Raw genomic sequence first — 141,688 nt, 5'->3', positions numbered from 1 at the left:
CGCAGTTCAAAGCCAGGCCAAGTAGGAAAGTCTGTGAGACTCAATTCCAATAAACTACTCAGAAAAAAATGGAAGTGGGGCTGTGGCTCAAGTGGTAGAATGCTAGCCTTGAGCACAAAGAGGCTCAGGGACCTAGCCTAGACTGAGTTCAAGTCCTAGGATCAGCAAAACAACAACAACAACAACAACAAAACAGTCTCACCGAGTTTCCTGCCCAAGCTAGATTGGAACCACAACCCTCAGATGTCAGCCTCCTGAGCAGCTAGGATGACAGGCGTGGCCGCCAGTGCCCGGCTCCGGTGTTTTCAAAGCTTTGTGGTTGGTGCTGTGTGTACGTTTGTTCCTGAGGATCAACAGCCTCAGGCACGCTAAACAGGTATTCTGTCATGAACAATACCCCAGCCTAAGACTGCATTGTAAACCTTCACTCTAGGTGATCCTTGACGCCACAGCGGCCCTTCCGACGTCTTCATTCCTTACTCCAAGCTTCAACCAATGCTCTCCGTCCTGCATAGTAAGCACTCCATCTCCACCAGGTGCTGCGGGCTCACGCCTGTAATCCTAGCTACTGAGGAGGCTGAGATTGGAGGATCGCAGTTCAAAGCCAGGCCAAGCAAGAAAGTCTACGAGACTCCACCTCCAATTAACCATCAGAAAATGAGAGTGGCGCTGTGGCTCAAATTGGTAGAGCTCTAGCCTTGAGTGAAAAAGCTCAGCGGGCTGGGGATATAGCCTAGTGGCAAGAGTGCCTGCCTCGGATACACGAGGCCCTAGGTTCGATTCCCCAGCACCACATATACAGAAAAACGGCCAGAAGCGGCGCTGTGGCTCAAGTGGCAGAGTGCTAGCCTTGAGCGGGAAGAAGCCAGGGACAGTGCTCAGGCCCTGAGTCCTAGGCCCAGGACTGGCCAAAAAAAAAAACAAACCAAAAAAAAGAAAAAGCTCAGGGACAGCGCCCAGGTCCTGAGTTCAAGCCCCACAACGAAGAAGAAGAAGAAGAAAGGAGGAAGAAAGAGAGGGGGGGGAGGAGAAGAAGGAGGAGGGGGGAGGAGGGGGAGGGGGGAAGAGGGAGGAAGAAGATGAGGAAGAGGAGGAGGAGGAGGAGGAGGAGAAGAGTTTCTCCCTATCCAGGCCCAGATTAGTATTCACTGGGGGACTCCTATGCAGATTTGGGGAGCACTTTTTTTGGGGGGGGCGGCTGAGCACTGTCCCTGGCTTCTTTTTGCTCAAGGCTAGCACTCTGCCACTTCAGCCACAGCGCCACTCTGACTGTTTTCTGTATATGTGGTGCTGAGGAATCGAACCCAGGGCTTCACGTATGTGAGGCGAGCGCTCTGCCACTAGGCCAGGTTCCCAGCCCCAGGAGCACTTATTTTATACAATTCTTCCTCTTAATTTTTTTTCATTTATTTATTTTTGCTGGTCCTGAGGCTCAAAATTCTGGGCTTGGTGCTGTCCCTGAACTTCTTTGCTCAAGGCTAGTGCTCTACTACTTGAGCCACAGTCCCACTTCAAGCTTTTTCTGAGTGTTTATTGGAGATAAGAGCCTCACAGACTTCCTTGCCCGAGCTGGCTTTGAACCAGTCCTTAGATCTCAGCCTCCTGAGCAGCTAGGATTACAGGCGTGAGCCACCAGCGCCCGGCTTCCTTTTATGTATCTTGCCCCACCATTTGAAAACTGCCTTAAGGACGTCTGATCGCTATGTCCTCAGCCCAGCCAGGCCTCGTGGATGCTGTGTTCTTGCCCTAGATACGCCAGTTTGTGCCTGAGCGTTTGCAGGGCTGGCCTGGCTTACGTCTCTCATCTCAGAGATTACATTCCATGCGGACTGTAGGAGCCTTGTTTGAATACAGTGTCCAGTTTCACAGCCAGGGCAGAAGTCCCTGGCTTGCTTTTCAGCCTGAGTCAACACATGCTTCATGGAAAACAACTGTATTAAATAGTCCACTTTCTGGGGGTTGGGGTAGCCCAGTTAAAGAGCACTTTCCTAGTATGCATATGGTCCTGGACTTAACCTCCAACAAAAAGCCAGAGCCAAGGAAACAGTGATGGAAGAAGGGGAAGGGAGTGAGCCAGAATGAGTGAGTGAATGGAGAGAGAGAGAGAGACAGACAGACAGACAGACAGACAGACAGACAGAAGAGAGTCTGCTGTCTGTATTCAGGGCTCTGATAGCATAGAAACGATGCTTATGGCTTATGGAGGAACCATAGCAGCTACTCCATAGAACACTGTGAGACACTCAAGTTGAATCAAGTGTTTCAGACAATGTAAGACCAAACCAGACTTCCAGATCACCTCCGAATACTTGTGTTTCCAAGACTCCAACTCACTCCAGGGCAGCTCCATCCTTAGCGTGGCTCAGATCGAGAACCTTGGCGTCAGCCTCATCGCCTCTCTGGCTCCTCCCTCCCACTCAATCCATCAGCACGTTCTGGTAGCTGACGTAGAGTGGGGGTTCGCCACAATGAAACGGGGTCCCCCGAAGGGAGGGGATTCCTGGTTCCCCCGAGAGTCCACCACACAGTCTCCAGCTACAAGATGACAAAAGGACAGATTTATTGGGGAAGTAAAAAGTGAACAAAAAGTGAACCCACCGGCCTTGGTCGCAGCCCAGACTTGGGAGCCGAAACAGCCGACCAGGAGAGCAGGGTCAGGGCCCAGACGCGGCAGCTGAAGGGGAGCTTCCCTGGATGGGGGGGGGGGAGGGCTTAGTGGAGATGGAGTCGGCTTCTGCTCTTATCTGAGCTGGAGGTCCACCTGAAGTCCCTCCACAGCTAATGATGGCACTGGCCAGATCTGACCTCCCTATTACAGTAGCGAGAATTCAGCTGTGTTTTCTTGATGTGAGTTAGTAGAAAAGCAGACAATTGGGGAATTTGGGTCTTTTGAAGTTGCAAGAGGCGGGATAAGCTGACAAACCAAAACCCGCCCCACAATGCAATAGAGACAGGGGCTACAAAAAATGAGGAAGTAACTAGAATGAGGGCGTAAGGACGGGACAGTAAATTTTTAGCATCACAACCTTACAGGAAACAGAAATGAGACCCACCAATCAGAAAGTCATCTTCAAGGACTCCAGCTCTCAATATTTAACCTAAGGCCTCTCTCATAGTTCCCTTCCAATAAACTTTCCTATTGCCTCTACTTACCTTCCTGCCGGGCTAGATTCACCTCCCCTGGGCCTGGGTCCGGGATGCTAAGATTACTCCCTCTTAAGTGTGTTCCCCTTTTCACCCTCTCCCCTGGGCACCTGACCTGCGGGCACCCAAGGTGGGGTGAAGGGACACGGGTAAGCCTCAGTGCACGTGGCCGAACGAGACTCCTCCTGCCCTTCAAAGAAGACACGGACACGTGGGAGTCCCGGAGAAAGCCTCAGGGGCGTTCTGTTTATTCAAATGAAGAGCCAACAGATATACCCCCAAAGTCGCAGGCAGGAGAGGAGGGGGTACTGGTTGGCTAGAAGGACTGTCCCTCAGGTGATGTCACGGAACTTCCTCAATGGGCGGAGACCACAGCCCCCCAGGACCGGGCTTCTGGGGTCCCCGCCATTGGACACGTGCTCGCCCCCAGGGGCGGGGGCTTCTCTGGAAGGAGAGGGGACGGGCTAAAGCCAGCTGTGCCCTCTTAAAGGCACAGCTGTCCCCTTGCCTGCATTCTTCTTTTGCCAGAGGCAAGGACCAAGGTTGTTCAGCTGCACTGAACTGACTGGTAATATGTGGCACTCTGGCCTTTAGTTAGGGATTACACGTGTCTGACATGGCTAACGTCTGGTGCTCTGGTCATGAAGTTAGAGATTGTGCATGTCTACCTTTCTGGTAACACTCGGGGCTCTGGCAGGAAATCAAGTATTCTATGTGTCAACTGGCAACATTTGGGTTCCAGGCAGAAAGTTAGGGATTATATGCGTCCAACTTTCTAATCACATTTGGCACTCTGGCAGGAATTTAGTGATTGTGTGCGTGTAACTTTTGGTCACATTTGGTGCTGTAGACGGGAAGTTAGGGACTATGTGTTTCTCACTTCCTGGTAGGAGGTCAGGGATTACGTGTGTCTAACTTGTGGTAACATCTGGTGGTCTGGCTGGAAGTTAGGGATTTCATGTGTCTCTCTGGTAGGACATTAGTGATTACGCCTGTCTAATTTTCTGGTACCGTTTGGTGCTCTGGCCATGAGTTAAAGATTACATGTCTAACTGAGTGGCAGGAAGCTAGGGATTCTGAGCGTCCTCTTCTGCGTTGGACTCAGCATTAGCACTACAGTCCCAGTTCCAGTACCTCTTGCTTGGACTTCTTCAGCAGTCTTTTTTAACCCTGTCATCTTGTCATCTGTTTTCAAGCCAGCAGCCAAGGTGATGTTTCACACCTACTCCCGGGCTCAAGGCCTCCGCAGCCCCGCTTCTCACATGAAGTCTGGGGGGGGGGGGGGCTTGGAGGCCTCCTCCCCCACCCCCCGCCCCAGGTCCCCAGCACTGCTGACCCCTCCCTCGCTCTGCTCCGCCCGGCCTCCGTCCTCCCCAGGCCTCCTTCGATGTTCACGGGGCGTTGCTGCCACAGGGTCTTTGCTCTTCTTCTTCTTCTTTTTTTTTTTTTTAACTTAATATTATCTCCCAAAAGTTAGGTACATTGTCCCTTCGCTCCCTTCGAATGTCCCTCCTCGAGCAGGGCCTTCCTGGACCCCCCGCGACATTGTGACCTAGGAAATGTCTCTTCTGGTCTTTGCTGTGGCTTCTGGCAGAGTTCCCACAACCCTTGGGAGTTCCGAGGGATGTGTGCGCATGCGCATGCGCCTGTGTTAAGACGCAGCATTTGAAAAAGAGGTGACCTAATTGAGTTAAGTGGCCAGACACCCCCTGGTGTTGGAGAATTGATGCTTTTCAACTTTCAGTTACTGCAATGAAATACCTCGGATAGGCTTGAAAAGAGGAAAGGTTTACTCTGACTCGTAGTTTCAGTAGTTCCAGCCCAGGATTCAGCCCCTGTTTGGGCTGATAGTGAAGCAGTTCATTAATGTGGGAATGTGTGGCAGAGAAAGCTATTTACCTATGCTAGCCAGGAAGCAAAACTGAGAGACAGAGGAGTGGCCAGAAGACTAGTATCCCATTCAAGGACAAGCCACAGCGAACCAGACGACTTCCAATCAGGTGAAAGTTCTACCACCTCCTAGTCATGCCACAGACTGGGGATAAAGCCTTTAACAAATGGGCCCGTGGCCCATGTGTCTTCAGAGACATTTCTCCAAACCAAAGTAACTGCTCAGTGTGGGAAGAAACCAGCATCCTGAGAAGAGGTGAAGTAGTCTGCATTTAAATGTAGAGGGAAACACAATAGCTTTTGGTTGTTGTTGTACACCAACTCATTTAAAACAGCTGTAACTGCACACCTGCTTTGACACTTCTGTCTTTCCCTGCGTTTATGCATACATATATATATACATATATATATCACTTATTTACCCCTTGCTTATTTTGTTCGTTATCTATCTCTACCCACCACTATCACCACCACAAACCACCACTAGATGGCAGCTGTATATCCGTATTCACAGATGCCTAGCACCTAGTAATAGTGGCTGACAAGTTTTGGTAAACATTTCATGAATAAATAAGGGCTGAGGTAGTGGTAGGAGGCTGAGTTATTGTAGGATGGCCATTTCAGGATGAGGGAATATCATGGAAAAGCACAAAAGGGAAACAGAACAGATGATCAGGAAATGGAGATCAGATAGATATACCTAGAAGGAAGGACTTGGAAGTAGGAAGTGGCAATAATGGGCACGGAGGAATGTGGCCAGTAAGTATCATTGATGGGTGTTTAGCTGGGAGGTCAGGATTGGGTGTGAAATTAGATCATATTAGGGATTTAGAAAGATAACTCTAGGGTTGGGAGTGAGGCTTAGTGGTAGAATGCTAGCCTAGCATGCGTGAAGCCCTGGGTTCGATTCCTCAACACTACATACACAGAAAAACTAGAAGGGGTGTGGTGGCTCAAGCTATAGAGTGCTAGCTTTGAGCAAAAGCATCTCAGGAACAGTGCCCAGATCTTGAGTTCAAGCCCCAGGACTGGTAGAAAAGAAAGAAAGAAAGAAAGAAAGAAAGAAAGAAAGAAAGAAAGAAAGAAAGAAAGAAAGAAAGAAAGAAAGAAAGGAAGGAAGGAAGGAAGGAAGGAAGGAAGGAAGGAAGGAAGGAAGGAAGGAAGGAAAAGAAAAGAAAAGAAAGAGAGAAAGGAAGAGAGCAGGAAGGAAGAATGAGAACTGGAGCCGGAGTAGAAGTAGTAGGGCACTGGCCATGAGCATGAAAGGTGATCAAGAGCACAGGGCCTGAGCTCAAGCTCTGCCACTAGCAAGCAAGCGAGCAAGTGCAGAGGTGATGAGGCCACAAAGAAATCAGTGAGCTCTAATTTGAATAATGCTAATAACCCACCGGTGGGAACCTTAATTAGGTCAGTGTCCAGAATTGAGAGAAGAGATGGATTTGAGCGGCATCACAAAGTGAAATCTTCAAAATGGAAAACAAATTGGTTGTAAGGTGTGAGGCAGAGCAGGAGTCTAGAAGGACAATCAGATTTCAAGCTTGGGTCATGAAGATGTTGGTGCCATTCCCTGAACACAGATGGAAAACAGTAAGCAGGCTTGACACTCCCTGACGCTAGCCTGCAAAGACCCACTGATGACAGGACGCAAGGCATAAGCCACTCACTGGCCCCTGGTCACCCTAGCAGGCAGCAGGAAGGGTGACCGAATTGCTGTTAGTCAGCAGCTTCCCTTCCATACAGAAGGCCAAGCCCCTGACCTAAGCGTTGCTTTAAGTTTGTAATCAGGGCTGGGTGGTTGCTCGCCTTCCCTTCCCTCCGCAATGAAGCAACCAGAAGAGGAAATGATGCATGGGTTTTTCTAAAGAGAAACTCAAAGTGTCCAAGCTTGTACAGACGACAGGGATCACGACCACACTACCATCCGCTGCCATGAGCACACACGCTGGTGCAAATCAGAGTGTGAGACACTAACTCAGCTCTGTGCGCTTGAGTTGCCCTGCTCCGGACCTCTGATTTGTTGAGAATTTCACCCTTAAATGGGTAGTAGGGGAAGTGGCTACAAAGAAACTTTGCTCACCAGCCTGGTTAGCTTTGGAGTCAATTATCACCCATAACACAACATCTAAGCTGTCTGACAGTCATTACGGGGGTTGGGGTTGGGTGAAGTAACTGGACAGACTGCAGGAAGAGGAGCCTAAGAGCAAACCCAGAATGAGAGCATGAAGCATGACAGCTGGCTACACAAAGATATAAGAAGGGGAGGAGGTGGATTTATGCAGTAGAAGGCACACATTCTGGGAAAATTCCCTAAGCTTATGAAAGGAGGACTAGAGCCTTCCTGGGAGCATGAAGAGAGCTGTTAAAATGCAACTCATCTGGACACAGCAGCTTCTATAGCAATGACCCTATGTTTTCTGGAGTGGAAGTGGTAGGAAGTGGCAATAATGAGGTTTAGAATAAAAGCAAGCATTGTGATAAGATAAAATACTTATTTAAAAGCCTTTATTAGGAACCTCTGTGGAGGGCTGGGAATATGGCGTAGTGGCAGGAGTGCTCGCCTCCCATACACGAAGCCCTGGAGTGCTCGCCTCCCATACATGAAGCCCTGGGTTCAATTCCCCAGCACCACATATACAGAAAACAGCCAGAAGTGGCGCTGTGGCTCAAGTGGCAGAGTGCTAGCCTTGAGCAAAACGAAGCCAGGGACAGTGCTCAGGCCCTGAGTCCAAGCCCCAGGACTGGCCAAAAATAAAGGACCTCTGTGGGGCTGGAAATATGGCCTGGTAGTAGAGTGCTTACCTCACATATGTGGAACCCTGAGTTCAATTCCCCAGCACCACATATACAGAAAATGGCCAGAAGTGGCACCATGGCTCAAGTGGCAGAGTGTCAGCCTTGAGTGGGAAGAAGCCAGGGACAGTGCTCAGGCCCTGAGTCCAAGGCCCAGGACTGGCAAAAAATAAACCAAAGAAGTCTACCTTTATAATAAGTAATTTAAAAATAATAAGTGAGCCCAACATGCCATTATATCTCTGTTCCATACACTTGGGAGGTGGGAAGATGACTTAAACCCTGGGTGCATGATCAGCCTGAATACACGGTCACATTCTATCCTGATGGACAGATGATATCATTCTGAGGTTAAAAAGGTCATCGTAAGTCTTTTACTTTCATGATCACTGATCTGAATTTGTGAACAGAAATGAAGCAAAGAACTTGTCCTGTGTATGGCCAAGCAGATCTTGGAATATGTCCTTAGTATTCTAAATGGAATTAAATTGCTGAAGGAGAAAGGGAGAAAGACAGAAGTAGTATTCCATGTTATAACACTGTCAAGCTTTTTTGTTACTATGACAAAAATAACAGATAAAATAACTTCTAAAATAACTTCTAAAAAGGAAAAGTTAGTAGTAGCTCATAACTTCAGAGGCTTCAGTCCATGGTCGCTTGGCAACATAGTTTATCATGGCAGAAGAGGCCTATTCATGTCTTGGTGGCTAGGAAGCAAAAAGAAACCAACAGGGAGGAGTCAGGCACCAGTGGCTCGCACTTGTAATGGAGCTACTCAGGAGCTGATATCTGGAAGATCAAGGTTTGAAGCCAGCTAGCTCAAGCAGAAACGTCTGCAAGGCGCCATCTCCAATTAATGAGCAAAACATTGGACTGAAGGCATAGCTCAAGTAGTAGAATGCTACCAGTGAGTAATCAAGTTAAATGAGACTTCAGGCCCTGGGAAGTTCCCCTCCACCTGTCCTCCCTGCCCCCCAAATCAAGGGACAGGAAGGAGCTAGGTGCCACAATCCCCTGCAAGGGGACCTAACTTCCTCCTACTAGGCCCAACGTTTTACAGGTTCCACCTCCCAAGAGCACCAGAGGCTGAGGACAAAACCATTAACTCATGGGCATATATATACTGCCATTGGAGTGAGCAGGAGCCCACTGCAGAAAACATTTAAGAATGTAATATATATAATTTCACACATGTCTTCCCCTATCATGGCAACCTGCTTGAGTGCAACAAAATACATCAAGGATTCTGGGAACTCTTAGGCCGGTAAAGCTGTTCTCTCTGAATACATCAGTGTTTCAGATATAGCTATGAGTCTCTCTGCAGATGTGTTTACAATTTCTCTAAACAGAAACGGGGAAGTATTACAATATAATGATACCTACTTAAATAATAATATGGCAAAATACATAAAGTCTAACAGAAAAGCAAATTATTGTAAGTAAAGTCTCTATGAACCTTTTGTTCTGATGAAAGGAAGATAGGATTGTTCAAAACTGGGCCTTCCAGGGCAATTTATCTAAAAGAGTACGTCATAAAACCAAGTGTGATGTACTTACAAGGATGGAGGTGAGGTGAAACTGTTTCAAGACAACCACCTGCCAAGTACCCGAGAGTAGCTATGGAAATGGATACAGTTGTTGTAAAGCTAAGGGATAATAACCACATGGGTGTTTCTGATAAAGATTCTTTTTCAACATTTAAGTGCTTCTTTCTGGACTAGAGGTGTGGCTCAAGTAGCAGACTACTAGCCTAGCAAGTACTAGGGCCTGAGATCAAACCCCAGTACTGCCAAAACCAAGCAAAACAAAAACCAGCTTCTTTGGGCAGAAAAATTACCTTATTCATTGGTGGCTGTATAAACTAATGACAATCACAACGTATTTCCATTCTTTGCCTTGGTGAGTGATAGTTTCCTACATGAACAACAAATATACCCGAGAGGATTTCACTGTCCCTACCTGTTACTATGGCTGCATGACAAAGCAACTCAAAGACGGTGGTTGGAAGCACAACATCCATGTACTTTGCCATACAGCCTCACTCACTGGTTCCACAGAAATTCAGATTAGTCATAGAAAGTATGGCCGGTTCTGACTCACGTATTCAAGATTCTAACCATGGGCACTGGAATCCTTCACTTATTTGATACGACCGCGGTAGCTTCTCCCTCTTGTCAGTCTGAATATCCTCACTTAGATCCCTGTGTGGTTGGGTTTCGAGACTGAGAGAGAGGGGGATTGGATCTTTTTATAACCAAAACCTTCCACGTCACTTATGTGTAGACCAGGCATCGTGAAGGCCAGCCTGGGTGCACATAAGTTAGAGACCAGCTTGGCCCCTGAATACTCATCTAAATGCTCTAAATACTTGTCTCCAAATACTGAAAGGTGTAAATTAACTTGTAAAAAGTTTATGATTTTCTGTCAAACACCATAACCTGGAGCTGTCATAAATCCTTGCTCAGATTCCAAGGGAAAAACTGTGCGAGAAGGATGTAAGATAAAATAAGTACGTAAGAGTAAGCCATCTTTGAAAATATAATTAGCTAAAATGGGTTTCTAGAAACCCACTGGAGGTTTCATAATTGCTGCCCAATTTAATAGTTGATTCTTTTTAAAATTTTTTGCAGTGTTGGGAATCCAACCCAGGGGCTTTGAACATGATAGCTAAGTGTCCTACCACTGTACCACATAGCCATCCCGCCCCTCACTTTTTTAGCCATGGAGTTTCACTAGCTAGGTCAGGTTGGCCTTGAAATTGTTCTACTTCAGCCTCTTGACTGGTGAGATTACAGGCATGCACTACCACACCCAGCCTAATATGTTTATTTATCTATTTTTTTTTTTTTGCCAGTCCTGGGCCTTGGACTCAGGGCCTGAGCACTGTCCCTGGCTTCTTTTTGTTCAAGGCTAGCACTCTGCCACTTGAGCCACAGCGCCACTTCTGGCCATTTTCTGTATATGTGGTGCTGGGGAATCGAACCTAGGGCTTCAAGTATACGAGGCAAGCGCTCTTGCCACTAGGCCATATCCTCAGCCCCTTAATATGTTTATTATAAACACATTATCATCTCATGTGGAAAATTTATTTTAAAAGATAGTTGTGTGTGCGGGGATACATGTGCGCCTGCGTGTGTGTGTGCGTGTGTGTGTGTGTGTGTGTGCGTGCACATGTGCCAGTATTGGGACTTGAACTCAGCGCCGGGTGCTCTCCTTAGCTTTTTTGCTCATGGATGGTGCTCTGTCCCATGAGCCCAAGCTCCAATTAAGGCTTTAAGGCTTTTGGCTGACTATTTACAGGTCAGGTCGTCACAGGATTTCCTGCCTTGACTGGCTTCAAAATGCAATCCTCAGCCTCCTGGTGACTAGGGTTTACAGGCATGAGCCCCCGGCACCTGACTTCAAACAACAGTTGAAGGCCATCCAAGTTTAACCATAATTGGAGCGGATTAGAGATTATGGGGTGGGGGCACCCTAGCACACTCCTGTAATCCTAGCTACTCAGGAGGCTGATACCTGAGAATCATAGTTCAAAGCCACTGGGACAGAAAAATGTGTGAGACTTATCTCTACTTAGCTACCAAAAAAGTGGAAGCCGAGTTGTGGCTCAAGTGGTAGAGTGCTAGCCGGAAGCAGTGAAGCTCAGGGACAGCGCCCAGGCCTTAGGTTAAAAGCCCCAGGTCCGGCACACACAAAAAAATGTACTACGATCATATATATATATATATATATATATATATATATTTATTTATTTATTTATTTATTTATTTATTTATATTATAGTTTCCTCCACTACTTGCCCTCCCAGCCATCATTATTGTTATTATTTTGGTGGTATTGTTTTTGTTTTTTTTTTGCCAGTCCTGGGGCGTGAACTCAGGGTCTGAGCACTGTCCCTGGCTTCTTTTTGCTCAAGGCTAGCACTCTGCCACTTGAGCCACAGCGCCACTTCTGGCCATTTTCTATCTATGTGGTGCTGGGGAATCGAACCCAGGGCTTCATGTATAGGAGGCAAACACTTTACCACTAGGCCATATTCCCAGCCCCATCTTTTTCTTCTTACTGAACCAATAGAACATTAATTTCAATATCATAACATTACCACTAAATATTGTAGTTACAACAGACACCTAAGAACATTATCCTAATTAAATACATCATTATTATCACCTAAGAAAAATAATAGTTTCATGATATTATCTAGTACATTTTTTTGCCAGTCTTGGGGCTTGATGAACTTAGGGCCTGGGCACTGTCCCTGGGCCTCTTTGTGCTCAAGGTTAGTGCTCTACCACTTGAGCCACAGCGCCCCTTCCAGCCTTTTCTGGTTATGTGATACTGAGGGATCGAACCCAAGGCTTCATGCATGATAGGTAAGCCCTCTACCACTAAGCCCCATTCCCAGCCCTAACACACTTTTTTCTACATTTAAAATTCCCTGTTTTTATCTCATGATCATCATTTTATAGATTTAAAGACAATCTGAAGATTGGGTTAACAATATGGTCAAATTACTTTTTTGCATATGTGAAAATAGAGCAATGAAACCTACTGAACTTGTCCTAAGGAGGAGAAAGGAATAAGGGAAAGTGGCAGAAGGGGAGAGGTGGATTAGGATGTATTGTATATGTATGGAAATGCCACAATGAAACCCTCCTTGTACAACTAATGCATGTTAATTTAAAAATTAAAAGGAAATGATTTTTAAAAGAGCAGGAATGGCTAGCTCAGTGGTAGTGTGTCCTTACTATGTGTGTGTCCAGGGAGGATTTTAGTGCATTAAAAAAATTAAAATTTGGGTCAGAACTAAGTAAATTCTGCTTTTTTAGGCATGTGACAAGTTCAATGAAAAAAATCAGTGATACTAAACAGGTATTTGTTTACTTATTTCGTGTTGAGGATTGAACCCACAGCCTTGTGTATTCTCGGGACATGCTCTACCATTGAGCTATACCCTAAGCCTAATGATAATTTTGGAGTTTAGACTATATCAAAACAATGTATAAAGAGCCTCTTGGGGCTGGGAATGTGGCCTAGTGGGTAGAGTGCTTGCCTCGTATACACGAAGCCTTGGGTTCGATTCCTCAGCACCACATATGTAGAAAAAGCCAGAAGTGGTGCTGTGGCTCAAGTGGCAGAGTGCTAGCCTTGAGCAAAAAGAAGCCAGGCACAGTGCTCAGACCCTGAGTTCAAGACCCAGGACTGGAAAAGAAAAAAAAAGAGCCTCTCCTCATGCTCCTAAATAATATGCATATGAACTTTTCACACAATAATTTAAATTTTGGGTTAAAATTAAGTAAGTTCTACCTTGTTTAGGTATTTGACAAGTTCAATGAAGAAATCAACAATAGTGAACAATATTTGCTGATATGGGCTTTCTCTTTTATGATTTCCCTCCAGTGTAGACTGTAAGGAGCCTGAAAGGCCATGTGGTACAGGACTGTGCATGAAACATAAGGTTCTTGATATGTACGGCATCCATTTGCAGACTCCACTTCTGGCCGCTTTCTATATATGTGGTGATGGGGAATCAAACCCAGGGCTTCATGTATACGAGGCAAGCACTCTTGCCACTAGGCCATATCCCCAGCCCTTGCCCTGATATTTATGCTTTGTGTTTATATTACATGGACCTTCTTGAATGTCTCCTGAGAGCTGAAGTAAAGGTGTGACCTTTGTGTAAACAGCGACGGCCAGGATGGAGTTCAATCTTAAACTCTAGAAGGGCAGTGTCAGACTCTTCAGCAACGTGGGATGAACTTGAACATGAAGAACTTTTCCCAGAAGCACACACTTTCCCCAGAACAGATGGCACCGCCTGCTTCTGTTCCTGCTGTGAGCTTCTGGGCAGTGAAGTTGGGGGCTGTGTGCCAAACACTTGGGGCACTGTTGTCCTTGTTAAGTTCTTACTGCGGTTGGCTGTCCTGAAAACTCAGGAAGATCATGAGTTTGGCCAGGGGTCTGTCTAGCCAAGGGCTAACTTAAGTCATCTGTTCACTCATGTGCTGGCATTCCTGTACTCAGAAACAGTTGTTTGAGGATGGCAAAATGAGAGATTCATAATAATACTGAATAGCAGAATTCTATGTGTGTTATACTTACCCTGAGTTTTAGTTTTTTTTCTTTGTTTCTTATGATAGCATCTAGTTGGAAATTTATTTATTGGTGCTAGGAATTAAATCTGAAGCCTCATGCAAGCTAGGCAAGCACTCTACCACAGAGCTACATCCTTTCCCCCATAGAGAATGGGGCAGATTTCTAATTAGAACAATTTTTTGTTTATTTGTTTTGTTTTTATTGCCAGTCCTGGGCCTTGGACTCAGGGCCTGAGCACTGTCCCTGGCTTCTTTTTGCTCAAGGCTAGCACTCTACCTCTTGAGCCATAGCACCACTTCTGGCTTTTTTCTATATATGTGGTGCTGAGGAATCGAACCCAGGGCTTCATGTATACGAGGCAAGCGCTTTACCACTAGGCCACATTCCCAGCCCCATTAGAACAATTTTTTTTTCTTTTGCAATGCTAAGATAAGCCTAGAGTCTTGCACATGCAAGACAATTACTCTACCATAAAGCTACATGGCCCGACCGTTTTCTGTGTTATATTAGAGCTTAAACTCAGGGCCTTGCGCTTGCTAGGCAGCTGCCATCCCACTCGAGGTATGCCCTTCCATCCATCATCCTTGATAGACTCTCCTGATTTTAGTTCCCTTACCTATGCTTCCTATGTAGCTGAGGCTTTAGGTGCGTTCACCACACGGGGTTAGTAATTCTTGATGACATAATGAATAAGATGATAGCTAGACGCAAGGGACTGGTGAATCACGCCTGCAATCCTAACTGCTCAGGAGGCTGAGATCTGAGGATCATTGTTTGAAGCCAGGCTGGGCAGGAAAGTCCATGAGACTTTCCAGTCATTGGTAGATGAGTCCTTCATACATTTTTGTGCCTGCATTGGTTTCGAAGTGGGATTCCCTAACCTCTGCCACTCAAGTAGCTAGGTTACAGGAAAATAATTTATAAATAATTAGGGATGGTTTAGGCAGAGGACCATGAGTTCAAGGCCAGACTAGGCTACATAGTAAGACCCTAACTCAAAAGGGGGGAAAAACGTAATTAGAAAACTGTGAAAAATGCTGCATTGGATTCTTTCCACTTTCCTGTTTCAAGGCAGTAAAAGTGTCGGCTATGCAAACAGCAGCACTGTCAGTAGCTTCCTTCTGTGTAGAGCACCACTCTGAGCTTGGAGCCAATACAACAGATAATAGCAGCAATTATACCAAAGTGTAAGATTTTTTTCTGGTTCATTAAGCTGGAAATGTTTTGTTTCTTTTTTGAATCTACACTGTTTTGTTTTCTGGCTAATTACTCTTGTATGTATTTTTTAAAGGGCGGAACAATAGTTATATTTATTTTGTTTGCAATTGTGGCATGAGGGTAATTTACTTCCTTGTAGAGAATAAATTGAGATATAATCTCAGGACCTCAGGAACACTGTTAATTGTCTTAGCATGCCAAAAATTAAATAAAAATCTTATGAAAACAAACTGGACTAGGTAATTCCTTTTCTTTATCTTTATATCTCTGCCACTTGAGCTAGAACCCCAGCCTAGATTAGGTACCTAAAAGCTCTTCTAATTCCAATAATCTATAATTTATATATAGAACTATAAATTAGATGGAGTAGTATTCAAAATCACTGATCAAGCGACAAGTACTGTGACACATTCTTGCAATCTCAGCTATTTGGGAACTGAGGCAGGTGTTTTAGAACATCTGGGCACACAGCAAGACCACTTTTTTTTTTTTTTTGGCCAGTCCTGGGGCTTGGACTCAGGGCCTGAGCACTGTCCCTGGCTTCTTCCCGCTCAAGGCTAGCACTCTGCCACGTGACCCACAGTGCCACTTCTGGCCGTTTTCTGTATATGTGGTGCTGGGGAATCAAACCCCGGGCCTCATGTATACGAGGCAAGCTCTCTTGCCACTAGGCCACATCCCCAGCCCCAAGACCACTTTCAAGGAAGAGAAGAAAGAAGAGGAAATAGAGGGGAGACAGAGAATGACCAATAACTTAGAAAAATCATCGGACTGAGGACATAGTTTCATAGTATAGCACTTGGCTAGTATGTACAAAGCCCTGGTTTAAATACCCAGCATTGCAAAATTAATTAATTCATTACTTAATTAAAAATCAATGAATTAGTTTTTGTATATATGATGCAGCAATGGTAAATAGCCTGACAGTTATAGGACAACACACATTATTCTCACTTTGTGTATATGTGTATGTCCACACTGGGGTTGAACTTAGAGGATTAGCTTTTTGGCTTAAAGCTGATGCTCTAGCATTCTGAGCCAGAGCTCCACTTCTTTTTCTAGTTAATTGGAGATGAAACTATCACAGACTTTCCTGCATCATCAGATCTCAGCCTCCTGAGTGGCTAGGATTACAGGCGTGAGCCACCTGCACCTACTACTTTAGTTTGTTTTTTTAAAGTAGTGCATGCTAGACAAGAGCTCTACCACTGAGTGATATCTCCAGACCCCAGTGCTTTCTTTTTTTGAGAGGGGTCTCACTCTGTAGCCCAGACTGGCTTGAAACAATCTTTCTGCTTTATCTTCCAGGTGAGCCACCTCACCAAGTCCCCCTCTTCTCTCTCAATCTCTTTTTTGCCAGTCCTAGGGCTTGAACTCAGGGCCTGGGTACCACCCTGAGCTTCTTTTGCTCAAGGTCAGCACTCTCCCGCTTGAGCCACAGCACGACTTCCTTTTTCTTCTGCTTATCTGGTACTGAGCAATTAAACCCAGGGCTTCATGTATGCTAGGCAAGCACTCTACCACTAAGCCACATTCCCAGCCCTGTTTGCTCTTTTTTAACATTACTACTATAGTTGGGAATATGGCCTAGTGGTAGAGTGCTCACCTCATATACATAAAGCCCTGGGTTTGATTCCTCAGCACCACATACACAGAAAAAGGCCAGAAGTGGTGCTGTGGCTCAAGTGGTAAAGTGCTTGCCTTGAGCAAAAAGAAGCCAGGGACAGAGCTCAGGCCCTGAGTTCAAGCCCCAGGACTGGCACAAAACAAAACAAAAAAACTTGCTATTATAAAGGTGATGTACAGAGGGGTTACAGTAACATAAGTCAGGTAAAGAGTACATTTCTTTTTAGACATTGTACCCCTTCCATCACTCTCTACCACCTCATTCTTTCCCTCCCCCTGGGTACTTCTTCCCTGAGTTCAGCCTTCTTTATTTTTTACTTTTTATTTTTTTTTATTTTTTATTTTTATTTGGCCAGTCCTGGGCCTTGGACTCAGGGCCTGAGCATTGTCCCTGGCTTCTTCCCGCTCAAGGCTAGCACTCTGCCACTTGAGCCACAGCGCCGCTTCTGGCCGTTTTCTGTATATGTGGTGCTGGGGAATCGAACCCAGGGCCTCGTGTATCCGAGGCAGGCACTCTTGCCACTAGGCCATATCCCCAGCCCCAGGTTTTTTTTTCTTTTTTTCTTTATTAATTAAACAAATTTTTTTTGACAAGGTGTTGTGCAAAAGGGGTACAGTTACATAGTAGGGCAGTATGTACTTTTCTTGTGCTATCTTACACCATGTTTTCCTTTCCCTTCCCTAAGTCAGGTAGACATATATACAATACACAATGTACCAAGAACATATACAGTAGCCACGTGGCCTATGCCAAAGAGAATTCGCCTAGGGCTTTAAATGTAAGTCTACAATAGACAATATGTCGACAATAGTCTTATATGAATGTACACACATAGCTTTTGAGCTATTGTCATCCACTGAGAGGTCAGTTTTTGACCTTTATATGTTGAGTAGTTGTTTGGTTTTAGTTACATAATGTTGGGTCGCTGACCCAAACCTGTAGGAAATACCCTTTGACAAGAGGTTTTTGGTTTCACAGACCTGGTCTCTACTGTCTCTCCCTCCCCCCTCCTTAACAGTCATATATCAGGGAGATCATGCCCCCTTGTTTTCTGTGTTCTAGGCTTGTCTCGCTCAACATTATTTGTTCAAGTTCTGACCATTTCCCTGCGAATACCAATATTTCACCATTTCTAATTGCTATGTAGTATTCCATTCATCTGTGGAGGGGCATCTGGGTTGTTTCCATATTTTGGCTATTGTGAATTGTGCAGCGATAAACATGGAAGTGCAGATGTCTTTTTGATATCTTGGGGCCTGCTGTTCAGGATAGATGCCTAGGAGTGGTATGGCTGGGTCATAGGGTAGGTCTATATTGAGCTTTTTGAGAAACCTCCATACTGTTCTCCAAAGTGGTTGTACTAATTTGCACTCCCACCAACAATGGAGGAGGGTTCCTCTTTCCCCGCACCCCCTCCAGCATTTGTTGTTACCTGAGTTCAGAGTATACCGTTTCATTCTTAATAACTTAAATTACTCATATGGTAGTATTTGGTAGTAAGTCAGTTTACCATATGCTTTCATACACAATCCTCACAAAAGAAAACAGGTTTGAACAGTAGTTGGAGGTCCTCTTCATATATGCATAGAGTTAGAACCACAATTCAGTTATGCATCTTTTTCATCCAATTTCAGTGCTGTTCATGCTTCACTATGTTGCTTCCCAAAGTGGTTCACATATTCATATGGTTCATATACGAACGGTGAGTTTAAGTTACAGCTGGAAGGGATGACCCTGTTGCATTCGGACTAGACTATGACACAATTCACTGTCTGATTCTGTCCTCTGATAGTGTGGGGAGCAAAGGAGGCAGCATGGAGGTGGGAGGTACTAAGATCGCCTCCTCTCCAGGAAGTGGGCAGTGTTTGAAGTGTGCTCCAAAAATACCAAAGGAAAGAAATTATTTAAATGACCTACCTTCACTGAAGGCTCTTGGTTCTTTTCTTTTTTTCCAGTCCTGGGGCTTGGACTCAGGGCCTGAGCACTGTCCCTGGCTTCTTTTTGCTCAAGGCTAGCATAGCACTTTGCCACTTGAGCCACAGCGCCACTCTGGCCTTTTTGTATGTATGTGGTGCTGAGGAATCCAACTCAGAGCTTCATGTATACGAGACAAGCACTCTTGCCACTAGGCCATATTCCTAGCCCTAGGCTCGTGGCTTTTAAGGAGTCTTCCTGTAATAGCCACAGAATAGTTGAGGTTTACTGTATGTTGCATATGATTTCAAACCCATCTGGAATTATGTGGGAGGCTGCCAAAGTTGTTTTTCACACATCATTTTTTTTCCTTTAATGTTTCTGCAGCTTTTCTCTGTTTGTCTTAGAGTTAGTGGGGCTGTATTTTACTCTTCAAAATCTTTGCGGTCTTCAGATAGGAAGGATCTTGATCTTTGTCTAATTCTTCAACACTGTAACTCAGAGAGACAGTTTTGTCCCTGAGAATCTTTTGTGTCCTCTCCATTTTATTTTTTACTTTTGTTGGTCATGGGGCTTGAACTCATAGCCTGGGCACTGTTTGTCCCTGAGCTCTTTAGCTCAAGGCTAATGCTCCACCACAGCACCACTTCTGGTTTCCTGGTGGTTAACTGGAGTTGAGACTTACGGGTATTTTCCTGCCCAGGCTAGCTTTGAAGTATGATCCTCGGATCTTAGCTTCCTGAGTAGCTAGGATTACAGGTAGGAGCCTTCAACATCCAGCTTCCACTCTTTTTTTTTTTTTTTTTGCATCAGTCCTGGGCCTTGAACTCAGGGCCTGAGCACTATCCCTGAACTTCTTTTGCTCAAGGCTAGCACTCTACCACTTGAGCCACAGAGCCACTTCAGGCTTTTTCTGTGTGTGTGTGGAACTGAGGAATCGAACCCAGGCCTTCATGCATGCTAGGCAAGCACTCTACCGCTAAGCCACATTCCCAGCCCTATTTTTTAGAGGTGGTTAACAGCTACCAACTTGCTGCAATGATATCCAGACTTACTTAAGATTTACCAAGTTGGCTGAGTATATGACTCATTGATACATAGCATAAACCTGATATGCTTAAGGCTCTGGGTTCCATCCCAGAACCAGCCCCAGGTAACCTCTCCCCAACAAAATTTGATAGATGAATAAGTGATGAGAAATGGAAACACACACACACACACACACACACACACACACACACACACACTTCCTTAGAGCCATGATTTAGCACTTTAAGCTTGTAATTATGTTTCATTAAAGTTCTTCACTGCTTCACTACACAGGAACTATGTGACCTATCAGGAAATAATTAATGTCTAAACCCTAAAGTTCTTCTACATTAAAGCTTATTTTCAGGAGAAAAGGCATCAAGGGCATATCAGATTCTATTCTGTTTATTGCTGGGTCTAATTTAGGGCATGCTAGTTAACATCTTATTTCAATTTTCACAAACATGAAAAATTGTCAGCATGTCCTCCACTTTAATCTCTAACTCAACAAATCTACCCGAAAATTATAGTTTTTTAAAAATAGAGGGGACCAAGGAAGGATAAATCCTGGAAAAGATAAAAACAAAATGAAATACTATTCCCCTCCTCCCAGTTTACAATTTAAACCATGTAGAGATATTGTTTTGACTAAAATTTAAAATGCTCTGGAAACCTAAAGCCATGTAAATACCATAGTAAATATAGGATGTAGGAATTCAACAGGATTGAAATAAGTTTGAGATAAAGCAAGGCGGTCGGTCTGCCTCACCACCTGACCCCAGAGCACCAGCTGAAATTGATAACCTGGTCCCTCAACGGGACACCCGGCTCGCCCGTTTTCATTTCCACCACTTTCAAACCCTGCATAACCCCCTGTTCTTGTCAACATTTCCTCAGAAGCAGGGAGCTTCAAGCAAATGCAAAATCTGCCATCCAGGAATAAAGCTTGACACAGCATTTACTCTAAGAAACGTGACCATCAAATAACTATCATGACTCCCAACGCAATGAGGAAAGGCAAAGCATGAGTCCTGAGGAACTAAAGACAGAAAAGGAAAACAAAATGCACTCACGGGCAGGGGTAGATCCTGGGTCCAATTCAAAGCAATGGTTAAAAAGAAGAGAGAGAGAGAGAGAGAGAGAGAGAGAGAGAGAGAGAGAGAGAGAGAGAGAGAGAGGAAGGAGGAGGAGGATGTACTGATACACATGAAGCTGATAGAAATATTACAAGTTAGCCAAGTGCTGGCGGCTCACGCCTGTGATCCTATGTACTCAGGAGGCTGAGGTCTGAGGACTGAGGTGCCAAGCCAGCCCAGGCAGGAAACTCCCCAGGAGACTCTCATCTCCAATTAACTACTCAAAAACTGGAAGTGGTGCTGTGGTTCAACGCGGTAGAGCACATGCCTTAAGCAAAAGAGATCAGGGATAGCTCTTAGGCCCTGAGTTCAAGCTCCACAACTAACCAAAAAAGAAACGTTACAAGTTATGTCACTAATTGTGCTCTTTCAATCAAGGAATAAAGAAATAAGAACTTGGGTTAAAAGATACAAATTCTGTTAATTTTAAGAGGAGTTTTACTGTGCTGATTAGGTTGTAACCAAACTCTTGGGCTGAAATGATCTTTTAGCTTCAGCTTCCTAAGTAGCTAGGACTACCACATCTAGCAAAATGTACATATTCTCAAAATAGCTTTGAGAGATGACAGAAAAAGTAAAAAGATATTTTATTATTTATTTTTATTCTTCTCTTACGCTGGCACTTAGGCTTAAGCTCAGGGCCTTGTGCTCTCTTGCTTGACTTTTTCTGCTCAAGTCTAGTGTGCTACTACTCAAGCCATAATTCCAGCTCTAGCTCTTTGTTTAATTGGAGAAAAGACTTGGCTGGACTTTTTTCTTCTAGATTGGCTTTGAATCAAAATTCTCAGGTCTCAGATTCTGAGTAGCTAGCTTACAGTCATGAGCCACCGGTGCTTGGCATGAGGATTATATTATATATATATATATATATATATATATATGCATACACACACACACATATATATATACACATATATAGATGGATTTAGATTTTGCCATGGGGAAATGCCGACTCATATGTCTTTAACATGTTTCTCTCCTGACAATCTCTCTTGTGGCAAATTAATTCTGACCCTAAACAGAACAAAGTTTTGCCTCCCCTATAATGTCTACTGTTTAATAAGCACAAATAATACCTCTTCCACAATATTTGGGTCAAATAACGTGATCACAAGATCATGTGTTTGGGTTACAATATCTCTAAGATCTCTTCATATGTTTTGTGTTTTTGTCTGAGACCAGGACTTGAACTTGGTACCTGATACTTTCGCTCACTGGCAGCCCTACCAATGGAGCCATACCTCCAACCCCCTCTTAATCGAATATTATATATTTTGCTTTGGATGGTGATAAAACTGATGTTTATTCATTAAACAGCTATTTTAGATTTACTTACATGCAGGCCACTGTGCCATCACTGACCATGTGTCGGGTGGAAAAGAATCAGGACTCTTCAAGCACCAGATTTATTATCAATTGAAGAAATCAGGGTGGGAACCACTTTCTTTTTTTTTTTTTTTTTGGCCAGTCCTGGGCCTTGGACTCAGGGCCTGAGCACTGTCCCTGGCTTCTTCCCGCTCAAGGCTAGCACTCTGCCACTTGAGCCACAGTGCCGCTTCTGGCCGTTTTCTGTATATGTGGTGCTGGGGAATCGAACCTAGGGCCTCGTGTATCCGAGGCAGGCACTCTTGCCACTAGGCTATATCCCCAGCCCGGGAACCACTTTCTGTAATCAATAATCTTTACAAAAAAAAAAAAAAGAAAATGTAGATGTTAGGACAAACAAAATTATCTCCATTTCAGCTAGATCAGGATTGTGTGTGTGTGTGTGTGTGTGTGTGTGTGTGTGTGTGTGTGTGTGAATACTAGGGCTTGAACTCAGGATCTGGGTATTCTGTTTTAGTTTTTTTTTTTCTTTCTTTCTTTTCTTTGTTTCTTTCCTTTCTTTGTTTCTTTCTTTCTTTGTTTCTTTCTTTCTTTCTTCCTGTTTTAGCTTCTGCGCTCAGCATCCTACCACTTGAACCACAGCTCCACTTCTGACTTTTAGTGGTTAATTGGAGATACAAGTCTCACCGACTTTCCTGCCCAAGTTGGCTTTAACTACCATTCTCAGACCTCATCCTCCAGAGTAGTGAAGGCTACAGGTGTGTCACCAGCACCTGACTCTTTTGTTTTGTTTTTGTTGCCAGCCCTGGGCCTTGGACTCAGGGCCTGAGCACTGTCCCTGGCTTCTTTTTGCTCAAGGCTAGCACTCTACCTCTTGAGCCACAGCGCCACTTCTGGCTTTTTCTCTGTATATGTGGTGCTGAGGAATCGAGGTCAGGGCTTCGTATATACGAGGCGGGCACTCTACCGCTAGGCCATATTCCCAGCCCCTGACGCTTTCTTTTTTTTTTTTTTTTTTTTTTTTTTTTTTTTGGCCAGTCCTGGGCCTTGGACTCAGGGCCTGAGCACTGTCCCTGGCTTCTTTTTTGCTCAAGGCTAGCACTCTGCCACTTGAGCCACAGCGCCGCTTCTGGCCGTTTTCTGTATATGTGGTGCTGGGGAATCGAACCTAGGGCCTCGTGTATCCGAGGCAGGCACTCTTGCCACTAGGCTATATCCCCAGCCCCCCCTGACGCTTTCTTGTCATTGTTGATAAAGTAGTAACATATCCCCCATTAGTTTGCAAAATGAATGGAGATCTAATTCACACTACCAAACTGAAGTACTAAATTTTCTGAAATCAGAGAGCCGTCACTTCCATAAAATCAACTGGAATTGAAAGACTGTCGTGGGAGGGCAGGGGAGAACCCCACTCCAAATAGAAGCATGAGGGTCTGTCCTAGTTATCATTGGTCTTCTACCAATATATGGTAACTTAGTGACCATCTATGTGAAAAAAATAATGAGGTTTTGAGCTGGGTGCACCTTGTCCTTTAATCTCTGTAGCAACTCTGCAAAGGAAGCATACTAATATCTTTTGCTTTTAACTGAGAAAGCAGGCTCTGACAGTGAAGTAATCTAGTTTTTTGTTGCTAGAAGCAGTAAAAAGCACTAAAATCCATTTGTGTGACCCCAGATGCTCACATTTTTATTACACTATGCTTCTTCCAATGAGAGAAAGAAAGCAGATATGCTTACTGAAGTCTATTCTGTGAGCTACTAAGATAAGGCAAGATGTTCCCCAACAGTAAATGGACACCACAGGCAAGCAAGTTAGGGGAGTGCCACGCATATTAAATAAAAGCAGTGAAGTACTGTGTAAAGTGAATGCTTAATTTTATTTAATCAGTCCTTCCCCAAGCCCTCAATGTCAAATGCATTTTTTCCATTTAGCTAGTATGTGCTTAGTGAAATGACTAAAAGAAGAAAAAAGGTTGAAAAGTCAGACATTCAGTGTGTGAACTTGCTGCAGGTGTGAACTTGCTGCAGTGCTTCTTGCTTGTAATCCCAGCTACTTGGCAGGAGACTGGGGAATGGTAGTGACAGGCCACTAAGGACATAAAAGCTCAAGAGTTCTGTTTCAATCAATGCCTGGGCAAGGTAGGGGCACCTGCCATCCCAGCTACAGGGGAAGCACAATGGCTGGGCACAGCGGCATGCGCCCGTCATCTCCAGTGACACAGGGAAGCACATGTCAGAGACCGCAGTCCTTGCCAGCCTAGTATGAAATGAGACACTAACCACACATGCAAGGGCTGGAGCTTGTGGCTCAAAGAGTACAATGCTCAGCTGGCTTTTTGGAGGCCCTGAGTTCAATCTTGGTATCACCAAAATACACGAATGAGGGAAGCAGTTTCAAAAGAGGCAGTCTGTGCTCCCAGGGTAGCCTGGAGAGGGTGGGTGGGTGGAGAGAGTCGGAGGCAAAAAAGGGAAACAGATATAAAATAGCACAGCTAGCACGTTTTCAAGGCAAGTTTTTAATGATTCGTGTGGGCTAAAGTTGAAGGGAAGAATTAGGGTAAAAGAGAGATTGAGCTGGCCACCCTGAGGGAGCTTTAGGCAGGGAGGGACCGGGGATGGTGGTTAAGCCTGTAATCCCACCATCTGGGACCCACATAGTGGAGTGAGTTCAAGGTCAGCCTTGAACATAGGTTAACTCAGTCTCAAAAAAAAAGAATGGGAGTAAAGCTCAATAGTAGAAAATTGGCAAAGCCCTGAGTTCTCAGTGGGCGAAAGAGAAGAGGGAAAAGAGATTGGGAAAGTAACCCAAGTTTGGAAGGGAGTAAAGAAATGATTCTCAGAAAACCTGTAGGGAAACAAAATAGTATAGGTAAGGTTAATTCAGATTTTAAGCATCATACAGCCACCCGCCCAGTGGCGGACCCTTGCAATCCTAGTTACTCAGAAGAGGTTGAGGTCTGAGGATATTTCAAAGCCAGCTCTGAAAGAAAAAAAAAAAATCCTTGAGATCTTTATCTCTAATTAATCAGCAAAAAGCCAGAATAAGAGCTGCGGCTCAAGAAGCTAAGGAACAAAACCCTGGCCTTGAGTTCAAATTCCAGTATTAGCACAACAAACAAAAGCCAATCATACAAAAATCTATTTGTTGAGCTGGGTATGGTGGTTCATGCCTGTAATGGCAGCACTCAGTAAACTGAGGCAGGAGGATCCTGAGTTTGAAGCTGTCTGTCTAGGCAGATCACACCTTGTCACACACATACACAAACGCTAGCAGTGATGCAAAAAGTTTTCCAGATGATAAGAAAGATGTTGAATTTTACAATTAAGAGATTTTAGAGCAGAGTTGATACACATAGGTGTGATGAACTCTGTAATCCTGTAATTGGTCTCCCTGACTGTACAGATTAGGTTAGATGCCTAGAAAGGCCCCTTGATTTTCATGTCACAGCCCACAGTGGCACTCTTGGGTTGAAAACTTGTGTCTTTTGACTTCTGAAAAGGGCATCACTCAGGAATTGAGCATAGCATGGCTCCAAGGGATGGAAGCGTACGCACGTGGGACACAGCCAGGGCAAAACATTCGCCTTCAGGAGTGTTAAGGAGTCGTGAGGGTATCAGAAAGTGAACTCAACAGACAACAGGTTTTATTCAGAAGTTTGGCCTGGGAAGGGCAACCAAGTCTCCTTGGGTCTGGCTGATGGCGACATGGTGCTTCCTCTTACAACCGGGGCTCTTTAAATATTAGGTAAGAGTCAGAGGGAAGGGATGCGGGCAGCTGGAAGCAGGGTGCGGTGGAGGCAGGGTGGGTGAGGAGCTGACTGAGGAGTTTCAAGGTTTCCACAGCATCAGCCGAGGCCTTGTTCTCAGGCTCTCGTCCAAGATGGCGGCTACATTTGATCTAGGGGAAGGGGAAGGGGAAGGGGAAGGGGAATGGCCCAGCAGGGTCTGCAGAGAGGACGGTTTGAGGTCTGGCTGTGGGGAGGGGAGTGCGGGTTTGAAGAGGTGTATTTAATGGGCTGAAGGCACGGGTAGCTCCGCCGGAACGGGCCTCGGTGGGTTCACACCGAAGTCAGGGCGTCGAAGCGTTCGTCTTTTCCTCGCGGCTGGCTTTCCACCCCTCGAGGAGCGGGTTCTGTCTGTTTTGTTTTTGCGGGCCCCGGGCACAGGCGCCCTTTCCGATGGGCGAGCTTCCGGGCCGCCGCACCTCACTGCGGAGGGCTGGGCGCCCCCCGCGCGCTCGCCCTCCGCGGACGGCTCCGAGGACCGGGACTCGCGCCCCGAGAGCGACGCGGACGCGGACGCGCCCGACGCGCGCTGCCCCCTCCCCGGCGAGAGGCAGCTCTGGCCGGGAGCGCCCGCGGGACAGGAAGTCCAGGTGGAGGAACGTTCGGGAAGCGAAAAGTACGGCGAGGAAGAGTTGTCGCTAGGCAGCCAACCGGACCGCGGAGACCCAGCGCGCCCGTGACGACCACCTCCGCCGAAGGGCGGCGGGTGGCGGCGAGCCTCTGTGACGACGCCCGCGCCCGCCGCGCAAGGCACCCTGGGACTTGTAGTCTTTCTCCCCGCCGCGCGCGGGAGGAGGGGAGATGCTAATTTATGCAAATGAACGCTCTTCCCGACACGACTTCCCTTCCACTCCGTTCCCGGCCGGTCTCACGGAAAGTTTGAAAATTCCCGCGGCGCCGGCGCCGGAAGCAGGAAGCCTCGCGAGAACTGCAGTCTCCGCCGCCGCGCGGAGACCGTCCAGGCTCCTCCTCGCTTCCCCGGCCGCCCGCCCTCCCTCCCGGCTGAGTGTGTGTGTGAGTGTGTGAGTGTGTGTGTGGCTGTGGGTCCGCCCGGGGTGATGCGCCGATCGGGGCCGCGGCGGGCCGGGCGGAGCGGGCACGGCTGCGGGGAGCGGCGCCGCTGAGCGGGCCTCGGTGGCCGGGAGGCCGCGGGCGGCGTCCGCGGGCGGAGTTGCACGGCGGGCCGCGTCTCCGGGGAGATGCGGTGACGGGCCCCGCGGAGCAGCGCGCGCCTCCTCGAGCATCCGGGCCGCGCGGCCGGGCCCCGCGGGCTCAGGTAGGCGGGGGGCGGGGGGGGGAGCGCGGGGCGCGCGGCGGGGCCTAGGCCGGGGGCGGCGCGCGCGCGGGGCGGGGGCCGGGCGCGGGCGGCGGCCGGTGCGGCTCGCGGGGGCGCGGGGCGGGGGTTACATAACCTGCTGCGCGGCGGAAGGAGGCACATGGCGGCGGAGACGCGACGCGGATCGCCCTGGCGGCGGCTCCCCGGCCTGCGGCCCGGCCGGGCGCCCCGCTCGGTGGAGACCTTGGCGGGCCTGCCCGCGGGCGAGGCTGCGGGCGAGCCGAGCCCGCCCGGCCGCGCCTGGGCGCCACTCGGGTGAGTCCCGGCGGGAAGAAAGTTGGACCCGCGTCCCGAAGCGTGCGGCGCCCGGTCTGCGGACCGACGGGCCGGGCCGAGGACGGGGAGCGCGCAGCCCGGGGTCGGAGGCGGAGGCCGGGCGGCTCCCGCCCTCGGGCAGCGCCCCGGGGCCGCCGGCCGCCGTCGGCGGGCGGGTGTGCGGGGGGATCGGTGGGTTAACCTTCGTCGGGAAGCGTGCTCCTGGTTTGTTTATTTTTGGCGCTGGATCGAACCTCGGGCCCGGCTTGTTCTGAGCCCGCGCGCTCCCTCCCTGGCCCACACTGCCGGCCGCGGGTTAAGAAAGAAGTCCTCACCCGCGGGACGCGCGTCCTGCACCCGGCGCCGCACGCAGCCCTCCCGGAGGGTGGACTGGGGTTCTCCCCGTGTAGGCCACGGGGCTCGTGGGCTCTAGGGACTCGTGGGTGAGCTGCACCGAGGGCGTCGTGAGCACAGGGTCGCGTACGTTTATTCACGGCAGAGTATTCGACATGTGCTCGGTGCTGTGGCAGGTCTGTGTTCCCACTACTGTCACTTGGGGTCTTGTCTTGGCCCTGCTGGTTCCGGGGTTGCACTCATGGGCTGCTGCTTGCGTGGCTGTCTGCTGGCTGGTGCTCTGCCACTTGAGCCAGTCTCCAGCTCAGTTAATTGCTGCTTGTGTTGGAGACAGGGTTTTCTGGACTGTTCTGCCTGGGCTGGCGCAGAACCGGGGTCTCTGGATTTTACTTGTGTGAGGAATTTACAAGTGTTAGGAACTACAAGTGTGAGCCAGCAGCGCCTGGCTGATCCTAGCTTTTAATGTAATACTCCAGTGCCATCGGTTCACAAGTAATACAATGGTTTTGTAGTTTTTTAAAAGATCGTTTCTTATACAGCTATGGGACGGGGCTGTATATCATGATTTAAGAGGGTTTTCTAAGATCTTTACAGTGAATTTCTTCTTTCTTGACAGTCTTTGTTCTCCCCACCCCAGAATGAAGTCTCCTTGCCTTAGGCTGGCTCAAAGGTCTCTAAGTCTGTTCCATCTAGCCTCCTCCTCACAACTTCTTTCAACTCTCCATAGTCACCACTACTACTAGGGGAGAGAGAGTTTGAATTCTCTTGTTTATTCCCTTACAGACTTCAGCTTGGAGCGCTCCTAATCCTCTAACCACCGTCTTTCTTCTGTACTCTTTTTTTTTTTATAAGGTTTTGTTTTTCTTTCTTTTGTTTTTGTCAGTCCTAGGTCTTGAATTCAGGGCCTGAGCACTGTCCCTGGCTTCTTTTTGCTCAAGGCTAGCACTCTGCCACTTGAGCCACAGCACCACTTCTGGCCATTTTCTATATATGTGGTGCTGGGGAATTGAACCCAGGGTCATGTATAGGAGGCAAGCACTCTTGCCACTAGGCCATATTCCCAGCCCATTCTGCACTCTTTCATTTCCCCTGAATTTCACATCATATGTGTGTCTCCATTGTAGCATGCAGCTGTGTCTGATTGTGTATGCCCTCTTCTTCACTGGTGACTCACAGATCTTGGGGTTAAGGTCCACCCCAACAGAAAAGTCCTCTGGACTTCATCTCCAAAAATAACCAGCAAAAAGCAGTGCTGGAGGAGTGCCTCAAGTGGTGGCCCAGAAATCAAGTCCCAGGTTTCCCATTCCCTCACCAAAGAAAAAGATATTCTTGAGGTCAAGAGGTGTAGGTCCTTACTTTCTGCCCTTTTGACTTCATTGTGCTCCCCAAACTGATCTTAATTTACAGCTCTAATGATTCTCTTACCCTCCCCAGAAACTGGGACTGTGGGTGAATGCCAACTAACCTGACTATAAGTAATGGGTTTTAAAAATCATATTTAGGTTGTTGCCATAAAGATAGAAAAAAGAAAGTTTGAGCTTGTTGGAAGTTTGTCCTTGAATGGGAATGATTTGGCAGATGGAGGTCCATGATGAAGCACATAAATAAAAGGAGGAAATGCTAGACCATGGCCTGTTGATAAAGGAAGGGCTTTAGGGAAATATAGTAAATTGTCATGCTCTAGGTCTGTTAGACTTTGGCGATCTTTGGTTGGTTGTGGCTGAGGTGACAGACATTTTCAGGAAGAGTTACTGAAGGCTTTTGAGGACTAGAGTTTTGTCAAGTAGATGAACAGTTCTTAAACTGAGCAGCCAGTAGTGTTCTTGTTCTACCTAGATCTTGGTAAGGCTTGGACCCTAGTTTAGTAAAGTAATGAACATGGCTTCTTTTTGGGTATTTGTGTGATTTTTCTAATTTTAGTTTTTAGAAATTCTCTTACCTGTACTTAAGTTTGAAAACCCTAGAAACCACTTCTACCTATAGATTCAAAGCTTAACTTGTAAAAGAACATAGAAGAGATGAGCTGAAGATACAGACTAATTAAGAAGAGGGGGCCAATGTGCTAAGGATAGAAAGCAGTTTAGTAGCATTTTAGGGTTGGTTGAATGATAGCAGAAATAGACTCATATAATAAACAGGTTCGCAATTAAAGGTGAAAGAAGAGGTCACTGAGGTTAATGAGCTGCTCAGCTTCTGGGACTAATGTATCAGTAATCCTAGCTGTGCAGGCTGAGATGTAGATGTTCAGAGCCAGCCCAAGGTTGGGAAGGTGACTTAGGGGTAGAGTGCTTGCCTAGCATGCGTGAAGCCCTGGGTTCGACTCCTCAGTACCACGTCAACAGAAGAAAGCCAGAAGTGGTGCTGTAGCTCAAATGGTAGAGTGCTAGCCTTGAGCAAAAAAAGCTTAGGGACAGTACCCTCGCCCTGAGTCTCAACCCCCCCCCCCCCCCCACACACACACACTGGCAGAAAAAAAAAAAAAAAAGAACAAAGCCAGCCCAGGAAGAAAGCTAGAGTCCATCTCCAGTTAATCAGCAAAAAGCCAGTCTGGAAGTGTGGTTCAAGTAGGGTACAGCTATGAGTGGACCAAAGAGCACAAGGCCTCTCTGCCAGTTCAAGTACTGCTATCAGCAAGGGAGAGTTAGAGAAGGTGGAAAAAGGAAGAGGGAGAATGTAGAGTTCTACATTCTAGCCTTAGGCTACCACCAACTTGATGTATTTATAGGTCAGATCTATAGAAGGAATTCTTTGAACTTTTTTAATACTTAAAAGATATAAAAATGAGATTAGGGCCAGGCACTGGTGGTTCATGCCTGTAATCCTAGTACTTAGGAGACAGATCTCTATTATCTCTAATAAACTACTCTGAAAAAGCTGGAAATGATGCTGTGGCAAAAGAAACTCAGGGACACAGCCCAGGCTCAGAGTTCAAACCTTAGGACCCCCGTACCCCCAGTGAGATTAGTCCAGGTCCATACAGTTCTGAGGTCTCTTTATGATCGATCAGTGCATTATTATTAGTTGAGTTTACTTTAGCATAAGGGATCAAGGATAGTTTCTTATTTTAGATTAACTAGGTTTTTATAACTTGAATTGTAAGTCTCCTCTTAACTTTGATCTTTTTGTGCTGATGTTGGGGCCAATTCTGGCTTTTTGGTGCTTGATTGATAAGAATCTTCTTACTGGGGCTGGGAATGTAGCTTAGTAGAGTGCTTGCCTAGCATGCATGAAGCTCTGGGTTCAATTCCCCAGCACCACATATACAGAAAACAATCAGAAGTGGCGCTGTGGCTCAAGTGGCAGAGTGCTAGCCTTGAGCAAAAAGAAGCCAGGGACAGTGCTCAGGCCCTGAGTTCAAGCCCCAGGACTGGCCAAAAAAAAAAAAAAAAAAAAGCTCAGGGACAGTGCCCAGATCCTGAGTTCAAGCCCCAGGACTGGACAGAGAGAAGAGAGAGAGAGAAAGAGAAAGAACTTGGAACCTGTAGCTAGTAGTAGGAGGAGGAACCAGACATGGGCCACTAGCTCCTGGCTTTTCCACTGCTCATGCTCAGGATCATTTCTTTTTATTTGTACTGCGTACATGAGATTACCTGGATTTTTTTCTGGGGAAATTGGTATTTCTTTACAAATATGTAGGACATATCCTTATCCTAGAATATTATTCTTTTGTTGTTATTATATTTTAGGGGAACTCTAAATGGGTAAAGGATAGATATTATAATTTTTAACTAATCTCTTTGTCTTAAGTGCTTCATTTTGAATAAACTTTTTAGGCTTTCTTTAGTTTACTGTCAGTCTTATTTATCTTTTGAATGTATTTTTATTAAATAGGGATAAATACTTTGTGAGTGGATGTGATTAAATATCCTTATATAAAAATGCAGTTATTTCAGATTTGGGGGGCTGGGAATATGGCCTAGTGGCAAGAGTGCTTGCCTTGTATACATTGCTCAAGGCTAGCACTCTGCCACCTGAGCCACAGCGCCCCTTCTGGCCATTTTCTATACATGTGGTGCTGGGGAATCAAACCCAGGGCTTCATGTATACGAGGCGAGCACTCGACCACTGGGCCACATTCCCAGCCCCTCAGGCTATATTTTAAGGCTGTTTGAGAAATATCTTCCATTTTCTGCAGGGCACTGGTGGCTCATGCCTGTAATCCTAGTTACTTAGGGAGAGACAGATCTGAGGATCACAGTTTGAAGACAGTCTGAGAAGGAAAGTCCATGAGACACAATCAGAAGTGTAGCTATGGCTCCAAGTGGTAGAGTACTAACCTTGAGCAAAAGAGCTCAGGGACAGCAACCAGGTCCTGAATTCTAGCCCCATGACCCACTCCCCCCCCCCCAAAAAAAAAAGAGAAACAAAGAAAAACATTTTCTTAGGAGAGACTATTTCAAGTCCACATGTACATAATAATGTAGTTTATAATAAAATTTTAGTTTTACTTATGTCTTTCTTAATCTAGCTACCTTCAGTGATGTATATCATAGTAATATATCATAGTAATGTTGTCTTTTAACAATATTTACAGTGGAAATATGCGAGACTTAACAGCTCAAGTGACTAGTAGGCTCCTACACTTCCCAGAAGTGACAATTCAAGCCCTTGGAGAAGATGAAATAACGTTAGAGTCTGTGCTTCGTGGCAAATTCGCTGCAGGTAAAATACTGTTGCTGAATGTTTGATTTGTAAGACCTGTTGTAAGTACATCTTTTGGTTTCTTTAATGTGGAAGAAGAAAACAACATGGGCAGAGTTATCTAATTACATCTGTAACTGTGTGTCACATCTGCATTGTATCTGTGAATCTCTAATGGGGTCATGTCGTTAACTTCTCCTTATTAAAGTCCTCTATATTTGTATGTATATATTTTTAGTATTATCTGTTAAAAGAAATATAGAACTGTTTTTTTAATATAGTTAATAAGCCTTATTGATGATGAGTTAAGAAGTAACCTTTTGAGTAGAAAAATCTAGGAACTTATTTCATCAAGGTTTATTCCTAGTTCCATTAATCTGAACAAGATTTAAATTTATTTTGATTTCCTAATTCCATTAATCTGAGCAAAATTTTAATTTATAGCTCCCCTCTTGGTACTGGGGTTTGAACTCAGTCCCTAGGTGCTACCGCTTAACTCTTCTAGCTCAAGACTAGCCACAGTTCCACTTCTGGCATTTTGCTGGTTAATTGGAGATAAAAAGTCCTACAGACTTTTCCTGCCAAGCCTGGCTTCAAACAGTGAGCCTGGGTTCTCAGCTTCCTTAGCTAGGATTTAGGCCTGAGCCTTTGATACTTGGATTGTATAATATCACAGAGAGCCATAACAAAGTAGCCATGGCAGATTGCCTTCTGAGCAAAGACACCACAGAATATGGCTCAAGTGGTAGAGTGCTAGCTTTGAGCTGAAGAGCTCAGAGACAGTGCCTAGGCCTGGAGTTCCAGCCCCACAACTGATAAAAAAGAGGGGCTGGGAATATGGCCTAGTGGCAAGAGTGCTCGCCTCGTATACATGAAGCCCTGGGTTCGATTCCCCAGCACCACATGTATAGAAAATGGCCAGAAGGGGCGCTGTGGCTCAGGTGGCAGAGTGCTAGCCTTGAGCAAAGAGAAGCCAGGGACAGTGCTCAGGTCCTGAGTCCAAGGCCCAGAAATGGCAAAAGAAAGAAAGATAAAAGAGTCTCATGGGGACTTTTCTGCCCAGGCTGGCTTTGAACCGAGATCCTCAGATCCCAGCCTCCTGAGTAGCTAGGATTACAGCGTGTGCCAATGGTGCCCGGCTCTCAATGTTCTGTTTTTCCACTGGTGAACTCTTTGGGTAGAGCTGCGTGACTGCCATATTTCCCATGTTAAACGTTTAAGGTGTAACATTACAGTCTGAGTCTTAGAGTTAGGCTGACTTGGAGTCTGTTTGGGTCCTGTTATTTTGTAACTGATTTGGGGCAAGTTAAACAGCATTAAGAATTCCATAAATGACTAAATATTTCATTTTGGGAAAATAATGTGACATTTTGTGGGTGAGCTATCTCTTAGAATATGTATGTGTACACGTTTTGTTGAACAGTTATGGAGCTGAAATAAGCCCTGGTGGCCTGTAATCATAACCTACTCAGGAGACTGAGAGCTGAGGATTGAGGTTTGAACTTACCCAGGCAGATGTCATATCTCTACCTAACCAGCAAAAAGCCAGAAATGGAAGTGTGACTCAAGTGGGAGAGCATCAGTCTTGAGTGAGAAAAATCTAAGTAAGAACACAAGCTGACACAAAAAATAAGGAGTATTTTCATTCATTTTTTTTTTCTCTCCCTAGGGAAAAATGGTGTAGCTTGCTTGGCGTGTGGCCCACAGCTTGAGGTGGTAAACTCTGTCACTGGAGAGCGGTTGTCTGCATATCGGTTCAATGGAGTCAGTGAACAGTCTCCTGTAGTCCTAGCAGTGAAAGAATTTTCTTGGCAGAAAAGAACTGGATTGTTAATAGGCCTGGAAGAAGCAGAAGGGAGTATTCTGTGTCTTTATGATCTTGGTATATCAAGAGTTGTTAAAGCAGTTGTTCTTCCTGGAAGGGTAAGAGCTACTTAAGATAGCTGAATTATTCTGCCTTTGAAGCAAAGTTTAGAGGAGGATGTGCACATTGAATACCACTGAACTGTCTGCTTACAATTAATAACTTTTTGTGTAAATTTGTTCTTCAGTAAAAAGATAAAGTACCAAGTATATTGTTATATATAAAACATTTCAAACATAGCTTTCTTATTTTGTTTTGTTTTGTTTGTTTTTTTGCCAGTCCTGGGGCTTGGACTCAGGGCCTGAGCACTGTCCCTGGCTTCCTTTTGCTCAAGGCTAGCACTCTGCCACTTGAGCTACAGCGCCACTTCTGGCCATTTTCTATATATGTGGTACTTGGGAATCGAACCCAGGGCTTCATGTATACGAGGCAAGCACTCTTGCCACTAGGCCATATTCCCAGCCCAACATAGCTTTCTTATTCTTTGTTAGAAAATTCCAAAGTAAGATATGATAACTGATAGCTAATATTTCTGTTTTATGTGAAAAGTATCTAAATCTTGTTCTTACCTCATTTATAAATGTATATAAAACTGTCTTACCAAAGGGTTGTTTTTTGCTCAAGGCTAGCACTCTAGTTCTTGAGCCACAGCACCACTTCCAGTTTTCTGGTGGTTAATTGTAGATAAGAGTCTCACAGACTTTCCTACCTGGGCTGGCTTTGAACTATGATCCTCAGATCAGCCTCTTGAGTAGCTAGGATTACAGATGCTAGCCACCAGCCCCCAGCTGACACTGAGTTTTAATTAGACAGCTTCTAACTCAAATCTCTTGCCTCAGCTTCTGGGATTAAAAGTGTGCACCACCATACACCTAGCTTGGTTTTGCTCTTAATGCAAAGGCTGTATAGAATTCAGAGCTTTAAAATTAGGAAAATTTAGGTTTGGGTTTTGTGCTTAATAATACTTTTTAAATAACTTGGCCAATATTCCAAGTCTCAGATTATTTCATCTTTAAACAGATAATTATACATAATCTAGTATGAAAGGATTACATGAACATTAAGTACACCAGTTAGCACAAAGACTGGTGCACAGTAAGCTCTCAATGAACATAACTGAATTTTTTTTGTTTTGGTTTGTTTCTTGGCCAGTCCTGGGCCTTGGACTCAGGGCCTGGGCACTGTCCCTGGCTTCTTTTTGCTCAATGCTAGCACTCTGCCCCTTGAGCCACAGTGCCACTTCTGGCTTTTTCTGTTTATGTGGTGCTGGGAATTGAGCCCAGGGCTTCATGCATGCAAGGCAAACACTCCTATCACTAAGACACATTCTCAGCCCCTGAACTGAATTTTTAATATTGAAATAATAGTGCAATTTTTTATATAGCTAAGATCTTATTCGGTTACCTGGATTTGCAAATACCAGATACAAACTTTATGTTCTATATTTGGTGATATTTAAATCTTGTAACTAATCTGCTTTAACTTCACATTTTGCAGGGTTGTTGTCTGACTTTGAAGAAAATAAAGCTAATCACATATCCTGCTTTCTAGGTAACTGCCATAGAACCTATAACTAATCATGGAGGAGCCAGCGCAAGCACTCAGCACTTACACCCAAGTCTGCGATGGCTTTTTGGTGTGGCAGCTGTTGTTACTGATGTTGGACAAATTCTTCTTATTGACCTGTGTTTGGATGATTTAGGCAATCAAAATGAAGTAGAAGCATCAGGTAATTACTAATTCTTTATTTGAAAACAAAATTTGAGTAACTGAATGTTCTAATATTAAGGACTCTTTTTTTTTAAATAAATGGCCACTTTTTAGTATAGAAATTGTCTTATTTTAAATTGTGTTCATCTGGGCACTGTGGATTCTTTTTGCGTGAGTTACCCCCTTTTGTTTAAGTATTCTTATGCAAAAGTAGGCTTTGAGCTAAGCATCAGTGGCTCATACCTAAAATCCTACTTGCTTGGGCCTCTGAGATCTGAGGATTATGGTTTGAAGCCAGGCCAAGGCAGGAAAATCTATGTGAGACTCTTATCTCGTTAACTGTCAAGAACCACAAGTGAGCTCAGTGCCAAGGCTCAGGCCTGTAATCCTAGCTACTCTGGAGGCTGAGACCGGAGGATTATGGTTCAAAGCCAGCCTGGGCAGGAAAAGTCCATGACACTATTTACTGGTGATTGATTGATTGATGGTCATCCCAGGGCTTGAACTCTGGGCTTGAGCTCTTCAGCTCCTAGCCCTCTACCACTTGAGCCACATCACCACTTCCCATGAGACTCTTTTATCTCCAGTTAACCACCACAAAACTGGACCTGGATTGTTTTTTGCCAGTCCCGGGGCTTGAACTCAGGGCCTGAGCACTGTCCCTGGTTTTTTGCTCAAGGCTAGCACTTTACTACTTGAGCCACAGCGTCACGTCTGGGTTTGTTTTTTTTTTTTTCTATGTATGTGGTGCTGAGGAATCTAACCCAGGGCTTCGTGTATATGAAGCGAGCACTTTACCACTAGGCCACATTTCTAGCCCACTGGGCATGGATTGTACCTCAAAGTGATAGAAGACTAGCCTTGAGCAAAAGAGCTCAGGGATAGTGCATAGGTGGAGTTCAAGACCAATCAAACAGACACGCGCACACACATATAAAACCCAGAAGTGGTTTAAGTGGTAGAGCACTAGCCTTGAACAAAAGGAAGTGCCTATATAAACAAACATACGTGTGTATGTGTAAGTAAATAAAGCAAGTATAAGTAAATATAAATGTGAATGTAAATAAATATAGTAAAATATGTAAATAACTATGTATAAGGAAACAACTATGTGTATAGTGCTGGTTTTAACTAAAGGACTCATCCTCTTATTTGACTTTTGCACTCCAGTTGCGCTCCGTCACTTGAGCCATACCTTCCCCTTCCCCTTTTTGCTGATTCATTTAAGATAGGAGTCTCTGGGATTTGGCTACCTAGATTTGGTTGGCTTTGAGTTGACATGCTCAGATCTCAGCATCTTGAGTAGCTTAGCTAGGATTAGAAATGTGAGCCACACAAGCATGGACAGAGCAGAAGAATTTTTAAATAAAAGTCTCTGGATTAGAAATGGAACTTTCCCCTCCTCTTCTTTTCTTGTCTCATTACTTTCTTCTTTCTCAGTGTTCTTTTACTGCGACAGGTTTGCTCTGTAGCCAGGCTGCACTTCCTGTCGTGAGGATGCTGAGTTGCCATATTTGGAGGGTGTGTCACATGGTATCACATTAGGAGATAAATGAGGAAGCTCAGATTGACAGTGTGATCCTTTTCAGAGCAGCCTGTGCTGGGCAGGGGGCACCCACCGGTAATCCCCAACACTCAGGAGGCCGAGGCAGGAATTTGAGTTCAAGGCCAGCCTGTGCTATGTAATGAGACCCTGTCTCAAAATAAATGAATGAAAGCTGAGCAAGGTGGCTTATGCCTATAACACTAAGCTACTCAAGAGGCTGAGATGTGAGCATTGAGGTTGGAGGCAGGCTGGCCAGAAAAATCCTTATGATTCTTTTTTTTTTTTTTTTTGGCCAGTCCTGGGCCTTGGACTCAGGGCCTGAGCACTGTCCCTGGCTTCTTTTTGCTCAAGGCTAGCACTCTCCCACTTGAGCCACAGCGCCACTTCTGGCCGTTTTCTATATATGTGGTGCTGGGGAATTGAACCCAGGGCTTCATGTATAGGAGGCAGGCACTCTTGCCACTAGGCCATATTCCCAGCCCCTCATGATTCTTATATTGAATGAACCAGCAAAAAAGCTGGAAGTAGAGGTATGGCTTAAGTGGTGGTAGAGTGTAATTCTTTAGTGAAAAAGCTAAGCTAAAGCCTAGTACCTAGAGAAAAACATTGCCAGTCTTCATGAGCCTCCTGAGTAGCCTAGGTTACAGACCTTCTTGTTTGTTTGCTTTTTTAAAACTTGTAATCCTCCTACCTCAGCTCTAAAATTAAAAGGACTATAGGCATACACCACAGTTGGCTTACCAGAAGACACTGTTTTCAACCAAAGGTGAGTTTTGTCCTCTAGGAGATACTTGGCAACACAATGAAACTGACCCTCCCTCCCTTGCAGTAGAACCCAGGGCTTTATGCATGCTACACCCCAGCTAGCAGTCACTGGTTGTTACTACTGGAGGGAAATAGTGCTGGTACCAATAGTTAAGAGATCAGGGATGCTGTTTTAATATAATATAATGCTCAGAATAATCTTGCACAGCAGAGAATTACTTGACCTGAAATGTTAATAGTGCCAAGATTGAAAAACCCTATTTTAAATTGACTGTTTCATTGAAGTTGTTGAATAGATTTCCTAATTTGTTGGTGGCTACAAAATGGTTTCTTTCCAACTTGATTTCTAAATTATGCCCAGTCAAAGAATTTTTTTACTAACTGGATCTGTTTGGGTACCCTGAAATGCAGTGTGTATAGAAAAAGATAGGATTAATGTTCATTATGTTGTTAGGTAGTGATTTTTACCATACCAAGTTGGTATTAAATACTTCCTGTGGTCACTGAGGTCTTCGTAGGTAGTAATGTGGACTTCCTCTTCACCACTTCGTTTGTTTTGAGTATCATTAACAAATTATAAGGTGTGACATCCCATGTTTCATTTATGTTTGTTTTTGGTCACCATGCTGCTTGTCTTTGCCTATGAGGGTTTTTCTTCATGTAACACATGCCCCTCAGTTGTTTTATAGCTTCCCAGAGCTTTGGCATAAGATGTACCAGGCTCATTTACATGTTTCCATACTGAGAACCAGCTAGCTATTTAAGGGGAAGTATTGAGATTGTGTCTTGCATTTGAGTGAAATAAGTTATCACCAGAACTCACGGTTCCTACAAGAATTGTTTATCCCTTTTAAAGAAAAGGATTCTGACCCGGAGTTGGTGGGTCAACCTGTAATCCTAGCTACTCTGAGAGGTAGAGATCAGAAAGACTGCAGTTTGAAACCAGCCCTGACAAAAGATCATGAAACTCATGTCAACCAATAAGGCTGAGAGCATGGTGGTACACACTCATCTCCGTTATGTGGGAAGCATAAATAGGATTGAGGTGCAGAGTGACTTGGAAAAGTAATGGCAAGGCTCTGAGTTTGCATCCTAGTAGTACCAAAAAGAAAAAGGAAGACCAAATTCTTTTTTTTTTTTCCTTTGTGCTGTTCTGAGCCTTTTCTGCTCAAAGCTGGAGTTCTAGTTGAGCCACAGTTCCACTTCCAGCTTTTTTTGTGGTTAATTGGAGATAAGTCTCCCAGACTTTCTTCTGCCTAGCATGGCTTCCTGAATAGCTAGGATTACAGGCATGAGCCACCAGTGCCCAGCTCTGTAGTGAATTTTTTGTGGTTTTTTTTTTGGCCAGTCCTGGGCCTTGGACTCAGGGCCTGAGCACCGTCCCTGGCTTCTTCCCGCTCAAGGCTAGCACTCTGCCACCTGAGCCACAGCGCCCCTTCTGGCCGTTTTCCATATATGTGGTGCTGTGAAATCGAACCGAGAGCTTCATGTGTAGGAGGCAAGCGCTCTTGCCACTAGGCCATATTCCCAGCCCCTCTGTAGTGATTTTTGAAACTGCCTAGTTAACATAATTTAATAGCACAGCATTTGCATGGATTAGGATGACTATTCCAGTTTGACATGCTTTGTTATTACTAATTTTTTGTTTTACATAACTCAGTTGACTTGTCTTTTATTTTAGACCTTGAAGTTGTAACTGGCATTCCAGCTGAGGTTCCGCACATCAGAGAGAGCGTGATGAGGGAGGGCCGCCATCTGTGTTTCCAGTTGGTGAGCCCCTCTGGCGTAGCTGTTTCCGCTCTCAGTTACATTCCCAGGACCAATCAGCTGGCCGTGGGGCTTTCTGATGGCTATCTAGCGCTTTGGAATATGAAAAGCTTAAAAAGAGAGTAAGTCTTAACTTATTTTTTCTTTTCGTAATTCTTGAATATATCTTCGATTTATTTATTAGAAAATTAGGATGAGAATAGTGACTGACTTACCTTTCATTGTATTAAATCATAACTTGATATTGTGTACATAGCATAAGAGTTTTGGAAGCCAGGCACCAGTGACTCATGTCTGTAATCCTATCTACTCGGGAGGCTGAGATCTGAGGATCAAGGTTCATAGCCAGCTGGGACAGGAAAGTCCATGAGTCTCTTATTTCTACTAAAACTACCAAAAAAAGCTAGAAGTGGAGTTGTAGCTTAAGTGGTAAAGCACTAGCTTTGAGCACAAAAGCTCAGAGACAGACCTCGGGCCCTGAGTTCAAGCCCCAGAACTAGCAAAAACAAAAAAGGTAGAAGTGAGCTGGGAATGTGGCTTAGTGGTATAGTGTCTGCCTAGTCTGCATGAAGCCCTGGGTTCAATTCCTCAGTACAACATAAACAGAAAAAGCCCCAGGACTGGCAAAAAAAAAAAAAAAGCTGTAAGTGGCACTGTGGCTCAAGTGGTAGAGGGCTAGCCCTGAGCACACAGAGGCTCAGAGACAGTGCCCAGGCCCTGAGCTCAAGCCCCAGGGCTGGCCGGCAAAAGAAAAAAAAAGGTTAGGTTACTTCTTTCAGTGTTTCAGTAGGGCACTGGAAGTTCACTCGTGTCATCCTAGCTATCAAGAGCCTGAGATCTGATGATCTCAGTTCAAAGCTAGTCCAAGCAGGGAAGTCCAAAAGACTTCCTAACCACCTAAAATCAGGAAGTGGAGTATACCGTAGCTCAAAGTGGTTGATCACTAGCCTTGAGCAGAAAAACTCAGGAATAGTGCTCCGCCCTGAGTGAGTTAAGCCCTATTATAGACAAAAAACCAAACCAAACCATTGCAGTAGGAAGGTCAAGAGTTTGAGGGTAGCTTGGACCAGTAAGACTTTCTCAAAAGACAGAAGTGGGGCATGATGGTTTTACCCCTGCTGTCCTAGCATTTGGGAGGCTAAGGCAGAGAGGGGTTATGAGTTTGAGGCCTAGATAGGCAACTTGGCAAGTTCCTGGTCAGCCTGGGCAACTTAGAAAGACCCTGACTGGAGGAGCAGGCGGGGGGATGGGGGAGGGTCCCTCAAACCAGAATCACTGAAGTAATTCACATGTTCTACTTGTTAATAAAGCATGTCTTCCTGACTTCCTTCTAGCCTACATAAAGTAGGTGTGTTTTTGTTTTTAAACACTAATTATAGAGGGGAAATTTCGCCACTACATTTCCAGTACATACATTGGCAGTATAGTCTAATCAAGTGTTTCAGCGAACCAAAAAAAAAAAAAAAAAAAAAAAACCTAAAAAAAATGATTCTTTAAAAAAAATCAAAAGCCCTACAGCATATTTGTGTCTTTTTTATGATACCAAAAACCTTCACACAAGTATAATTTTATTGGTGCCTTTTATGTATGGGGTTAGCATTGAAGAGGTAGCAAATAGACATGAATGACATGGAGGCCTCTGGCTTTAAATTATCCGTTTTATTTAGTGTTGTGTATCTGTGTGTTCGCCTGCCAATGGCCTGTTAGCATATGTTCTTGAGTAATGTATCTTGTGGAAGTTCATCCACCTGAACTGTCGTGTGTTGTCTGTGTTGGTACTGGAGCTTGAACTCAGGGCCTGGTTGCTGTCCTTCAGTGTTTCCATTCAAGTTGGCCCTCTACCATTTGAGCCACAGCTCTAATTCTCCAGCTTTTGTATTGCTCCTAAAGCCACCCCTGGAGAGCCTGGCTTTTATAGTAATGTTTTCTGCAATACTTACCCTTACTCCTTGACTACCCATATTGTTCCATACATATTTAAAATACGCTCCAGGGCTGGGAATATGGCCTAGTGGCAAGAGTGCTTACCTCGTATATATGAAGCCCTGGGTTCAATTCCTCAGCACCACATAGAGAAAACAGCCAGGAGTGACGCTGTGGCTCAAGTGGCAGAGCGCTATAGCCTTGAGCCAAAAATAGAAGCCAGGGACAGTGTCTAAGTTCAAGGCCCAGGACTGGCAAAAAACAAAATAAAATATGCTCCAGTCAATCTCACACCCTCTAGCCCTCTGTCTGTTTTGTTTTGTTCTGCTTCTTTGGTGTCAGTCCTGAACTCAAGGCCTGGGTACTGTCCCTGGTAGAGCTGGTGCTCTGCTTGAGCCACAGGTCCATGTCTGGCTTTTTACATAGATCTCCTTGATTGGGCTGGCTTGGAAGCACAGTCCTCTGATCTCAGCCTCTTGTGTAGCTAGGATTACAAGCAGGAGCCACTAATACCTGGCTTTCCTTTTTTTCCTTTTTAAAGAAACAACTCTTGAGTTTCTCGCTTGTCCTTCAGATTTTGTTGGAGGAAATGGATTTTAAACCTAAGTGGCTAACGTGGAATAATGCTTTCATCTTTCCATCAGTTAGTTATTGGAAAGCATCACAGTAGTTTCATATGGTTATGACTCCAAAGAACTCGTTCACACATCAATATTGCATGCAATTTAGTTGTTCTCATGCCTGGGGCATGAGTGGCATGGCTATAATCTTTAGTGTCCTGTTCCTTGAATGTATTTTGAGGATTGTGTCCTAAAAATTACTTAATTTGGAAGACCACGTAAACAGTTGTTGCTTAACCCAACTTCTTACGAGGTACCTGTGTTTCAAAAATTTCAACTTAAAAATAAGCAAGCAAAGCCTCCTAGCTACTCAGGAGGCTGACATCTGAGGATTGTGGTTTGAAGTCAGCCTGGGCAGGCAAGTCTGTGAAACTCTTATCCAGTAAACCACCAGAAAACCTGATGTGATGCTGTGGCTCAAGTGGTAGAGTGCTATCTTGTGCAGAAAAGCTCAGTGACAGCACCCAGGTCCTGCAGCTCCAGCCCTATGACTGAGGGGGTGGGGGCGGGGGAGAGTGGGAGAGCAAGCAATATTCTGACTTTGGGTCTGTTATAGATATTACACTCAATTGGAAGGTGGAAGAGTTCCTGTGTATGCTGTGATCTTTCAAGAACCTGAGAATGATCCTCGTAATTGCTGTTACTTGTGGGCAGTTCAGTCCACACAAGATAGGTTAGTAGGTGCATGTGGTTCTTAAAAATACTTGTCATACTGAGAGTGGGATGGTTTTCACTGTAATCAAGCCAGGTGCTAAGGAGACTAAGGCAAGAGCCTCACAGTTTGAGGTCAGCCTGGGCAAAACAGTAGTGAGCCACCTCCCTGCCCTTATCTCAGCCAGTAAGAAAAGGCTAGGGTGGCCTATGCCTGTGACATGGGAAGCATTAGAAGGATTTCAGTTCTGGCCTGGACATTAATATGCCGTCATCTCACTTGAAAAAGCATGTGGATCAAGTGGTAGAGCATCTGCCTGGAAAAGTGCAGAGTTCAAATCCCAGTATGTCCAAACACAGAACAAAACTACAAAAAGGAAAGAGTTGAATACACGCAAGGCTCTGGGATGCAATCCCCAGCCCTGCAAGAACCAAATAAGGGGGCTGGGAATGCGGTTCAGCGGTAGAGTGCTTGTCTTACATGCATGAAGCCCTGGGTTCGATTCCTCAGCACCACATATATGGAAAAAGCCAGAAGTGGCGCTGTGGCTCAAGTGGCAGAGTGCTAGCCTTGAGCAAAAAGAAGCCAGGAACAGTGTTCCGGCCCTGAGTCTAAACCCCTGGATTGGCAAAAAAACAAGAAAAGAGAGAGTGGAAGGAGGGAGGGGAGGGAGGGAAGGAAAAAAGAACCAAAATAAACCAATGATCAGGAAGAATCGATTTCTTCTAGGAAGCTTTGTACTGTCATTTCTTCCAACAAAAGCAGTATAATCCATGGAATTAGGGAGTGATAGTTGAAATTATTATTATTACTATTTTTTTTTTTTTTTTTTGCCAGTCCTGGGGCTTGGACTTTGGGGCCTGAGCACTGTCCCTGGCTTCTTTTTGCTCAAGGCTAGCACTCTGCCACTTGAGCCACAGCGACACTTCTGGCCATTTTCTATATATGTGATGCTGGGGAATTGAACCCAGGGCCTCATGTATACGAGGCAAGCACTCTTGCCACTAGGCCATATCCCCAGCCCGATAGTTGAAATTATTATAAAAGTTAAATGGTTGTTTCTACATGTTTGAGTAGCAATTCTGATTGAGCAGCAAGGAGAAATTGAGCTTATTTTTTTTGTTCCTATGTTATTTCAAAGCTGAGACTAACAGTGATAAATAAATAATTTCTTGTTGGGCAGTTTTCAAGGCTGCCCGGTCATGAGAACCTCCTTTCTAATTTGTGGTCCCATTCCCCCCACTCCTTTTGTATTCACCTTTACTCTGTTCTCTAGCTCTCCTGCCATGTCTTCCAGGAAGTTAATACAACAGTTTGAGCGAGCTTTCTCTACCCGAAGCTCTGATTTGAGCTTTTTTTTTTTTTTTTTTTTACTCAAGGCTAGTGCTGTACCACTTGAGCCACAGCTCCACTTCCAGTTTTTTGATGTTTAATTGAAGATGAAGAGTCTCATGGACTGGGCTGGCTTTGAACTGAAAATCTTCAGTTCTCAGCCCCCTTAGTGGCTGGGATTACAGGTGTGAGCCTGGTTTTGAACTGTGATCCTCACATCTCAGCCTCCTGAGTGCCTAGGATTTCAAGTGTGGGCCACCAACACCTGGCATGTTAATATATTTTATGTGTCTTGGTTGATTTCTGTTTCTTTCAGTGAAGGCGATATTTTGAGTTTGCACCTGCTTCAGTTGGCCTTTGGTGATAGAAAATGTTTGGCATCAGGACAAATCTTATATGAGGTAAATGATAATGAGAATATTATTACTACTCTGTTTCCCTATTTTAATTGTACCTAGAAATAAAGACATGAGCCACTGGCACCTGACCCTCCATGTGATTTTGATCATTTAAACCCCAACTGGTGGTACATGAAAATGAAGGTACAGCTTTATAAGCTTTATAAGATTCGTTAGTAGTTATATTTTGAGGGTCTAAATATAGCTTTTTATTTGTGTTGATAGTGCTCATGTTCACACATGTGTATATATGTGGGTGTTTGTGTGTATGTTAAGTTTTAGAACCTTCAATAATTTATGTTCTGATTTGTCTCTATTTTTCTTTGTATTGTGCTTTAAGTTCTGTTAAGATTTGTATGTATTTTATATTATAGGGATTAGAATATTGTGAAGAAAGATACACGCTGGATCTTGCTGGTGGCATGTTTCCTTTGAGGGGACAAAGTAGTAATACCAAGCTGCTGGGATGCCAGAGTATAGAGAAGTTCCGATCTCATGGCGAGAGAGAAGAAAGCATGAATGAAGGTTGGTTAAGAGCATGACTTCGGTGGGGGTGGGGTGGCATGGCTTGAGAGATAGAGTACTTTCTAGAATGTGTGAGGGCTTGAGTTCAGTCCTCAGTACTTGTTGAGAAGAGTACTATATCACTTGAAGACTCGACTTAAAATTTTTTATTCAAAATTTATGATGGACATTGGTTTCTGTAGTTGATATACCTCCTAGTTAAAAGGTTAAAATGCTGATTATAGAACTTACTGAAGCCTGTATGAAGTATTCGTTATTTCTTGCTCTCTGTTGCTGTTAAAAACTGAAATTGAGTGCATATGAAGGACCCTTGTATTTAGTCACACTCTTAAAAGATGGTCTCCAGCCTTACCTAGTGTAGACAGTCCCTGCTTCCTTGTCTTCTTTAGCACTTCTTTTCTCCTACTCAAATGTGTGGCACAGAGTTTTGAATTGGTTGTAGATTTAGATTTCACTCCTGTCACTAGTTACACCCTTTTACTTACTTTAAACTTGTTTCCCTGTACACTTAGAGATCTTTTTCCTGGATTTGGTTGGGAGATTAAATGAGAACATCATTTTGGGAAGTTTCATCAGGGATTCTCGTTATGTGTATGTCTTCTTAGTGAGATGCGTTCTTGTAAGGAGCTCCTTCATCTCACTAATGATACACCCACCTCTGTATTTCATAGTCAAACATGTCTAAAACAGAACTTTTCTTCTAACCTTTTTATTCTCTCCTTGTTCTCCTCCTTTATACTAGTCCAATCCACAGTCACTGTCCAGGTTAACTGACTTTTCTTCCTTACCAAATGACTAGGCCAGTCTTTCTCACCCAAAGTTCCTCTAAAGAATGAAGTCAGCCGGGTACTGGTGGTTCACACCTGTAATTCTAGCTACTCAGGAGGCTGAGATCTGGGAATCGTGGTTCAGAGCCAGCCCTGGCAGGGAAGTCCATGAGACTCTTTATCTCCAATTCACCACCAGAAAACCTAAAGGGGGGGTGCCTTGGCTCAAAGTGATAGAGTGCTCGCTTTGAGCTGAAGAGGTCAGGGACAGCAAGCACCCAGATCCAGAGTTCAAGCCCTACGACCGACCAAAAAAATAAAGAGTTAAGTCTTACTGCCAAAGAGACCCTTTTAGGAAGTGTTTAGCTTTTGTGTGTTTAGCTTCTAGCTATGTACCATCCTTGGGAGAATATTGATTGAAATAATTTACTACTTTCTACTTCCAAGATTTCAAAGTTGCTGAAAAGTTAAAAGAAACAAATCAAGATAATCTTTTCTGATAAATACTTATTGCTGTGAAAAAGAGAAACAGTGGTTACAGGTGGTAGAGCCTCAGATCAGGAGTTTGAGTTAAAATCTCTGCCAAAAAAAAAAGTCAAGAAGAAAATAAGTGGATCCATTTCTTAGATGAGAAAATCTTGCTCTGATTCTGTTGGGGTGATTTTCCTGAGCATTTTATTTTACTGTTAAAATTGGCTTCCTCCTTCTTTCAGCACTCTCTCCAGACACCAGTGTTTCAGTCTTCACCTGGCAAGTGAATACATATGGACAAGGAAAGCCTTCTGTCTATCTCGGGCTTTTTGACATAAATCGTTGGTATCATGCACAAATGCCAGATTCTCTAAGGTATAATTATTTCTCTCTCCCCTCTCCATTCCCATGTATAGAGCTGATCAAGGACTTAGTCTTTTTTTTTTTTATTTCCTTTTAGATCAGGAGAATATCTACATAATTGCTCTTATTTTGCCTTGTGGTCATTGGATTCTGTTGTAAGTAGGACTTCTCCACATTACATCTTGGATATATTAGTGCATGAGAGAAGTTTAAGTCGAGGAGTTCCTCCTGCATATCCACCTCCAGAGCAGTTTTTTAACCCAAGTACTTTTAATTTTGGTATGTATTCTCTAACTTTACCTTTTGGAAAAAGTAATATGGAGAAAAAGTGTCCAGCTTATATGTCTATAGCTTCTGGTGTCACGTTCATGCCTCATCATTTGACATGATTGATAAATTATCAAGTTGAGAAGTTTAATGCAAGGAAATTAACATGAGAAAAATGCTGACTTTCACAATTGTTTGCAAAAGTTTCTTATTCTTTGAGTTAAAATACTCAGAAAAGTTTACTTAAGCATTTGTACTCTAGTAATTGTATTGCCTTACAATGTTAGGATAAATTTTGTTGCATGAAAGCCATTCTATACATGACTCTGATATATAATTTTACAACCTTTTTAGATGCTACTTGTCTGTTGAACTCAGGGGTTATCCATATCACTTGTACTGGCTTTCAGAAGGAGGTAAGCAATGACTTAGCATCATAAATTGTATTTCTGAATGGAACTGAAGTCCAGTGCCTTAATACATGTGACTCATAAATTTAGTGCTCTTTACATGAACTCTTATGTTGAGTTATAACGTATGTTAGGTTTATGAGATTAGCAGCTAAATAGCACTAGCTTTAACAATTTCCCAGAAGAGATGGTGGGATGTTTTTAGCATCCTTTGAGGATGTTGGCTACCTTTCACAGTGTTTGATAGTATTTTCCATCAAAAATAGAAAAATACCTCGGGAAACATGATGTGGCAGACCTTTTCATTGATAATCAGCCAGTGGAAATACACATATGTATGTAAAGTTTGTCAAGATCTCTTACCAAACCAATAAGCTTTAGAGAAGATTAACAGGGTTTCTATTGATACACCTTATTGTTCATTCACAGCTGAAAACGATTAGTTGAGTTCAGGAACCTATACATCATTTTCCTTGCTTGTCCAATCTTAATGTCTTATTTATCTGTTACAGACATTGACTTTTCTAAAGAAATCAGGACCAGCTCTCAATGAAGTCATTCCTGATGGTTATAATCGTTGTCTTGTAGCTGGCCTTCTCTCACCAAGACTTTTTGATGTTCAGCCTTCCAGTTTAAGTCGTGTAAGATGACTTTAACTATATTGTTTCTGTTGGAATGCATGTGCTTAGCTTTTTATGGTCATACAAATCTATTAGATATTTCTTGCAATAATGGATTAAGTACCGTCAGGCCCACTCTAAATGACTAGTAGCTATAGGTCTCAGGTTTGGCTTACATATCGTATTTCCAAGACTATTCAAATAGACTATAACTTGGTACCAGATCCACTTATCCATGTAGATGAGTAGTACAGGACAGGAAATGCATCATGCCTTCATCAAACATATGATGAAGTCTTTATTGCAGATTAGAGGCCATGTTAAAGTGTGGGTTCATACAAAAGGGAAGCCATCATGATTTAGCTAAACATCATGATCTGAAGCAACAAAGCCTGTCCCTGGCACTTGTTTGAAAGGCAAGTTTGTGGCTCTTGTCTTCTCTTAGAGCTAATAAATCAGACACTCTGGGCACAGAGCCCAACAATCTTATATTTTAACATCTTATAAGAAGTACTTATTTCACTTTGCTTATAAGGTATGTTAGAAAGTAAATCCTCAGGTTTTTTTGTTTGTTTGTTTGGTTTTGTTTTTGTTGCCAGTCCTGAGGCTGGGACTCAGGGCCTGAGCACTGTCCCTGGCTTCTTTTTGCTCAAAGCTAGCACTCTACCACTTGAGCCACAGCGCCCCTATGTATGTGGTGCTGAGGAATTGAACCCAGGGCTTCATGTGTGCGAGGCAAGCACTTTACCACTAGGCCATACTCCCCGCCCCCTTAGTCTATGTTTACACAGAGAAAGAGAAAAATGTTTATGAACTCTTTATTCGATTGTGGTGTTTATCTCTGTTGAACATGAGCTCTAAGACGTTTTTGCAATGGGGTTACCATTTTACACTTTCACTAGCCATGTATAAAGACTTTTTTAAGCCTTTGAATTTGATCATCACAATGCTTGTTACTCTCTGATTTTAATTATAACTATCCTAGTGGGTCTTAATGAATTTTTAGCCTTTCCATTGGTCTCATATTGTTTCTCTTCATTTCTTCTTTCTCAATACATGGTTTAGGAAGAACAGCTAGAAGCTGTATTGTCAGCAGCAATTCAGACAAGTTCCCTGGGACTTTTGACTGGTTGTATCAGAAGGTGGATAACAGAAGGTAATACTCTGATTTTCAAAATCAGTTGTCTCATTTTTCCTGTGATGAGATAATTGTAGACTCACAAGGAGCTGTGAGGCCTAGTGCAAGAGAACGGCGTGACTCGTGTGCCGCGGGGCTGGCACCCGAGAGCAAGAGCGCTCGAGCGCCTCCTGTTGTCTCCCTGCCCTCCCGGGACCCCCTTTCTGTTCCCCACAACTGCTGACCTATTCCCTAGTGCTGAAATCCTGTCATTTCAAACATGCTTGTAAAGTGGAATCCGTATGAAAGCTTTTAGAATTTTGGCACATAACAAAACTTTGTACACATTCATCCACATGGTCACTTTACTCTTAACATAGAGCCTTCTCCCCAGTGTGTGTGCGTGCACACACACACACACTCAGAACTATTTTGGGAATTGTCATGCTTTTTTATATAATGATACAGTTACCTACAAAACCTCATTGTGGCAATTGAGATATCAAGAAAGTGCCATTTGAAATCTTTTTTTTTTTTTTGGCCAGTCCTGGGCCTTGGACTCAGGGTCTGAGCACTGTCCCTGGCCTCTTCTTGCTCAAGGCTAGCACTCTGCCACTTGAGCCACAGCGCCCCTTCTGGCCGTTTTCTATATATGTGGTGCTGGGGAATGGAACCCAGAGCTTCATGTGTAGGAGGCAAGCACTCTTGCCACTAGGCCATATTCCCAGCCCTGCCATTTGAAATCTTAACGACTGTTCTAATAATGTCCTCAATTGCAGTTTGGGCCTGAGGGAGTCTATGATCATGCTTATGGTAGTATTCATGTCTTGGTTGGTTGTGTTTTACATTTTGTTTTTATTCCAGTATTGTAGTATTTCTGTGCTGGTTGGCCTTAAATTGATCCTTTTACCTAACCTCCTTAATCCTGCACTACATGCGTGTGTCACCACGCTTGACTAGCTTTCATGCCTCTTTAACTTCCCAAATCTGGTACATTCTTTAAGAAGGAGGGGTCAAAGGGTTTTGGTTTTTTAAGCATTAGTGGTTTTTTGTGGGGGTTTACAGGCCTATCGTCTTAAAGGCTGACGTTCCTCTTCTGCTCATTGGTCTTTTTTTTTTTTGCCAGTCCTGGGGCTTGAACTCAGGGCCTGAGCACTGTCCCTGGCTTCTTTTTGCTCAAGGCTAGCACTCTGCCACTTGAGCCACAGCGCCACTTCTGGCCGTTTTCTGTATATGTGGTGCTGGGGAATTGAACCCAGGGCCTCATGTATATGAGGCAAGCACTCTTGCCACTAGGCCATATCCCCAGCCCTGGTCTTTTCTTTTTTTTTTTTTTTTTTGGCCAGTCCTGGGCCTTGGACTCAGGGCCTGAGCACTGTCCCTGGCTTCTTCCCGCTCAAGGCTAGCACTCTGCCACTTGAGCCACAGCACCGCTTCTGGCCGTTTTCTGTATATGTGGTGCTGGGGAATCGAACCTAGGGCCTCGTGTATCCGAGGCAGGCACTCTTGCCACTAGGCTATATCCCCAGCCCCCTGGTCTTTTCTTGAGTGGGGTGATGTGCTCCCTGATTCCCTGAGCAGATACTGCTTAGCCAGGTGGTTCTGACTTAATACTGATTTAACTCTGTCCACTTGGTTAGAGTGTTAATGGCAAGATTTCTCTACTGGAAAGTTACTGATTTTCTGTTTGCAATGAATATTTTGTTTCTTTTCATATTTACAAATTAGAACAACCAAATTCTGCTGCTAATTTGCGCTTTGTTCTTGAATGGACATGGAATAAAGTTTCTGTCACAAAAGAGGAGTTTGACAGATTATGTAAGTATTAAAAGTGCAGATTTGGACAAAACTTAATAGTTAACAGCTAAGATTGTGTTTTCAGTATGTAATAGTTCTTAATAATTTTGAAGTTGTAAATTCTTAAAATTTATAATTTTCCTTTTACCAAGGTAACTAAAACAACTTTTGTTGTTGTTGTTCTTTTTATTTTGGTTTTCTTTTTTTTTTATTAAGTGCTCCAGAGTGAACTCAGCTGTGCACTTGCTTGACAGGCACTTTACCATGTAATCCATGCCCCAGGTCACTAAAATAATTTTCACCATAATTTCACAGTGCAATTTTAAGCTGGCAATAGGGAGTTTGAGAATTAAACATATTTTAAGAAGTCAATTTACAACATACACTGGTGCTGGAGTAAATGAAATAGTCCAGTGAAGAGCCCTTGCTCCTGACTCAGATTCTGCTCAGAATGCTATGGCTGTGAAAAGCTGATGGCACTGTGAGCCTGTTACCTACAAATGCTCTTACCTCATGCCAAATCACTTTTCTCCTTAATAGTCATCTTTAAATGTCGGATGTACACGTAGACTTCTATGAGGACAACAAGTACTCAGAGACAGATGATAGATAGCACAGTAAGAGAAAGTAAACTTTAAGTTTACTGAATAGCATGTGCCTGGGTCATTTCTTAGGATGGGCAGTACATAAAGATAAACCGCAGTCCTCTGAGTTTTGAAAGCACATTCTAGGTGTCTTTAAGCTGCTTGCCAATTCTAGCATGTCCTTAGAGAGTTTATTTTAAAAAATGTTGTTTGAATAATAAGAATTTTAGACAGTTTGTACTTGTGATTATATTTCACTCAGATTGATTGTGTAAAACTCAATATTTTGCCTTTGAAAGGCGTGCCATTGTTTGATGGGTCGTGTCGTTTCATCGACCCACAAACCATCCAGTCCATCCAGCAGTGCCATTTGGTTCTGAGCAATCTTAATACTGTCTTCAGCTGTTTCACATCAGAAGCTAAAGACATCACCTTGAGAGGTATGTCATTTGTTTATGTAAATTAGTGCTTTTATCTATTTATACTTAACTGGAAGCAAGTTCCTGTTTCCTAAGTGGATTGTTGCATAAAAAAGTCACCATTTCTCAAATGGTAGAATTCTCTTCATGTAAAGCTACAGAATGCTGTTAGATGGACCATCAACAAGTGTTCAAATAAGCTTGGGAATTTTAGTCAGTGGCTGTTACAATAGTGTCCTTCCAGTAGAATTTCAACTTGTGAAATAACAGGTGTTTTTTTATTTTTAATACAAAAAAGGGTTGTTTGTTTTGTTTTTTTCATTTCAACAAAAAAAGATGGGCAAAGGAGCTTAGGTGAAACTTCTCAGAAGAAGAGATAAAAATAGCAAAGAAACACATGAGGAAATGCTAGGCCCTATAGGAATGCAAATTGAAACAACTCAGATATTGCATCTCACCCTCATTAGATTGGCCAACTTTGTGAATTCAAACCACAAATGCTGGCAGGGATGTCAGGAAAAAAGAACCCTGCTGCACTGTTGGTCGGAATACAAACTGGTATGACTACTCTCGAGAGCAGTCTGGAAGTCCCTCAGAAAACCAAACACATCTTCCTTACAATCCAGCCGTACAACTCCTGGGCATCTACCCAGGACATCACAAGTCAGGATACCATGAATACACTTGCACATCCATGTTCATTGCTACACTATTCTTAATAGCCAGGTTGTGGAAACAGCCCAGATAGATGCCTTACAGTAGGCGATTGGATCAGAAACATGTGGTACCTATACACAATGGAATTTTACACAGGCAATAGCAAGAATATTATATCATTTGTGGGGAAGTGGATGGACCGGGAACAAATCATGCCAAGCTCAGAGAGACAAACAACATGTTGCTCTCCTATGCAGAAGCTAGATTTAAAATACTGGGACATAATAAATGGTACAGGTCTGTAGGCATTCACACAGTGTGACCGAAGGCGGACACTCTTAGGAGAGGAACAGATGCAAGTAATACAAAACAATATCTATTATTATCTAATACCAATACAAAATAACATCTATTGAACCTCCAGAAAATGAAAACAAGGTTTCTTTGCTGTTCTTGTTTTCTTTCCCTGAGTTATGTAAATGTAACTCCATCTGTACATCACCTTTATAATAATAATTGAAGGGGGGGGGGAAGCCAGCCACTCGCAGCTCACTTCTGTATTCCTAGCACTTGAAGAGGCTGAGATCTAAGAATTGTGCTTCAAAGCCAGTCTAAGCAAGAAAGCCCGTGAGATTCTTTATCACCAAATAACCACCAGAAAATTGGAAGTAGTGCTGTGGCTCAAAGTGGTAGAGCTCTAGCCCTGAGCAAAAAAAGCTCAGCAGGGACAGTGTCCAGGCCCCAGCTTCAAGCCCCACAACCTGGGGTGGATGGGAGGACAAAATAATAAAATAAAACTGACCTTTTCTGTTGTTTAGTTTAGGCAACCTAAATTAATTATTGTATTTGTTCGCATAAAATGTCTACTTTAGTCAGTAACTTAATTATTTTAGCCTTTTGGGGATTTGCTTAATGTTACTTTGGACCAAAGTAAGTTAGACATAAGCTAAATTTATTCAAAATACATACATGCTGTTAAAAATCACTAGTATTGAAAATTGAGTATTTTGGCTTTTTGTATGTTATTGGTAATTAAAAGTTAACTCTTTACAGGAATGGTGGATTTAAACAATAAACATCTGGTTACCCAGCTCATCTGTCAGTATGCACAAATGGTTCTTTGGTTCTCTCACTCTGGACTTTTACCAGAAGGTTTAGGTAAAATATTTACTTAATCTCTTAAGTATTAATGGAAACATTAACCCTTGTCTTGTTCTGTGCTGTTCTTTCTACTTCACTCACATTTTGCTTTCTTACATTATTCCTCCATGACTGTGACTGAAATGCAGGTGTGTGTGTCTGCGTGTTCACTGCTTTTAAACCGGAGAACAAATGTGCCATCAGCTGAATGTTCCCTTATATTTTTGTGCCTGTCTTGGGGCTTGAACTCGGCCTGTTTGCTGTCCCTGAACTTTTTTTGGTTGTTGTAGGACCCAGGCACTGTCCCTGAATTTGTTTGCTCAAGGCTGGCACTCTGCCTCTTGAGCCACAGCTCTGCTTCTAGCTTTTTGGTAGTTAATTGGAGATAAGAGTCTCACAGACTTTCCTGCCCAGGCTGGCTTCAAACCATGATGGTCAGATCTCAGCCTCCTGAGTAGCTTAGATAATAGATACAAGCCACTGGAACCAGTTAAATACACCCTTTTATGTAATAATGAATACCAATACCAAGAATTAGAGAAAACAGAGGCCTTGCTTAGAGGACCCTCTGCCAGCGCACCTGTAATCTCTGGCCTTACTGGCTCATTCTTCTCAGATTTGAACAGTGATGGATATATTTTATACCAAGGGAACAAGATTATTGGAATGATTTCTAGGGTTACAAACCATTCAGGATCCTTGTGGTTATAGACTTTCATGAGAGATTGTACTCACTTGTGTGTACATCTATTTTAGAAAGAATATTTAACCTGCAAATCTGCAGGTTAAAAACAATATTATAAAAATGCATTAGTGGGCTGGGGATATAGCCTAGTGGCAAGAGTGCCTGCCTCGGATACACGAGGCCCTAGGTTCGATTCCCCAGCACCACATATACAGAAAACGGCCAGAAGCGGCGCTGTGGCTCAAGTGGCAGAGGGCTAGCCTTGAGCAGGAAGAAGCCAGGGACAGTGCTCAGGCCCTGAGTCTAAGGCCCAGGACTGGCCAAAAAAAAAAATGCATTAAAATATCCATGATAGGGGCTGGGAATATGGCCTAGTGGCAAGAGTGCTTGCCTTGTATACCTGAAGCCCTGGGTTCGATTCCTCAGCACCACATATATAGAAAAAGCTGGAAGTGGAGCTGTGGCTCAAGTGGCAGAGTGCAAGCCTTGAGCAAAAAGAAGCCAGGGACAGTGCTGTGGTCCAGAGTTCAAGCCCCAGGACTGGCAAAAAATGTGTGTATGTATCCATGATTTAAAAAAATACAGTAGCTGGATGCCAGTGGCTCACACCTATAATCCTAGCTTACTCTGGAGGCTGAGATCTAAGGATTGCAGTTTGAAGCCAGCAGGGTCAGGGAATTAAGTGAGACTCTTACCTCCAGTTAATCTCCAAAAAGCCAGGAGAGAGGAGCTGTGGCTTAAGTGGTAGAGTGCTACCCTTAAGCAAAAAAGCTCTGAGTTCAAACCCTCAAAATAGTGTGGTAAGAAGTTCTGGAAATAATATCTATCTATCTGTATGTATATATATGTGTGTATTTTTTTTACAATTATGCAGATGATACCGTACAGCTGTCGAAGTTGTGCTACAACTACCCCAGCATCCAGGGCTACTACACCAGCCACCGGCACAAGTGGAAGAGCTCCCCCAGGTACAGTGGCTTCCGCCCTCTGGCTAGTGTGGGCCACGTCTGACTGGCTGGCAGAAATTGTCACTGGCAACTGTTTGCGTTTTCGTTTTTAAACTTAGAGATAATAATGACTGTTGTTTTCTAAGCAAAACTTTTTGTTAGAAGAAATTGTATAATTTAAGCTTTTTTTTCCCTGAGAATTCTTAGTTTAGAAAAAGACCAACCTTCTTTAAAGTATACCTGTTTCACCAAAGTTTTAAGTTACTTTTCAAATTTTAAACCATTTCCTTCCTTGTTCCTATTTCTTTTACATTGTGTTTGGCCCTCAGGAATTTAAATCGTCTTCTTAGTATTAGAATGAATTATACAGATAACAACTTTAGAGCAATGCCAAGTTTCCTAGGTAGTCATCTCCTGAGAACCCTCAACTTAAAAAGACCAACCTGTGTTGATTCTGATGTTTGGTAAATTTTGGGACCCAGTTTTTAGAATAACTAACTCAAGGTAATGAGCACAAACTCAGGAAATTGATTAGGCATATTTTGCAATGCTTTATCTATAATTTTCTAAAATTGTGTTATTCATTTGCTATGCTTTCTGGTGCTAATTGACATGAGTTCTAATATTAGCATATAAATACATAAAATATGCAGACAACAGTTTTCAACACAGGAACATCTTAGAAGGTAGAAGCTACTATTACGGGTGATAATATTAGATGAGGAAATAGGAATACAGCATTTGCATACCATATAGTGGATATTCAGTAATAAGCTTTTCATGAAGGAATCCGCATATAAAAAACTTGTCCACATTATAAAATAGAAAATGGGCTGCTTCTCAGCTGCAGTGTTGATGACTTTAGGCCGCCAGTCCTGACAGGTAACTAGCTCGCTTACGATGGAGTGGAGTAGCCTGGCACTTGACTAGTTACACCGCGTTCTTTCCTCACTTCGACTCACTGGCTTGCTGATGACGCACATGAGGTACCTTCAGGACAAATCGGACCAGTGTTGCTTCGATTCTGTAGTTTACCATGCTCAATGAGGTCTAATTCTCACCATTTCCTCCTCCATAGTTTGATTGGATTATTACTTTTAAAAATGATGCTGTCTGGGCACTAGTGGCTCACGCCTATATCCGAGCTGTGGCTGAGATCTGAGGATAGTTGCTTGAAGCCAGCCCAGGCAGGCCAGAAAACCAGAAGTGGCACTGTGGCTCAAAGTGGTAGAGTGCTAGTCTTGAGCATAAAAGCTCAGGGACAGAGCCCAGGTCCTGAATTCAAGTCCCACAGCTAACAAAAAGAAAAAGAATCATGCTTGTGGCTTTGATAGCAGTAATAACCCTAATAGTAAAAAGTCCTTAATGTTTCTCTGATTGCAGAGGAAAGTGGAACCATGATTGCTTGATGATCGATGGATTGGTTGCTCAATTAGGAGACCAAGTTGAAAAACTGTGGAAACGGGATGAAGGAGGCACAGGAAAATATCCTCCTGCCAGTCTGCATGTAGGTTTACAGTAACATGCTGCTGCTTTAAAAGTGTGTGCAAGTTGGGGGTGAGGAGACAAGCGGGTAGGCTCTTGATACCTGCCAAGGCGAGGGAAAAGAAGGGCTGGGTGGATGGAATGACGGGTTGAGTGACTATACCATGCACTGAAGTTTTTATCCTTTTCTTTTATAGGCACTGCTTGACATCTATTTATTAGAGAATGTCACTGAAGCCAGCAAACATTCTGTTGTATCCTTTACATTTTTATAAAAATATTTATTATGAAATTTCAGATTAGTAGGCATCTACTACAATCTCAGTTTTGTATTTGAACTTTTTAACTCTTAATTCTAAGTATTCTGGGGGACATGATTCTTGGCTTTTATCAGATTTTTTTTTTTTTTTTGCCAGTCTTCGGGCTTGGACCCAGGGCCTGTGCACTGTCCCTGGCTTCTTTCTTTTTTCTTTCTTTTGCTCAAGGCTAGCACTCTGCCACTTGAGCCACAGCGCCACTTCTGGCTGTTTTCTATACATGTGATGCTGAAGAATTACACCCAGGGCTTTGTGTATACGAGACAAGCACTCTTGCCACTAGGCCATATTCCCAGCCCCTATCAGATTCTTGAGTGTGTAAGAACCATTGCTTTTGGGGGGAGGGATGGAGCCTAGATTGGGGCAGATCACTTAACAAGCATCTGTAACTTGTACCCCAGCGGGAATTGAAAACAAAAACAACTACTGTACTTTTGCCAGTGGCAAGTGCTGAAAATTAATACCTTGTAAGTTTGCTTCCTATGACTGTGGGCATTATTTGAGACCTGGAGTCTTCATGATAATATATTTGTATTGGTTTCTTAGTCTAATAATGAGTAGTTCGTTCAACAGTTATACAAGTTGTTTATTACTGAAGCTTCCAACTATTGCCTGATAACTAGAATTAGATTGGTAGCATTGTTTTTAAATTCAACGAACAAATGTCTTACTTTTCACTTAGTTTTGTTTTTGAGGTGTGAAGTTCATCTCTTGGTGGTAGTAGTTAGGTACTGAGAAGAAGTGAAGTTCTCATGGGACTGGTGATACATGGAATAGAATTGTATTCCGCAGCTGTATATCCAGTATAGCCTATGTGTTTCACGCCTCCTTTACTATTGAATTCTACCGCTACTATGCTAAACATAGATGTGGACATTCTCTTTGTTTATTATCCTTAATCCTTTCAACTAGACCATTTATTTGCTGCTTGATATTATGTATTCTTTTCCAAACAAAACGGATACTCCTATTGAATCTTTTCCAACTGCCTTTGCCATTTCATGGGGCCAGGTTAAACTTATTCAAGGATTTTGGCTGATAGATCATAATGACTATGAGGTGAGTTTGTAGTTCACTTAGGCAGTTTTCGCAAGTAATGAGAATTGTAGGAGGCATACATAACTACATTAAAGTTGATCTTAAAGATGATAGTATATTTCTAGACATGATATGAGCACTGTGTTTAAGGAGTACCTTCACCAATGACTACTTCAGGCAGCAAGAAACAGGGCACAATGAATGGTTCAGAAGCTCTGGCTGCCAATACAATGAAATTTACAAGTGAACAACAATTATGAATAATGTGAGCTGAATTTATGCTAGAGATATGTTGGGAATTTTGAGTAAACATTAGAACATAAAAGTTTGACATTGATATATGAAATTGGTGGTGGGAAGATTTTATGTAATGGTCTCAAATGTATGAGTTTCTGAAAAAAGTTTTATTCTTTAGAATGAAGTACAGCATAGATTAGTTTTTTCAGCTTGTATGTAAGCTGATTTTAGTTTGATTTCTGTGATTTGTGTAAATACCTAGGACTTACTTTGACCACTTTTGCCATCCTTTTGCAGAGTGGTTTAGATCTTCTCTTTCACCCAGTTACTGCAAAGCCTGTGTCGTGGCAACATGCGAGGATTATCCAAGCCTTCATGAGTCAAGGAGAGCACAGACAGGCCCTCCGGTACATTCAGACCATGAGGCCTGCCGTCTCCAGGGAGAGTGACGTTGTCCTCCACCTCTCCGTTCTGCTGTTTAATAAGTAAGTGTTTTCTGTGGGCATGGTGGCACATGCCCGCGTAGTTTCAGGTATAAGAGGTGTGCTGTGTAGCACACAAACCTGCTGTCTAATTTCCAGACGGTATTACTCTGTCGAAAAGCCTCTTTTACAGTTTCCAGAAAATGTAGCCCATATGTGTCCTCTACATTAAGTGCAGAAATAAAACTGAAGTAGTTCAGTGCCATTCATAACCAGGTAGGTGGCTCATGCTTGTAATCCCAGCACTCAGGGAGCTGAGGCCAGAGGATCTTAAATTTGTTTTTTGTTTTGTTTTCCACCAGTCCTGAGGATTGAACTCAGGGCCTGGGCATTGTCGATGAACTTCTTTTGCTTGAGGCTAGCACTCTACCACTTGAGCCACAGCGCCACTTCTGTCTTTTTCTCTTTATGTGGTGTTGAGGAATTGAACCCAGGGCTTCATGCATGCTAGGCAAGCACTCTACCACTAAACTACATTCCCAGCCAAGGATCTTAAATTTGAAGCCAGCTGTGCTACATAGAGGTACTCTAATATCAAACTGCCACAAAGTTTTAATATTTCAAACTAATCCCTTACCAAACTTGTGTTTGAGACATCTCATGAGATATCTCTGTGATCTCAGACTATTTTTTATTTAGTGGTGAAAATTTGAGAGATTCTATATTACTGACTCCAAACACTTAAAATAATGTTTCTCTCCAGGCTAGTGGCTCATACCTGTAATTGTTGCTACTCAGGAGGCTGAGATTGTGGTTCAAAGCCAGCCCAGGCAGGAAAGTCCATGGGAGTCTTTTCTCCAGTTAACCACCAGAAATCCAAAAGTGGATCTGTGACCCAAAATGGAGAGTGCTAGCTTTGAGCACAAAAGCTCAGGGACAGCACCTAGACCTTGAGTTTCAAGCCCCACAACCAACTCCCCAAAAGAAAAACTTTTCTAAAACTAAACTTGGGCAAATACTGCTTTCAGGTGCATGGTCGAGGCCTGGGATTTGTTGCGCCAACATTCTAATAGGCTGAATGTGGAAGAGTTATTAAAGCATGCGTATGAAATCTGTCAGGAAATGGGCTTAATGGAGGATTTGCTGAAATTGCCATTCACAGACACTGAGCAGGTAAGCATTTTTTAGTCAGTGTAAACTTGCCAGAAATTCAGTACATTGATGGAATACAAATCATTTTTTTTGTTCTTCCTAGGAATGTTTAGTGAAGTTTCTACAGTCCAGTGCCAGTGTTCAGAATCAGGAGTTTCTTCTAGTTCACCATTTGCAGCGTGCCAATTATATCCCTGCTTTGAAGCTAAACCAGACTCTGAAGATTAATCTTATGGTACGATTCGAGCTGTTGCATTATCTAGTTCCTGCTGGTTAGGTTTGAGTGTGTGCTGGTCCCTCCAGTCCTCCCACTTTAGTTAGAGCGAAGGAGAGAACATTATGGAGAAGCAGTGGAGGGCTAGGGTGCCCGGTGGCATTGGCTCCGGCGGTTGTGTTGTGGGCATTGGGACAGCTTGTGAGCTGGTGCGATTGCGCAAAGCCATGTGAGGTAACATCCTCCCCCTGGAGGGGAGTGACGGGCACACTGCACACAGGGATGCTTAGTGACACAGCTGCTGTGTTCCAGTTAGGAAACATCAAGAATTGGTGTTCGATTTGGGGGGTATGGATGGGTAAGCAATCAAATGTGTATCAAGACTTTGGTTTGTAGGCAGGAGGAAGACAGTCTTGGGTTTTCTTAATCTAAAATGGTGAATGTGTAACTGTAACTTCTCACATTTTGTCAATTAACTTTTTACCAACTATGATATATGTTTAATAGAATGATCGTGATCCTCGTTTGCGGGAGAGATCAGTGGCTCGAAATTCTATATTAGATCAGTATGGCAAAATCCTTCCTAGAGTCCAGCGGAAATTAGCCATCGAGAGAGCTAAGCCTTACCATTTGTCAACAGCATCAGTTTTTCGAGAAGGTAAGATATAATTGGAGAATGTCATAAACTCTTGGGCTACCGAAGATGCTGATTAGATAAATGATTACCGTTCTGGAACTCATTATCTTAAACAGAGCTCACTTTTGTCCACTCGTATGCAGATTCATCAGTCATGTGCTTTTACTGACTGCTCTATACCCAGAACTAGAGGGCTTTCTTGGGAGTTATTTACAGTTATTTACTAGTAGCGTTATAAAGGAATTCTTTCGATTATTCCATTGGAGTCTCCTGTCCAACATTTTAAAATTGTGTAAAATATTTGTTTACCATCTCCTAAATACCCAAATTGTTAATTTGACTAAACCAGAATTGTAGCTAAACCGGGCTGGGAATATGGCCTAATGGCAAGAGTGCTTGCCTCTTACACATGAAGCTCTCGGTTCGATTCCCCAGCACCACATATATGGAAAATGGCCAGAAGGGGCGCTGAGGCTCAGGTGGCAGAGTGCTAGCCTTGAGCGGGAAGAAGCCAGGGATAGTGCTCAGGCCCTGAGTCCAAGGCCCAGGACTGGCCAAAAAAAAAAAAAAAAGAATTGTAGCTAAACCAATATTAATGATCATCATTATTTCTTGTTATTTCTTTTATTAATAGGATCCTATTAGTGATGAAATTAAATTTTACATTCTCCATTTTAGTTTCTAGACCTAAACCATTGTCAACATTTCCAAAGAAAACTGTAACAGGGGCCGTGTTAACAAGGTCTACTTTCATCAATAATGTGCTCTCTAAGATTGGAGAGGTGTGGGCAAGCAGTGAACCTAGAAATAGCCCCTTGCTTCGTAGCAGGTATGTCTTCTCCTTTGCTTTCTGAAGATGGACTGCCCTAGCAGTCCATGCATATTGCTATAATTTAAGAGTGTTTATTTTTAAACTTAAAAGTGACATGTGTTTATTATTTGTAAATATTCTGAAACATAAACAGTAAAATGTGAAAGACCTTTCCTCTTCCTTTCATCTCAACCTCCACATTTTTGTCCATGTTGTATGGAATATATAATCAAATGTTTAATTTTTATTTTATTTTTTTTAGTCCTAAAATAGAACAGCCATCTCCTGTAGTGTATTCTCTCCCACATCCAGAGCTGCCGGAAGCATTTGTTGGAACACCAGTTTCAAAAACATCACAGAAAATTTCTAGGTGAGAGCTTATTTTTATTTATTTATTTATTTATTTAGCCAGTCCTGGGCCTCGGACTCAGGGCCTGAGCACTGTCCCTGAGCTTCTTTTTGCTCAAGGCTAGCACTCTACCACTTGAGCCACAGCGCCACTTCTGGCTGTTTTCTGTATATGTGGTGCCGGGGAATTGAACCCAAGGCCTCATGTATACGAGGCAAGCACTCTTGCCACTAGGCCATGTTCCCAGCCCAGGTGAGAGCTTATTAATAAGTCAATTCCTAAAACATCATATTGGAAAATTATTTTTTAGTCTTAACACTTTACAGATACTTTAAATTCTTAAGGTGAAAGGTTTAATCTTTTATTATAATTTATTCATGGGTATAGTATTTTTAGGAAATTTTATATCATGGCATTGATACTGATTAATGATTTTAGTTTAGTGAAAAGAAATAAGCCTCATTAAAACCGTGAACAAAGTAAAGTATTTCTTTAATGTTACCTCATTCGTGTACCTCTGAAAGAAGGTTATTTGGGGGTAATTATTAATCTTGTTTGGTTCATATTGAAGCTTTCTCCTTGCAGTAGTCCTAGCAAAGTGTCTTATGTTGTTCATATGCACTAATGCTTTCATTTGACCTATGTCTTAGAAAATTTATCAAGGTTTACATTTCAGTGAACTGGTTTGCATTATAAAACATTGGAGGAACCTGGTGCAGTGGCTCAAGGGAGTGCCATCCATGAGTGAAAGCATAGCAAGAGTCCCTGGGTTCAAGCCCCAGTACTGACCCAAAAAAAAGAGGCTGAGCTGGGCATCGGTGGCTCATGTCTGTAAATCCCAGCTACCGAGATCTGCGGGACATGGTCAAAGCAGGAAAGTCCATGAGACGCCAGTTTACCACCAGGAAATCACAAGTTGCACTGCTGCTCAAAGTGGTAGAGTGCTAGCCTTGGGGAAAAAGAGCTCTGGAACAGCTCCACAATGGAAAGACCTACGACGTTCATGGTTCCATAGGATTAATATAGTAAGAACGTCCATACTGCCAAAGGTGATCTACAAATTTAGTGCAGTCCCCATCAAAATCCCAATGAGATTCCTCACTGAAAGTCTCCACTGAGAATTCAAAAGTTGGTGTAAAGCAACGGAAGACCTTGACTAGCCAGTGCCGTTGAGGGCGATGACAGCACTGCTGGTAGTACCACAGTCCCAGACCGCAAGCTCTACCTCAGGCTTCAAGAACAAACGTGTGGGACCGGCACAAAAACAGGCCCAAAGATCGAGTGGAACAGCCTAGAGAACCCAGAAATAAAGCCAGATACTTAGAGTTTCACATGCGACATGAAACTTTGAGACTGCTGTGAGATGGGATAGGAGAAAACATTACAAGTCATAAGCATTGGCAAGAAGAGTGAGTCCCAGGGGCACAGCAAGGATTGGCAAATGGATTACATCAAAGTGCAAGGTTTCTATGCAACAAAGGACACAGTTACAATACTAGAAAGACAGCCAACAGATGGAGAGATCCTAACCTGTAACACATCTGACAAAGCCTAACATACAAAATAGGCAAGGAGCTCAAAAAGACAGGTTGAGGAAGGGCTCAACATCTCTGGCCATAAGGGAAATGCAAATCAAAACAACACTGAGATTCCATCTCACCCCAGTTAGACTGGCCAACAAATGCTGGTGGAGAAAAAAGTAACCTATTGCACTGTTAGTGAGAATGTAAACTAGTACAACCACTCTGGAAGGAGGGTTAGAGGTTCCTCAAAAAAACTAACCAGAACTTCCCTATGATCCAGCCGTCCCGTCCCTGGGCATCTACCCAGATCATTACAAGTCAGGAAATGGTGAATGCATCACACAGCCATCTTCATTGCTGCCCTAGTCACAACAGCCATGATATGGAAACAGCCCAGATCTCCACAACAGATGAGTGGATCCGAAACGTGGCCCCCTTACACGATGGAATTTTACACAGCCATTAGAAAGAGCAAGATTCTGTCATTTGTAGAAAAAGGGGAAGACGTAGAACAAATCAAGCTAAGTGAGGAAGCCATGTTCAGAAAGACTTCTGAGAGACGAACAGCACATTTTGTCTCATATAACTACATGATAATGTATACAGGACTCTAGGCATTCACACACAGACGAATGGAGGATGCCCTTAAGAGAGGAACCCAAAGGTGTAACTTCCCTAAGTTTAGAAGACTATGGAAACAAATTTCAGGAAATGGCTGTGGAAACATGTTTTGGTCTTTTGTTTGTTTGGTGGTGGTTTTGTCTTTTCAGGAGGGAAAAGAAGGGAGGGTGGGTGAACAAATCTAATCACAGTATTTGGTATACATTGTGGAAAACAAACTACAACTCGTAGGCAGGAGCAAGAACGGGGAACTGGGGAAAGCAAAGAAAGGAAAGGATATTATTCAAAAAGAATTGTATTCATAACCCCCCTGTATAACACCTTCTTAATAACAATAAAACTTGTTAAAAACAAAAAGCTTTTAGAGTGCACAGGCCCAGAGTTCAAGCCCCAAGATTGGCACAAAATAATAATTTCCATTTTCCCCATTGCTGGTAGATTTGCTTTCTTCCTGGGCCTCCTAAGTAGCTAGGATTATAGGCGTGGAACTACCAGCACCTGGTTTGTAGGTTGTATTTAAAAATGAGTGTGATCACCTCCGGTGACAACTCACTTGAACCTGAATGTGGAAGGGAAAGCAGTATTGCAGCTAGAGTTGTGACACCAGTGTGCTTCACTGTACAGAGAGACACTAGCCTTTGCGGGAAGTAGAGATACTGTGGTCATCAGTGAAAATGCAACCACAGAATTTAACCTGAAAGATTCACTTTCAAGTTTAAATTCTTTCTACAATTCCTAAAGTTGTTTTCATACTACAATAATTTTGAACCATTTAAAACTAATACTTGACATAAGATCTACATTAATGTACTTGACTGAAGTTAAATTTCTATATGGTTATGATACTTAACAGTGACTGTGCAAATCTGCATGATGGGTTACTAAATTGTTCCTTGAGATAATTCAGCAAGTTACCGGGAATGTTCTGGTTGTGTATTCTGCTTACAGATTGCTGGATTTGGTGGTTCAGCCTGTGCCCCAGCCTCCTCAGTGTTTGGAATCTGTTCAGCAAAGCCCCACAAGATCTCCTGGGTACTTACTACCCAGCTCATTGCCATTGAGTTCAAAATTAAAACGATCACATCAGAATACGTCTAGATCTTCAGAATTACTTTTACTTGAAACTCCTCTTATAGTTAAGGTTGGTATTACTTACCTGTTACCTGCATAGCAAAGCCTAGGGAGTTCTTACTTTTCAAGTAGCCCAGAGAAATAAGCTGTTTTTAATCGATATACCATTGACTAGTCATAGCTTAAAGTAGTTTCAATTTTTTTATGGTTGTCTACACAAAGTGCCATATTTTTTACAATCTTGTGTGTTTAGGGGAGTGTCATTGGAGTTTAAACTAAAGGGCAGATGCTTACTAGGCAAGGACTCGATTGCTGAGCCATGCTGCTAGCTCTGTTTGGTGCTGCTTGTTTTTGAGATTGAGTCTCCCTGTCATAATTGGTATTACGGGCCTACTACCGTGCCTATCTTCTTCCACTGACTTGGAGACTCAATGGACATGTCTGCCTTGGCTGCTCTGAAACATTACAAGCCCAGCACTCATTGTAAACCCAGCAGTTATCCTAATCCGGGCACACACATCTCCTTTAGTCATGCTTACAGGTATCAAGGGTCATCTTGTTTTGAACTATTGCTGTTTAATATTCTCTATTGCTAGTTTCAAATAGAATAAAATCAGGATATTATTTTATACCTGTGGCCAAAATAGTCTTTAAAAAAGTCTGTTATAATTACTAGACAGCTGGTGGCCCATGCCTATAATTTTAGCTACTTAAGAGGCTGAGATCTGGGGCTGGGAATATGGCCTAGTGGCAAGAGTGCTTGCCTCGTATACATGAAGCCCTAGGTTCGATTCCTCAGCACCAACCACATATATAGAAAATGGCCAGAAGTGGCGCTGTGGCTCAAGTGGCAGAGTGCTAGCCTTGAGCAAAAAGAAGCCAGGGACAGTGCTCAGGCCCTGAGTCCAAGGCCCAGGACTGGCAAAACAAAACAAAAGGTCTCATAGAATTTTCTATCTATATTTACTGGTGATGAGAGTGTATGCCCTTGTATTCGCATCACCCAGTTTGTTCTTACGTAAGTACTTCTATAAAACTAATTATGGAATTCCATTTATTCTTTATCTTAGAAAGCAAAAACTTTAGCCCTATCAGTTGCTTCTTCTGGATTTGCTGAGTTTACTCCTCCATCCATCCTAAGGTCTGGTCTGCGAACAACACCTTTAGCATCTCCATCTCTGTCACCTCGAAGGTCTCTGTCTCCGCCTTTGCGACTTAAAGAAACTAGAATATCATTCATGGAAGAAGACGTGAACACAAAATGGACTGCTGGAGTAAGTTTGATAGTAAGAGGAAAGATGTAATAGCATATGTTAGCTCCTGTACATCTTGCTAGAGTCTTGCAGATAGTGTTGTTGACTACATCGGAGCCCCGACTGAGCCACGCGCGCCATTCATCGCCCAGTGGAAGGCAAGGCCGGGGCTCGGGTACCAGGTGCGCTGCCTATGGCCAGTTTGATGCTTTATGGTGAAAAATGGGACTAGAAATTGAACTTCCTAATTTTTAGTCCATAGAAGTTTGTTTTGCTTTAGTGTACCAGTGTGACCTTGCTATTTGTTATTAATTGGCTTTATAATCAGTTGGATGTATCTTGGGAGCTTTACTGTAGATTTATAGTAACCCAGTCACTGGGTAATTATTGCTCATCTAGCCTGATCTGTTTTAGTCTGAAATTAATGGTATATTTGCCGGTTCTTAAAAAATTAACAATTGTTCGTTAATTTTGTTATCTGAAGAGAATGGATTTGGCACGGTTAGAGAATCTGAAGAGACTCAGAGCATGCAAAATGTGAATGTGATTAGAACAAATAGCTTAAGATGACTCCTCTTCGTTTTCTTTTTGTAATCTTCCCAGGCTTTCCATAAATGTGGCTTTCCAGCAGAAACTGAATGGCTAAAGAGCAAAGATAAAAGCCCATCGTTTTCTCTGAATATCCCTGCAAAGGATGAGGAAGGCATGGATTCAGGGTCACAAAGTACACCCTCACAAGGTGTGGAGAAACTGGATGTGAGCAAGGAGAGCAGCAGTGTGTCAGCGAGATCGGACCAGACCACCCTAGAGTATCAGGATGCACCGTCACCGGAAGACTTGGAAGATAGTGTGTTCATGTCCTCCAAGCCAGCAGACTCTTCCAGTGCACTAACTACTAATTTAACGGAACAACCTGAGAAGGATGGTGATGAAGATGTGATTTCTTCAGATGTGGAGAAACAAATAGGTAAGGACCATTCCCACTTCCTGACACATTGAATGAATCTCTTCCCTCCGCCCCCTTCCATGTTTCTCTTTCGTCAGGCAGCCTCCCTGGGTGCTGAGCATTAGCTGCCACTGAGAATACTATATTTGGGACAGGTACTGCAGTACTGTCGAGTTGGGGCAAGGGGGCAGGCCTTTGAAATGAGAGAAGTGGAAAAGGGAACTGCTAGCAGTCTAATGCTAAGGAAATAAATGGAAAAGAAGAAAAAGTGGGAACAGTCTCTTGAAAAGCAGTTGTCTGAGTAGTCGTAGGACATTGGTGTCGTCATCTTACTTGTTACTTGTGATTTACAGGCACGGTGGAAGTGGCGGAAGAGGCCATTTCAGAATTAAATGATGTAAGCCCCATTCAAGGAGTTGGAGCTTCTCTTGGTGTGTCATCGGTCCATGAAGGGTAAGCTTATGGAGACACACGCAATACTTCTTAAAGAATAGTATAGCAGGGCTGGGGATATGGCCTAGTGGCAAGAGTGCTTGCCTCATATACATGAGGCTCGGGGTTCAATTCCCCAGCACCACATATACAGAAAACGGCCAGAAGGGGCGCTGTGGCTCAAGTGGCAGAGTGCTAGCCTTGAGCAAAAAGAAGCCAGGGACAGTGCTCAGGCCCTGAGTCCAAGCCCCAGGACTAACCAAAAAAAAAAAAAAAAGAATAGTATAGCATTCTAGAGTAGAATATTCTGTACCTGATAAAGCTTGCTTGTATATTCCATACATCTTTTTATAGTTCCACAATTGCCATGAAGTCTACATTGCTATAAATATATGTTGAAATTCAGGATAGGAGTTGAGGCCAGGCTCTTTTTAATGTTTGGTGGTTCTGTCTTTGTTAGAGTTTAAGACTGGAGCACTGATAGCTCATGCCTGTAATCCTAGCTACTTTAGGAGGCTAAGGATCAATCATGGTTCAAAGCCAGCCCAAGCAGGAAAGTCTGTGAGACTCTTATCTCCACTAAACTACCAGAAGTGGAGCTGTGGCTCAAGTAGTAGGATGCTAGCCTTGAGCAAAAGAAGCTCAGGAATAGCACCTAGGCCCTGAGTTTCAAGCCCCAGGCCAGTACCAAAAAAAGATACATTATATTTCAGCACTTTGTAAGCAGAATTAGTAAAATTAACCTACATAAACTGCAACCCAAGAAACCATAAATGGTTGAGTGCTTTATGATGAGTAATAAGTAACTTCACAGACAACCCACACAAGTCCAGAACCATGATAATCACCTCTAGTATACCTGATTCCTTCACATACTTCATTCACCTAAGCATAAACTGATTGGCTATCGTGTGATTTATTGTTAATTCGATTATCTTATGACCATGTATAAATATGTATATATTTCAAATACCTATCTTTTGAGTTTCCTACATAATATTGTTTGTGTTGTTGTTAAAAATCAGCGTCCTTCTTTGATCTTTAGAGAAAGGCCAGCTCTGAATGTGGATGTTGACATATTCTGCAACTTTTTACTACGTTACTTAACACAGTCAATAATCTCCCATTCCACGTCATTTGTCAGTCTTTAGTTAGCATTAAACTGCTCCACTTGGTCCCATTAAGTTAGGAAATACTGCACATATAACAGATGTCTTTGAAGAGTATGGCCACTGATTATTAAAAATTACCCTAAGCGTGGTTTATACTGATAGTATTTAAGTCCATTTTGTCATTATTTAAAGACATGGAAAAACAAGTATGGCACTCTTTTGTTTCTAAATTCACTGGTAAATTTTATAATGAGTGTGAACTCAAATGGTCATTTTTCTGAACCTTGGTTTGGGTGTTTTTTGGCTAGTCCTGGGGTTTGAGCTCAGGGCCTGAGCACTGTCCCTGGCTTCTTCTTGCTCAAGGCTAGCACTCTGCCACTCTGCACTCTTAACCTTTTGAGCCACAGCGCCACTTCTGGCTTTTTCTGTTTATGTGGTGCTGAGGAATCGAACCCAGAGCTTCATGCATTCTAGGCAAGCACTCCACCACTAAGCCACATTCCCAGCCCCTGAACCTTGGTTTTCATCAGCAACATAACAAGTCCTGGGGCCAGCAAGGCTCAGGCATGGATTCTTCTTGCACACTGAAAGTTCTATTTCTCTTTTTAAGGAAAAGCCTTCCTTCATTGTCCAAGGTACCAGTTTGGGATGAAGGATTAACGCCTGTTGAAACGTGCACCTCTACAATAAGAGCAGACAACAGTAAGTATTATTTTAAATCAGGATTATTTCATTCTAATGTTTGGAGTAAAACTTTTTTTTTTTTTTTTTTGGCCAGTCCTGGGTCTTGAACTCAGGGCCTGAGCACTGTCCCTGGCTTCTTTTTGCTCAAGGCTAGCACTCTGCCACCTGAGCCACAGCGCCACGTCTGGCCGTTTTCCGTAGATGTGGTGCTGGGGAATGGAACCGAGAGCTTCATGTGGAGGAGGCAAGCACTCTTGCCACTAGGCCATATTCCCAGCCCGGTAAAACTTTTTTTATGTGTGAAGAACAGAAGAATCTTTTATCCAGGGCCTCATTGCTTAATTTTCCTCTCCTTTCCTCCCCTCCCCCCAACCTCCCTTTTAAAGTTTAAGTCCAGGAGCTTAAACTCTGCCTCCTGTTCCTGTTTTTAAGTTCATATCTGGTGATCTTCCACTTGAGACAATACTTGCAGATCTAGCTCCTTTTTTTTTTTTATTTTTTTATTTTTTTTTTTTGCTGGTTAGGTGGAGATTATAGTCAAGAGACTGTAATCCAAGAGGATTTGTCTGCCCAGGCTGGCTCTGAACCATGATCCTCAGATCTCAGCCTTCAGAGTAGCTGGGGTTACAAGTGTGAGCCAGTGACACCTGGCTTGCACTTTGAAATTCTAATAAATAATGGGAACTCTTAGAATGGATTCTGCAGACCTAATTTTCCTTTGTAGAATAAAAGAATAGAGAATATTTCCAGTACATAGCTGTTCACTCAAGGATATTAAATAGGGGCAATTCATGTAGGCTTTTAACCATTTAATTGCTTTTTGTTTGTGAAGTGCTTCTTTTCAGACACCAGCTTTGCAGAGATGAGCAGAAACTTCCTAGGTGGACTCTGGGTTGATGTAGGGACACAGATACGTAGAATGTTCCCAGAGGCATCAGGTGTGCTAACTCGATGCTCTCACAACTGTTCTTGGATAGAGTTGTTTTCTGACTTAGGAGGAGCGTGCTTATTCCTCTCTGTCATATTATACCTGAGGCTTTGAGCACCAGGAGTGCATGAAGGAAAATGAATTTGTATGTGAATCTGTGCAAGCCTTCCCCTGGAAAGGCTCACAGTAGTGCAGTATATTCCTTCCTCAAGCCTAAGTAGGTCATGCTTCTCAATTTACAACGTGAAGCATTGGCTCTTATTTCTCTTGCAGACATGGCGGACATGGCTGGCGGAAGCCCTGCACTCTCCACTTCAGAAAGCCCTGTGATCTCTGACCAGGAAGTGGCACAGAAAGCAAAAGATGATGATATAGAAGCCGATGTACTAAAACAAAGTATTGACTTGCCAGAAGAAAAGCCTTCCATTTCTGATACTCCTCCAGATTCTCAAGAAATTCATGTAAAAAAATTATTTTTTTACTTCTTTGTCAGTTTGCTTTAGTTAGGTTTCAAGACATGATAGTATAAATCTTAAAGTGTACTCACTTAATTTGACTACTTAAAGAAAGTAGCAATATTTTAGTTTTCATGAAAACCAAAAGACTTTTAAAAGCAACACATTAACAGTTTTAGTTTTTGCTCATTATTTGCTCCAAGTAAAAGTTATTATTTTGTTGTAAGTAAACATACTACTACAGAAGCAAGTATAGCACTTAGAGTATTAAGGGCATATATCTGGAAGTAAGTGAATGCAGATAAACAGGATTTTCTCCTGTGCATACATGTGGGAGAAAGATAGTTACCTGGTTGTGGTTCAATTTCTGTATTCCATAAAGATTTTTCTAGTACTTGATGACTTGCTTTTCTAAAATTTTATCAAGAAGGTACTTGTGTATATGATAAATGTATTTAATATGGAAAAAACAACCCCTGTTTACAGATAATCTGGTTGTATGGGATTTGGGGAATTTATTACCTTACAAATGTTGCGAATAACTGGGCACTGGTGTTTCATGCCTGTAAATCCCAGCTTCTCAGGAGACTGAGAACTGAGGATTGTGGTCCAGAGCCAGTCAGGGCAAGAAAGTCTGTGAGACTCTTACCTCCAGTTAACTGCCAAAAAGCCAGACATGGAGCTGTGGCTCAAGTGGGTAGAGCTCTATAGCCTTGGGCAAAAACAATAACTCAAGGTCAGCTCCCGGGCCCTGCTCAGGCCCCAGAACCAGCACACACAAGAAGTGACAGTCGTCCCCACATTGACCTTCCTGAGTGTTCTCACTATGAAATAGATGGCTGAAGTCTCTATCCTTGCTTTGGGAAGCAAAAGTGTGGGTGTGGTATAAGTGGGGCCCTTCGTTCACAGGTTATTTACCCCGTCATCTTACTGAATGTTGGGGGAGTGTGGAAATGTTATTGTCTAGGTGGGTGCTAATGTTCTACCTTCTTGGTCAGGCAATCTCTCTGTTACTTTCTACCTCCTCCTTTTTCTCCCCTTCCCTTACCAAAAGGTAAATGCAAGGACCATTCCTTCTTCCACCAAACCCTTGCAGGAGAGGTACTGAACTTGAAAGCCTTAGGAATTTCATGGTTTATGCAGCCCCACCAAAGGGAAGAGGATTGAGTCTAGCCCAAGGCAGCTTATGTAGGTGACTTGTTCTTCAACCTTATGGGGTCATGCTCTATAGAAAAGTGTGGATAATAAGGTAGTTTGGGGATTGTTAAATAATTTTGTGGGTTATTTTTTTGTCTTTTTTTCTTGGGTGAAAAGAAAATAAGTCCTTAATTTAATCAAAATTCTCAGAAACAGTACTTTTTAGGATTTTGTTAATAAATACTATTTGTTTGTTTGTTTGCTAGGGAAATAATAGAATTTCTAGTTTTGTTCCAATCGTAATCTCAAAACTTTTCTGTCTAGTTATTTTGAGTGAGATCTAATTTAAATGGATATTTTATAAAGTAAATCTATTAGTATATGCCATATATCAAGCATAGTTTATGTTTTGTTTTAAAATGCACACACTAGAAATGAGATGGTCACGTGAAGCCTTTTGAGTTTCACATTACAATATATACTACTAACCACTCTCTTACCTGCTATTCATTTTAGGTGGTTGGACATGATAAGTATGCAGTTCACAATTCAGAAGAAGAGACTAGGAACTTTTCATTTCAAGAGTTGTATCCCTCAGGAACTCTTAAACTCCAGTATAATTTTGATACCATTGAGCAGCAGTTCTGTGACTTGCCTGACAATAAAGACCCTGCGGACTGTGACCTCGCCGAGGTGGACGGGGAACTCTTTGTGGCCCAGAGCAACTTCACGTTGATCTTGGAAGGGGAGGAAGGCGAGGCGGATGGGGGCGACGCTGCGGCCGCCCAGCCCACCAGGAAAGAGCAGGGGAACGAGGCGGAGCTCGAGGACCGGACTCACGCCCCCGTCCTGCCCCCTGCCTCCTCCAGCAGCGGGGACCACGGAGCCCAGACGCAGGAGACCCTGCCGTATGTGCCTGAACCAATGAAAGCAGCCATTGCAGAAAACTTACTAGATGTAATTAAAGATACAAGAAGTAAAGAGCTGATGTCAGACGCAGTGGAACCGTCCGTTCATGAAAGCCTACCTTTGATAAGCCAGAAGGCAACACGTTCCAAGTCAGCCAAACCTGCACTGGAGGCTGTTGAGGAATCCAGTCCAGGGGCCGTGAATGTCAGCCGGAGCGAGGACGTGATTTCCTCCAGAACTCGCACCAGGGGGCGGCGCGTCCAGAGCCTGGGCCCCTCCTCCGCGCCGCGGACGCCAGCTCCTGCGGCCACGCCCAAGACGCCAGGCCCCACGGCCAGGAAGAGAGCTGGGAAATCCCGAGACGCTGCCGAGGCCTCCGAGAGTACCTGTGCGCACATAACGAGGCTGTCTCAGAGCCAGGAAACCCCTCCAACCGCTCCGACCGCCCGCAGAGGAAGGAAGAAGAAAGTCCGTGTGGACACATTAGAAAGTACCGGTGCTGGGGAGGAGGAATTACAAGTTGCCCCAGGCAGGGGACCCAAAAGGTTAAAATATGAGCTGCCGGAACCTGCAACTAAAGAAACTCCTCTTCGAAAAGAAGTTAAGCATTCATCTCTTACAAAAGGCACACCGAGAAGAACAAAAAGGTCTACAGGAAATCAGCACGGGGCTGAAATGATCAACGATCTCACTGTTAATCAAGTACCGAGTCCTAGCAGAACTGTCCTGAAGCTGAGGAGAGCTACCCTGGAAGCTCCTCAGAGCCCGGGAGGGGAGCGGGAGGGAGGCGCCAGCCAGCAGCCGGCTCTCCCGGGGAGAGGGGCCACAGGGAGAGGCGGTAGTGGGCTGAGTGGGCTACAAGAGTCTGAAGGAGACCCGTCCCTCCCGGCTCTCCCAGCAGAGCTGGCCGTGGCCCCCACACCAAGGAAACGCGGGAGGCCCAGGAAAGTAAATCCAGCAGAAGACTCGGGGTCCAGGCCTGTTGGGGAAGAGACAAGTTCCAAGAAGAGAGATGTTGTTAATGTCCGGAGATCTACAAGAATCACCCCAGCTAGAAGCGCAAACTCCGCTTCAGTGCCAAGTGAGCTTGCCAAGGTGACAAGTTCTAGGAAAAGGATCACCAAGGAGCCTGAAAATGCGAGCCAGAAGCCTGCGCTCGGCTCCGCGTCCGCAGAGCACCGCGATGAAGAGACACACCAAGAGCCACCTGACGGAGGAAGCGGGCTGAGGGCCAGCTCGGCTGTTGCCAAATCTTCCCACAACACAAGGACTAGATCGAGCAAGGCCCTCTTGTCGGACCTTCCGGAGCCCACGCACCAGCCTTTATTTACTCCTGTAGCAAAGACTCCAAGGAAAGCAAAAGGTGATTTTATTTTTACTTGTATTTTTATCTCATTCAGGGTGGGCATAAAAGTTGTCTATTTAAAGGGAAGCCTTGATTTAAAATACTGATTGTTTATCTTAATAGTTTGTAGTTACAGGGGATCTTGAGATTGAGGAATTAGTCCGATTCCTGTGTGTACTTGAGATGCTAGAATTCACTTCACGTGGGTTCAGCCCCAGCCCGGTGGTCGGAAGCGCAGCAGGTGGTGTGGTTTGCTGAGATCCCCATGTTCTCTGTTCGTGGGCTCGTCCGCCTGCTGACCTGGCTTGTGGCTGAGGCGCTGGCGAGCGGCCCGAGAGGGTGGTGGGGCCTCCTGCTGAGCAAGTGCACCGAGCTGCGCCTTGGGCGCGCACACAGACAGGTGCGGGGGGGGGGGGGGGTGCTTAGAAAACGCCTAGCCGCCGGGACAGTCTGAGGAGCACTGGCTCCAGGCGCTGCTAATGGGTAGGTGCGTGGCTGGAATCCAGCAAAGCGCTTGGGGACAGTTTATAAACTGTCACCTGGATTTTGTAAAGCCTTGGCTTGAGGACGGCCAGGAGGAAAACAAGCCATTTAAACTAAACATCTGCTACATACAGTTCAGATCCGGCATTCTCATAGTCAGCATGTGAACATGTTGTAATATTCGGGCTCATTTGACCCCTCCCGAGCCCACGTCTACATTCAGTGAAGCCCCCCCCATAGTGAGTGCACACACACAGCACACCACTCAGCTTTCACCAGAGCTTTGATCATCATTGCAGTTCTGAGGAAAGTGGTTTCTATCTATGCCTCTTTTTGGGGGGGAGGGGTTCTATTATAAAGGTTGTACACAGGTTACAGTTCCATAAGTGAAGTATGAGCACATTTATTTTTTGGACAATGTCACCCCTTCCCTCACCAACCTATGCTTCTTACGAAAAAAAAAAAAAGGTTTTAGCCAATTTTGTTAAGCTGCTATATTACATAAAATTTGATCAGGAAAACATACAGCAATATGAGTGGCGGAAGACAATTGTAACATATTCTTTACTCAGGACACCAAGTACTGTGAAGCTCAAAATCCTGGGTGACTTTTGGCATAGCATAACAAACATTCTTTATCCTGCTCTTGGTCTTCTTTACATTGTTGCCTATAAAATCATTCACTATAATATCCCCTATTAGTGAAAATAGTACATCATCTAGCCCTCTAGAGAACCATTAACTGCTATTCATGTTTTCCTCTATGTCCTACCATTTGATTTGTTTAAAAAGCAGAATAAACATGGTGGACCGCACCTGTCATCCTGGTACTTCCTGGGAGAGAGGCTCAGGCAGGAAGGAAGATTCTGAGTTTGAGACCTGGTTTCATAAACACAAACTTCAGTTTGTGTATTTCTCCTCCGTCATGAGCATTTTCAGATACTCCCGTTCTTCAGAACCCTATGTACAAATGGCCTTGAAGGTTTTTTCCTTTCTAATTGTAGGGGTTTCTTGTCTATTGATAAGTCCATATACGGCATTAAATTATACCAGCATGCCACAAATTTGCTGATTGTTTTCCGACTTTATCCTGTTAATAGACACACACTTGCTATGTGGTGGGGTTAGAGGTGATAAGAAAATTGGGGTTCTGCTGGGCCGTAACCCCCCAACACTCAGAAAGCAGAGGCAAAAATTCAAGGCCAGCTTGAACTCTCTAGTAGACCCTCTCAAGAAATCGAGGCCTGGCTGGGTGCTGGTCTCAAACCTGTAACCCTAGCTACTTGGCAAGCTGGGGTTGGGGGATCACGGTTCAAGCCAGCCCGAGGAGGCAAGTCTGGAGACCCCTTTCTCATTGGAGACTGGGGTACGGGGGTGCCTGGCCATGCCAGGCAGATCGGGCAGGTGAGACCCTATTAACCAGCAGAAGCAGGTGGAGGCCCAGCATTTGAACCACAGCTCCACCCAAACCGGGAAGCGGGCTGCATGTGTACCCACAAAAAGAGCTGTCATTAGCTGAGCTCATTTAACCTTGGAGCTTCCTCTTGTTGTGTTTTTCTTTTTGTGGCAGTACTGGAATTTGAATCCAGGGCCCTGCTTTTTTGCTGGGTGTTTTGGAGATGAGTGAGCTTTTCTGCCCCAACTGACCTTGGACTGGGCCTTCTATTGTGGAGCTCAGCCTCTCGGGTAGCTAGGATTACAGATGGGAGCCACTGGTGTCCCCGCCTGCAGCTCTTCTCGAGCGTTCCTCTCGTCTGGTAGCTATTGGAACTGTGTCTTTAAAATCCACTCGGGGAGATCCAGAGGAGAGGACATGCAGAAATAGGATCCATCTTGGTCATCCTGGAGTTGGTTAACTGTAGAATCACTCGTTGCAATTTTCTTTAGTTGAAACCTGACAAACAGGTATCTGTGACATCTTCTATTTCATGAGATTTCCTCCAGTTTCCGCTTTTCAACAGCAGAGGTTGAGGGGGGCCCATTCTCTGCCTGTGGCCACCTTAGATAATGTCATTAGTCAGTGCCCCCCTTCCACACTGCAGAGGGGCCCACAGAGCTCCCCCCCCCCTCCACTACTGAGTTCCAGCCTAGGTTTTTTGAACTTAAAATGCATCCAGGCAGCCTCAGGAAAGCTTGAGGCCCGGTGAGGGGTGGACAGTACAGTAAAATGGCCCGGATATGGAGGCCAAACATTTCTACACATAGTGATTTTTGTGAGGTCCATACTCAGACTTGATATCTGAGAAGTTTTCACTGACGTCCCAGGGTGTAAAACTGCATTGAACTCTAATGTGAATATTTAAGGGTTTTATAAATTACATTCGTTTCTGCTTTATGAAACATTCTTGCTGGCCTTGAACTTTCTATGATCTTTCTCTCTTGCCCTCCCAGATTATAGGCATGTGCCACTACACTTAAACTAAGAGATTGTAATTTGTATTTTTTGAAACAGTATAACAAAAAAGCAATTCCTTCATGATTACTTTTGTTTTATAGAGCTGCTGTTTTAATCGGTGCTGTTTAATCGGTGTGGTCCCTGAGTTTCATTGTCTGTTGAAACCCGTTCTGGGTTGGGAGGCTCCTGGGATTGAACCTCAGTAGGGATTAGACCTTGGAATTTGCTAGGAAGGTGCTATGCCACTTGAGCCATGGCGCTAATGCAGTTCCTGCAAGTCCAGACCACAGTCCTTCAGGATGACAAGTGTGTACACCGCCCCCAGCCTCTTGCAGCTGGGATGGCGCCTAGAGGATTTCTCTGCCCAGACTGGGCTGGGTCTAGTCCCAAACCCAAGAGATTGGCATCTCCACTTGACCACCAAAAAGGCAGAAATAGCACCAGCCTTGAGTGGAAAAAGCAAGAGGCCCTGAGTTCAAGCCCCATTACCAACACCAAAAAAAGAAAACAAAAATTGAATCTCTTTGCAAGTAAGATTTTTTTCCTCTTGTAATGAAAATCACTATGCAAGTAAGTGTATTACAAGCCAGGCCCTCAGGGTGCGTGTGTGGAATGGGTGCTTCCCCCAGTGGCTGATGGGTGTTGGGGTTTCGTGCCTGCCGAAGGTTCTAACTTACACACACAATTCCGACTGCCATATGGAGTTTTTGTAAAAGGATTACCTGCACGTTATAAAGGTACAGATGTGATGTCTGTGTTCCCAACTTTTTCTTTAGCTCATGAAACAGAGACTTCTGCCCAGCTGAAGGAATTAGTTTCGGATTTATCTTCTCAGTTTGCCTACTCACCTCCTGCTTTGAGGACCAGGCGAAAATACACATCAAGTACACCCAAGATTGTAGATGTGCTGGTAAGGAAGGAACTGTGACTTCATTTCTTTGGGTTGTGATTTGGGTTTTGAAGTAGAATGTCCCTGGCTTCTTTTTGCTCAAGGCTAGCACTCTTCTACTTGAGCGGCTTTTTCTATAGATGTGGTGCTGAGGAATCGAACCCAGGGCTTCATGCATGCTAAGCAAGCGCTCTACCTGTAAGCCACATTCCCAGCCCTCCCTGACTTCTAGGAAGGTGTAGTTTACTTAGCTACATTCCATCGCCATCAGAATGACACCGGCATGTCAGGCGGGGCCTGTGTTCTTGGTTTGGTGTTCAGCGCGCCCTGGAGGGGATCCGGTCAGTACCGTGGCCTGGACTCCTCCCTCAGTGGGGGTTCTTCGCGGACTGAGTGTTCCTTGCTTCTGCCCATGAAGGCTAATTTAGAAACATTTACTCAGCTCTCTACTGCAAATCATTTGTATGCAAAGGCTTACACAAAAGCAACTCAACAGAAGAAATAGTGGTTTATACCTGTAAGCCAGTCTAGAGGTGAAAATTGAAGTTCAGGGCCCGCCCTGGCAAATAGCTACTTAAACTACTGGAGCAGGACTTTGGTGTGCTTGGGTGTCTCCCATGGGAGAGGCGGGCCCCCGGCCACACCGCCCAAGCTGGGAGGTGGCTCAGCAGTATAGTCAAGCATAAGTACTGAGTTAAGTTCCACGGATGGTCATTTGACACACGCGCTTTGGAGGGTGGTTTGTCTGGCTGAGTGCTGGGTGGGCGGGGTGTGGGGACGGCCCTCCTGTCCTCGCCCGGGGGCCCCTGCACCCACTAGTATCTGTGTTCTGAGTGGTTTCTGGGAGAGGTGGGGCTGGTCCCTGCACGAGGGGCAACGGGAGGGACAAGAAGACCTGGAGGAGGAGGAACAGAGGTGGCTACGGTCTGTTACAAGTCAGGGGGGCTTGCTACTGGCTGCGTGTGGTTCCACTCGCCTGCTGTTTGCTTTTGTGCTGGTTCTGGGGCGCAAGCTCAGGGTCTGGGCGCTGTCCCTGAGCTGCTTGGCTCGAGGCTAGCTCTCTACCACTGGAGGCCAATTAGCATTTGGCCTTAACTCGGGATCCAGCTTTTGAATTTATCTTGAAAATGCTTAAGCTTTGCCCTTTTTCAACCCACAGGAAGATGACACGAAATCAGTGGAAGTTGTAGAAGAGCAAAAAGTGAAGCGAGCCAGGACTGTGAAGAGCAAGCAGGCAAACAAGTAAGTGTCGCTGCTGGGCCTGCCGTGCGGGTCACAGGCCCCTCCATGGGAGGTGGAGCCCATGAGAGGGGCGGGGAGGCCCGTCCATGCTGCCCCCCCTTGTGCTAGGCCACCTGAGCCACACCCCGAGCCTTGGATGGCTTAGTGCCCTGGGCGTAGAGGTGCAGGGCAGTGCGGGGACAGGTGAGTGACCTTTTACATCCCGCAGTTCCTTCCTGCTGTGGGCAGTGCGGGCCGCGCTGCAGATTGGGCACTTGGTGGTGTTGTCTTTGTGCTTCGCACGAACCGGGAAGCCGCTCCTCTTCACTGCAGAGTGGCTTTGCGTGTGTGCGGGAACTGCCGCGTGTGTGCCAGCTGCCCTGTCAGCGTCTGTGGGGCCTGGGGAGGCTCTGGCCCGGGACGGGGGACGATGAATGGGCAGGACTTGGCCCATCCTTGCCACCTGGCAGTGTTCTGTCTGCACGGGGAATCTTAGCAGGAAATGGAGCGAGGGCTCCTGGGGCCACACCTCACTCCCCCACCACCCGTCCCTGTCAGAAGGTTGCTGTTCATGCTCCACTGTATCTTTTTTTCAGAAACAAGGGAAGAAAAAGGTCTTGGTCTCCTCCTCCAGTGGAGATTAAGCTGATTTCCCCCTTGGCGAGTCCAGCCGGGGAAGCAAAGAGCAACGCCCGCAAGCCTGCGGCCGCGGCAGGGAAAGCCCTCGGGAGGGGCAGGAAGAAGCCGGCTTCCTTCCCAAAGCAGATTTTACGCAGGAAAATGCTATAAGTTTTTCTACGATTTTAACGTACACCCATTTATAAAGTCCTCAGAATTGTGTGGATTAAAGTGATCTAATTTGGAAAATAATTTATATAAATTATTGTAAATTTTTGTAAACAGAAAGTCTTCAATAAGTAAAGTAGCTCCATATGGAGTGTGATTCTTTTAGTCTAGGCATTTTTCTATTTTATATTAAGTCTTCATACATTTATATAATATGTGAATACAGCTTATTGGAATGTTTAATAAACTACTGTAAATTATACAATTTGTGTGTGTTAGATTTTTGAAATGAAATTGTTTTAATGATTTTATATGCTAGTAGTCATTTGTCCCATTTTCTCTATCATTGAAGTATTAGACCAATCTTAAAATGAGGATGATTGAACTATTGACTTATTTTTAAAAATTATTTTATAATTTATGCACTTTGATTCTGTGATTAAGATTTCTAACCATCATGTATTTTTACTGGTTGGTTTTGCCTGTTACTATGTTGACATTGAATTGTGGGCATGTAATTTTGGCGCCTTTTTTGTAGTTTCACAAGTTTTGTGTAATCTACCTCAAAAGTAATGCATTGATTTTACTGTAATGTTGGCATTTCTTATTCAGTGAGCTTAAAGACTATTTATCTCTATAGTCTCTTCAGTCAGAGACTAATTATCCAGGTTAGATTGACCGGTTCACTGCTTATTAGCAAAATCATGACAGGATTTGAGAAACATAAAATAAATCTGTTGCGTGCCTAATATCAGGAAGAGCAGTCTGGACACCTTGACCAAGTTGTTCTGGGAAGGAACTGACTGGTGAGCGAATCATGGAAGTTAGAGCCACACGCCTGGCGGGAGGTCCCGACCCTCTGTGTGGGCGGTGGAAACTCATCAATAAGTAAGTGTAAGTTAAAACTAGTAACTGATCGTGTCAGATGGATGGACCATTAATAATTGATCATCTAGACACGCGCAGCGTCCACCGGCTGCTGAGCGGGGGCACAGTGCTCTGCTCGCTGCATTCCCCAGCTCCCTGCAGAGCGGCATGGAGCGGGCGGCGGCGGGGAGGCGGCCTGCGCCCAGCGACAGGGTGAGGGTGGCCGTGCGGGTGCGGCCCTTCAGTCAGGTCAGTCCTGTGCGCGGCGTGTGCGCGCCGTCGCCGTGTCCAACGCTTCACTGACTGCGATTTTACTATTTTAATGATAGTCACAAAATTTGTATTTAAGCTGCTTGTCTTTTATGGAATATTAAACTCATTTAAATGAATTTGTTAAATAACTGAATGACCTTAAACCTAATTGCACAGTTTCTATTCCTTGGCACAAGTAGTACAATAAAAAGAAAATTGACAAGAGACGTAGACTGTCGCTATTTTTTTGAGACAGGGTCGGTCTGGGTGGCCCAGGCTGGCATTGAACTCAGAATCCTGCCTCAGCTTCTTCTCAGGTGGTGGCTGGTCCCTCCATACTTCACTGAATGTGTGCAAGGACACTAGATCCTTACAGCAACACTTGAGCTTGGCTTGGGGTTTTTGTCTGTCTTTTAAGACAGAGTCTTAACTAGCCCAGGCTGGCCTGGAACTTGTGATCCTCCTGCCTTGGGCTACCTGCATGCTGGGTTGCAGGTGTGCACTACAAGTGAGTTCTCTACATTGACTTTATAGAGACTGCACTTAGAGCTTTTCATAAAAGCTGCTGCGGTTTACAGTGGCATCAGGCTCGGCAGGATCCTGTAGTAAGCAAGGCATGGTGAGCTCTTCAGCGAGTGTGACAACTACCTCTGCCTGGCAAGGCTTTTAACTGGCCTGGGACAAACGCAGGAGTTACTGAAAGCAGAAAGGAAATGGTTCTTCTCCGGCCTCGTGGAGGTCCTGTATGAGGCCGGTAATCCTGTGTCAGGAGGGTTTGTGAGGGCAGCACTAAGGAAAGTCGCGCCCAGCAGACGGGGTGGTTGATTCTGGATGGAAATGGGACTGCAGGACGGCTGCCAGGCACCGCTCTGCATCTTCCCTCGGCCTCCTGCCCTGTGCCTCTATCTTCGCCTGTTTCTGCAGAGGGTTTTCCCGTGGCTGGGGGCCGGGCAGGCTGCGTAACTAAGCAGCTAGTGAGGCTAGCGTGCACGGTTTCTTAGGCAACTGGTAAAAATACATCAAAACCATTGGTGACCACTAATGTACATGGCCCCCACATGGGAATGAGCCATCTCTTGCCCCCTGTAGTGACACTAAAAGGGCTCCTCACTGGCCTCAAGCACACTGCTTTGGAAGGGAGGGGATGCTGGGCCTTGCATGGGGCTAGGCACCAGCTCAACCTCTGAGCCACGCCATAAAACAATATTTACTTAGCCTTTGGGGATTCTACAAAACCATTGTATTTTATTCAAGTTTACCACCAAAGTTCATGAGCTTAGAGACGGTAACAGTGAGTAGTGAGGTAGGAATGGATTTGAAGGAAGGGAGTGAAAATGGCTGCAATTCCAGTCATTAACCCACAGTAAGGACACAAAGTGCCACCTGATCCAGGCAGCCACATGCTGGGAGCCCAGTGCACGCGAGAACACTGTCCGGGCCAGCTTCGCACTGCGATCCTCAGCCCTCTGCCTCCTGGGTAACTAGGATTTACAGACAAGAGCTACCACTTGCTTATCTGATCAGATGACTGACTTGAGTTGGTGTGCTCTCAGATGTGCGCAGCCAGAAGCACAATCGACTTCAGAGCATTTGGTCACCTGGGGAAGGAAGCTCCCCTCCCACACTCGACCCGCCTGTTCCCTGCTCTGTGCCGCCCATGCATGGAGCCGTGGGGCTGGCCTGCACTGCGCGCCTGTGACAGCCCCTCCATGTGCCACGCACCAGAGCTTCCGTCCTTGAGTAACCCATACCCCAGTGTCGACAATCACTGGAGGTCACTCCCTGACACACTGGATGCTAAGTTCTTAATACATTCCCTGCTAGGTGTAAAGACGTGTGAGACAGTTTGGATACCAAGGAAAATGTGACTGACTGTGAACCTGTGATCTGACTACAGAGAGAGAAGAACTCTGGGAGCAAATGTGTGATTTCCATGCACTCCAGAACCACCACCATCATCCAAGACCCCAAGAACGCAGCGCGTGTGAACACGTTCACCTTTGACCTGGCATACTGGTCTCACAGCGGATTCCAGAAGGACGAAGAGGACGTCCTGGTCCCGGCTGGCCCCACCAGTCAGTTCGCAGGCCAGGCAAGTGGATGACAGGAACTGGTAGCAGGCTTAAGCTTAGCTTTTGTTACACTGGGGACATCACAACTTTGTATCTGCATAATTAAGAGATTCCCCCACGAGTTTTGAGTATGTTCCTTTTCTCAAGATGAATATGAGGTCCAAAAATACTGCTATTGCCTGAATACATTTTAAGACATTCCAGCCTGCTGACTGGGTTTTTGGAAGGATGAACAGCATTAAGATGAATGACATGGGGGCTGGGAATGTGGCCTAGTGCCAAGAGTGCTTGCCTCGTATACATGAAGCCCTGGGTTCGATTCCCCAGCACCACATATGTAGAAAAGGCCAGAAGGGGCTCCGTGGCTCTAGTGGCAGAGTACTGGCCTTGAGCAAAAAGAAGCCAGGGACAGTGCTCAGGCCCTGAGTTCAAGATGAATGACATGTGGCCTCCTGATCCAAGAAAACCAGAGAAACCTGCGAAGGCCGCGGCCTTTGAGAGCTTTGCAGGGCTGCACGTTTGTCATAAGCCACCACGCCCTGCTCTGTCTTAAAGCTGATGGCGATGGCTCTGGTTTGTGGAGCCAGGCCATGTTAAAGGACACACCATACCTGGTGGTATCCTGTAATCCTGTAGTCCCAGATACTTGGGGAGGCTGAAAACTGGAGGAAAGTGATTCAAGGCCACTCCGGAAAAAGGTTATCAAGATCCCCTACCCAATCAACAGCTAGGCATGTTAGGAAGCACCTATCCCAAGCTGCTGGGACTGCGGTTCCAGGCCAGCTCATGCAGATGCATCTCAACTCATACTCCCCAAAAGGAAGAGTCTGCTAGCGAACCACCACCAGAAAAAAGACAGAAAAGCTGGGTGCTGGTGGCTCACACCTGAAATCCCTCCTGCTCAGGAGGCTGTTCAAGGCCAGCCCTGGCTAATGTTCATGGTTTCTTAGGCAACTGGTAAAAATACATCAAAACAATCGGTGGCCATAAAATTGGTTATTCAACTGACCACCGAAAAGATGGAAGTAGACCTGTGGCTCAAGTGGTAGATACTGGACTTGAACACAAAAGTTCAGGTACAGGACCCAGGCCCTGAGTTCAAGCCCCAGGAATGGCATAAAAAAAAAATAAATTTTAAAAACAGGAGAGCCACAGCCAGTGGCTCTCACCCGTAATTCTAATTTCTGAGGATCACAGCTCCTCAGAAAAATTAGGCTATTTCCAATTAGCCAGCAAAAGCCTGGACTGAAGGTATAGCTTAAGTTATAGAGTACTGGCTATGAGTAAAACAAGATTCAACCCCTGCTACCCACACACTTGTACACACACACACAATAAAGAATAACTATTTGTGGTGAAGTAAAATTATAAAATATTCTCAAATCCAAATGTGGCAGAGAAGGAAGGGAAAAAAAAAACGTAAATAAAAATAGGAACAACCCCAGCTCCTCAAACAAAACGTGGGTATAACTAACTTCCAAAGAAACAAGGAGCCGTCCTGGTGGCTCAGGCCTGCACTCCTAGCCGCCAGGAGGCCGAGGTCAGGTTGGAAGACAGTCCCAGCAGGAAAGTCTGTGAGGTTCTCATCTCCAACTGACCACCAGAGAATGGGAGGTGGTGCTGTGGCTCAAGGGGTAGAGCACTAGCCTTGAGCTGAGGAGCTGAGGGACAGCGCCCAGGCCCCGAGTTCAAGTTCCACGACCAGAAAAGACCTGTCTCTTTGGGTGCCGTGCTCTGAGCCCAGGGCAGAGCCAGGGAGCAGAGATCACAGCGCAAGTGCGGAGGAGGCCGCTCAGCCTATGGGGGAAACGGGAGGGAAGAGCTGGGGCCACCGCAGGCCCCAGACCCCAGGGCCGCCCAGCCCTTCCACCAGGGTCCACCCAGCGGCGGTGGCTCCCCTCCCGCTAGCACCCGGCCAGGGCCCAGTCATTACCACACGGGCCTTGGGCCCCGCTGACCACACCACAGCATTGTGCCGTGTGTGTGCATGCGTGTGCGTGTGCATGCACACTGCACACGTTGGGAGTGTGTTAGAACCCAGCCTGGTGCCCCTGCCGCCCTCCTTCCAGAGAGAGGTCTTCCATGACATCGGAAGAGGAATCCTCGACAACGCCTGGCAGGGCTACAACGCCACCCTCCTGGCCTACGGCCAGACCGGCTCTGGAAAAAGCTACTCCATGATGGGGCTCGGGGCGAACAAGGGCCTCATCCCGAGAGTGTGCCAAGAGCTCTTCCGGGCGATGGAGAACGGGGAGGAGCACCGCGAGTACCAGGTGAGCACTGGCCTCCAGTCCCGCCCCGAAGAAAGCGCACTTTGCTAATGTTCCCAAACGGCGCTCGCGCGCTCTTTTCCTCTCTCTGTGTACTGTGGTTTGAACTCCGGTCTCATTCTCTAGACAAGCACTCTACCACGTGAGTGAGCCAGCCCTTGTTGCTCTAACGTCTTTTTAACCCTGTCTGACTCTCACACTTAACCTAGCCCGGGCTGTAACTCACCCCACTCCTGTGCGTCTGGGATGACAGGAGCGCGTTGCCATTGCTGGCTTCTTTTCCTGGAGATGGAGTCTCATCAGTGTGTGGCCCGGGCTAGCCTTGAACCCCATGCCCCGGTCTCCACTTCCTGAGTGGCCGGGTTGCGTGTGTGAGCCCTTGTGCCTGCTTTGGGCTTTGTTCTTTCAGTTTAACTTTGCTGTCATGGCGATGTACAGTTACACAGGCAAGGTAGTCCTGGTTCCCCCCTTCCTCGTTCCCCCCCCCAGCCTCCCTGTTTTTGAGGGGGCCTTGACCCAGGCTCGCCTCATCTTGCGATCCTCCTGGGCGTGGGGATGAAGGGGGTGCCCCTCCCCGCTGAGAGGCCACTTCCACGCCCTGCCTCGCCGGTGTCTTCACTCCTTGCTCTGCGAACCCTTGGCCCTGGCTTGCGCTGCTCCGGCCCCTCCGCAGGGCCCGCGTGCTTGGAGCCCGGGTGGGGAGGGGTGGAGGCCGCTGGACGATGCTGGGGGGTGCGGACGCTGAGCGCCCCCCCCCCTCCCCGCAGGTCGCCGTCAGCATGCTGGAGATCTACAACGAGCAGGTGAGGCCCCTTCCGAAGCTGCTCCATGCGGGAGCAGCCCACAGCCCAGCCCAGGCAGGGCCCAGGGAGGCAGGGGCCTGCCGCGCTCCCCCTGCCTCGGTGACCCCAACCCCTCCGCCTGACCCCCCTCCTTGCATGGACGGGAGACCCGAGGTCCACTGCCAGCCCGGCCCGGCCCCAAACAGACCTGGCCTGCGTCTCGTGTACCAGTCTGGGGGCTTGAACTCAGAGCCCGGCCAGCGCTGTGCCCCGCTAGCCGGAGCCCGAGTTTGGTTTCCTGGCGGTTAATTACGGATAAGAGTGTCGGGGCCTTTCCTGCCAGGGCTGGCTTTGAACCAGGAGCCTGGACTCCTGGCCTCCCAAGCCGCTGGGACGACAGCCTGAGCCCGGCCCACCACTGCGAGTCCCATTTCCACAGGGAATCCACTCCGAGTCCCATTTCCACAGGGAATCCACTGCGAGTCCCATTTCCACAGGGAATCCACTGCGAGTCCCATTTCCACAGGGAACCCTCCACTGCGAGTCCCATTTCCACAGGGAACCCTCCACTGCGAGTCCCATTTCCACAGGGAATCCTCCACTGCGAGTCCCATTTCCACAGGGAATCCACTGCGAGTCCCATTTCCACAGGGAATCCTGCACTGTGAGTCCCATTTCCACAGGGAACCCTCCACTGCGAGTCCCATTTCCACAGGGAATCCTCCACTACTAGTCCCATTTCCACAGTGAATCCACTGCAAGTCCCATTTCCACAGGGAATCCACTGTGAGTCCCATTTCCACAGGGAATCCTCCACTGCGAGTCCCATTTCCACAGGGAATTCTCCACTGTGAGTCCCATTTCCACAGGGAATCCTGCACTGTGAGTCCCATTTCCACAGGGAACCCTCCACTGCGAGTCCCATTTCCACAGGGAATCCTGCACTGTGAGTCCCATTTCCACAGGGAACCCTCCACTGCGAGTCCCATTTCCACAGGGAATCCTCCACTGCGAGTCCCATTTCCACAGGGAACCCTCCACTGCGAGTCCCATTTCCACAGGGAATCCTCCACTGCGAGTCCCATTTCCACAGGGAATCCTGCACTGTGAGTCCCATTTCCACAGGGAACCCTCCACTGCGAGTCCCATTTCCACAGGGAATCCTCCACTGCGAGTCCCATTTCCACAGGGAATCCACTGCGAGTCCCATTTCCACAGGAAATCCTGCACTGTGAGTCCCATTTCCACAGGGAACCCTCCACTGCGAGTCCCATTTCCACAGGGAATCCTGCACTGTGAGTCCCATTTCCACAGGGAATCCACTGCGAGTCCCATTTCCACAGGGAATCCACTGCGAGTCCCATTTCCACAGGGAACCCTCCACTGCGAGTCCCATTTCCACAGGGAATCCTGCACTGTGAGTCCCATTTCCACAGGGAATCCACTGCGAGTCCCATTTCCACAGGGAATCCTGCACTGTGAGTCCCATTTCCACAGGGAACGCTCCACTGCGAGTCCCATTTCCACAGGGAATCCTCCACTGCGAGTCCCATTTCCACAGGGAATCCTCAGCCCTGTCTTTCCCGGCGGGGCTTCCGAGTTCGCAGCCGCAGTAGGTTTGCTTCCCGAGGTTCACTCACACGCGGCCCCTGTGAGGACGGAGCTCAGCGCTCACGCACCCACCGACACACCTGGAGGGGTTGATGTATGTGGAATTACACCTCCATTGTAGATGGATGCATCCACTGCACATCGCGTGTGCTAATCGTGGGGCTCGCCATTAAGGTCCTCACTGTGTTCCCGGCAGCACTGCGAGCCTCTTCCCGTGCCTCGCTGCTCCCCGCCCTCCCCGTCCATGGTGGAGGCCGAGGCGGGCGGTGAGGTCCTCCCTCCCTCCATCTTCCCGCAGATCAGGGACCTGCTGGCCGGAGGCGCGCCCCCCGGCGGCGGGCTCCGGGTGCGGGAGGCCCCGGAGCGGGGCTTCCACGTGGAGGGGCTGACGTGGGTGCCCTGCGGGAGCTACGAACACCTGGCCAGGCTGCTGGCGCGGGGCACCCGGGCGCGGACCACGGCCTCCACCCGCATGAACGCGCACAGCAGCCGCTCGCACCTGCTGGTCACCGTGCAGCTCAAGCAGGCGCGTCCGGGGAGGGGGGCGGGGGGAGGGCGGGGAGGGGGAACCGGGGGCGGCCCGCCCCGCACCCCGCAGCCCCGTGTGACCGGCTCCTCCCCGCACAGGTCTCCCTCCGCACGGCCCTCACCACTCAAGCCGCCATCAACCTGGTGGACCTGGCCGGGAGCGAGCGGCAGCGGGGCGCGGGCTCCGCGGGGGACCGGCTGCGGGAAGGGGCGCGCGTCAACCTCAGCCTCGCCAGCCTGGGGGCCGTCATCAGGTGCGGGGCCCGCAGGCCTGGGCACAGCCGGGCTCTGAGCACGCGCGCTTTAGAGCGAGGTCGCCAGCACCCTCGGGGCTCGGGCTGACCTCTGCCGCCCGAACCCGAACGAATGGTTCACAAACAGCACCCACAAAACCACCGCCCATCGGAGACGCGGGGCCGCAGGGGCCTCCCCTCCCCTCCCGGTTCCCTCCGGCCGGCCAGATCTTTGTGTCACCTGCATAGCATTGCTTTGTGGAACTTAATTCTTGTCTTTATGAAAAGGGTAGGTTGGGGCCAGGAATGTGGCTTAGCAGTGGAGTGTTTGGCCTAGCATGCACAAAGCCCTGGGTTCGATTCCCCAGCACCACATATACAGAAAACGGCCAGAAGCAGCGCTGTGGCTCAAGTGGCGGAGTGCTAGCCTTGAGCAAAAGGAAGCCAGGGACGGTGCTCAGGCCCTGAGTCCAAGGCCCAGGACTGGCCAAAAAAAAAAACCAAACAGAAAAAGTAGGTTACTCCAGTGTATTCTCTCTCCTGGGACGGTTTCAACATTGTTAGGAATGACAGTGCACGATCAGCAAAAGGAGTCTGTATATGTAGTCAGGTCTAGGCAGGCACGCGTGCGCACACACGCACACACACGCACCACCCAGACATAGAGAGCCCTTCCTAAACCAGTGTCTCTCACCACCCTCGCCGTGGCACGCCCACCCGCGGCGGCGGCGGCTGACAGCAGATGAACCTGCTGAGCTCCCTTCAACCAGAGGAGGCGCCAATCACAGGCTCCCGGCTCGCACCGTTCCCGGTCGTGGCTACTGTGCCGCGCACCCACGCTGCGGGTCACTCACAGTCCAGTTTGCTTCTGGGCTCGGGCGGGCGTGATACAGTTCCTAGGAGCCTTTGGGGAAGGCGCGGGGGTCTCGGGACCCCCCGGCGGGGGGTGGTGTGGGGCCCGGGCGCCCCTGCCAAGCTGCTCCCGCCTGTCCCGCGCGGGGTGCCCGCAGCGCACGGCTCCGCTCCTCTCAGCCCTCCCTGCGGGGACCCACTACGCCCGCGGACCCACGCTCGGGGGCGCGCCGCGGCCGGTGCCGGGGCTCGGACTCGGGCCCGGGGCGCTGTCCCTCGTGCCCGGCCGCGCGCCGGCCGCCCGCGCTGACGCCCGCGTCCCCCCCCCTCTCCCAGCGCGCTGGCCGACGCCGCCCTGGGGAAGAAGGTCTGGCACATCCCCTACCGCGCGTCCGTGCTCACCAAGCTGCTCCGGTCGGCGCTGGGCGGGAACAGCCGGACCACGCTGGTAAGGGCGGCGGGGCGGCTCCGGCTGGGACACCGACCGGCGGGCGGACGGACGGACGGACGGACGGGCCTCAAGACGCCAGGCAGCGCGGGCCGCACGCGCTGCGCCCTGACGGCCTCCCACGCCACGTCCTGCCTGACGTACCGCGTCTTTCTGTGCCACGTGCTGACGTCTTCCCACACCACGTCCTGACGCATTGTCTGTGCCGCGTGCTAACGCCCTTCCACGCTACGTCCTGCCATACTGCGTCATTCTGTGCCGCGTCCTGACGTCCTTCCACGCCACGTCCTGACGTGCTGCGTCCTGACGCCCTTCCACGCTACGTTCTGATATACAGCATCTTCCTGTGCTACGTCCTGACGTCTTTCTGTGCCGTGTCCTGACGTCCTTTCTTTCCGTGCCGCGTCCTGACGTACTGTCCTTCCACACCACGTCCTGACGCACTTTCTGTGCCGCGTGCTAACGCCTTTCCACTCCACGCCTTGACGTGCTGTGTTCTGACGCCCTCCCACGCTACGTCCTGACATACTGCGTCTTTCTGTGCCGCGTCCTGACGTCCTTCCACGCCACGTCCTGACATAGGCGTCTTTCTGTGCCGCGTGCTGACGTGCAGCGTCCTGACGTACTGCGTCTTTCTGTGCTGCGTCCTGACGTCCATCCACACCACATCCTGACGTACTGTCTTTCTGTGCCGCGTGCTAATGCCCTTCCACGCTACGTCATGACGCACTGCGTCTTTCTGTGCGGGCTGATGTGCCGCGTCCTTACGTAATACGTCCTTCCCCCACACGTCCCCACTGCCCCGCACAGGTTCAACATCGCTCCCTGTCATTGGCCTTCATCTTGTACCCCACGCTCTGCGGCTCCCGGGTGGTGGAGCGCCGGGGTTTCCCCCGTGCTCCCCAGGCGCGTGCCCGTCCTGGGGCCTGAGCCCCGGGCCGCTGGGGCCTGAGCCCCGGGCCGACGCCGCCCGCGCTGGGGCCTGAGCCCGCTGGGGCCTGAGCCCCGGGCTGCTGGGGCCTGAGCCCGCTGGGGCCTGAGCCCCGGGCTGCTGGGGCCTGAGCCCGCTGGGGCCTGAGCCCCGGGCCGACGCCGCCCGCGCTGGGGCCTGAGCCCGCTGGGGCCTGAGCCCCGGGCTGCTGGGGCCTGAGCCCACTGAGGCCTGAGCCCCGGGCCGACGCTGCCCGCGCTGGGGCCTGAGCCCGCTGGGGCCTGAGCCCCGGGCCGACGCCGCCCGCGCTGGGGCCTGAGCCCGCTGGGGCCTGAGCCCCGGGCCGACGCCGCCCGCGCTGGGGCCTGAGCCCACTGAGGCCTGAGCCCCGGGCCGACGCCGCCCGCGCTGGGGCCTGAGCCCGCTGGGGCCTGAGCCCCGGGCTGCTGGGGCCTGAGCCCACTGAGGCCTGAGCCCCGGGCCGACGCTGCCCGCGCTGGGGCCTGAGCCCGCTGGGGCCTGAGCCCCGGGCCGACGCCGCCCGCGCTGGGGCCTGAGCCCCGGCTGACGCCGCCCAGGAGACATTTTTGCACACAGCTATAGCTCTTCCGCTTGGGCCGCAGGTCCTCGTCGAGCCTTTGGGCACGAGTGGGAGGAGGCCAGTGGACTCTCCGGCCCGGGCGGGCTCGGGGCCGCGATTCCCCGGCCCCGGTTCGCCGGGATTACGGGTGCGCGCCGGCGGCACGGCCGGTGGGCTTTGGTGTCTCAGGGGGTGGGCGGAGCGCGCGCTCGGGCCTGTGCGGGCGAGGCCGGCGGCTGAGGGCGGCTCGCGGGCACCCGGCCCCGCCCCGAGCGCGCCCCGCCCGGGCACGGGGGAGCCGCAGCAACGGGGCAGAACGGGCAGGCTGTGCCCGGCGCACCCCCGGGGGCCTGTGGCTGCGGCCTGCCGGCACGGCCTGGCCGTGTCCCCTGAGTTCTAGAACGATTCGCAGTCCACAGCCAGACTGGGACCGGCAGGGCTGGCCGACAGGGCAGAGTAGCGGCTCGGGGCCGGGGTCGGATCCCCGGGCGGGGACGATCGATCGGCCGGGGGCGCTGGGGGCGCCGGGCCGGGCGTCAGCGCTCCGCGTCCCCGAGCGGCACGGTGGGAGCGGTGCCGTCGGGTGGGCCCGGCACCGACCCCCGATGCGGCCGGCCGTCCCCACAGATCGCCACCATCAGCCCGGCGGACGTGTGCTACGCGGAGACGCTGTCCACGCTGCGCTACGCGGAGAGGTGCGCCCCGCGCAGGCCGCGCTTCCCCCGGGTGGGAGCTGGGCCGGGCGGAGGCCTGGAGCGGAGGAGGGACTGGACCGCGCCAGGGCGGGGGAGCGGGGCCCGTGGGGCGGGCCTGGCCCGGAGCGGGGGGCCGGAGTCCGTGGGGCGCAGGGCGCCGGCGTGGAGGAGGGGTGCCCGCCCCCCCCCGCCCTTCCGACTTCCCTCCCGGGAAGCTGAGCTCTTGGGAGCCGCAGGGCGGCCGTCCCCGCGGGCTGTGCCCGGGCAGCCGCGCCCCCGGCCGCCTCCGGACGGGGTGGGCCGGTCTGCGTGGACTGCGAGGTGGTGGTCGGGGCCTCGCGGCCGGCCGGGCCTCACACTGCGCCCCCCCCCCCCCGGTCCCCACGCGCTCGCTTTCCGCCTGGAAGAGCTAAGCGGGTCCGGAACAGCGCTGTGGTCAACACCTGGACGCCCGCCAGGGAGCCGGGGGCGCGGGGCGAGCCCCTGCCGTGCGCCTGTGGACACGCGGCGGGTGAGCGGGGCCGGGGGGGGGGGGGCGCTGGGGCTCCCCGCGGAGGGGGGCAGCGGGGGGACTGGGCTGCGCCGGGGCGGCGGTGTGGGGGGGTCGGGCGCTGGGGCTCCCCGCGCGGGGCGGGCGCTGGGGCTCCCCGCGCGGGGCGGGCGCTGGGGCTCGGGGCGGGCGGCACCTGCCGGCGGCGGGCAGGGGTGGGCCGGGCCCCCCAGCTTGGTGAAGGCCCCTTAGGCTCCGCCTGGAGCCAGCAGATGGAGTCGCTGGTTTGTACGCCACCCCAGGGCCTGAGCTCAGGGTCCCTCACTTTTCCTGATCGAAGCTGCCGTTTACCGCTGGAGCCACAGCTCTACTTCCAGCTTTGGTATTTTTGGGGGTGGGGGTGGCTGGTTAACTGGGGACGAGAATCCCATGGGCTTTCCAGCCTGGGCTGGCTTTGAACCATGATCCTCGGGTCTCAGTCTCCCCAGTATCTGGAATTACAGCGTACACCACCAGTGCCCCTCAGCAAAGCCCTTTGAAGGGAAACAGGCCGGGGCGCATGCGCTCGTTTGCAGTTTTAAGGACCGGGGGTGGTGCTGCTCTGGTCTTTGACGTGGGGTTACCGGAGTGGTCTGAGATCCTCTCCCTTCAGCCCGCCAATTGCTGGGATTTAGGGGGGGACCACCGCACTCATTCCCCGTTGCCACCTTGGTGCCAGGTCTGCTTTCCTTCCGAGATCGGGGCAGCGGCCTGAGCCAGCGGCCTGGCTCCCATGCCAAGCCCTGCGGGCTGCGATCCCGGGTGCGGGGGACCTAAGGGCTGGCGGCTAAGAGCTCCTGCTCAAGCTGAGGCCTGGCGCCGGTGAATGGCGGGAAACGCGGTGGCTAATGCGGGCTAAGGGGGGGGGGGGTGCAGCGGCAGCCACCACGGACCCGGAACCCCGGTGTGGCCTTCCTTCCTCCTGGGGTCCTGCCGGTGACCCCCCCCGCCCCGCCCCGCAGACCCGCCAGCCTGGCTCCCGGGCCCCCGCGCGTGGGCCGCGCTGCTGGAGCAGGCGCGCCGGGAGTGGGAGCAGCAGGGCGCGGCCGAGGCCCAGGTGAGCGGCCCGGGGCTGGGGGTGGGGGGCCCCGACCGACCGTGCGGGCCGAAGCCGGGGTGGGGGCGGCGGGCCTGCGCCCGGACACTGGCACCCCGCTCCTGCCCGCGTGACCGGAGCCCCGCTGCCCCTCCAGGAGCGGCAGCTGGTGGAGACCCTTCCTCACCTCCTCAACGTCAACGAGGACCCCCAGCTCACCGGGGTCCTCAAGCACTTCATCCGCGAAGGTACTCCCCCCCACCCCGCCCCCTCCCTCCCTCCCTCCCTCCCTCCCTCCCTCCCTCCTTCCAGCCTTCCTTCAGACATTTCCAGGATTTCCAGCTGTGGTCCAATCCACATAATTCGGAGTTCACCACGTGAACAGCTGTCAAGAATACGACTCACAGGCACTAAATGCATCCACACCCTGGTGTAGCTCTCACCACCACCCACTTCTAGAACTTTCCATCCTCACTGTAAACCGCCACTGCACTTACCCCCCCCCCCCACCTGAGGGCTTCTGCGTGCTAAAGAGCACCGCACACACGATGCCATCAGGGGCGCGTGGTGCCGTGGGTTACGCCACACCGCCGTCGCTCACCCCTGCCCGCCTCTGGCTCTCACCATGCAGCTCTGCTTGGCGGTGACCCTTGAAATGTCTGATGTGAATGAGCACTGAGCACGCTAGAATTCAGCACCCAGTCGTGACCCTGGAGTGTCCCCCTGGCCACAGTGCATAGGAAGGGTCTGGGCTCTGTGTCCGGAGCAGTGGAGGACTTGGGGAGGTGGCTGGGCCGTCCTGGAGGTGGGTTGACCTCCCAGTTTGCTCAGGGGTCCAAGCACCAGACAGAAACAGTGGCTCACATCTATCTAAAAGCCTCTCAGCCAGCTGAGATCTGAGGATCACGGTTCAAAGCCAGCCTGGGCAGGAAATTCCCCCAGTCTCTTTATCTCCAGCTAACTGGCAAAAAGCTAGAGGTGGCGCTGTGGCTCAAGTGGTAGAGTACTGGCCTTGAGCAAAAAGAAGCCAGGGACAGTGCTCAGGCCCCGAGTTCAAGCCCCAGAACTGGCAAAAACAACAACAAATGAAAAAGGTCTGCAAAGAGCCCTTCCTGCACCAGGCTTCTGTGTATCGCCTGTCTTCCCGAAGCTCAGACTCAAAGGCTTTTACTCCAGAGTGTTCAAGTAGAACGTGGGACTTCCAGAAAGTAGTAACTGCACACACACACACACACACACACACACACACACACACAGAAGAAAGACAATTATCCAGAAAGCAGTGTTATGTCTCGAGGCCATTATGATTGCCAAGCACTGTTGGAAACCCCTCAGCACAGTCTGACTGGTGAGAAAACGCCACTCCCAGGCCATCCGACACGTTCCCTCACCAAGGCCGAGTCCTGCCGGCGTTGTAAAACGACCTGTCCTGTTTTCAGGTTCCTGTGATGCTGGCCAGGCTGCTGGCAATGCTATCCTGCTTCAAGGCCTGGGGTGAGTGTTCGAATCCACACCTTCGTCCAGCACAGGACAGTGCATGGCATGCTCCATGGCCCTCTGGTCCTGGACGGGACAGGCCCTAAATCCTGCTGGACAAGCAAGAGAAACCCGCCAGAACCTTCCCACATCTCCAGTTGCACTCTAGGGCTTCCACCAGGAGTTTCACCCAGCCCAGGCCCACAGTGTTGTACTCCTGTGCCCTGGGACCTAGTCCCAGGAGACAAGGGGACTTTAGAGGCTAGATCCTGTATGGCAGCTCATCACAGACAGAAATCAGGAGGTCTTTTAGGAAATGGGAGCTGCACAGACACAATGGTCTGTCGTGATCTGCCCTCCAAATGTGACTGGTCTTTATCTCTGTGTTTGGAGCCTTGGGGACTGGACTAGTGGAAAGCCCAGACTTTGGGGCTATTCCCTCCCCGAGGACTCCCGTAGGAGTCTGTACAGGAGCCTGTGTGAACCCTGAGGTGAGTTGCATCTGGTCAAAGTTGTTCCCAAATGGTGGCCCCTCTAGCATAGCTAGGATGATAGGCGGGAACCACCATGCCTAGCTTTACTGGCTGAGATGGGGTTTCTCAAGCTCCTTGGCTGGGAAGGTCCGGCCCGGGGATCTTCCTGACCTCTGCTTCCTCAGGGGCTGGGATTGTAGGTATGAGCAACCGTGGCAAGCGGAGCAGTGAGCTTTGGAGGACTCTCAGTGGTCTGGGCAACAGTTGGTTCTGTGAATGGAAGGATTCTTTTGCGGTGCCGTCCCCATCTCCCTGTGCTCCTGAGGGAAGAGTCCTTTGCGCAGTCTGCACTCACTGAGCCACCACGCTCAGGAGGCCCAGCAAATGTGTCCTCAGGCTTCAGCAGCTGGAGATCTTACTGTGCAAATGACAAAGAGCACCTGGAACCGCCACTGCCTTCACTGGGTGACAGGCAGTACACACTCTTGTCTTCCTAGAATTTCTGATAAGCACGCTTCCTTCACGAATTTGGATGGTAAAGTGACGGTGGCTCCTCACCGTAAGAGCAAAGTCGTGGTTAATGGGGTGCCCATCACCACCAGGACTCAGCTGCAGCACTTGGTGAGTCTCCCGTGTGCGCTCAAGTCCTGAGCTGTGGGAAAGCTGTCCCCGCCACACCCCAGTAAGCAGGGGCTGGAAGGGCCCTGGGCGAAGGACTGCGCACGGCTGTTTGGGTGGCAACCTGGTCCTCACTTGCTGTGTGCTCTCCGGAAGTCACCGCAGAACACGGAGGGCTGGGTAGAGGGGCTGCTGCCCCCTCGGAAACCACCGAAGCAGCCTGGCACCTGCCCAGGCCTCGCCTCTGCCCCCCCCCCCCGCCCCCGTACATCACCTCCATCCTCCCCTCCACTAGGGCTCCGCCCCCAACTCCTGCCACGCCCACGTGTCCAGCCCCACCCCTCTAGGACACGCCCCCACAGCACCACCTCTCGTCCCCTCCATACACAGCCCCACCCTCCAGGCCACGCCCCCAAGCCCCGCCCACGCAGCGCAGCCCCTCACCCTCCAGGCCCCGCCCCACAGCATCACCCTTCCATGCCCTGCCCGCGCGTGCAGCCCCCACCCACTCAGTATCATCTCCAGGCCACGCCCATCACAAGCCACGCCTACTCGCACAGCCCCACCCCCCCAGGTCCCGCCCCCGCAGCCCCACCCTCCAAGCCACGCCCACGCGTGCGGACCCCAGCCAGCTTCACCTCTCCGGCCCCCCCCACGCAGCGCAGCCCCTCCAGGCCCCGCCCCCGCGGCCCGCCCCCTCCCCCCCCCCCAGCCGGCCGAGCCCGCGTCCCGGCCCGAGCCCAGCCCGTCTCCCCCAGGACCGCGTTATTCTGGGCTCCAACAGCACTTACCTGTACGTGGGCTTCCCTTCCGAGCGGGGCCGCGAGGACGGGCTCAGGTTCGACTACGACTTCTTCCAGCTGGAGCGGGCGGCGGCGGAGGGCGTGAGCGCCGACTGGCTGGGTAGGGGCCGGGCCGGGCCGGGCCGCGCCTCGGGGTCGCCTCCCTCCTCCGGCGGCGTCCCGGCTACTCGGGAGGCTGAGGGCCAAAGTCCCCAGTTACCCCGCGTGAAGCCGGGCGCGGGGCTGTGGGTCCGGGGTGGCGGGGCGCCGGTGCTGAGGCCCCGAGTTCGAGGGCGGGCGGGCGGGCGGCGTGTTCCCCGGCGCGGGCGTGCGGCTGCCACCCTCCTGCCCGCACCTGTTTCTCTCAGCATTTCAGCAAAACGAATTTCCTTAAAGTCAATTTGCCGGGCTGGGAAGGCGGCCCAGCGGTAGAGCGCTTCCCCAGCACGCGGGAGGCCCCGGGTTCGATTCCCCAGCACCACGTAGACAGCAAAGGCCGGGAGTGGCGCCGTGGCTCAAGCGGGGACGGCGCTCAGGCCCTGAGTCCAAAAAAAAAGGACTTCCGAGCGCGCGGGAGTGCGGAGGCTGCGCCCTTTGCGTGGCTCGTCCCCGCGGGGCGGGCGGGGGCTGAGCGGCCGCGGCGGGGACCCCCGCAGGGGGTGCAGCCATCCCGCAGCCCCGCTCCAGGCCCGGCCCGCGGGGACCGGGACCCAGGCCCTCCTCGGGTCTCCGCGGCTGGGCTCTGCCGGCCGCCCGGGGGGAGCCCCGCGGGCGGGGCGCAGGCCGCTCCCCCCCGATGGGCGCGGCCGGCGGCGGCCCTGCAGCCCGCGCTGCCCTCCCTGCCAGGTGCGGGGAGCGGCGGGGCCGGCCGCGCGGACCCCAGCGTCCTGGCCGCGGCCCAGGACTACGTCAAGCTCACGCCGCTGGTGGCCGAAGCGAACCAGATGAGCCAGGACCTGGAGAAGGTAACCCACCCCGACGGCGTCCGCGGGCACTGGCGGGGGGGGGGGTGCAGGTGTTCGTGTCACGTGGGGTCCGGGGGGGGGATCGAGGCCCCAGGCCTCGGTGACTCGGTGGCACCCGCCAGACCTCGACGCCCCGACCCGGGGTGCCGGTGAGGAGGGCCGGCCTCCCGCCATTTCTCTTGCTTAGAGGCCCGAGGAGCAAGGGGGGGGGGGGGGAGGAGGGAGGGGGGCGTGTCCTGTGGGAAAGCCGGGGGGCGGGGCGGGGCGGGGCGCGCGCGGCCCGGGGTCCGCAGCCTCGGCCGCAGCCGGGGCTCTGCAGCGCGGGCGCTCCCTCCCTCCCTCCCTCCCTCCCTTCCCTTCCTCGCAGGGGCTCCACCTGGAGCTGAAGGTGAAGAACTTGGCCTCCTCCGACTCGCGGGGCTTCCAGCTGCAGAAGGAGGTGATGGTGAAGGTGACCCACCAGCGGACGCGAGAGGTGCGGCCCGGCGCGGGGGGGGCGGGGCCGGGGGGGGGCCGGGCTCGGCCCCGCCCCGTCTGCGCGCGCGCGGGCGCACGTGTGCACGGAGGGGCCGCGCTCGGCCCCGCCCCCTCCCGCGCGCGCATGCGCACGCGCGCACGGGCCGCTCAGGCCTCGCCCGTGGCGCTTCCAGGTGTGGATCTGGTCGAAAGCCAAGTTCGTGCACCGGAAGTTCCTGATGGAGGAGCTGTACCAGCGCCTCCTGGACGGGGAGGCCGGCCCGGAGGCCCGGGAGGACGACCCGTTCTGGGACCCCGTGGAGGCGGTGCACGTGGGCGCGGCCCACGTGTGGCTGCAGGCGCTGGCCCACCGCCTGGGGCTGGAGGAGCAGGTGGAGCTGCTGGGCTGCGAGGGGCTGGAGGAGGCGGTGCTGCACGTCCGCGTCACGCCGTGCTGCCCCGCGGGACGGTGCGTGATCCGCGGCCGGGGGCGGGGGCCCGCGGGAGGCCGGGGCCCGAGGGGAGCCCGCCGCCCCGCCGCCCGCCACGCGCCCGCCCCCCCGCGGGGCCCCGCGTGCCGCGGCCGGGCGGTGGGACGGCGCCCCCCTCGTCCGCAGGGCGCGGGGTGAGGAGGACGCGGCCGCGGACCCCGGCGACCTGCTGGGCGGGCGGATGGACTTCCAGGTGCACCTGGTCCGGTGCCTCGGCGTCCGGTGGATGAAGGAAGGCGCCAAGCGGGGCATCCAGCTCGGGTACCCGCCGCGTGGCGCGCTCGGGGGGCTGGGGGGGGACGGGAGCCCGCGAGGCAGACGCTGCTGCCGGCCCAGCGCCCCGCGGCGCCTCCCTATCCCCGCAGGCCGCGCGCCCCCGACGGCCGAGGCCGCCTCAGCACGCGCACCCCGGGCAGGGCGCACGCACCCCGGGCAGGGCGCACGCACCCCGGGCAGGGCACGCACCCCGGGCAGGGCGCACGCACCCCGGGCAGGGCGCACACCCCGGGCAGGGCGCACACCCCGGGCAGGGCGCACGCACCCCGGGCAGGGCGCACGCACCCCGGGCAGGGCGCACGCACCCCGGGCAGGGCGCACGCACCCCGGGCAGGGCGCGCACCCCAGACGGGCGGCCTCCTCTCTAATGCTTTCTAAAGGAAAAGCAAGGGAGGAAGGCTTTTTTTTATTTTTTTTTCCAGTCCTGGGCCTTGTACTCAGGGCCTGAGCACTGTCCCTGGCTTCTTTTTTGCTCAAGGCTAGCACTCCGCCACCTGAGCCACAGCGCCCCTTGCATCTTTTTCTGTTTATGTGGTGCTGGGGAATCGAACCCAGGGCTTCGCGTATAGGTGGCAAGCTCTTTACCACTAGGCCATAGTCCCAGCCCGTGAAGGAGTACATTGACCTGACGTGGGAAATGTTTATAATACCTACACAGACGTTGAATCCCTTGCCTTGTATCGGGCGTTACTTCTTGTCGTGCTCACGCGGAGGCACCGGTTATCGTGGATAGATCTTTGCTTCCGACTGAGGCATGATTGTCACTTTTTTTTTTTGGCTTGTCTGCTTTCTTTCTTTACAAACGTGTCCTTTCTGGTTTTAACTTGGTTTTTTTTTTTTTTTTTTGGCCAGTCCTGGGCCTTGGACTCAGGGCCTGAGCATTGTCCCTGGCTTCCTTTTTGCTCAAGGCTAGCACTCTGCCACTTGAGCCACAGCGCCACTTCTGGCCGTTTTCTAGATATGTGGTGCTGGAGAATCGAACCCAGGGCTTCATGTATACGAGGCGAGCTCTCTTGCCACTAGGCCATATTCCCAGCCCCTGGTTTTAACTTGTTTTGTGTTCTTTTCTCAGATACAGAATTTATGATCTTCCTAACACTTTATATACTAAACCTGCATGGGAAAATGTGAATCCTCAAATTGAAGAGACTGTCCAATTTGCAGCCTTACACGTGTCACAGGAGTTCCTGAATTATTTACAGACAAATGCCCTCATTGTTGACTTGTGGGGTCTTCAAGGTACCTGGTTTCCTCACTCGCTCACTTGGGGCACCATTTGGTCAGAGAAGGTAGAAGGAGGGAGGGAGGCTGGGTCTTCGAGCTGTGGGCAAGAGCCCTCTGCCCTCCCTCCCCTGGTTCCCCCTCTGGGTTCTTGTTCAGCAGGTGACCCCAGCTGTTCTCGTGTCTTCTCACTACAGAAGGCTGTGCAGAGCTCGGCTGCTCCCAGCTGGACCTCCCAGTCACCGCTGAAGGCCACATCATGGTGGATACCAAGAAGCTTCCCAGTGTGAAGGATTCAAGCCAGGTGTGCACGTGTGATATCCCATGAGCCTCAGCTGCCTGAGGACCGTCAGTGTTCCGTTCTGTGTGCCATGGGCGTGCCAGGGGGTAAGCGCCACTGGTCCCCTAGCTGAAGGGGCATGTCCATCATAGAACACATCAAGCCAGACTTCGGAACTTTATCAGAAGTTGTTCAAGTTAGAGCGGGAGGCGGAGCTGCTCAGAAACATTAACCGAGCCCTGAGGGAGGAAAACGTGATTCTCAAGGAATCCTTGGAGAAAACCGGCCTTCACCCACAAGGTAAGGTGCTCCACACAGGGTTACTTGGCTTGCCCCAAACTATGTCCGTGGTGTAGATTGGTCTTACTAAGACAACCTTTTTCTCTTGTGCCAGTCCTGGGGCTTGAACTCAGGAGTCTGAGTGCTGTCTCTAAGCTTCTTTTGCTTAAGGCTAGCACTCTACCACTTGAGCCACAGCGCCACTTCCAGCTTTTTGGTGTAGTCCAGGGACATCCTGGTCCGGGCCGGCGTAGAACCATGATCCTCAGGTCTCAGCCTCCGGAGCTAGCTAGGATTACAGGACTGAGCCTCTGGTGCCTGGCTAAGACAAACCTCCTCCTTTTCCTTTCGTTTGAGGCCGGGACTCCGTCTTGGTATCTGATGCTTCCACTCCTCCAACCCCAAGACAAACTTACAAATAAGTTTCTGTCTTGTAGCATAGCACTTTTTCTTCTGCCTTGTGGGGTTTCTTTGGATGAATCATCTTGGTCAAGGCAGACATGGGGCCCCGCCAGAGTAAAACAGCATGAGGACACGGGGGAGCTACGCAAGGAACGCCTGCCGTCTCCCTTTCCCTCAGCGCTTGAGCCCTCCAGGGCACAGAAGATGCCCGGGAGCACCACGCGGTTGCCGTCGGCCAGCGAGCGGAGCCCGCAGTGCGGTCAGGAGGCCCCGTGCGCGCCCGAGCTGGCCAGAGCTCTGAAGGCCTTCTACCGGAGCGCCAGCGCGGCCAGGGCGCAGTGGCTCCGCCTGAGGCAGCAGAAGCCGCCTGTAAGCAGCCGGCGTCGGGGCCGTCAGCGAAACCACATCAGTGAAGCTCCAGGTGGCAAGAACGTGTCACGCGGGGCAGGCGGCACTGGGGGGGGCAGTGGAGAGGCTGAGCCGGGCGTTGCTGGAGCAGCTGTGTTTACTGCACCCAGGCCTGAGCACAGGGTTTTGGTTGTCTTTTGTATGCAAGTGTGTGTATAGATATACATATACACGTGTATGTATGCATGTCGATATCTATCACAATAATAATTTTAAAAGGGAATACTCACTAGACAAAAGATGATAAAATTGAGAATGATCCAGGCCTGGGACAGTCATTTGGTATTCAGGTTGAATAGCCTTATCTGAAATTATCAGAACCATAAGTATTCCAGATACAGAGTTTCTAGAATTTTGGAATAGTTTTATAAACATCCCTAATCCAAAAATGAGATCCTCCAAAATCTGGCACTCTTGACTGCCAGGCTGTGTTTAGCATCAAGTATTAGTGTTCAAAATATTCAGCCGTTTCTTTGAGCCAGTCACTTGCTCAGGAGGCTAAGATTTGAAGATGGTGGTGGGAGCCGGCCCAGGCAGCCAAGTCTGAGGCTGTTACCTCGGATTAAGCACCAAAAGCAAGAAGTGGCGCTGTGGCTCAGGTGGTAGAGTTGCTAGCCTTGCGTGAGAAAGCTCACTGGCAGTGTCCAGGCCCTGAGTTCAGGTGCCAGGAACTGGCACACACACAGACACAATCCGAATGATTACTTGAGAATAGGAGGCACACAGCATGGAAAGACGGGCAGAGGGTCTGAAGAGGAATTGCACAAATCCAGTGCCGCCGTCACTGTGTGTGCCACCTGTCCCCATGCTGGGGTGCCCACCCCTCCCTCGGGGGTTCGCGTCCTCTGTGGGGGAGCCTCCCACACTCACAAGTTCCTCTGCAAGCCTTCGAATGTCCACAGTACTCAAGATCTCACACTCCAAGATGAGCAGGAGTTGCTCACCATGTTTTGGTATTCGGGTCGCCCTTGGGAAACCAGGATGCTTCCGGGCGATTTCCTGAGTCTGCTACCAACTCCCAAGAGCACTTTTCCAACCTGAAGAGAAGACTTCCTAGGCACCCACTTAAGAGCAAGTGACTTCATACTGAAATGATACAAAGCCTGTCATTCTTTTTTTTTAGGAAGACGATCAAATGCTTCGACCGTTTTTACATCTCCAGTCCCAGATGCTAAAGGATTTCGGGGACCTGTTTGAATCCAGCTTGTGGAAACTGAAAAATGATGTTGCACTTATAGTGAAAAAGAAGAGAGAGCATTCGTTGCATGTGACACAGTGAGGGCACATGGAGCGGAAACCACACATGGGCTGTGCTGTAAGATTACGTGCAGCTAATGAGCCTGACTGACTGGGGTGCTCCCCCCCCGCTCCCCCCCACCCCCCCCCCCTCTACTATTTCTCAGTAGTTGGTTGGTTTTGTTTTTGAGACGCGAGGTCTCGCTGCATATGGCAGGCCGGCTTTCAGGATTACAGACACGCGCCCGCACCAGGCCGCCCTCACCTGCCCTGTGAACCGCGGAGAAACAGGAAGAGAGACCCGAGGTCCGCGCTCGGCCCGGCCTGCGCTCAGCCCTGGATGCAGGCAGTAGTTACCTAATTACCCAGCACGAATGACTACAGTCTTTCCCCGCCTCACCCAGGGGGGCTGACGACTATTACAGCCAATGGCTACTGAGCTCAAAGCACCTCGGAGAGCAGCGCGCACAGGTGTCATCCTTTGCCATTAATGTTCTTAGGGGAAGCTAACAACTTCAAATAAAACTCTCTGATAACTTTCTTGTTAGGTCTGTGGACAATGATTATTTTGTGTTTCTAAGTGTGAGTCCCACCCGTGAGGTTTTCTCTTTTCGTGGGTTTGCCTGACCTGTGCTGCTTGCTTGCTGGGTGGTGGTATTTCCCGCGCTAGAGGACCGGGGGTGCAGAGGTCTGGACTCTCAGTGAGCTCATCGACTCTAGCTGTTTGCTACTGCATTTAGTGCTCCGTGACAGGGGCTCAGGTAGGCCGCACTACTGAGACCCTGTGCCCCTCTTCCCAGTACAAATGAACCATTCTGGAAAAGGGTATAAAATGGAATTGCCATCCAATCCAGCACAATCCAGCATCTGCCCCAGAGAACTGAAGCGAGCATCGCCGAGCTGACCCCAAGCCCCCATTGTGCAACGACGCGACGGGCGTGAGCTAAGCCAGGCCCCACGGGGTCCCCCCGGAGCTGTCAGAGCTGGTTAGGAGGAGCGAGTCTGGGTGTTCCACAGAAAACCAACTATAGTTAACAGGAAGGCACATCTCAGAGTGGCTGCAGTGTACCTTGTGTACAGCATTTAAGGTGTGGCTGTGCTGTTAGGCTTCATCTCCCGTAACATATGCTTATATCAACTTAACAGATGTAACTGTCAACTTAAAAGGAAAATTAATTTTTTTTGCCAGTCCTGGGGCTTGAACTCGGCCTGGGCACTGACCCTGAGCTGCTTTGGCTTAAGGCTAGCACTCTACCTACTTGAGCCACAGCGCCACCTCTGGCTTTTTCTGTGTATGTGGTGCTGAGGAATCGAACCCAGGGCTTCATGCATGCTAAGCAAGCACTCTACCACTAGGCCACATTCCCAGCCCCAAAATTAAAATATCTTGACATAAGTTTTAAAATAAAGCACCATCCATCTTCAAGTTGGAGACTGGCTGCTTCTGGACAGCGGAGGCGTCCCCGCAGGAAGTACTCCTGCGTGTGTTTAGAGTGGAAGCTCCACCAGCCCCTCAGCCTCCTTTACACAGTGAAGGGCGTGAACACCCTGGCTAGCAAGGGGTTATTATAAGACAAAGTCTTTTGCCTTATTTCAGGGGTTCAGGGCCAACCCTGGGTTAAAATACAAAATGGAATTTTGAGAAAAGTTCTGCTTAGACTGTGAAAATGAAAAGAAACTTGAAGCTGATGACAGGGATAGAGCCAGGGAAAGAATGACAAGCCCATTTACAGACGGGCCACTTGGAACAACACCTGGCTAGTACTGTACAACACAGGCCCAAACGAAAACCATCTTTCCAGTGACAACTCTTTATTATTCAACTTAGGCAAACAGTCCAAAATCAGTGTGGATGGGTAAGAAACCAGGCTAAAATAGAAAAAAAAAAAAAGTGGGATCCACTTAGCCAAAGCTCACACACACTGCAGAGCAACTCGCTGGCGGAGACTCGACGCCACCAGGGCAAGGCCCACGGGCCGGGCTGAGCGCCTCCCCGGGACCCGTTAGCCACACCAACAGGGAGACCTGCTGCCAGCTCCCTGCTCACCACCCGAGCCTACCAGGAGCACGTCAGTGAAAAAGTGAGGCGAAGGTTAGTTTTCTTTCATAAAAGCAATAAAATCAGCTGAGATTTGAAGTTCAGAGTAAGTTAGTACAATCTCCTGCCTTTAATGTGTAGATTTTACACTTTGACAATCATCTCCACATACAGTCAGACAGGCTCATAGAAGAATCTCACGTATCACATACAGGAGCTGTTAATTCATGCATTTAGTGACTTCACTTCTTCAACTGTTTAGACCTCAGAGCTGCTAATGACACTAAATTCAATGCCATGCTGGTTGAGTCTGTCAATCAACCTGGTTCTGGAGAAGGCGGCTCCGGGTGTGAAGACCCCGCCCCTGTAACACAGGAACGAGAGAAACAGTGATAGGGCCCCTCATCAGTGCAAGCCCTGCCCCACCCCACCGCCCACCCCTGCCCAGACCAGCTAGCACTTCAGGGCGCAACTCCTGAAAACCTGAGTCTTCACTCTACTGAGGTGGCTCTTCACGTGCTGGCCCTAAAGCCAGCAAAGGACAAAGAGCCACTTAGTGAGAAGGAAGCAGAGCTCCGCCCGCCCGCCCGCCCTGCAGAGACGGCTCCACTGTGGCGCTGCTGCCTGAGGAGCCAAGATCTCACTGCAGCCGGCTCAGCTCCATGCGGTTCCCGAAATAGAACAGTGAGCACGGGTAAGGCCCAAGGTGCACATGTTCTTGTGTGTGTATGTGTGCATGGGTGTGTGTGTGTGTGCACATATATATGTAAAATAGATAGATAGATATAAATAAAGGTTTAATCATTTATTTATTTTTTGCCAGTCCTGGGCTTTGGACTCGGGGCCTGAGCACTGTCCCTGGCTTCTTTTGTTCAAGGCTAGCACTCTGCCACTTGAGCCACAGCGCCACTTCCAGCTTTTTCTGTGTATGTGGTGCTGAGGAATGGAACCCAGGGCTTCCTGCATGCTAGACAAGCACTCTACCACTAAGCCACATTCCTGGCCCCAAAATGACTATTTTTATTACTTAATCTTGAATTATGCCTGCATGACCTTTCAGCTGCAAGCCTGTGGCCAGGTTTTGGGGTGGCAGCTAAGTGCTCTATGACGCTGGTTACACCTGCTCCAGAGGCCCATTAGCACTTCCACAGAAATGCAAACGGCTTGAGCCGCTTCAGCAGGAACTGAAGCCCCGGTTACCTGGCTCTCAGTCTTTCTGTCTCCTGCAGTGATTCCCAAAGGCCTATGTTAAACTACATTTGCATGCAGAGAACTACAAATGCTACTATGTGCAGTTCCCAGACCTGTAAATCAATTCAAGATGAGATGGAATATTACACCGACAGAAGCCAGGATAAAACCGGAACCTACCCCTTGGGAAGGTCGGTGACATCATTCAGTAGAGTCATGGCGGCCTGGACCATGGCTATGGGTGTGGCTGCATAGCCAGCCTCTGCAGAAAACAATCAAGGAAAAGCAAAGTGTTTGAGAGAAACACACATAATCCAACGGAGCCGGCAACGGTGGCTCACGCCTGGAATCCTGGCTACTCGGGAGGCCTCGATCTGAGGACCGCAGTTCAAAGCCAGCCATGGGGGCTGGGAATATGGCCTAGTGGCAAGAGCGCTTGCCTCGTATACATGAAGCCTTGGGTTCGATTCCCCAGCACCACATATACAGAAAATGGCCAGAGGTGGCGCTGTGGCTCAAGTGGCAGAGTGCTAGCCTTGAGCTGAAGAGTTCAGGGACAGTGCTCAGGCCCTGAGTCCAAGGCCCAGGACTGGCCTGTCTCAGTCTGTGAGACTCTTGTCTCCAATTAATCACCAGGAAACCAGAAGTGGCACTGTGGCTCAAGTGGTAGAGCGCTAGCTTTGAGCTGAAGAGCTCAGGGACAAGGCCTAGGCCTAGAGTTCAAACCCCACAACTGACCATAAATCAATAAATGAAATGAAATGAAATGAAACGAAGATCCTTACCAAACTTTACTTTAGGTTGGAATTTATTTGTTACTTTATGTTTTTGTCAGTCAGGGGGCTTAAACTCAAGGCCTGGGTGCTGTCCACTTTTTTGCTCAAGGCTAGTGTTCTACCATTTTGAGCCACAGTTCCACTCTGTCTCACAGGACTTTCCTGCCTAGGCTGGCTTTGAACTGTGATCTTCAGATCTCTGTCTCTTGAGTAGCTAGGATTATGGGCAGGAGCCACCAGCAGCTGGCTCGGAATTTATTTTTCTTTTTGGTAGTACTAGGGTTTGACCTCAGGGCCTCCGCTTTGAACCACGGCTCCCTGAGCCTCTAGCTCTTTTTGCGTCACTTACTAAGATGAGGTCTTACACTGCCTGGGCTGGCTTCTGGCACAATCCTGCCACCTGTGCCCTCGACTCAGTGGAACCGCAGGCACGCACCACTTCACCTTGTGCCAGCAGTGTTTTCAATACTCTGGTCCCTTGTTAAACAACATAGGACAGACTGGATATCCCTTATCCAAAAGGCTTGGGATTTGTGTTTTTCAACTTTTGAAATACTTGGATACCCACATACATGTACATATGAAGATTATCATGGGGACGAGAACCAAGTCCAACCACAAAACGAGTAGCACTTCCCCTGTGCTCTTGTTGGTGCTCAGAAAGTTTTGGATTTTGGAGCATTTCAAATTTCAGACCATCAGATTAAAGATGCAACTTCTATCTAATCCTATTTAATCCTGTCTTTCTGCCGTTTTATGTATGTATGTATCTATCTATCTATCTATTATGTGGGTCATAGGGATTGAATTTACGGTCTGGACAGGGATTGAACTCAGGGACTGGGCACTGTCCTTGAGCTTGTTTGCTCAAGGCTAGAGAGCTACAACTATCTCTCCAGCTTTTTGGTGGCTAATTGGAGATAAGTCTCAAGGACTTTCCTGCACTGGCTGGCTTCCCATTATCCTAGACCTCAGCCTCCTAAGCAGCTAGGATTGCAGGCCATTGGCATCCAGCTCAACCCATAGTTGATACTAAGTATCAAGTTTTAGACACTGTGTCTGCTAAGTGCTTTAAATCTACTAAACTCACTTAACTTTCACAATAACATAGTGCTGGGTTTAACTCCGTTTTACAGATGAGGATGCTTCACTTTGTCCAAGCTCACAATCGGCAGGCATTGAGCCTGGCAGTAGTTGCTGGCCCAGCCTCTTCCCAGCCCGTGTCCTGCCCTGGCACTGTTCTTAGCAATAACTGAAGCCTCCTGTTTGTCTCTTCATATATCCAACTGACCCCTGCGTTCAGATACTTTACTTTCACAAAAGCAATGGTTGATATCATGGAGAAACTGACTAAACCCAAGTAACTTAAAAAAATGACATTAGAGGGCTGGGAATGTGGTCTAGTGGTAAAGCGCTCGCCTCATATACATGAAGCCCTGGGTTTGATTCCTCAGCACCACATATATAGAAAAAAGTGGGAAGTGGCGCTGTGGCTCAAGAGGTAGAGTGCTAGCCTTGAGCAAAAAGAAGCCAGGGACAGTGCTCAGGCCCTGAGTTCACGACCTAGGACTGGCAACAGAAACAAAAAAACAAAACAAAACAAAAAAATGACATTAGCATTCATAATGCTAGGTGGGAAATCTGAAAAGGAAGCAAGATGTACTAACTTCCCTGTCATCTGGCTTGATCAATACACACACATACATACACACATACACACACACATACACACACACATACATACACACACACACACACACACAAACACACACACATACACACCCTGTCCATCCATCAGGACAATGGTATTTAAACCTTAATATATAAATGGCTCATCTCTGTATAGTTCCCTAAAATTTACAGCAGAAGTTCTCCATGTATTTGGACAATAGACTTGTTGTGGGGAGGGGAGGGAGGATAGTCCGAGGGCTTGAAAATTCACAGCCTAGGGACTGTTTCTAATTTTTTTTTTCCCTCGAGGCTGGCACTCTACCACTTGATCCACAGCTTGGCTTCTGGCATTTTGGTGATTGATTGGAGATTAGAATCTCATGAACTTTCCTGCCTGGCCTGGCTTCAAACACAGGTCCTTGGATCTCAACTTCCTGTAGAGGTGTGAGTCACTGGCACTTGGCTAAGAGATCTTTTTTTGTTTTTGCCAGTCCTGGGTCTTGAACTCAGGGCCTGAGCGCTATCTTTGAGCGTTCATGATCAAGAATATAGGATTCTCATGGCTTTTCTGCCAGGGATGGCTTTGAACCGCAATCCTCTCATCTCAGCTTTCCGAGTAGCTAGGTAGGATTACAGGCGTGAGTCACCAGTGCTCAGCTCCAACAGGTACTTTGCAAAGCACAACATAGTTTACAAGCCACAGCAGGGTGTGCAGAGACTCATGAAATCCTGGACTCCAGACTGACTGGTATTTTAGTTATACAACTTAAGTATGAGACTGAAACAGCTAAGACACCAATGAGCTCCTTTTCTTAATAACAATTCTAATTTGCCAATCCTTAAATTTGAATTAAGGAGTGTGGAGGGTTCATGCCTGTAATCCTACTTGTTAGGAAAATGGAGGATAAAGGAAGGAAATAGGCTGGATTTGGTCTTCACCTAGGGAAGACTGAGCCCGGCCTTCCTTCCTTTCTCCTCCATTTTTCTAATACCAGCTACTTAGGAGGCTGAAATCTGAGGATCCTAGTTCAAAGGCAGCCCAGGCAGGAAAATCTGTGAATGCTTATCTCCAATTAACCATCAGAAAACCAGAAGTGGCGCTGTGACTCAAAGTGGTAGAGTTCTAACCTTGAGCAAAACAGTTCAGAGATAGTACCTAGGCCCTGAGTTCAAGCCCCACACAACAGAAAAGAAAAAAGAAAATAAAATTGAGCTATTGAATGGCAATGAAAAAAAAGGGAAAGAATACATTAATAAAGTTGGCTTATATTGATAATTTCAACGCTTTTCTGGTAATTTCAAATTACTTGAATAATCCATACATGCAAATGTATTTCTGAAACAATTATGATTTAAAAGAATATACTTCAATAGCATATTGTTTAAGGTAATACAAAACATCTATTCTTAAGTCATGCAAAATACCTGGTCCTTTCACCTGAGTACAAATTTTGACATTTGGTTTGTTCTTCTCAGCAGTAATGCCTTGGCTGTATCCTTGACCAAAGAATGTCATTGTAAATGATGACCCATCGATCTGTGAGAGAGAATGGAAAAGGCTCAATAAATAAATACATTCTGGGGGCTGGGAAGGTGGCCTAGTGGCAAGGGTGCTTGCCTCATATACATGAAGCCCTGGTTCAATTCCTCAGCACCACACATATGGAAAAGGCCAGAAGTGTCGCTGTGGCTCAAGTGGCAGAGTGCTAACCTTGAGCAAAAAGAAACCAGGGATAGTGCTCAGGCCCTGAGTTCGAGCCCCGGGACTGGCAATAAATAAATAAATAATAAAAAATATGGTCTGTCCTCTAGAAACACAGTACGATGACCCATTATTTTACTTCACATAATTTCCAGATAAAAATATTAGTTTTTTTGCGTTTTTTTTTTTTTTTTGCCAGTCTTGGGGTTTGAACTCAGGGCCTGAGCACTGTCCCTGAGCTTCTTTTGCTCAAGGCTAGCTCTCTAGCACTTGAGCCACAGCATCACTTCTGCCTTTTTCTGTTTATGTGGTGTTGAGGAATCGAACCCAGGGCTTCATGCATGCTAGGCAAGCACTCTACCACTAAGCCACATCCCCAGGCCCAATATTAGCATTTTATCTGTCACATATCCTGTCATCCTTTGAGCATGGGATATCAGAATGGCTGTTGTGTTGGGGGTGGGGAAGTGGCTTATAAAATGTTGTGCCATCGAGGCCCACAGCAGTGGGGACTGGATTGCAGACATCTGGCATTAACTATCTGCCTGAAGTGTCAAGACAAAAACAGAAAGCAAGCCATAGAAACTTGGGCTTGAAGCACAGATAGAATTTTGCACTACTTAAAACAGGTAAAAATCCAATTCTATCAATTAAGTTCTTGTAGACTTAGCATCTTTTACAATCACTGAATTCAGGAATAAGGTGAAAGGTTGCTGTTTAGTAAATATTGGTTAGCCATTGGTTGTCACTTTAGGCCCAAAGATTAAAACAGAATACAAAGCTTGAAGATTTACTGAGGAGGGGCTGGGAATATGGCCTAGTGGCAAGAGTGCTTGTCTCCTACACATGAAGCTCTCGGTTCGATTCCCCAGCACCACATATATGGAAAACGGCCAGAAGGGGCGCTGTGGCTCAGGTGGCAGAGTGCTAGCCTTGAGCAGGAAGAAACGAGGGACAGTGCTCAGGCCCTGAGTCCAAGGCCCAGGACTGGCTAAAAAAAAAAAAAAAAAAAGATTTACTGAGGAAATGTCTAAACAGACCAACTAGCAGCCTGAGATGTGAGCTAAGGGCCACAGCAGCGCAGAGGAGGGCACTACATCTCCTGGGTTAGGGAGCAGACTGTAAAAGGTATATATCCACTCATTCTAACAGTTTATCACATCAAAAAGCAGGGCAGACTCCAGAAAGGAGAACCACTGTTATTTAATGGCACAGAAGGATGCGTAGCATGGAGTATGGAGAACCTAGAATTCTAGACATGAGGTCAAGGTCAGACATGGGCCATGCTGTCCCCTCCCTTGCCGTGCCACATGTGGGTGAGTGACAACTTTGGTGCAGGCCAGGCACACGTTCAGCTTCAAAACTATTTTCTACAGTCTTGGAGTTGGGGGCTCCAAGCTGTCAGAGGTGAGTGAAAAGTAAAACTTAGCCGGGCACCAGTGGCTCAGGCCTGGCATCCTAGCTACTCAGGAGGCTGAGATCTGCGGAGCGCAGTTCAGAGCCAGCCCCGGCAGGAAAGTCTGTGAGACGCCTTTCTCCAGTTAAACAGCCAAAAAAGTAAGCTGGAACTGGAGCTGTCACTCAAATGGTAGAGCACCATCCTTGAGTGAAAAATCCAAGCAAGACCTTAAGGTCCCGAGGTCAAGCCCCAGTAAGGACATAAAACAAACAAAAAGTAGCAAACATGAGTGAGGATATGAAGAAACTGGAATAAACTTCTGGGCTGCTGGTGGGAAGGTCAAAGGGTGCAACTATGGGGAACAGTGTAATAGTTCCTTAAGAAAAGACAAGTAGGGGCTGGGGATATAGCCTAGTGGCAAGAGTGCCTGCCTCGGATACACGAGGCCCTAGGTTCGATTCCCCAGCACCACATATACAGAAAACGGCCAGAAGCGGCGCTGTGGCTCAAGTGGCAGAGTGCTAGCCTTGAGCAAAAAGAAGCCAGGGACAGTGCTCAGGCCCTGAGTCCAAGGCCCAGGACTGGCCAAAAAAAAAAAAAAAAGACAAGTAAAATTAACATATGGCCAAGCAATGCACTTGTGTGTATACACTTCAGGGGGTTAGAGTGAGGTTCTGAAGAAGTATTTGTGCATTTGTGCATGGTTCACAATAACCAAACCTACATGTAAGGCAATTGGCTCAGATGAATGGAAAAACAAAATGGGTTGTACACATGCAATGGATTATCCAGCCTTGGAAAGGACAGAAGTTCTGACACATGTTTCCATATGAACAAACCTTGAGGGCATTGTGCTAAATGAATTAGGCCAGACACAGGACAAATACTGTGTGATTTTATTTACATGAGGAAGTTGAGTAATCAAATCATACCACCGCCCAGGCAGAAAAGTCTGTGATGCTCTACATCTCCAATTAACCAGCAAAAAGCCAGAAGTGGAAGCTGTGGCTCAAGCGGTAGAGCACTAGCCATGAGCAAAAGTCTCGGGACTAGTTCATGCACACACATGTGCATACACACATACCACCATACCACACAGACAAGTCACTGAGAGAAGTTAGAGGCATGATTAATGAGAAGTAAAAGAATCAGCAAGACATGCTAGAATTGCCCTGGTGGAGGGAGGAGTGTGCAATCTGTGGTGCGACTGTCTGCTGAGCACTGAAGTGCCTGGTGAAAAGAGACAAGGGTAAGTGGCTAAGGCCTACACTGGATTGGGACTAGTAAGGTAAATGGTAGAAAATGAGGCAGTCATAGTATTGATGTTATTGAACACATGGAAATTAAATTTTTTTTTTTTTTTGGCCAGTCCTGGGCCTTGGACTCAGGGCCTGAGCACTGTCCCTGGCTTCTTTTTTGCTCAAGGCTCGCACTCTGCCACTTGAGCCACAGCGCCACTTCTGGCCATTTTCTGTATATGTGGTGCTGGGGAATCGAACCCAGGGCCTCATGTATACAAGGCAAGCACTCTTGCCACTAGGCCATATTCCCAGCCCCGGAAATTAATTTTATCTGCCATGAGAATCTTAGACTGTATGGACAAGAAAGTAAAACTTAGGAGTAAGGAAGAAATCTAAAAGAAGAAAAATAGAGTTGGGCTGGGAATATGGCTCAGTGGTGGAGTGCTTGCCTAGCCTGCATGAAGCCCTGGGTTCAATTCCTCAGCACCACATAAACAGAAAAAGCCAGAAATGGTGCTGTGGCTCAAGTGGTAAGAGTGCTAGCCTTGAGCAAAATAAGTTTAGGGACAGTGCCCAGGACTTGAGTTCAAGCCCCAGGACTGGCAAAAAGAAAAAAAAAAGAAAAATAGAGGAGTCAAAATAATTGATATCTCTGTGAAGTAAGGAGAGACGTTTTGGAGTCAGATGGCGAGTGCCTGTCCCCGCCAGTCCGCCATGGTGAGGTGCTCAGCCTCTCTCTACTGTGCTTCGGATCCTGTAGGGCGCAGACAATAAGACCCACTTCCGAGGGACGTAGGAAATGCGAGGTCATTCAAGGATCTAAGTTATGTAAAGAGCAGGGAAGAATATCTAAAATACGGACAGGGGGTGCCCCACCAACTCTTGGATATTATTGTCCCTGCACTAAATAAAAATTACTTTGGAGACCTGGATATAAAAGAAAGGCTTACCTGTTTTTGTGTTGGACCTTGTTTTGAAAAATAACCAAAGGAGAAGAGCCATGGGAACTAAAAGGAAGGGGAAAAAAGCCCTCAGTGATGGTTTTAAACTCCATGAGAAATACATTTAGTAAGCTAATTTCATACAATCTTACTTTTATGAGAAGTTGTCTTCCGATGCCAAACCTCACAAAGAATAAGAAGAAAAGTCCAGCAAACATCAGCTTAATAACAGAGGTGATGCCTCCCACAGAAACATAGGCAGCATACTGAACCTAGGTTGAGAGGGAACAGTTAGAAAGGACACCTGCCTTGGAGACTGTGTGAAATCAGCAGCTTCTTCACTGACTCCACCACAAACAAGCACCCGCTGCTCCATTCTATCACTACATTACATTCTGAAAGCTTGCTCAAAACCACACTTTGGGAGACTCTGCTTTAAAGAAATTGTAATGGTAAAGAAATGGTAATTAGGGCTGGGGATATGGCCTAGTGGCAAGAGTGCTTGCCTCGTATACTTGAAGCCCTGGGTTCGATTCCTCAGCACCACATATACAGAAAATGGCCAGAAGGGGTGCTGTGGCTCAGGTGGCAGAGTGCTAGCCTTGAGCAAAAAGAAGCCAGGGACAGTGCTCAGGCCCTGAGTCCAAGTCCCAGGACTGGCAAAAAAAAAAAAAAAAAAAAAAAAAAAGAAATGGTAATTAGCTTCCCCTACTGGAGTAACAAAGACCCCATAATCTGCAACATGCCTGAGCTAAGGAATATAGGCTATGCTTGAACTACTCTGATGATAAAATACCCACTACCTTTTGACCTGACATTAGGTTCCTCTTGTCTGGGCAGTGGGAGGGACCACTTCCTTCACAAAAAGCCTGTGCTGGTACCCCAGGTGCAGTACAGACACCAGAGCGAGCGTATCATATGATACGTAATATGTCAAATTTTATATAATACATAAATTATGTAACATACACAATGTTAGATATATTATTTAATATGTTATATATTACATGTAAGATGTATAATTTTGTAATGTTACAGGAGGAGTGTTCTAGTGGCTGTAGGCAGGGACACTCCAGGATTTCCTGAGGTGAATCTGCTGTCAAGTCAAATGTGAATCACAGGGTCTGGCTACTACCATGCACATAAAATGCAAAGTTCCCAACCCTGTGACTCTGTCATTTCTAGAGCTGAAATTCGGTCTGGGCTCTTTTTTTGTTTCATAAATATAAAATAAAATCCACATTACATACATAGGGAAACAAACGCACAGCATACTTTCTATTAATAAACAAATCACATGTTCTTACTGGTGGTTCCTCCAAATATTCATGCAAGTAACGCTGAGTCCGTCTCACAACAGAGGCATCAGATCCCCAGAAAGGAATGGTGTATGTGTTGAGTTCTTTACAAAACGAAATTGGCCACCTACAAAACAGACCCAGTTACAGTGATCACTATTTCAACTGGTAAATTCCTTCGTTCCCTTCCTCCATCCCTCTGCCCCTCCCACTTCCCTTCCTTTCCCCCACCTTCTCTCCTTCTCTTCTTTTTTTTTTTTTTTTTTTTTTGCCAGTTTTGGGGCTTTGACTCAGGGCCTGAGCACTGTCCCTGGCTTCTTTTTTGCCCAAGGCTAGCACTCTGCCACTTGAGCCACAGCGCCCGTTCTGGCCATTTTCTGTATACATGGTGCTGGGGAATCAAACCTAGGGCTTCATGTATGGGAGGCAAGCACTCTACCACTAGGCCATATTCCCAGCCCGCCCCCCCTTCTTTCTTTGAAACAAGGTCTTGCTACATAGCACACTCAAGATGCTCCTACCTCTGCCCGAGTGCTGTGATTACAGGTGTGTGCCCCTGTGACCGGCTCACTTGGTAAATTCCTAAATTAAAAAGTCAGTAATTTGGCTGGTCCCTGGAGGCTCACGCCTATAAGTCTAGCTACTCAGGAGGCTGAGATTTGAGGAGGTAATCCTAGTGATTTAGAAGGCTGAGATTTGAGGATGACAGTTCAAAGCGAGCCCAGGCAGGAAAGTCCATGAGACTCTTATCTCCAATTAACCAGCAGAAAACAAAGTGGAGCTGTGGTTCAAGGTGGTAAAGTGCTAGCCTTGAGCAAAGGGGCTCAGGGACAGCTCCCAGGCCCGAGTTCAAGTCCCATGACTGATTTAAGAAAAAGTCAGTCACTTTTCTCAGAGCAATTAATAACAATGAAGTTAGCAAGCATGCTTTTAATTTATTTTTTTATTTTATTTTTCATAAGGAGTTTTATTAGTGGGGCCATAGTTCCCATGGGAGAGGGAGCTACATGGCGTCTGCCCATGCTTTTAATTTAAACTTATGTTTATAGGTCTTCCTTTGCTTTCACAAGTATCTACACCCAAATAAGTAACAAGTAATGTCATATTCTTCACATCACACTTACATGTACTTCAACTCTTTTACCCCATCAAATTTCCTCAGTATTGTTTTAAAAACACTCCTCTTATCGCCAATTAACCACCAAAAAGCTAGAAGTGAAGCTGTGGCTCAAGTGGTAGAGCACTAGCCTTGAGGAAAAAAAAAAAAAAGCTCAGAGATGGTGCCCAGGCCCTGAATTCAAATCCCAAGATAGGCACAAAAACAAAAAAAACACTCTGGGGCCTGGCTCCAGTGGCTGATGCCTGTTATCTTAGCAGTTCAGGAGGCTAAAGTATGAGGATGTGGTTTGAAGCCCGCCCAGGTAGGAAAGTTCATGAGATGCTTATCTCCAATTGAATGGGGGCGGGGGGGGGGGGGGAGGAGAGGGAGAAGAAAGCTGGAAGTGTAGCTGTGGCTCAAGTGGTACAGAACTAGCCTTGAGCAAAAAACATTCAGGGACAGGCAGCACCAAGCCTGGAACAATAAATAAATAATAATAATAATAAACCCAACATTCCCCTATTGGCTATTTGTCATGTCAGAACTACTAATGAGCTTAATGCATGCTATGGTCATTGTACTTCAAGATCGTAGTTTTGCAGCATAAAATGTAACAGACATTTAATTTTGATACAGTGAGATGTCTTAGGAAATTCACTCTTGAAGGCATTATAAAGTATGTAGGAGGCTATGTCAATGACATTTTACCTTTGAAAATAATGCTGTACTTAATACAAAACTCTGCATGCTTTTCTTAGTGGCATATTTTATTAATAGCCAAGTAAACAATATACAAAATACCCCTGCTCTCTTGAGGTCTCAGCATGGGAGCAGCCACTTTTCTCACAAAAAGAGTACGCTGGTATCCCAGAGAGAGCTTTGCAGCATAAAACTTAACTGACATTTACTTTAGTATGTAGATATACATACTAAAGAACAGATTTCAAATCAACACACCTTTTTTTCAACTTCTGACCAAGGACTGGGACAGGTTTCAGACATGATGCATTTCGCAGTTTTTTCAAACTATTCTTAGTTGCGAAACCATAAATTGCTGACTTCCAAGTGCCATCATGAATACACAGCCCCTGAAAAACACGGAGCAAAAGGGACATGCGTCACGTAACACCAGCTCACGCGGCATCTCACCTGGACGCGCTGTGCCACGTGCACAACACACTCTCCTGGCTCCCACCCCACAGAGGGGTTTGCCAGCTGGCCTCGAGTTTTATAACCACCGTGGCCACGTCAGTCCCCTTAATACCTTCATACGACATGAAATTCACGAATGTAATTTATAATTGAACTCCTGACTTCTCTCTGAGCCCTAGGGATTTGTTTATCTCGCCCACTCACACCACTCCCTGACTTTTCATCCTCACGACACTAGGCTCTCAGTGCCTTCGCTTCCAGCATCACCTCGGAGCCCAGTGAGAAAAATGAGTAGCAGGAGGGGGAGCAGATGCAGATAGATTTCTTGAACATATCAATATACGGCAGACCTTTTTTTTTTTTTTTTGCCAGTCCTAGGGCTTGAACTCACGGCCTGAGCACTGTCCCTGACTTCTTTTTGCTCAAGGCTAGCACTCTACCACTTGAGCCAAAACGCCACTTCTGGCTTTTTTCTATATATGTGGTGCTGACGAATTGAACCCAGGGCCTCATGTATACGAGGCAAGCACTCTTGCCACTAGGCCATATCCCCAGCCCCCAAGTGGTCTTTTAATTTTAGGTTATATGATAGTTTAAATACCTATCTTCTGAATATACATATGAATTATGGCTTTTCTTCTTTTTATTAACCTTGTATAAATGAACAAAGTCACCTACTAAGATTCAAAACTAACTTCGTAGGCAGGTACGGTGGCTTATGGCTGTAATCCTAGCACTGGGGAGGCAGTGACAGGAGGATTCCAAACTCAAGGCCAACCTGGATTACATAGCCAAGATTGGAATCAGTCTGGGCTACACAGATTGTCTCAAACAAAACGTGACAACAACAACAAACAGGTAAAGAGGAATGAGTGGGGAAGACATGAAGATTTATTCTATTATTAAAAAGCAGAATAAGAAGGCTTAAGTAGTGGAACACCTGCCTCAGCAAGCACAAGACCCTGAAAACGAGCTCCAGAACTGCCAGTCCTGGGGCTTGAACTCAGGGCCTGAGCACTGTCCCTGGCTTCTTTTTGCTCAAGGCTAGCACTCTGCCACTTGAGCCACAGCACCACTTCTGACCTTTTCTGTGTATGTGGTGCTGAGGAATCAAACCCAGGGCTTCATGCATGCTAGGAAAGCACTCTACCACTAAGCCACGTTCCCAGCCCCTTTAAATGCTTTTTAAGAGACATACATTACTTCTGAAGGTTTCAGGGAGTCTTTAACTCTGATTTTCTGCATAGGGAGCAAGAAATATTTCCTTTTTCCCCCCTCTTCCTTTCTACTGTACCCATTACTATTAAAATAAATCCTTGCTGAAACTTTAAAAAATACTTTTAGCATTAACTTAAAAACTTAGTACTTAAGAAACAGAAAAACTAACCTCAGGTCCTGAATTTATAGTCAGGAAACTTTCCACAGCAGTCAAAGTACCTAAAGAATACAAGAGTGATAGAGGGTAAAATAAAATAACACCTTACTCATCAGGATAAGTAAAAAATACATTCCTACTTGCTTAGAAACTACTTTTACTAAGCCAGAAAATGTACAAATAACAGTTCTATTACGTTGTTAGACATGGACTTATAAAATTAAAGCCAATTAAACTGACAGAGTTCAGCATAAAGCCTAACTACTAATACAGCCAACATCTTTCTAGTATTTAAATTGACAATGCTAAGAATCTTCCACAATACGCTTTTGATGCATTCTGGAAGGAATACCATGTAGTCCTCAAAATCAGATTATGGGAATTAATTCTGATTTAAACATCCCAATAGCTTATTATATCAACTTACATCAAATGTTTAGAAAAGCCTCTAAAATACTCTTTATAATGGCTTATAAACTATTTAAAGCAAGTCTGTTAGAATACAGTAAAGATACAGTAAGTAGGGCTGGGATGTGGCTCAATGATAGGACTGTGTGTCTAGTATGCACAATGCTTTGGGGCTGAAAGAGAAAGGGAGGTCATTTGTATTAACACTGAACATAATATATACTTAAAGTGGCTAAGCCACTTTATTTTTGAGTTTCTTTGCAATACTAAGGCAAAAGAAAAATCTTATGGGCTCATTCTTAAAACTTGAATGAAATACATATTTTCCTTTTATGACACTGGACATTGTACACAGGGATTCATGCTTGCTAGGCAGGTCTCTGTACTTATGCACCTACGACCCAAAATATATCCACTTTTCTTAGGGCTTGGACTCAGGGCCTGAGCACTGTCCCTGGCTTCTTTTTGCTCAAGGCTAGCACTCTACCACTTGAGCCACAGCGCCACTTCTGGCTTTTTATGTTTATGTGGTGCTGAGGAGTCAAACCCTGGGCTTCATGCATGCTAGGCAAGCACTCTACCACCAAGCCACATTCCCAGCCCCCTTTATCCACTTCTTAACACTGGTTTTAATTCCCAGAAAAAGTAAAATAGGATGTTACAAAGTTGTTACTTTATCAAAAAGATTTTATAGGAGAATAGTACTATGGCCATGGAAATGTCAACTAGTCTGACCACTAACAAAAATAAAGAATAGATCTTGGGGCTGGGCATATGGCCTAGTGGCAAGAGTGCTTGCCTCGTGTACATGAAGCCCTAGGTTCGATTCCCCAGCACCACGTATACAGAAAATGGCCAGAAGTGGCACTGTGGCTCAAGTGGCAGAGTGCTAGCCTTGAGCAAAAAAGAAGCCAGGGACAGTGCTCAGGCCCTGAGTCCAAGCCCCAGGACTGGCCAAAAAAAAAAAAGAATAGATCTTTTTTTGTGTATGGGAGGAAGAGTGGTATGATACTGAGGCTTCAACTCAGGGCCTTGTGTACTAGTTTAGCTTCTTCACTCATAACTGGCACTCTACCATTTGAGTCATGAATGGACTTTGGGCTTTATGCTAGTTAACTGAAAATAAAAGTCATTCAAGTTTGTCTGCCTTGCTCTATGTACCTAGTTTTTCAGACCGGGGCCTCCTTGGTAGCTGGGGTTATAGGTGTGAGACAATGGTGCTGGGCAAGAGTAGATCCTTATGGTGTAACTCACTGAAGGTATTCCTGAGGGTTGCTAAGAGTGTGTGGCCAAGGTATGAGGTTCTATGATGTAACTCTACACACAGAAAATAATACAGCACTGTTATCTGTGGCAGTATACAATGAAGTACTTCCAGGTACTGGTGGCTCACCCCTGTAATCCTGGCTATTCAGGAGACTGAAAGTTGAGGATTGAGGTTAGAAACCAGCCCAGGCAGAAAAAAGTCCATGAGACTCTTCTTAACCACCCAAACATAGAAGTGGAGCTGTGGCTCAAGTGCCAATCTTTTTTTTTTTGCCAGTCCTGGGGCTTGGACTCAGGGCCTGAGCGCCGTCCCTGGCTTCTTTTTGATCAAGGCTAGCACTCTGCCACTTGAGCCACAGCGCCCCTTCTGGCCGTTTTCTGTATATGTGGTGCTGGGGAATTGAACCTAGGGCTTCATGTATGGGAGGCAAGCTCTCTTGCCACTAGGCCATATCCCCAGCCCTTCAAGTGCCAATCTTGATCAGAAAAACTGAGACAGTACAGAGGTCCTGAGTTCAAGCCCAAGTACCAGCACACACACAAAAATACTAATGATGAAATGGACCAACTCAATCAGCTGAGGTACCAGTTAAATATCTCTCTTGTAGGTCTCAATCTGAAAATAAAAATTAACTTGAAAATTATTATTTCTCCCTTCAGAAGAAAAAAAAAAGCCTCATTAAAATAAAAATGATCATCTGGACATGGTGGCTCACACCTGTAATCCCAGCTTCTTAAGAAGCAGTTATAGGGCTGGGGATATGGCCTAGTGGCAAGGGAGCTTGCCTCGTATACATGAGGCCCTGGGTTCAATTCCCCAGCACCACATATACAGAAAACGGCCAGAAGTGGCGCTGTGGCTCAAGTGGCAGAGTGCTAGCCTTGAGCAAAAGGAAGCCAGGGACAGTGCTCAGGCCCTGAGTTCAAGGCCCAGGACTGGCCAAAAAAAAAAAAAAAGCAGTGATAAAGAGGACTGTGGTTCAAGTCCAGCACAGGGGAAAAAAAAAAAAAAAGCATGCCCCTAGTCTCAATCAATAAGCCAAGTGTGATGGCAACTGCAATTGCCTGCCATCCCAAGTTAAGCAGGAGGCCACTAGCAGTGTTCAAGTCCAAGGCAGGACTAGGCAAAATAACCCACAGCACCAAGGGCTGGAGGTGTGAGTCAAGTGAGCGAATGCTTGCTCAGCAAGTATACAAGACCCTGAAGTCAAAACCCATACTGTGGGGGTTGGGGATATAGCCTAGCAGCAAGAGTGCCTGCCTCGGATACACGAGGCCCTAGGTTCGATTCCCCAGCACCACATATACAGAAAACGGCCAGAAGCGGCGCTGTGGCTCAAGTGGCAGAGTGCTAGCCTTGAGCGGGAAGAAGCCAGGGACAGTGCTCAGGCCCTGAGTCCAAGGCCCAGGACTGGCAAAAAAAAAAAAAAAACCCATACTGTGTCATGAGGAACAACCTAAATAAGAAATACAGAGGATTATTGTGAAGAAAACATGTAAACTTCAGATTCTAAGGCATTTTTTTAAAGAAATGAAGACATTTAAGATATTCATGTACATGCTTCACCATTAAATGGTCTTTGCTGTTGCTCTGACACTTACTAGTGAGACTTCCTAAAACTGAAATCAGCAAAGGTGTGAATTCTAACTTTCAAATACTGTTACTACTTTTCATCTCAGATTTTTACAGGATGATGAGTGGCTTCCTTATGTCTTGACCATGACATGGTCTCTTAAAATGTCAATGGATATTCATTTACATTTTCTATAGCAACTTGTATTTGCTTCTTATTTCTCAAGATTGACTCATAGCTGTTTCAGGTGCGTGCTAACTCCCTTGGCCTCTGGCTTATCCATTAACTGTAACTATAACACTTTCTATAAGCTCTAGGACAGTTTCTATCGCCCAAGATTTCTGTCTCAGCTCTGTTCCTAAATGGACACTTTAAAAATACACATGACATGAGCAAATTCTATTGTTTTTAACTGTAGTAATACTTTCTCCTTTTCAAATAACCACTTCAATTTTGTAAACAGGAATAAAAAATGTATAAATTCCATGTTGATTACTTTGCTAGTTAAGAATTCAAAGCTGTGCCCCTGTGGCCCTGCCTGTAATCCTGCCCGCTCAGGAGGCTGAGATCTGAGGAACACAGTTCAAAGCCAGGCCATACAGAAAAGTCCCCATGAGACTTTTAGCTCCAATTAGCCACCACAAAACCAGAAGTGGCACTGTGGCTCAAAGTAGTAGAGTGCTAGCTTTGAGTGAAAAAGCTCAGGGACAGCATCAGGCCCTGAGTTCAAGCCCCATGACCAAAAAGAAAAAACAAACAAACTTTAAAACACTTTTTCTCCTTTATCAGTGCTGAGGATGGAACTCAGAGCTTTGCATGCAGTTGGCGAAGGCTCTCCAACTGAGCTTTACTCCCAACTCAGCCCTTTAATTATAACACATATCTAATCTGTACATTAAAGTGTATTAATTCCTAAACACAGTTTGAATTTATAGTGATTTCTAAGGGTTTTTTATTGAAAAATTTACAGCTACAACTATAAGTAAACTAGGACAAAGAATAATTCCTTATTGTAGAACACTTATGTTACTATCAATTTTATTAAAAGTATAGATATATTAAAAACAAAGCATAGTTTTAATATTGCCCATTTGGTAGCTATTTTCTTTCCCAATTAGTTTTAGTTCATCCAAATTACAAACATAAGGGTCTTCTATTGTTAAGTTCAAGTACTGCTGATTAATAATTACCGTTCATTTTATTTCTGGTATATATTACTCCCAGATCTGCTGGAATGGAGTCAAAGCCAGTGCTTCCAATGATATAAACCCCTTTCTCTGCAGCTTTCTCATGATACTTCCAATACATTAGTTCCAGAAACTAAAAAATTCAGGACAAGAATCTGAATCAGAGTTCATAAAAACACCTACATCAATATTAAATGATTTATCTTTAAAAACAAAGCAATCAGACCGCAAGTGGTAGGACCAGAGAGGTACGGCTCCCTATAGAGTCAAGCTTGAGGCCCTGAGTTCAGTCACCAGCACTGCAAAACTGAAATCCCTAACCAAGAGGGCTCAGCAACAGAATATCAACTTGAAATGCTACCATGTTTTCTTGCATATTCCTTAAGTACTGGCTGCAGGCAACCACATGCCAGGTGTTATGGGCCAGATGATAATATAACTTAATGATTCTATTAATTTTCAGGATAAAAATTTCTTAAAGAAAGTATTAAATATAGAAAACAAAAAATGTAAAAAAAAAAAAAAAGAAAGAAAATCACCCTAGACTGTATTAACCCACACCAATATCACTAATGGCACACAGATGATAGAGACAGTAATCATGCCTGCTTAAACTCCTTTTCTGTTTCTAAGATGACTGGTTTTATTTGCAGTGCTAGGGATTGAAAGCCAAAGCCTCATGCTTTCTTTGTTTTTTTTTTTTGTTTTTGTTGCCAGTTCTGGGGCGTGGACTCAGGGCCTGAGCACTGTCCCTGGCTTTTTTTTTTTTTTCCTCAAGGCTAGCACTCTACCTCTTGAGCCACAGCACCACTTCCGGCTTTTTTCTATATATGTGGTGCTGAGGAATCGAACCCAGGGCTTCATGTATACAAGGCAAGCACTCTTGCCACTAGGCCATATTCCCAGCCCCAAGCCTCATGCTTTCTAAGGAAAGTGTTCTACCATTGAGCTATGTTCCCAGATAAAAACTAATTCTTAGAACAGTTTTAGATTTCAGAAAAGGAAACAGTAGAGTTACCACATACCTGAAATGCAGTTTTCTATTATTAGCACTGTACACATTGTTACACTAATGGGCTGGTACTAACATGTCACTAACAAAGCCATGTTTTTAGTTCAGGCTTTCTTAGTTGTTAGCTAGTGTCCTTGCACTGTTCCTGCTAAGCCACATTCCCAGCGGTAAGTTTTGATATTACTTTTATGTTGCTTATTACAATAACTTAGAAGCTTTTCATCCTTTTCTATGGTCTGAATTATTTTAAATAACACAGACCATTGTTTTAAGTCAAGTTTTTTCCTTCTTGAATCAGTTTTGGAAATTGACACTTCTCAACATACATCAACACCTGATAATCTCTGCAATTGGATTACATTCAAGTATTGATAACAATACTCAGTAGAGGCTATAGGCATATGAACATTTTAAAGGGATGGTGTAGCTTAGTGTCCACTAATGCCCGACTTCCTGGAGTTCATCTATGTTCTAGGTATGTGACCCTGAGGAAGCTTTAATTTCCTCAACTATGAAATACAGAAGGAAGGAGAGGGGATCTACTTCACAGGCAGGATTTTAAATGTTAGGTAGTTAAATGCTTAGTGTAGTATAGGGCATTAGGCAGGCATTATCTAATGTGAATGCTTTATTACTTCATTTTATATTATTTCATTTTATTGGTGCTGGAGATTGGACCTAAGGCTTTATGTAGTCTAAGCACATACTCTACCACTGAGCTATATCCCCAGCTCTTCACTGAAAATTCTTAGGTTTAGCTGGGCACAGGTGGTTCATGACTATAATCTTAGCTACTTCAGAGGTTGAGAATCACAATTCAAAGCTAGCCCAGGCAGGAAAATCACAATACTCTTTTCTCCCATTAAGTACCAAAAGAAAACAAAAACAAAAACCTGAAGCAGAGCTTCTAGTGGTAGAGCACTAACCTTGAGCAAAACAGCCAGGGACAGTGCCCAGGACTGGCATACACACACAAAAAAATTTAGGTTTAGGTGATTTTACGTTTATTTTTTTCAATTAGTTGTAAAGACTATTGATTTTTAAAAAGGAAATTCATGATGGAAAAGTTTAAAAGACAGATTCTAAAAATAACCCACAGAACACTATTTTAATCCATTCAGATCATAGCATTCTTTTTTTTTTTTTTTTTTTTGCCAGTCCTGGGACTTGAACTCAGAGCCTGGGCTCTGTTCCTGGGCCTCTTTGTGCTCAAGGCTAAAGCTCTACCACTTGAGCAACAGCGCCACTTTTGGCTTTTTCTGTGTATGTGGTGCTGAGGAATTGAACCCAGGGCTTCATGCATGCTAGGCAAGCACTCTACCACTAAGCCACATTGCCAGCCCTAGCTCATAGCATTCAGTAACTGTCAAACTCCACCCATCCTCTACACTGAGGGAACAACTGGCTGGGGTCATGGGGAGGAAGAATGAGAGAAAAGCAAGGCCAACCCCTTGCCCTCAGAGCTCTTCTCCAGGCTGTTAACAACAGATGGGAAACCATCTCAAATGATAGAAAGGGTCTGCACCTAAACATCGCACTAAAGATGCCCATCTCATCAGTCAGAAAACTGCGGGGGTGACTGTCTTCTGCTTCACATACCTGAGGTTCCCCAGAGATGTCGATGCAGCTGGTTCTATTTTCAATACACGCTTTTACTACAGGTTCGCCAAAAAATCGATACTAGGGAAATAGAGAAAAACAGCAGGTTACTCTCACTCTGCACTTACTTGAATCACCACTTAATCTTGGAAGTATCTCTTGTTATCAAGAAATAATGTTAATCAATTAGCCTAACAGTAAGCTGAGGATGCGACCGGCAGCACTGAGCCTCCTCCTCCCGGTGAGTTAGTAAGCACAAGGGAATTTCGGAGGAATGAAGGCCTAAAGCTAAGGGAAAACAAAACAGGAAGTTTATACAAGAAATTCAGAGGGCTAAATTTTCAAAAGTATTTTCCAGGAAAGGAAAATCCAAATAAAGTGTACAAGACTTAGGAAAACACAAGGTGGCTGAGCAGAAATTGGCAAGAGATGAGTCTAGAAGGAAATGCTGAGGCCAGGTCATAAAGGACCAGGAGAGCCATGCTGCGAAGTCTCAAGGTTAAATATGCTTCAGGAGGTTGAGGGACTTGGTTTTAATGATAAAAAAAAAAATTGCCTTAAGCCAATTGCTAGTGGCTCACACCTTTAATCCTAGCTACTCAGGAGGCTGAGATCTGAGGATCACTGTTCAAAGCCAGCTTGGGCAAGAAAGTCCATGAGACTCTTACCTCCAATTAACCACTAGAAAACCAGAAGTGGTGATGTGGCTCAACATGGTAGAGTGCTAGCCTTGAGCAAAAAGAACTCAGAGATAGGGCCCAGGCCCTGAGTTCAAGTACCATGACTAGCACACTGGCACTGTCTTATGTCTCTTGGCCATGAGCCCTCTTCCTTCCTGTACCTGATATAGCTACACATTGCACCTGTCTGTCCTTGGTCACTAATGAGAGATGATCGGCTCTTGGAGTCAAGCCTTCTGTGGAGGTCTGTGGGCAGAGACCTCAGGAAAGGCGGCCTTCTAGGAGCAGGATGCAGAATGGTAGGTTTAAAAAGAGCAACTTAGACTTCTGTGAGAAATGCTGGGAAACCTCTTACAACATTTGCAGTTAGGTGGATAGATTGTGTCAGAGTTTAATATTAATATAGTGTTGTTTTTTTTTGAAGCAAGGAAAGCCATAGAATGGTAAAACTGTACATTTCTCATTTTGATGTGTCTGCATATCAATAGGACCAAATAAAAACCGGTACCTATTATACATTTGTTGAGAGTCTTAAATTTCACTAGATTACTAGGGATAGGACATTTTAAACCTGATGGGGTATAGGACTTAAACCACAGATATATTATTCTGCCTGTAGAATTAGAAGGGAAGGGCTGGGAATATGGCCTAGTGGCAAGAGTGCTTGCCTCGCATACATGAAGCCCTGGTTTGTTGCTCAAACTAAAATCAAATTAAATTGTTACTGTCTACTAGGTAATAAATTGTAAAAGCAACATGCTCAACCTTGGTGAAGATAAGGGTAAAAAGCACTTCTGCTTTTCTCATTCCTGCAGCCAAAGGTGGAACAAAATAAAAGCCAGGCAAGAGCAGGTGGCCCTGAATCAAAGCTCTATTACACTCTCTCTCTCTGAAAAAAAAAACACAACCAACCAAACAACAACAACAAATACACACAAAAAATTCCGGGAGTAACAGCACATCCTTCACTGGGTTGTTCTGATAAAGTGAGAAAGGGGTGAGCTAAGTAGTTCAGTACAGACACACATTACCCCACGCACAACAGAGTTCCCAGGTCGGAAAGGTGGAAGCTGTCTTGCAATCTATCTCCCTTGTAGATCAGCACATTGCCCAATCAGTCACCTAAAAAGAGGTCCAGTCACTTCTCACCTAATCTTCTACAAAGAGCCCAAATTGGTTTTACTGAAACCACTCTTGTCCCATTTGTGGAAATATCAAACTTACTTTAAAAAAAAAAAAAAAGGCTGTCAGTTTTTCTTCTGCTATGACTATTTCCACTCAAAATGCTTCCTGATCTATCCAGGGTGTACATTGTTACATCAAGCTTCTCAGCATGTCACCACGATCTCCATCATCATGTCCCAGCAGTTCTAAGCATTCTGCCTTCCATTACTGAGCTGCTGTTCACACCCAGCTGTTGGCTCTCATCACCTAGGATACCCTACCCACACCTATCTGGCTAACTCCCAACTCCTCAAATATCAGCAAGCTACAGGAAAGCCTTCATGGGCTTTGCAAAATCCTAGTGGCTCCTTAAGGAGATAGGAAGCAACTTCCTGCTTGCCACAGAACTCTCATTTCTTTCAATGTACTGTCCTACTCTGCCCACTCTACACTGTGTAAGCTGAGGCTGACCTTGGCCCTGTGACTTACCCCTACTTTACTATTCAGTGACTTTTGTCTTCAGTTAGTATACTAGGGTTTTATGTGATACATGGAGAGAGTCAGAGTCCAATCCTTGATCTCAGAGCAGACAGTTCTGTCCTGGGAAGCCATTTAGCTTAGAGATCAGGATTGTAATCACAGGAACTGAATGCATGGCTGCTCAAGTGGCAGGGCGTCAGCCTTTAGAAGAAGCCAAGCAAGAGCCAAAGCCCCAAGTTCAAGCTCTAGTACCAATGCACATGCGCACACAGAGTTGAAGTTCTGATCTCAAGGCTCCATGTTCCAGCCCAGTGGCTCTCAGGTGGGTGTGCCTCTCCCGACGGCACATAAAATGACCCACTGACTGTGGCAGTAAATGAGTGTTTTATTGATGCTCATCTTTATAAGAAGCACAAAGAAGTACTTTTTTCCAGTTAATATATGGACTGGCTAAAGCATATCCATGGGCCACGTCACGTGATCAAGTGCTGAGCACAGGATGGGATGAGGGAAAGTTCCACAACACAAAGAGGGGCCATAGACAGCCTCATTCTTTCAGTCGCATTCGAAATGTTGCTACCTAATGCTTGCTTACACTTGCTCAACAGAGCAGTTTCTAAGGTGTCAGCTCCAAAGCCTTGGGTATTTATTAGAGAAGGATAAAAGATCGAGCAGAGGCTGCTCAACCTGCAATCATAGCTTCGGGCTGGGATCTGAGATCTGTATGATTTTGAGGTTTAGGGCCAGTCCAAGTTAGAAAAGTTCATGAGATCAAATTTCCAAAATAACTAGCTTCCAGCTGGGCTGGAAACATAGCTAAAGTAGGAGAGCCCTAAGTAAGTGAGAGCCCCAGACCAAATCCCAGAACTGCCTGTCCCACCAAAACAGACAACAGTCAGATGAAGCAGGTAGACAAGGAAGACTCGGAGAAAGAGAGAAGCTAGAAACCAAGTAAGAAAAAGAGCAAGCGACTGCATGGGACGCTGGCAGGCTTAAAAAGAGGCCCAGCCTTCAAGACTGGATGTGACACATGGGACCAGGCAGAATGTTTGCCTGGCGAGAGGACAAAAGCCCGACAGGAACCAAGTTGACTAAGATAGACTAGGCAAGAAAGTAGACACAATGAGTAAGCAAAGTCCCCCAAGGAGCTTTGCTTTAAACGAGGCATATATGGGGCTGGGAATATGGCCTAGTGGTAAAGTGCTCGCCTCGTATACCTGAAGCCCTGGGTTCGATTCCTCAGCACCACATACACAGAAAAAAGCCAGAAGTAGCACTGTGGCTCAAGAGGTAGAGTGCTAGCCTTGAGCAAAAAGAAGCCAGGGACAGTGCTCAGGCCCTGAGTCCATGCCCCAGGACTGGCAGCAAAAAACAAAACAAATAAACAAAAATAAAAGAGGCATATATGAAATCGTAAGAAATAACTTTAAGATAGGAGAGGTAATCGCACCATAAATGCATGTGGAGCTTGAACTCAGGACATGTGTACTTTTAGATTTTGTGTTCAAGGCCAGTGTTCTGCCACTTGAGCCACAGCTCTACTTCTGGTTTTTTCGGTGGTTATTTGAAGATAGAATCTCATAGACTTTCTTTCCAGGGCTGGCTTCAAATGGAAATCCTCAGATCAGCCTCCTGAGTAGCTAGGATTACAGGTGTGAGCCACTGGCATCCAGTTCACTTATTTAGTCTAAGTGCTAGTGGCTCATGCCTGTAATCTTAGCTGAGACCTAAAGGACCACAGTTGGAAGCTAGCCAGGCAGAAAAGTCCTTGAGACTCCACCTTCAATTAACAAGAAAAAGGGCTGGGAATATGGCCTAGTGGCAGAGTGCTCGCCTCACATACATGAAGCCCTGGGTTCAATTCCTCAGCACCACATATGTAGAAAAAGCCAGAAGTGGCGCTGTGGCTTAAGACCTAGAGTGCTAGCCTTGAGCAAAAAGAAGCCAGGGACAGTGCTCAAGCTCTGAGTTTCAAGACCCAGGACTGCCTCCCCCCCCAAAAAAAAGAAAAATGGCAGGCTAGAGGAGTGGCTCAAGTGGCAAAGCTCATCATGAGCAAGAAAGCTGAGTAAAAGGTTGAGACTGGTCTGGGAAGGTGGCTTAGCGGTGACGCGTTTGCCTAGCATGCACAAAGCCCTGGGTCTGATTCCTCAGCACTACATAAATAGAAAAAACACAAAAGAGGCGCTGTGGCTTAAGACCTAGAGTGCTAGCCTTGAGCAAAAAGAAGCCAGGGACAGTGCTCAGGCCCTGAGTTCAAGCCCCAGGACTGGCAAAAAAAAAAAAAAAAGGTTGAGATTCTGAGTTCAAGACCTGGTGCTGGCACTCACAAAAAAAGGCATGGCTCATTGGTAGGAGTACCTGCTTAGTAAACATGAAGTCCTAAGTTCAAATCAAAGGAGAGGACAGGGGAGAAAAAGGGAGGAGAAGATATTTTAAAACTACAGAGCCCCAACATGCTTGTAATCATTTATTTGAGGCAAGACCAGTTGGTATAGGAAGCATTTCTGGCCATCCATGCCAGCTGCTCATGGGCAGGTGAAGAATTAGTTCAAATAACCCGAGCTTTAGGGTTTTTCTGGAGTACTGAGGTCAGCAGACAAATGAAGGTGTATATTACAGTGACTACAGCACAGGACTTAGTGGATAGAATCTAAGTTGAGAATAAGATAACTCGCATTAAACATTTAAAATGTGTTTATTGAATAATATAAAAATCTTTTTAATTTTGAAAGTATTAACATTTTAGATGCTTAGTTTTCGAATGTCTTACCAACTGTGATAGTTTCTTCTCATCAGTAAGCAGATATCAACCTGTCATAGGCCAGAAGCCTAGCACAAGTCATCCCTGGTATATCTTTCCTATCTGGCACCAGAGTAAAAGCTAATTTTTCAAAAACTACACTCTAAACACAACCACTTCTCTCTTGTTTTCCCCCCAGGTGCTACAGCTCAAGCTAATTGCTATTTTGAGATATGCCTGACTCAGTCTCCACAGTGCTGAGATTAAGGGTGTGCACCAACTCACCCAGCTTACATTGCCACAGCCGCCGCCTCTACTGCTACTACCTCTTTTTTGCCAGTCCTGGGCCTTGAACTCAGGGCCTGAGCACTGTCCCTGGCTTCTTTTTGCTCAAGGCTAGCACTCTACCACTTGTGCCACAGCGCCACCTCTGGCCGTTTTCTATATATATGGTGCTGGGGAATCGAACCCAGGGCTTTGTGTATACGAGGCCAGCATTCTGGCAACTAGGCCACATTCCCAGCTCTACTGCTACTACGTTTGTGTGTGTTTGCCAGGAACGTTCCACTGTTCGCGTTATTATTTATTGTTCTTCTTAGAAGCCAAAGAACTTCAGATTATACCAGATCAAATCCCAATCTTAACTGTAGCCTAAAAGACGCTACACAGCTACCTCTTGGACACCCTCAATCTAACATTCCAGCTCTCTGCCCAGTTTCCAGGCCTGGCCATGTGCCTTTCTTTTTTTGTTTTGTTGCCGCCAGTCCTGGGGCTTGAACTCAGGGCCTGAGCACTGTCCCTGGCTTCTTTTTGCTCAAGGCTAGCACTCTGCCACTTGAGCCACAGCGCCACTTCTGGCCGTTTTCTGTATATGTGGTGCTGGGGAATCGAACCCAGGGACTCATGTATACGAGGCAAGCTCTCTTGCCACTAGGCCATATCCCCAGCCACCTCATACTATTACAATCTTTTATTTTATTTTGTCTGCTCCCAAAGAATATAAATCCAAAAAAGAGTTCCTGTTTTGCTCACCACAGTGCACACCAATTGCTTATCACAGTTGCATTTTACAGAGTAAAGCATTCACTAAGCATGTACTGAATACACAAAGAATCCCTTTTCAAGTTTCTACTTTTTATGTTGTGTGTGTGTGTATGTGTGTGAGAGAGAGAGAAAGAGAGAGAGAGAGAGAGAGAGAGAGAGAGAGAGAGAGAGAGAGAGAGAGAGAGAGAGAGAGAGTTGGGATCCTAGGCATTGTCCTAAGCTTTTTTGTTTTCAAGGCTAGTATTTTACCACTTTGAGTCACAACTTTATTTCTAGCCTTCTTGTGATTAACTAGATGTAAGAGTCTCACCGACTTTCCTGTGTGGACTGGCTTTTTTTTTTTTTTTTTGCCAGTCCTAGGCCTTGGACTCAGGGCCTGAGCACTGTCCCTGGCTTCTTTTTGCTCAAGGCTAGCACTCTGCCACTTGAGCCACAGCGCCACTTCTGGCCGTTTTCTATATATGTGGTGCTGAGGAATTGAACCCAGGGCTTCAAGTATACGAGGTGAGCACTCTTGCCATTAGGCCATATTCCTAGCCCTGTGGACTAGCTTTGAACTATGATTCTCAGATGTCAGTCTCCTGAGTAGCTAGGATTATAGGGGTGAGCCACCAGTGCCCGACTGTTATTTACATTTTGTATAATACAAGAATATAAGCTGGGCAGCGGTGCTCATGTCTGCAATCCTAGTGTCTCAGGAGGCTGAGATCTGAGGACTGCGGTTCAAAGTTGGCCCAGGCAGAAAAGTCTGGTGAGACACTTTTTTTTTTGCCAGTCCTGGGGCTTGAACTCAGGGCCTGAGCACTGTCCCTGGCTTCTTTTTGCTCAAGGCTAGCACTCTACCACCTGAGCCACAGCGCCACTTCTGGCTGTTTTCTATATATGTGGTGCTGAGGAATCAAACCTAGGGCTTCATGTATATGAGGTAAGCTCTCTTGCCACTAGGCCATATTCCCAGCCCCCGTGAGACTGTTATCTCCAATTAGACACTCAAAAACTGGAAGTGGTGCTATGGGTCAAATGGTAGAGCACTAGGCTCGAGCACAAAGTAGTTCGGGGACAGTTTCCAGGTCCTTAGTTCAAGCCCCACAACCACCACTAACAACAAAAGAATATAGGGATACATAAATAAATTGAAAGTATAAGCTCCTTTTTTTTTTTACAGTTTTAAAAAAAAAGGTCTGTCTTCACAGCTCTTGATGCCCTGAATAGTGCCACAAAAAGCCTGTCATTTCTCTCTCAGGGAAGAACTGCCCATATGGGATCAACCAGTTCTTCTGTCCTCTGCCTCGATGCTCTAGGAGATAAAATGTCAGCTTTTGCTACAAATGAATGGATTGCTTGTTCTGCTACAAAGAAGGGCTGATTACTTACAGGTCCTACGCAGTTGAGGACAAGTGTTGTCTGTTTAGCCATTTCATCAAGTGAGGCTGAATTAGTGATGTCACAAACTATTATTCCAACTTCAGATGGTAGTGTCGGTCTTCCTAAGATAAAATACAAGTCACTTAAAGCAAATCCAAGTGGAATATTACATTTTCCATATCTCCTTTCATATCAATCAGTGATATCAAAATCAACAAATAAGAAAGGCATGGTTATGAGGAAAGTGGAGCTGCTTAACTATGGGGTACTAAAAAACCAACCATTAAAAAAGCAACAGAGAAATAACCCTGCAATATGACACTCTTACAGTCTATCTTAGATACCAAGTAGGTGTTTTGTCCCTAGTTCCTGTCCAAAGTGAACATATGGGGGTGGTGGAGGAAGTAAATTGTTAAAAGCCTCCAATAAGAACATAAGAAGACTCTGAAGTGAATCCACTCTCAAGTATTAAGGTCTGTATAAAATCATTCAGGCTCATAAGGAGATAAATAGAACTGACCCGGTATAGCAATGACGGTGTTTACATGTGAAGGTAGGTTTTACACCATCATTGGATTTGGGCAATATAAATAGCAGAGAGCTGGCCATACCTGGGACCCATTGAGTAGGAAAAAGAAATGGAAACACATATTTTAAAAAGTAATGTTGAGGGAGCTGGGAATATGGCCTGGTGGCAAGAGTGCTTGCCTCATATACATGAAACCCTGGGTTTGATTCCTCAGCACCACATAAACAGAAAAAGCCAGAAGTGGTGCTGTGGCTCAAGTGGCAGAGTGCTAGCCTTGAGCAAAAAGAAGCCAGGGACAGTGCTCAGGCCCTGAGTCCAAGCCCCAGGACTGGCAAAAACCCAAAAATAATGTTGCCTTTTGCATAAATAAAAGCCACAGAGCTCAAGGTTCTACACACTGGCAGAAGCAGTGTGGCAGGAGTCCAGCCTGCCTGCTCCCTTTATCTAACACCAACAAAAGACTCCACAGATCCTCTATAAGCAGGGCCTTGTGTGGACTTGAAGATTAAGCAAGAGTGTAAATGCCCAGGACACTGACAGGCTGATTCGTGTGTAGAGGGTGTCTGGCGTGGAGTCCTAAGTTAGGTGTTGTCTACCCCAACCTAGAAGGTAGGGTCTGAGTGTGTCTTTTCCTTCCCCTTTATTTGTCTATTCACAGCACTTAGGATGATGCTAACATGGAAAAGAACACTGAAAGAAGTCCAATGTCCAAGCCAGACACATAAGAAGCAAAAAGAAAAAAAATTCTACAAGCAAAAACTACATTTTAAAAATATATACAAGAGGGCTGCAACTGTGGCTAATAGTTGTATGCTTAGCATACAGAGACCCAGCTGGGCACCTGTGGCTCATGCATGTAATCCTAGTTACTCACAGGACTGGGTTCAAAGCTAGCCCAGGCAGGAAAGTTCACTGACTCTTTATTTCTAAGCAAGCACAAAAAAGCTGGAAGTGGAGATGTGGCTCAACTGGTAGAATGCTGGCTCTGAGCAAAAGAGCTCTAGGACAGTGCCCAGGCCCTGAATTCAAGGTCCAGTACTTGCACAAAAGAAAAACAAAAACATGCAGAGACCCTGAGTTCAACCCCCAGCATCAAAATAAACAAAAGTCAAGTATCGAAATCCAGTCTTTAAAGCTTTAGGGCTTCCTCTCCCTCAAACACACGGGAAGGCACCAAAGCAAATTACGAAGGACCCCGGGCAGTCCATGAGGTCCCTGGAGACCAGGAGGCAGGGAGAAGGAACCACCAAGTCTTGGAATATTTCACAGAGGATTCAGCATTCTGAGTGGTGGAGGCATTTTAAATGTTTTCTTTCTGTAATTTTCAAGAGGAACAAGGCTGGGTGAGTGAGCCCTGTACTTTCTGGGTGCACAGGGGTATGGAGTGAGGTTCTGAGGGGGCAGAGATGGATGGAGTAGGACTGGTCAGGGGGCAGGAAGGTGAGGCCTGCTTCGGGGAGCAGGGCTAGGGGTGCAGGGCTAAGGATGCAGGCTGTAAGAGCTAGGGGCACAAAGACTGGAGGGCTAGGGAGCCAGAGGGAGGGGTGTGAGCAGAAAGGCAGACTGGAGGACTGGGACAGGGGGTGGGGTGGAGGGGAGGGCCAGGGATGCAGGATGGGCTGGGGGAGCAGGAATGGAGAGTACAGAGCTCAAGGCTGGGGAGCATGGGTTCGTGGGCCTGAGGGGGCACAGGTCCTGGGTTAAGAGGTCTGGAGGCACGGGTTGGGGGTGCAGGGCCAGGGGTGGCAGTGAGACAGGGCCATGGGGGGCAGGCCTGAGGCGCAGGGCTGGGGAGGAAGGGGGGAGGGGGAGACAGGCCTGAGGCACAGGGCTGGGGAGGACAGGTGGGGAGGGGGAGACAGGCCCGGGGCACAGGGCCGGGGAGGACAGGTGGGGGGCAGGCCCGGGGCCTAGGGCTGGGGAGGACAGGTGGGGGCAGGCCTGGGGCGCAGGGCTGGGGAGGACAGGTGGAGGGGGGCAGGCCCGGGGCTCAGGGCCTGGAGGACAGGTGGGGGGGGCAGGCCCGGGGCCTAGGGTCGGGAGGACAGGTGGAGGGGGGCAGGCCCGGGGCCTAGGGTCAGGAGGACAGGTGGAGGGGGGCAGGCCCGGGGCCTAGGGTCAGGAGGACAGGTGGAGGGGGGCAGGCCCGGGGCCTAGGGTTGGGAGGACAGGTGGAGGGGGACAGGCCCGGGGCTCAGGGCCTGGAGGACAGGTGGAGGGGGACAGGCCCGGGGCTCAGGGCCTGGAGGACAGGTGGGGGAGGGCAGTCCCGGGGCCTAGGGTCAGGAGGACAGGTGGAGGGGGGCAGGCCCGGGGCTCAGGGTCAGGAGGACAGGTGGAGGGGGGCAGGCCCGGGGCTCAGGGTCGGGAGGACAGGTGTGGGGGGGCAGGCCCGGGGCCTAGTGTCAGGAGGACAGGTGGAGGGGGGCAGGCCCGGGGCCTAGGTTTGGGAGGACAGGTGGAGGGGGACAGGCCCGGGGCCTAGGGTCGGGAGGACAGGTGGAGGGGGACAGGCCCGGGGCCTAGGGTTGGGAGGACAGGTGGAGGGGGACAGGCCCGGGGCCTAGGGTCGGCAGGACAGGTGGGGAGGGCAGTCCCGGGGCTCAGGGCCCGGAGGACAGGTGGGGGGGGGCAGGCCCGGGGCTCAGGGTGGGGAGGACAGGTGGGTAGGGCAGGCCCGGGGCGCAGGGCCGGGAGGACAGGTGGGGAGGGCAGGCCCGGGGCGCAGGGCCGGGAGGACAGGCGGGGGGGGCAGGCCCGGGGCCTAGGGTCGGGAGGACAGGTGGGGAGGGCAGGCCCGGGGCGCAGGGCCGGGAGGACAGGCGGGGGGGGGGGGGGCAGGCCCGGGTGGCGGGCTCGCGGGGCCGGCCGCCGCTCCGGCGGTTACCGAGCTTGAGCGCCGCCCTCTCCAGCACTCGCAGCAGCTTCTCCCGGGAGCGGCCCGCCACGGCCCAGGGCAGGCGGAAGCCCCGCTCCGGGGCCGCCTGCTCCCGGGCCACCTCTTCGGTCACGAACTGGCCGGTGAAGCCAGAGGCGCCGAACACCACCAGCTGGAAAGGCCTCTTCTCCATCGCCATGACGAGTCCACAGCGAGCCGAGGCCCGGGGCGGGCTGAGTCCACCGCGCCTGCGCCTCAGGCGACCCGCGTACCGGGCGCAGCAACCGCCGCCGTCGTGGCCGCCGCCGCCGCCGCCGCCACCGCCGCCGCCGCCGCCGCGCCCCGCTCCCCTCGCTCGGCGCGCGCCGCCGCGCGGAGGCCACGCCCACGGCCACGCCCACGGCCACGCCCACCGCGCCGCGCGCTCCGAACGCGCCTGCGCCGGCGCCGGCTTCCGCGCCGCTGCGGGGCGCCGGGCCTCCCGCGGCCGGGCCTCCTCCGGGGCCGGCAGCTGCGGCCGGCCGCCCATGCCTCCGCCGGCGAGCCCGCCGCGCTCTGGCCGCCGCGCCGGCGGGGCTGCTCCGGACCCGGCGCGGGGGCGGCAGCCGGTTTTCCTCGCCCCGCCGGGGGTTGCGCAAGGGTGGATCGGGGGGCGCCCACGCCCGCCCGGGGGCCCGGGGAGGCCCGCCGGAGCCCTGCCCGCGCCCGCCCCGGGCCCTGGCTCGCCGTCTCTCGCGGGATGAGGGGCGTGGGTGCCCGGCTGGGGTCGGCGAGCAGTCGGGACCCCTGCAGGCGATCTGAAAGGCGGTGCGGAGGCGGCGGTCACCGGGGGTCACGGGGGCCCGGGGCGGCGGTCACCGGGGGTCGGGGCGGCGGTCGGGGCCCGGGGCGGCGGTCACGGGGGCCCGGGGCGGCGGTCACGGGGGGTCGGGGCGGCGGTCACCGGGGGCCGGGGCGGCGGTCACGGGGGGCCGGGGCGGCGGTCACGGGGGTTCGGGGCGGCGGTCGGGGGCCGGGGCGGCGGTCGGGGGCCGGGGCGGCGGTCGGGGGCCGGGGCGGCGGTCACCGGGGGCCGGGGAGGCCGGAGGGGCCGAGGCTCGCCTTCCACCACGCCGCGCCCCAGGTCCGGACGCCCGCCGCCCGCCGCCCGCTTTGCCCTGCGGGTTCCACCCTCACTTACTTTGACCCTCCCTCCCCAGCGGCGCCCCCCACCGGGAATGGGACCTTGCACCCTGTCGCCTCGTATATTGGAAACACTTAATTTTCTCTTTGATTCTTACAGGAGCCACCAGCTGCCTTGAGTCCCAGAGGTAATCTGAGCAGAGTTGGTAGTAGAGAGACGATGGAGCGCCGGGAAGTGGCGTTGAAGGCCTTTTGTACTTTGAGGTGGAAGGTTGGAGTTTAAGGCGATGTGTCTGGGTAGCAGATCGACCAGGGGTGGACCTGTGATGATTAATGCCGTTGGCCCACTTGATTGAGTTGAGGAGCACATAGGAGATTAGTACAGCACGGCAGTGGAGATGTGTGAGGATATTTCCAGAGAGGCTTAACCAAGGGGAACCTGGCCTGCGTGTGAGTGGTGCCATCCCATCAAGCCTGGGCCCACAGAACCCTTCTTCCCTGACCCTCTCTCCCTCTCTTCTCCCTAGCACCATGCCCAGGACTGAAACCTTTGAAACCTTGCTCTTGAACCTCAATCTCAGTCTTCCTGATTTCTTCCTCCAGTCATCTGCCACCGAACCCAGTTTATTAAATTAAAAAAATATATATATATAGGCAAGACAGCTCCTAAATATTTGTTTTGATTTTGCAACTTGATTGCTAGAATTATCTGCTGACCTCTAGTGTATAATATCAGGCCTCTCAATAGCGCAGAAGTTCATGACAGAAATTGCTTCACACACTGCTGCATTTCAGAACATGTCCAGCTCATTGAGAGTTGCACAATAGCACAACACAACACATTGCTAAGAGTGCTCAGTGGAAAGAGTTAAGTCCAGGCTGATGTGTAAGTGCTTTTTCTGTCGGTGCACCTACTGCCATCTTCCTCCCCTTCTAGATACCGATGTATATACATACATAAATGTAACGTGTGTGTGCATGCACACGTGTGTGTGCTGGTCCTGGGGCTTGAACTCGGGGCCTGGGTCATGTCTCTTGAGTTTCTGTGCTCAAGGCTAGCACTCTACCACCTGAACCACAGCTCCATTTTTGTTTTTTTTTTTTGGTTATTTGGTGATAAGACTCTTGCTTCGAACCATAATCCTTAGAGCCTAGCCTCCTAAGTAGCTAGAATTACAGTCATGAGCTACCAGCGCCAGCTTACTGTTTCTAAATTTGGTGGAGGCATCCAGTGGAGTAGTGGAGGCAGCTCATACTGGCCTGGGAGTGATAGCCGTTCCATTTCCAACAGCTGGTGAGCCAGTTGAACTCACCTTGGTAGAACATTCTGTCTTGGAGAGAATAGCACACCGTAGAAATGGGCAAGCACTACAAATGAGCTTTCTCTCCATTTTAACCTGATGGCTAAATACTTTTCAGCACACTACTAGTGGCATTATTAAAGTGGGAGGGCACTAGTAGCTCGTGCCTGTAATCCTAGTTACTCAGATCTGCAGGATCACAGTTTGAGGCCAGCTTGAGCAGAAAAGTCTACAAGACCCCATCTGCCAAATAAGCAGGAAAAAGCAGAACTGAAGATAGGTATCAAGTGGTAGAGCTCCATCCAAGCAAATAAGCCCAACAGTTAGGGAGCCCTGATTTCAAACTCCGGTATCAGCAGAGAAATGGGGGGGGGGGGTTGCGTGGGAGAGGGAGAAGGAGAAAGGGAAAGGAAGAGGGAAGAATCAGTCAAAAATTATACCCAAAAAAAGGAGAGTAAGCTTACATGAAGCTATTTAAAAATTTAAAAGCTAGAGCTAAATGTATAGTAAAGCTCAGTAGTAAGAGTGCTTGTCTAGTTAAAGAACTGGTTTCATAGAAAAAGGATCTATTCCTGGTGCTGTCAGATTCACAGTTGTGTAGGCAAGTTATTTAACCTGTAGTTTCTTGAGGTTAAAAAGATAACAGACTTGATGACAAATCCCTATTTTATAAAATCCTAAGAGCATACACATACTTAAGTAGCAATAATATTGTGAAATTAATGTTTGTCATCATCTAAGTGGTATCCTTCGGTCAGGCGATGACACCCTTAAGTAATACCAAGGAATCATAAATCATCTGTACTTATCTACTTATTTGTAAACTTAAAAGTAATGTCTGTGAAGCAAAACAATTTTTTCTTTCCTTTTATTTTTTGTTTCTGTTTTTTTGTTGTTGTTGTTTTGGCTGATCCTGGGACTTGAACTCAGGGCCTAGGCACTAGCCTTGAGCACAAAAGCTCAGCCCTCAGATCCCAGCCTCCTGATTAGCTAGGATTTACAGGTGTGAGCCACCAGTGCCTAAGACATAATTTTTAATGTAATCACCCTTTCAAGACGGTTTTATTCATAGTAACACGTCAGCTGACCACAAAAGCCGGCTTCCTGTGCACGCCCGCTCTGTGCTGTCCCCGTCTGGCAGGAATACCTCGAAGAACCTCAGTGCTCACCAGGACGCCTGGAGACCAGCTCTCATCCTGTGCGAGTGCTTTGCTGCTGTTCTCGCATTACTCATTCTTCTTTAAAAAAATTACTTTTTTATTTTTTTGATCATTTAATTTTATTTTATTTTTCCAGTCCTGGGGCTTGGACTCAGAGCCTGGGTACTGTCCCTGAGCTTCTTTTGCTCAAGGTTAGCGCTCTACCACGTGAGCCACGGCGCCCCTTCTGGTTTTTTCTGTGTATGTGGTATGGAGGAATCGAACCCATGCAAGGCAAGCACTCTTCCACTAAGCCACATTCCCAGACCTTTTTTGATAATTTTATTTGATTGTGATGCCCCCTCCCCAATGAGTATGGCATATCCCCCAAAATTAATGTCATGTGAACCCAAGTGCCTGCTGTGTGTTAGGAATTTGTGCTGGATGGTAGGGACTGAAGTTAGGCTATGACTAAAGCTTGCTTCCAGTCAACTTCGGAGTCTTGTGAAATCCTTGCCTGTTAGAG

The 141,688-nt window shown here is 47.6% G+C and overlaps 3 protein-coding genes across 4 annotated transcripts; 2 read left to right on the top strand and 1 right to left on the bottom strand.

Annotated features, from left to right (window-relative positions):
• The first annotated feature begins 27,162 nt into the window (after positions 1-27,162).
• Positions 27,163-81,569, top strand: Ahctf1 (AT-hook containing transcription factor 1). 2 transcript variants are annotated; one of them, XM_048357514.1, is made up of 36 exons: positions 27,163-27,231; positions 32,435-32,562; positions 34,211-34,464; positions 35,957-36,134; positions 40,108-40,315; positions 43,293-43,409; positions 45,037-45,121; positions 45,493-45,643; positions 47,124-47,256; positions 47,342-47,523; positions 47,866-47,927; positions 48,434-48,562; positions 49,607-49,697; positions 51,387-51,476; positions 52,339-52,479; positions 54,169-54,273; positions 55,815-55,908; positions 57,271-57,394; positions 57,570-57,626; positions 58,602-58,748; positions 59,262-59,449; positions 60,415-60,559; positions 60,642-60,773; positions 61,260-61,410; positions 62,068-62,218; positions 62,463-62,570; positions 65,642-65,834; positions 66,835-67,038; positions 67,621-67,984; positions 68,317-68,416; positions 70,118-70,209; positions 71,393-71,580; positions 73,228-74,983; positions 78,620-78,753; positions 79,892-79,974; positions 80,550-81,569. In XM_048357514.1, exons 2-36 carry the CDS (start codon positions 32,442-32,444, stop codon positions 80,740-80,742), a joined length of 6,651 nt encoding a protein of 2,216 aa, XP_048213471.1. In that variant the 5' UTR covers positions 27,163-27,231; positions 32,435-32,441; the 3' UTR covers positions 80,743-81,569. The 2 variants fall into 2 exon arrangements, with proteins under 2 accessions (XP_048213471.1, XP_048213470.1); XM_048357513.1 differs by lacking the exon at positions 27,163-27,231 and having other exon boundaries at positions 32,330-32,562.
• Positions 81,570-81,706: 137 nt separating this feature from the next.
• On the top strand, positions 81,707-103,859 carry LOC125360237 (kinesin-like protein KIF28P). Its single transcript, XM_048358262.1, has 23 exons — positions 81,707-81,855; positions 83,756-83,954; positions 86,004-86,203; positions 86,968-87,003; positions 88,892-89,119; positions 89,221-89,375; positions 90,543-90,654; positions 92,793-92,860; positions 93,268-93,371; positions 94,352-94,446; positions 94,583-94,673; positions 95,865-95,919; positions 96,872-96,995; positions 97,751-97,895; positions 98,621-98,739; positions 99,107-99,214; positions 99,390-99,664; positions 99,813-99,947; positions 101,035-101,201; positions 101,381-101,487; positions 101,616-101,763; positions 102,323-102,513; positions 103,676-103,859. The coding sequence occupies exons 1-23, from the start codon at positions 81,775-81,777 to the stop codon at positions 103,829-103,831; spliced, it is 3,099 nt and encodes a 1,032-aa protein (XP_048214219.1). The 5' UTR covers positions 81,707-81,774; the 3' UTR covers positions 103,832-103,859.
• Positions 103,860-105,933: 2,074 nt separating this feature from the next.
• Sccpdh (saccharopine dehydrogenase (putative)) lies at positions 105,934-137,921 on the bottom strand. Its single transcript, XM_048357518.1, has 12 exons — positions 137,610-137,921; positions 134,203-134,315; positions 126,718-126,798; positions 124,110-124,239; positions 119,684-119,733; positions 118,102-118,232; positions 116,055-116,172; positions 114,900-115,019; positions 114,757-114,813; positions 110,890-111,001; positions 107,198-107,279; positions 105,934-106,190 (listed from the first exon to the last, which is right to left on the bottom strand). The coding sequence occupies exons 1-12, from the start codon at positions 137,797-137,799 to the stop codon at positions 106,085-106,087; spliced, it is 1,290 nt and encodes a 429-aa protein (XP_048213475.1). The 5' UTR covers positions 137,800-137,921; the 3' UTR covers positions 105,934-106,084.
• Between the last annotated feature and the right edge of the window lie 3,767 nt (positions 137,922-141,688).

This window comes from Perognathus longimembris, chromosome 11 (genome assembly GCF_023159225.1).
Source record: "Perognathus longimembris pacificus isolate PPM17 chromosome 11, ASM2315922v1, whole genome shotgun sequence".
Taxonomy (NCBI): domain Eukaryota; kingdom Metazoa; phylum Chordata; class Mammalia; order Rodentia; family Heteromyidae; genus Perognathus; species Perognathus longimembris.
Note: the sequence above shows the minus strand (reverse complement) of the source record. Positions and strands in the feature narration are given on the sequence as shown.

Excerpts from the sequence above, each read along its gene's own strand:
- Sccpdh (XM_048357518.1), bottom strand. The coding sequence starts at position 137,799 with ATGGCGATGGAGAAGAGGCCTTTCCAGCTGGTGGTGTTCGGCGCCTCT. Across the intron at positions 116,173-118,101 it reads GGTCAGAAGTTGAAAAAAAG|GTGGCCAATTTCGTTTTGTA; the intron begins GTGTGTTGATTT and ends TCTGTTTTGTAG. Across the intron at positions 107,280-110,889 it reads TACTCAGGTGAAAGGACCAG|AGGCTGGCTATGCAGCCACA; the intron begins GTATTTTGCATG and ends TGTTTTCTGCAG.
- Ahctf1 (XM_048357513.1), top strand. The coding sequence starts at position 32,409 with ATGTTGTCTTTTAACAATATTTACAGTGGAAATATGCGAGACTTAACA. Across the intron at positions 45,122-45,492 it reads CAGGACAAATCTTATATGAG|GGATTAGAATATTGTGAAGA; the intron begins GTAAATGATAAT and ends TTTATATTATAG. Across the intron at positions 65,835-66,834 it reads AAACTCCTCTTATAGTTAAG|AAAGCAAAAACTTTAGCCCT; the intron begins GTTGGTATTACT and ends TCTTTATCTTAG.
- LOC125360237 (XM_048358262.1), top strand. The coding sequence starts at position 81,775 with ATGGAGCGGGCGGCGGCGGGGAGGCGGCCTGCGCCCAGCGACAGGGTG. Across the intron at positions 99,215-99,389 it reads CCCACCAGCGGACGCGAGAG|GTGTGGATCTGGTCGAAAGC; the intron begins GTGCGGCCCGGC and ends TGGCGCTTCCAG. Across the intron at positions 101,202-101,380 it reads TGACTTGTGGGGTCTTCAAG|AAGGCTGTGCAGAGCTCGGC; the intron begins GTACCTGGTTTC and ends TTCTCACTACAG.